Below are 125,278 nucleotides of genomic sequence, written 5' to 3' on the forward strand. Positions count from 1 at the left end.
GTCTAGGGTTGACCCCGTGCCGCCTGGATGAGTGCCCAGCCGGGAGCGCGGCGCTGAGCCGCCGGGTAACCCTGTGATATGGGTGGGAGAGAGGAGACGCGGGGAGTCCCCGAGGCGGCGCGGAGGTCTAGGCGTCCGGCCTCGCGGACTTCTGGGAGGGCTTGGAAGGCAGGTCGGGGATGGGGGGGCAGGTGGGTGAGGATCCCTAGTTGCTTCTGGAGTCTGGCGCCCCCGCTCCCCTTTCCAGGGAATGAGTGTGGTGCGGAGCTGCATAGCCACCCGGTTCTGTCTACCCAGTGAGCCCAGGAGAAGATTTGGGTTCGGTTTCGTCTGATCTGCTTTACTCTGAACCAAACTCGGGTCACAGGAACCAGCTTGCGCTTGGCATCTCGAAATAGCTCGATATCTTCAATAACGTCTCGAAATCTGGTTTCCAAACTACCGCACTCAGGTCTGGGAAGAGGGCAAACCCAGCCCTCCCTGTTGCCCGACCCAGCCCTGGCTAGACAAACACGACTACCTGGGGAGAGCCGAGTCTTCCCGCCCCTCTTTTCAATTGAACTTGCCCGGACCTGTTTTGTAACTCTCTTGTTAAACTCATGAGGTCTTAAAACATATATGACCATTTGGGATAGGCGTCTTCTCCCGATTAGTAGTAAAAATTAGTTTGTGACCCTTTTTTGCTAATTTCAGTCCTTCCTACAGAGTTTGAAAAAAAAAAAAACAAAACCGAAGCAGGTAAAGCCTTCTTCAGGTGAAGCTTCCTCCTTCCTGTCCATAGTGATAATCAGCACGTCTGTCCACATTTAATGGTGTGTTTTCACAAATAGATCTAATCCTGGGGGGTGTTCAGGTACAGGTGTGCTCATAGATTCAGCTTAGGACAATGGAGGCCAGTCGTTAAGAGATGCAGGGGTTAAACTGAGTTTCTGTAAGGAGCGCTTTGTACTGGCAGATAAACCATCCTCTTTCTAAAGACTTAGTGGAGTCATCACTTGATTTTTGAGGTCTAATGCAGTAAGTGGCATGCATTCAGACTGACCTTTTCAGAGATGAGGAACTTGAGGTTTTTCTCTTGAGATGTAAGAACTTGCCCTGGATTAGATAAGGACAGAGAGAAGATACTTAACACCTTCCTGGCCCATCTGATACCCTGAGAAGTGGAAGAGACTATTTTCCAAATCTTCAAAATCTCAAGAAAGCTTTGCAAATCTTCTATTGTTTTAGATACTTTCCGATTTGATGCAATTATTCAGTAATTTTTATTATTCAGTAATTACAGTATAGCTATTTAGGGGGCATCTGTCCTCCTCTATTCCTATGAAAGCCTTGTGAAGCTTTCTGTGACTCCAAGCAATGAATTTAGGGCTTAGAAAATTACTAATACTTATATGTTCTTTTCAAAAAGTTACCGGTATGGTTGATATTTTGACTAGATTTAATGACTGGTTTTTAGAATCCCCCTCATGACTTTGGAAAGAACCAAATTCTGGCCATTCGTCACAGGAAAGTTGACTTCTGCTTTCTCAGGACTGTTTGAGGTATCACTGTGGTAGATCTCAACTGAGTGAGATAGTGTTGACTATGATTTCATATGGTTGGGGCTAATAAGTTTACATTAAAAAAATACAACACTGTCAGAAGCTATCTAAAATCTAAGTCTTGTTTTTCTGAGCACTTATGTATGATCTGTTTTTGCTCACAACATTTCTGACACTGAATGTATGTCATGTATTTTTTTCTCCATCAGCTAACCAATTCCCGAACTCTCGACACCAGCATGTCAAACAATTCCATCAATTCTGACACTACCAGGAATTAGTATTCTACAGGGTACTCTAGGGTAAAGGCTCAGTCACATCCCCTCACCCCCACCTCCCATCTTCCATACGGGCAATGAAGATTAAATATATTTTTATTTCTTATGTCTGTGGAGCTGGAGATTTAACAATGAACCAGACGGACCGCCTATTTGCCCTTAGTTTTAGGTCCATTTTGGGGGAGTGGAGGCATTTCATAAGCATGTAAACCAAAACAATAGGGACTGGTACTGTAACACTGGGTAGTGTTGTTGGAGAAAACTGTCTAAGGAGATGCTGCTGGAATTGACTCTAGTTAATGAAGAGAGGCACCCAAGTAAGGTTCACGGTAAGGAGCCCTCCAGGGTGTTCGGGGAACAGAGGGGAGTGCGTAATAGCTAGACTGTCATAGATGAGTGAGGTCAGAGAGGCAGACAGGGACAGATGTGGCCATCATTGAAGTTTGGATTTTATTGTGGTTTCAGTGACAGGCTTTTGAAAGGTTTTATTTATTTTTTCCCTCCAATCTTTGTTAGATGGAGGATATCTAGGATTTGCTCAAAGGAAAGTAGTGACATTTGGCAAATACTCCTCCACTAAAAGAAGTAGACATTCTTGGCTGTGGGGATGGTACTTATGATATCTAAGAGTATTCTGCTTAACTGTGACCACCCAAGAAACTTTATTGGAAGTTTTTGAGAAGGGCAGAGCTGTGGTTTGATTTGCATTTGGAAGATCACTTAAAAAAAAGACAAAAACTGAACTGAGAATATACAGAGACAAAGGATAATTGCTGTTGGAAAAGGTGGACGGTCAGATGCAAAAGAACAAAACTGGATGCCTGTCCCACATCATACACAAAAATTAAGTCAAGATGAATTAAAGAATAGAACATAAGACTTGAAAACATAGAATTTCTAGAAGAAAACATGAGTGGGTAAGCTCCTTGATATCAGTCCTAGCAATTTTTTTTTATTTGATATCAAAAACAAAGGCAGCAAAAGCAAAACTAAACAAGTGGGATTATGTCAAACTAAGAGGCTTCTGTAAGGAAAACCATCAACAAAATGAAAAGGCAGTCTACTAAATAGAAGAAAATATTTGTAGGTCATGTACGTGATAAAGGGCTAATATTCAAAATATATGAAGAACATATAAAACACTCATTAAAAAAATCACTTTGGGGGGCCTCCCCTGGTGGCGCAGCGGTTGAGCGCTGGGCTGCGAAGCTGCCCGCAGCCTCTGCAGCACCGGTTCGATCTCTGGCCTGGTGGCCAGGGTCCCACATAGTGCACAGACCTCTCCTGCTGCTGCGCCCACTGCTCCCCTCAGCAGTGTACTTTGGTCCTTCTGCCTGTTCTGCTCCCCACTCTGGCTCTGGTGGATTCTCTCACCCTCCTGCGCTTTTGACTGTACCCAGTGCTTGTATAAATAAATCTAAAAAAAAAAAAATCACTTTGGGGACCTCCCTGGTGGCACAGGGGTTAGCACTATTAAGCTATCTCCAGCCACTACTGCTTGAGTTTGATCCCTGGCCGGGAGCTAACCCACCTGGCGCAGCAGACCTCTCCTTTCTCACCCGCTGCACCTCTCAGCAATGTATTTCAGTAGATCTGCCTCTTCTGTTCCCCACTCTGTCTCTGGTGAATCCTCTCACACACCCCCCTCCACCCCAGCTCTGGCCTATACCCCAGTTCTTGTATGCATGAATAAATAAAATAAATGTTAACAAAATCACTTTGGATACTATGCATACTGGACTGTATCAGAGATTACCATGGAGATGCTGGGGTTCTGATGATGGGTGTGGGTGCATGGTGCCTTTGGGTTCCTCTGAACAAGATTTCGGCAGTTTCCCTTCAGCTACCCCGGTTTATTGAGGAAAAAGATATTTGCATAGACACAAACAGGCCACAGCTGTATTTTCAAGGTTTATTAGGAAAAAGAAATGCCTGCATAGACACAGGCAGTTAAAGAACTGCATTTGCAAGGAGCAGGTTAAAGAAAGAAACCCTCAGAGACACAGGAGGGTAGTCTTAAAAGATCTGCATTTTTGCTAGAGCAAGGGGTGTTCTTTTATAGTGTTCTTTGGGGGTTGGTGGGAGGGAGAAGAATTCATTCCTTTGTGGAATTTTCTCTCTTTGGGGTCAGGTTGAGTTGATTTTCTGTACCAAATAATCCTGATCAGACCTCAGATTCCTGGAAACTTCCATAGCTGTTTAACAACTTGTTAGCCCTACCCTGACCTCTGTTTCTTTGTGAGACCTTACAACTCCAGTTTTACTACTCTGAGCTTCCAACAGAGGTAGAGAGGTCAAAGATCTTCAAAGTTTTTTTAACTGCCTTCCATGTGTAAGCAGTGTTCTAGTCTTTAGTAATAAACAGAAATCCTTCCTGATGGACTTTGGGCCCTGAAAGTCTGCTGTTGCTATTTTCCTAGGAGGAGAGTGTAGTCCCTTAATTTAGGCAGTAATCCTGAGTCATGGGGATGCCCTTGGCTTCTGGGCATATTTTAGAGGTAGTGCTGAACTTTGCATGAATTAGAGATGGGGTGTGGAAAGGAGACAGATTCTGTTTTTGGCCTGGGCAACTGGATGATGCCATTTACAGAGGTGAGGTAGGAGGTTGGGAGGGAGGAGGACATGTGGTTGTAGTGAGGGAAGCCCATAGTTATTTTTTGACTTTGTTACATTTGATTATAAACTAAATGGAGATGGCAAGTCACCAGTTGGATATTTAAGTTGGGAGAAGTTTGAGATGGGAGATAGAAATTTTGAGGACTTTAACAGAAGACTATCAGGAACACTGTGTAACCCAGAAAAAAGCCTGGATTTTGGACTCTGGTCTGGGTTTGAACTGGGTAATATGGACAGAGAGGGCTGTTTAGGTTACTTACTCTTTAGGTTACTTCCTTCTATTAACTTAGTTTTCCTCAATTGTGGAATGAGTGTGGTAATCCTGAAGTTACTGGGAGGATTACATGTGATGAGAGACATAAAGACTCTAATACAGGGTTTGGCACAAAGTAAGGAACCTCTAAAATTTGTTTGTTAGTTGCCATTACCCATTCAGTGACCTAGACAATCTCCAGGTCATCTTATTTTTATATTAACTCTGATATACCCTTCGGTTTTGATTAGGTTGTTGGTTAATGGATGCTAATGGACACGGATTATAGGGGCGTACCGTTTGGGTGTCCAGCACAGTGGAAGGCCCTTGGGGAATGAGTGATGAACAAAGAGCGTCCTTGCTGTCCTGGAACTTGTGGACTGCTTGGGGGTAGAAGTGTGGGGGAAACCATCTATGAAAATGACAGTGCAACTGTCAGAGGGGAAATGAAACATGTAATTGGATCTAGACAGTCCTTCCAAGGCAATTTGAGAATAAGACTTGGCAGGATTTACTTCAGGCAAGCGTAAGCATTAATGATTATAATAACTGTAGCTAAAAGTTTATTTCATGCCTACAGACTGCTGTCTACTTTCACCTAGATTATATTCATTCTAGGGGTGGGGTGGGAGGCGTGGGATAATGTTCTAATTGGCATTCTTTTGTAGGTGAGACAACTTAAGTACAGAGAAAAAAGTTAGCTCGACTGATGTTACAGGGTGATAGCCATGTGTGAACATTGGTCCACCAGACTCCAGTTGGAACATTTAATGACTGGACTGCTATTTCTTTATTATTCTAATATGAATGGGTAATGAGTTGCACATTTTGTTGCTCTTGATAGACCTAACACAATTTTGAATACACAGCTGCTAGGCTGTTTTGATGGATATTGGTGGCTGCCAATAGTTACTGGTTGGGTGAGGCTTGACTTCTCATAACCTGGCCAGGTTATAAAGTAAGCAAGTCTTAGACCAAATTCTGCCACACGTGCAGACACTGATAGCAGGCAGTCAGGCACAGGGCTGGCAGGCAGCTTGGTCTGAGGCTTCATGGAGTCCCAGTTCTTTGCCCTTCTTGGTACACTGACATGCAGCTTGCTTGAAAAATTCATCTAAGCGTCATTCTAGGAGGAAGAAATTGAGCAACACTTCCGAACCAGCTGGACCCCATGGATGGATCAACCCACGGCCCCATTTTCAAGGTGAACACTCACTCTGTCCTTAGAAGCAGTTCATGCAAGGACAGGAAAGCCCAGGTGAAGGTATTTTCAGCCAGATCTTATTACTTGATCACTGAGATTTTCCCTGGTGAAAGCTCATTTCTAATGTCTGTTAATGTTAATTAGTAAAGCCACCAGAGACTATCCATTGGCAAAGGTAAATGAAGTCAGACATTAGTTGCAGCCATGCAAACAGATTTTTTTAAAGATTGATTTATTTATGCATACAAGAACTGGGGTACAGGCCAGAGGTGTGGGGGGGGGGGTGTGTGTGAGAGAGGATTCACCAAAGACAGAGCGGGGAACAGAACAGGCAGACTGACTGAAATACACTGATGAGGGGAGCAGTGGGCAAGACAGGAGGGTCTGCTGCACCATGAAGGTAGTTTTCTAGCTGGCTGGGGTTTAAACTCATGCTGCAGTGGCTGTGGATAGCTTGATAGGTTGCTTCTTAACCCCTTGCGCCACCAGGGAGGCCCCTGCAAACATTTTATTCTGTAACCACTGATAGCAATAGGAAGAGCTGAGCTCCATTCCGACTTGCATAGAGTTGACTGGGAGTTTTAAGGGGAGAATGAGGGACTAGGCAGGAGGGGGAGTGAGTGTCCCAGGTAGTGTCAGGAAGTGAGAAGTGATGGGTCCATTAGTGTATATGAGATTAGAGCAGCTGTTTCTGCTAGCTGGCTTGTTAAGATTCCTTCCACTGAGACTGCAGAAGGCCCTTTCCTTCCCGATGATTACATTTCAAAGAAGGGCATTTGAGACCTTGAGAAAGCGATCCAGAGTGGTAGGAAATAAATATACATCTCAAAGGGACAGTGGAAGGATTCCCAATATTAAGGCTCTTAAGAAAGGGAGGTGGGTTCTATTTCAGGTGTTGACATGAACAAGCAGTAAATTTCTTTTGACAGCTATGAACTTTTCCAGACAAGAACTTAAAAGACGAAAGTTGACTGGATCATCCTAGAGATGCAGCCGTAGGCAGCTAAGCAGCCTGTTGAAAGTTTGGTCAAGTGCAGAGTTAGGGCAGACTTGTTACTTGCCTAAAGTTTTTGGAGTTTTCATCTTTATGATGCTTAACAAAACCTGAGGTCCTCAAAGGTAAGAGGATTTTAGAGTGTGGTCTCTGATTAAGTGTTATTTGGAATGGGTCTCCCTCTTCAGGGCAACTGAGAACCTCTAGGTTGTAGTTTAAATGTGTGTATGCGCACGCGCATACACACACTCCATGAAGACTTTAAAATGAATATTACACAGTACATAATAGTAACAATTTCCCTGAAGTATTCTTTCTTCATAAAACCCAGATCTCTACTTTTCATGCCGAGCTCAAGAGGCATTTTTGTCAGTGATGATTTCTCCCTTGTTTTGAGAGTTTTCTCAGACCTTGCTCTTAAACTTGTCTATACCACCTAGCATGTGATGATCTTGTGAGGTGGGATCATGTCCTGGTTCTTACTGTAGGTGTGTCCTTTTAGAGAGAACACCTGCGGAAAGGGGCCTGGATGTCTGAGGACCCTTAGGGCTCTCAGTTCTTGTGTCTTTTCTCTGTTAGGAAAGAATTCAATGTTGAGACCAACTTTATGCAGAAAAGCAGGAGCTTTATTTCTAGATAAGAGGAAGGACAGGAAAGCTCTCTGAGCAGAGAGGGGTCCTGAGTGGGTTGCCATTGAGGGGCCAAGAAGCAGGTGTTTATATGGGTATAGTGGGCAAGCAGTGGGGGTGTCATAGCATTGGGACTCTTGCTGATTGGTTACTGAGGTCTCCTAGGTTACTGAGGCCCACTGAGTCTCCCAGGTTACTTGGCCTGCTTTCCTGAAAGGAGCTTTGGTTCATTGCTTTAGCATTGTATTATTGTGTTGGTGGTCTTCAACATTCCATTTTTAATTGGGTTGGGGGCACCTTGACTTAAATCAGTTGTTTCTCAGATTGATAAACGGGCTTGGCCTACTGGGGTTGGGGGCCACCCTCCTGGTTCCAACTGTTTGTTCCTGTTTCAGATTGATAAATAGTCTTGGGACACCTGGGCTTGAGGCACCCACTTCCTGACTGACTACCTGTACCCATTTCCTAACTTCCTCATTCACCACCGTGACCTTGATCATAGTGGAACACACCATGCCTTTGGTTATAAAACATTTTTTTTTAAAGATTTATTTATTTATTTGTACAAGCACTGGGTACAGTCAGAAGCGTGGGAGGGTAAGAGGATTCACCAGAGCCAGAGCGTGGAACAGAAAAGGCAGACTGACTGAAATACACTGCTGAGGGGAGCAGCAGGCGGCAGGAGAGGTCTGCGCGACATGTGGGACCCTCGCTGGTGGCCGGGGATTGAACCACCGGCACTGCAGAGGCTGCGGGCAGCTTCGCAGTCTAGTGCTCAACTGCTGCGCCTCAGGGGGAGGCCCTACAAAACATTTTTTAAGCAAAAATTTCTCCCTGAAGCTCTTTATGGGGCCTCATTACATCATATATTGCACCCTTAGAAGGCCTTAATCCAGGCACAAAATATTTATTCATTCCATGACTGAAGCTTTTTTGAATAATTTGTGGCATTTGTGAAACATGCAGAAAGAACCATATTTTGAAATTTTACAATCTAGTCACTCACTTAATATATTTTTTTTAAAGATTGGTTTATTTATGCATACAAGAACTGGAGTGTAAGCCAGAGGTGCGGGTGGTGAGAGGATTCACCAGAGAGAGTGGGCAGCAGAACAGGCAGATCTACTGAAATACACTGCTGAGGGGAGCAGCGGGCAAGTCAGGAGAGGTCTGCTGCACCATGTGGGTCACCTCCCTGGCTGGGGATTGAACTTGTGCTGCAGAGGCTGCAGATACCTTCATAGTGCTGTGATTTAATCCCTGTGCCACCAGGGAGGTCCCCACTCACCTTTAATATATATTACTTTGTAGAATTGGGATTGTGTTGTAGGTGCTGTAATCAAGCCTACGGCTTCTGCTGAATCATGGGGTGACCAAGGATGTATTTAGCATGCAGTAGCCACTCTTGCAGCCATTAATGTTTTCTGGGCTTAAGTTCAGATGATGGTGGATCTTTACTTTCAAACTTGATGATTTTTCCATAGGTGTTAAATAAAGTTAAATGTGTGAAAGTGAGTGAATACGATTGTGTTATGTGGCTTCTATGTTTCTATTCCTAAGAGACTACTAAGAAGAAAATTCCTAATTATACTCCCTTTAGATGCCATCAACACTATATTTCAGTCATTCTCAACATTTTCTTTAATTTGGATCTTTAGCCTGTCTAGATGACATTTGATCAGTTTAACTGCTTTGTGAAGGAAGCCATTTGTTCTAGGTACATAAAGCTTGAGTCCTGTGCTTCTTATGACTAATATTGGCACTTTTATTTTTTGATTCATTTTTATAAAACTTGGGGCAAAATGCAGTGAAATGCCCACATAATTGCTCTGCCGTGCTGTCAAAGGTGGTGATTCAGCTAATGGTGAACTGTTGCCTAATTTAGCTCACTGGTGAGCTAATACAGAAAGAGTGGTTTGGAGAGGTCTTTGTGTAGTTTGCCAAGTTCAGACTGCCGGAAAGATAAGTCTGTCACTTATCCCAAACAGTAAAGAGAGTGAAGGTTGCCTGCGAGGTGGAAAGTTAGCATGGCGTTTGCTCTTTCAGGTTTATTTTCTTGGGCTGCCTTATAGCTGACCTGGGCAAGTTGACAAGTAGCTCTGGGCTGTGGCAAGTCTGAGTGGGATGACTGCTGAGGGCTGATCTGGGGAGGGGAGGCAGCTGCTGACTCATCTCTCCGATAATGAGAAAAAAGGTAGCACCTCCTGCCCCACTGCTTGCTTCCACCCCCTTTTCTGTATACATAGCAGCTGTAGATTTCCCATAGATAGTGAATATATCGGGGTGAGTCAACTAGATGGAGACTTGGATGTTTACTTTTCAATTTCTCAGGTGCTTTAGTGTAAATCACTGCTTAGGAGCTTCAGAAAGCATCTGGCTGTGATTATGGCCTCTGCTATGTGCTTCAGAGCCCTGCGTGGTCAGTTCATATATAATTTGATTTTTTAAAGAGGAAGCCCTCATAGAAGCTGGTATAGCTGCACAACTACCCATTCAACAAAATTCCTTTTTATCCTTTGACCAAGCTATTTTGGGGTGGTCTCCCCAAGAGTTAGATAGGCTTTTCTTAATATTCCTGGAGTAGGCTGGGGGATACTAAGCAGTGTGGGAAACTGAGGTGCATGGAGGTCTTGAGAACTGTGGGAGATCTGTCAGTTAGTTAAAGAACCAAGATTGTTTTGGGTTGGGAGCAGTGAAGGTCCTGGGGCCTAAAGAATTTTTGTCCTTGTCTCATTCATTTGCACTTTTTCTAGTTGTGAAAGCTATCACTGCTCTCCCTTTTTAAGCTGCAGAAGAATATGGGGTATTGTGGCAGGACGCATAGGGCAGGTTCTCTATCAATTGGGGCAGATGGATAAAGGAGAGTCCTGGAGCTTTCAGGAGGCTGGCAGGCCTCCAAGCCACACCCACCCTCCCCTTCTCTTTGGGCTCTCTGGTGTTCTCTCATGGCCTCTTCCTCTTGTAGCTGTGGCTCCTCCTCTCTTAGCCGTTCTCTGCCTGATGCCGCCCTTATAGCCTCAGCCTCCAGGCTCAGGTGTGCCCACTCATGCACGCCCGCGTCACACTCCAGATGCCACCATCAGGCACGAGTGCCCCCGCCCACGCTCCCGAGCACCTCCTGCATTCAAGGCCGCAGGTGATAGCCACAGAGGCCAGTGCTGTAAAAGCCTGACCAATTCATTTACCCTACATGCAGGTGTAGGGTTTTTTTGGTGAACATTTCCTCTCTATATAAGAATCTCATCCTTATTACGCTTAGAGTGAGAATGAAGTCACCCCTTCTTGTCTGTGATGTGATGTCTTCCTACCTCTTTCCTTGATGCCCTAAATCCCAAAACACAGAATAAATATGTCCCCTCCATTATTTCTTAGAACCTAGAGCTGTATAAATTCTCTGTATGTGTGATCTTTGATTTTTCCTTCGCTAATCCTTCTGATGGTGTTTTGATTACTTTTCAATCTGAAGAATCCAAAGAGGGTGGGGGATTTCCCCATGTCCCGGCAATGTTTTCAGCTTAAACAATATTTTTTATTTTTAAATTTTTTTTAAAGGAGATACACTTAGTACACAGATCTTTTTATTTTTTAAAGATTTTATGTATTATACAAGAACTGGGGTACAGGTCAGAGGCACGGGAAGGTGATAGAATTCACCAGAGACAGAGCGGGGAGCAGAACAGGCAGATGGACCAAAGACACTGCTGAGGGAAGCAGCGGGCAAGGCAGGAGAGGTGTGCCACACCATGTGGGTTTCTCCCTAGCCGGATGGAAATCAAACCTGTGCTGCAGAGGCTGCGGACAGTTTCATAGTGTGGCGCTCAACCTGCTGCACCACCGGGGAGGCCCTAAACAATATTTTTAAATTGTACTTAGGAATAAGGATCCTGTGTTAGTGTCTGGAGTCAAACAGCATTGATTGTGAGTTTTCATTATGTATTGCTGTTAGTTGATTAGATGCTGAGAGCAATGATGATCAAATTACTAATCTAAACCACTGTGATTATCCCTAAACAATAAGACTTTCCAAGTAGTTCAAAGTGAATCTTTGCAACCCGAGTTAAAATGTCTTTTAAAACATTTCCAGTGGTATCTTCTTATCATCTAGCTTGTGAATTAATGATATTTTAAAAGATTTTAGAGCATAATCTGGGAGACAATGTAGTGTGCATGTAGGAAATTCAAATATTGGATTGGTTTGATTATATAAAACATCTGTTTGAATTTTAAAGGAAACGGGATTTTACTTTTGGCGTTTCTTCTGCAAGAATTTGCCTTGTAAGATTAAAATTGGGTTGATGTTTAAGGAAAGCAGCTGTGATGGAAAAACTTAGAGTGGCTTTTTATCACAGAATAAATTTTGAAAGTTTGTGGGTTTGAAGTAAGATTACAGTATATAGTGATTAGACAGCACCCCACCCCCACTCCTTTGGAAACTGTCTAGTCAAAACAAAAGTAGGAAAAACACATACACACAACCTCTTAAATCTTATTTATGCAAAGATAACTAAGAGACATGGAAAATCAGACTTCTGTTTGTTCAAGTATCATTTTTATAAACTGGCCAACTGTACTTTGAATCAAATCTCATGAGATCCTTATGGGATGTATTTTCCAGTTTTTTTTCTTCTCCAATTATATTGCAAGAAGTAATTTAATGGAGGGTCGAGTCTCCTAATGCTCTGATCATTAGCGTGTTTGGGTCACTAAAACTGGGGAAGAATTCAGTCTTTTGTTCTGGACCCAAGCTCATTGAACTCCTCCAGTGGCGTTCTTGCAAACAATGGCAGTATTTTGTAACTGTAGTAATGAAATTGCTCTCTGTAATAGAATTCTCAATCAATATAAATTTTCTTTGGTTCTGTAGCATTATTCCTGAGGACCCTAGAACATTGTTGAGTTACTTCATTTGCTTAAAAAAAACAACAAAAAACAAAAAACCACAACAACCCGTAAGGCAGTGTATCAATTGATAAATAATCATGGAGTACCTAGTTTAATATAATTCAAAGCCAGTAACCTAGTGACATTCTTGCTTGGGAGCAAGTGAATTGATAATGAATTTCCTTGACTATAAGATTTTTCCTAAGGCAGAACTTCTTTGGAGACCATCTGAGCTTTGTATAGCTCAGCTTTGGACCTTAAAGCCTCCCAAAGGGAAAGAAGCATATGGTCCCTTGAGGGAGAAACTCTCCCTTGGAGTAAATGGGCCTATCCAGGGGAGGGGGTCTCTTAGAGTGGGTTCTAAGGGTTCATTCCATGCAGCTCTGCAGTTTACCCACTTGTGTTTGTATGTATTCTGTACTCTTCCAAGAGCTTCTTCTCAGAAGAATCTTTTTTAAATTTATTTATGCATATAAGAACTGGGGTACAGGCCAGAGGTGGGGGGGGGTGAGAGGACTCACCAGAGACAGTAGGGAACAGAACAGGCAGATTGACTGAAATACACTGCTGAGGGGAGCAGCGGGAGAGACAGGAGAGGTCTGCCACGCCATGTAACTCACCTCCTTGTCTGGGGATTGAACTCTCGCTGAAGTGGCTCTGGACAGCTCCATAGTGCTATGTCTTAATCCCTTGTGCCACCAAGGAGGCCCCCTCAAAAGAATCTTAACACCCCCCAAAAAATAGTTGTAGGATGAAAAGGGAAAGACCAAAGGTATAAACGTCTCCATTTAAAAAACCAACTTTCTCTTTGTGGAAAGAAAACCAAGGGTATAACATGTCTGGCAGGGAAAAGGGGTGGTGCTGGGGAGAGAGTTGTAGGCTTTGTAAGAGAGTGAGACTTTGAATCCTGATGTCTTTTTGGTCAGCCTTGGTTCCCAGGTGCAGAAACTAGAGTGTTTAGGGAAATATTGGGGAACTGAGAAACTGATGTCAGAGAGAGTGGGTTGGTATCTTTTAAGATGTGTCAATGGAAGGGAAAACCAGAAACTAGTATAAGATGTGGGGTTTTAGTGGAATGTGGCTTTGATGTTGATTTTAGGAGAGGAATCTGAAGAAATTGCAAAGTTGAAAAAAGAACATGTTGCAGCTGAGTTTTTTAGTGCTCACCCTTGATGAGAATGGAGATGAATATTGACAAGTATGGAGAAGAGATATGGACACTTCCATTCTCAATTTGCAGCATGTTAAAAGTTCATTTGCTCTTAAGTTCTTCTGTAACCTGTCAAAATTTAGGCTGGAAGTAAGACAGCCTCCATTCCTTTGATTTTTTTTTTCTTTTCTTTTTGAACACACTTCTCCCCCCAGGCCCCAATACCTTTCAGTTTAAATTTGTTGAATCTAACCAAGTGGAATTTTATTTTTTGGAAATTTCTGGAGCGGCAAGTTTAGTTTTGGAGCGATCCAGGTTTTACTATTCGTGTGTTGATTTTTGAGGCAGATTGTAAAGTTAGAGAAACTCTTGGAAGAGACTTGAATGCTCTACTAATAATACATCTGGGGTTTTTGAGTCACCCTAATGTTGAGAAGTTCACTTCTGTTCCCAGTTCTCAAGGTTTCTTAACCTTGGTTTCTTTGTCAGATGGGAGGCAATTTGTGCCTTGCCACCCTTATATGATCAAAAGGGATCAGAACAAGATAATATATATAAAAATCTTTTTTAAAAAGATACATTTTTATTTATTTATGCATACAAGAACTGGAGTGTAGGCCAGGGGTGGGGGTGTTGGGTGAGAGGATTCACCAGAGACAGGAGCAGAACAGGCAAATTGACTGAAATACATTGCTGAGAGGAGCAGTGGGTGAAACAGGAGAGGTCTGCTGTGCCATGTGGGTTAGCTCCCTGACCAGAAATCTAACTCATGCCACAGTGGCTGATGAGAGCTTGATAGCGCTGAGACTTTAACCCCTGCACCACCAGGGAGACCCATATAAGAATCTTTGTTAAAGAGTTGATACAACTGTGTCAGGATTCAGTACAGGAAACAGACTGCCCTAGGTATTATAAGCAGAAGGATATTTAATGTACAGAATTAGTTGTTTATGAAATAATTGAAAGGACTAGGCGCAAGAGTCATTTCCTGTTTCTTCTTATTTTGTAAGAACAGCTGTGGGCTGCTTGCAATAATGGGACAAAAATGCCCTACCCATTTTAGATGAGGGAATAAACCCCAGTTTTTCTTAAGTTGACAAGTTGTGTTCTAGACTGCAGACCCGGAAGAGTGTTCAGTGCCCTCCAGGTGCCTGGACTGAAAAATAGTCATGGAAGATAGAGCTCTAAGATGCCTGGTTCATAGCTAGACAGACAACATTCAGAAGCAAGGAGTGCTCATTTTTGGACCGATTCAATTTATACCATACTTAGTATAAAACCACCAATTAGACATTACCAGCTTGCATTTTCCTTTGTTCTTTACTCCATAAATACTGCCCTATTCTTAGGGATATTATAGGAGAACCTCCCCAGGAAAGCTTGCATTTAACTGGTTCTTTTCTCCAAAATGAGTGGCATGGTGGTTTTTGGCTCTCTGTCACCGGGAGTGGGCCCAGGTTCAGCAATACCACTGTCCCGTTTCAGGATTTTGCGTGGGAACAGGCACTGTGGCAGGAGGGTCACCCCCACCTTGTTTTCTCCTCCCAAATAATCTGAGTGCTGCTAATTGCCAGGACCCTAACAGTAAAACGGAATGTGGCTTCACTTTCCAGACTCTTCAGTAGTGGAAGGCCCCTAGATGAAGGAGAATGGTGGCCGAGTGAAACAAGTCTCCACATGGAGCCCAAGCTATGATGGTCTAGTATGAGAAACTTCCTGCCCATAGTGTTGGCTTGACTACCAGGGAAATGACCGCCTTTGTGCAAGGTCAGGGTATTGTGGAGGTTGGGCCTAGAGGCAGGAAGATGGGAAATGTGTATGGAATAAACTGGTTTCCCACTGCTGGTCCCTTCACTGTAATTATTTTTCCGTACCACGGCTGCTTGACCCTTCTGCTGAAGTCTACTTCCAATCATGGATTTTCTAAATGCAAGTCCTTTGTAGGAATCTGTTAAGGGTTTGTATCAAAACAACTTATTCTAGGGCCTCCCTGTGGTATAGGGGTAAGTCTCAGTGCTATCACCATGCTATGGCCTGAGTTCTATCCCTGGCCAGGGAGCCAACCCAGAGTTGGTGCAGCAGACCTCTCCTGTCTCACCTGCTGCTCCTCTTAGTAGTGCACTTCAGTAAATCTGTCTGTTCTGCTCCCCACTCTGTCTCTGGTGAATCTTCTCACCCCTTGCACCTCTGGCCTACGCTCCAGTTCTTTTATGAATAAATAAATCTTTAAAACAAAAGACAACTTATTCTAAATAATAATGTTCTTAGTACATGTCCTCTCAGTCATTAGTGATTAGTGTTAGTGAATTAGTGATTAGTGTTCTTTATAAAATGGTTCTAACTAGGGACTTGTCAGTTCTATTAGTCATGTGAAACAATTTTTTTCATCGTTAGTTGTTTGTTTTCTATTTGATTTCTGCACTTTTCCTTTTTACTTTGAGTTTTATCTGCTTTTTTATTAACTTTTAAGGCAGGCATGTAAACCATTATTTTAAATCATTTTTTTTCTCTAAAGCATTTAAAGGCCATCTTTTGTATACCACACATTTTGATATGTTGTATTTTCATTATCATTCAGTTCCAAATATTTTCGAATTTCCCTTGTGATTCTTCTTTGATCTATGGTTATTTAGAAGTGTGTTGTTCTTTTCCACGTATTTTAAGAATTTACTGGGAACACTTTTGCTATTGATTTTCTAATTTACTTTCATGGTGATCAGAAATCAAAAATCACATTCTGTATGTATTCATTCCTTTTAAACCTATTGGCTTAGGATAGAATGTGATATATTTTGGTGAATGTGCCCTTGAAAGAACATGTATTCCACAACTGGAAGAGCTGCACCTTGTGAATTGTGAAGTGGTGGAAGGATGATGAGCTGAAGTTGGATGGAAAGTTGTAGCCCCAGATGTATTTCTGAGACTCAGAACTTGGTGCTTAAGCTGAGGTGTGTGCCTTTCATGTCTTCCTACTCAGCTCAGCAGGCCACAGCTTTCTACTTTTAGTTAGTATTTCTTGCAGATAAAAGTGCACTTCCTGTTACACTCAAATTGTTCCCTTTTGGTATAGGGGAGGGAAAAGATTTCTTCACCCTCTTAGGGTGTTTGGCTGGAGGAAAGTATATATATTTAATATATATAGTACAGTCAGTATTATAATATACAGGAGGAAAGTATATATATATTTAATATAAGTTATTTTTTTAAGTAATCACTGCTTTTTTTTTTAAAGATTTATTTATTTATACAAGAACCGGGGTACAGGCCAGATATGTGGGAGGATGAGAGGATTCACCAGACAGAGCGGGGAACAGAACAGGCAGACGGAGGAAGTACACTGCTAAGGAGAGCAGCGGATGAGACAGGAGAGGTCTCCCGTGCCATGTGGGATTCTTGCCGGCTGGCTGGGATCGAACCTGCGCTGCAGAGGCTGTGGACAGCCTCACAGTGTGGCAACCGCCTGCGCTACCAGGGAGGCCCTTTATTTAATATAAGTTTTATGTGACACAGAAGCCATCATAAGGATGGCAAAAATCTAAATGCTTTTATTTTAGGTTGAGCGAAGAGGCAGTTGTGGAAAAGTGGTTATATGGGGAGGCTAAAGGAAGACAAGAATTAATTTTTTAAGATTTGTTTGTACAGATTTCTCTCAATCTCAGCTTCTATTTCTTGATAAGAATATCTTCCTCCTGGGACAGGGAGGGAATCTTTTATGTGGGAGTTTAGCTCCTTTCAGGAAGAGAAAGGAGGGTCAGCATGTTCTTCTCACATCTACTGTGCGACAAGTGTTTTAACTCAAAATAATCAGTATCCCCAAATGCCACATTTTGGGGTGACATGCTCTGAATTCCTTCTGTACCAATCCTGTTGGAGCAAATTTGTTTTCAAAACCCATATGGCAGGACCAAACTATATGATGAGTCCAGAAGCTCTGGACATTGCTGGCCTTCAGGAAGGCTGGCCAGTTCACTTGCCTTTGTTGTGCCTCTGGTTCAAAGACCACCAGAGAGCCGTCACCGATGCAAGCACAAGAGAATCATTTATTGACAAGCTCGAGCTTGGGCTCCCACCATCACTGACACAGTGGGTTTAGGTGGAGAGCCCTGAGCCCCTTTTCAATCAGGTTTTTATAGAGCTTTGCTATAGCGGCGGGAAATTTGAACAGTGCTAGGGGGGTGATTGGGTGGCTTTAGCAGCAGTTGGAGCTGGTGTTTTGAGATTGGCTCATGCAGTGTTTAAGCATTCCATTCTTATCTATCTACTGCAGGGGTCTCTGTCCAGTTACTGATCGATGGGTTGGTCTCGCTCGTGACAGTTTTACAGCCCACTTCTCAGAATTGTTTGTGCTCTAGAGGAATTTTGGGACTTAAGGAGATTAAAACTCAGGCCTAGTGGGGGAAGCGGCCAAGGGTGAGCCTGTCATGGTGCTTGTGATGCCAACCTCTTGGTTTCTGCTTTTCACCTTAGCTGTATGAGGGAGGGAGCTGGCATCTTTCCACCCCTTGGACCAGCGCCCAGAACTTGAGTTGGTGCTAGAAGGGTCTTCAACTCCTCCTACCCAATTGTGCTTAGATTTCTTATACTATGACTAAGTGAACAATTCCAGAAAAATGAACTTCCTATCTTTGGAAGCAGCTTCATTTAAATTTAGGGAGCTCTAGTTTAATTCCTCTTCCTGCCTGCCTCCCAAGGCTGAGTCCTGGAGAGGGTGTGGTGCCTTTGTATAATAGATAATAGATAATAGTCAGAAGATGGAGTGTTGAAGGTGGGCACAGGTAGTGGCTCCCAGGCATAGAGAAGAGCTGGGTTGATGTGGCTGCACCTACATGTGGGAACCCCCGTATCTTCTCAAACCATAAGCTGAAATTGGGATATTGTGACTGGAGGGAGTTATTTGCCTTGGGATATGAGAAATTTCAGTCGGAAGTCAAAATATTGGAACTTTAAGCACACTCAAATAATTTTTAAGGATAATGGTTAGACAGTTTGAAATTAGAACCCTCTTGGGATGTCTCTGGTTGGCTGCAAGCCAGAGACAGTCTCACTGTTGACTGTGAGGTTCCTGATGGCAGTGATGCTGTCCTCCTAGGGCCTGGGTAACCATCCTCACGTGGCTTGCATACTGTGAGAATCTGGGAAGTCCCACCGTCCTCTTGTGTTATTGAGGAGGCGGAGACCTAAGCTCAGGAACTCTTCCAAGGCCAATCAGCGTGCAGTTGGCACTGCCAGCCTGCTCCCATGACCTTGCCATTCCCCAGTGCCCTTGGTAACTGATAAGAGAGTGAGTGGGTAGACACTGGGCTCTTCCCAAGGATCTGCTGTCTCTGTAAGAGCAATTCAAAGAAGAACTCATGGCTATAGATTTTAAATATAATCTAATGGCTTAAACCTCACATTGTTGTTTTTTTTTCCACACTGTATTTTGATGTGAAATACTAATTCAAACCTTTTGTCCCTTCTATTCTCTTAAATGCCGAAGCAGTTATTTAGAATTTTTTTCTCAAAAAGTTCTGCTCTATCTGATCCAGAGGATTTAACAGCAAGCAGATTTTTAAGAATGTGTTTTCCTACCAAGTGTTATAGTTTATGAAAGTTGCAGTTTGCTGAGTAAGGGGTATTAGGCCATTTAGAAAGAGCTGGTTAGAAAGAAGCACTCTATGCAAATCGCTTTGCCCAGCAGCTACTTCTGGCTGCAGGCTTTGAAAAGCATGGAGCAGTAAATTATTTCCTTATGATGGGGGGAGGGCAGGGATGAGGGTTGTCATGGGTTGTATTTTCTTGGAAGCAAGAGGTGCAGTTGAGACTGAATCTCTGACTTCTTTTTTCCGGCTGTGGTGTGGCAGGAAGAAAATGGGGCTCAGAGGGCGTGGGAGGACTCGAGCACATTCCCTTTTCCCCTTATTGTGGCTAGTTTGAGGGTATTCCTGGATTATCAGAGAGGGTAGTCCCAGATTAGTAGAGACCCTCCTCCTCCACTCAGTGTTGTCCTTCCATACTCCCTTTCTATTGCTTGCAAGACTTTGAAAGTAATAAAAATTAGGTACTGTGAACAAAGCCTGGAGCTTCTACTCAAAAATACTATCAGGTTGTTATTAAAAAAGATAAAAGAAAAAGCTACAAATTAGTAAAGGGAGTGTTGGGGGAGGGCTGTAACAGCATGGTCCAGAGGAAAGGGGGAAGTTGTAGGTTCCCTGCCCACCCAAGGGAAGTTGGAGCTGAGCAGGGAGGAGGAGAAGCTGGAGAGGAGACTGGAGGAAGGAAGGGAGGAGGGTGGCAAGCCAGAAGGAGACTTGGAGGAGGCGCATGGAGCAGAGAGACTGTGAAGAAGCTGTGCGTGCCTCTTGGTCTTGTACTATTTGAAGCAGATGTGTGTGAGAGACCCACAGGGAGGTTCATAGTGGCTGCTTTTATCTTCATTTTGGTTTTGCTCTCTTCCTTCCAGACTTATGTGGGAACTTCTGCCCATTTTCTATGGGTCCCCACCAGGAGATGTCTTAGACTTCGGCAGGCTTTCGGGCCTCAGTGGCCCTGCTTTGGGCCAACCCTGTTTGGCTGGGCATTTACCCATAGGGGATGGGTAACTTCGGTGTTTGTTTTGGAAACTCGTCTTTCCCTTCTCTTTGCTGTACACTAGTTGTATTAAATTTCCTTTCCATTGAAGGTCTTACATACTGGTGTATATTTGTCTTGATGCTGTGGATGACAGAAGTTCTGGTGTGACAGGGTTCTGGTGTGAACCTGTAACACAGCCATCTCACTAGTATGTCCTGGGGCTGTACTGTTGGTTTTTTGGTGTGGCAGTCCTTTCTCTTGTGGGACTCTGATATTTAGCATGCTTGATAACCCCCAGATGCCAATCTTTGTAAAAACACTGATTCCTCACCTTTTTGACCACCCACACACTAAGTCTCAGGGGATGGTACTGTCCGGATAAGAACCTCTACCTGGGCATGTACATGACACACCAGTACTTTGTAGGTAGTTTACTTTTTTTTTAAAATTTTTTTAAATATGTATTTATTATTTATACAAGTACTGGGATATAGGCCAGATGTGCGGGAGGGTGAGAGAATTCACTCAAGACAGAGCAGGGAGCAGAACAGGCAGAAGGACTGAAAGCACAGCTGAGGGGAGCAGTGGGTGAGACAGGAGAGGTCTGCTGCACCATGTTGGAATCTCCCTGGCTGGCTGGGAATCGAACCGGCACTGCAGAGGCTGTGGACAGCTTCATAGCTCTGTGCTCAACCCGATGCACCACTGGAGAGGCCCTGTGGGTAGTTTACTTTAAAGGTTGCCCAGAAATATCATATGAAGATTCGGTGCTTAAACTAAGCTAGTTAAATGTGGAGAATGTAGTTACATATTTAATAGAAAAAGGAGAAGACTGTTTTATAGTGAGAGAGTTCATTTGACCATATTTCTTAGGATTTCTTGTTGAGAGAGGTGGTATAGTTGATTGTGACAATTTCTGTTTGGCTGGCAGCTGAGCTCAAATGTGGTTTTTGCTGCTTACATTAGTGTGCCCTTGATCTGTTCTGTAGTTTCTGCATCTGTAAAATGGGGTGGTTTTCATTGGATTATGCACTTAGAACAGTAGCTGCCCTGAACATGGGTTCATAAATGTTTGTTGTTATGGGGAGAACTGGTATTCTCCCTTGGGATAGCTGTTACCAAATGTAAACAGAAAATTTCTTTTGATGTTTGAACCAAACCCTTTCCATTAGAAAAAATTCCTAATTTGTAGATCTAATATTTAACCATATTAAAATGGACTAAAAGTAGGTCTATAAAAAGCGTTAAGAGAAAAGATGAATAAACTTTTTAAATAATCTTGGAATGGCCAAGGATTTTATAAGAGTGAGATAAGATGCATAAACCACATTGACAAATTTGATGATAAAATATTAGAAACTTGTTCTTAGCAAATAAAAACGAAGTCAAAACACAAATGACATGGTGATTGGGGCCTCCCTGGTGGCACAGGGGTTAAAGTCTTTCAACTATCAGGCTATCTTCAGCCACTGCAGCCTGAGTTCCATCCAGGGCCAGGGAGCTAACTGACATGGCACAGCAGACCCATCCTTGTCTTGCCCACTGCTCCCCTCAGCAGTGTATTTCAGTGAATCTTCCTCTCCTGCTTTCTACTCTCTCTGGTGAATCCTCTCACCCCTTTTACCTCTGGCTTACACCCCAGTTCTTGGATGCATAAATAAATAAAAATGAATCTTTTTTAAAAAGTGATTCTTGGAGTAAGAATAGGAGTTGAGGGGTGGGGAAAAAGGATAATATGGGAGGCGACTGGTTTTCATTTGGACACCTTGCTAGGCTGTTTGAATTTATTATGAACATGATTGGTTACGTCTTTGAAATTTTAAAAGCTTGTTTAGCAAGCTTCAGGTTTTAACTAACCTGAATATGCATTTTCTGGCACTGTTTTTATTTTGATATTACCTCTACCCCTTGAGGTGCCTGTGGTGGTGGTATGTGTGTATGTGTTTGTTTTGTACATTTAGGAAGTTGGTTTAGCGACGACAAACTACACCCACTTTTGCAGTAAGACAGGAAACTGAGATCACAGATCAGGTTGCACAACTGGTGTGGATATGGGGTGTAATTTATTTTTAGCTGCATTATCCACAATGTACATATATTAACGTAGCTTTTTTAAAACTAAACTGTACTGAAGTGAATAAAACCCGAGAAAAGAGTATGCCACCCATAAAAGGGGGTGCCAGGATTACAGTTAAACTGTCAAATTAGTTTTCTTGATAGTATCACTCCAGCTGACTGTGAATTATTAGGAAATATTTAAAGAACTGCTTTGATATAAGACAAAAAGATTTGTTAGAGAGCTCCTTGATACTAGGAGCTCCAGCACTAAAATTCAGCCATTTTCAAGTGTGCAATCTCTTAGGAAAACTAAATGTTGAAAGATCCATGAAATACTTTCTGTAAACTTTACAAAGCATTTTACAACAACCCAATATTTAAGAAATACATGAAACAATTTCAGTTTCTAAAGTGCTAAATTCAGCTTCTGATTTGCCTTTGGGGACATTTTATTCCTGTAAAAATTAACAGGTGTTCAAAAAAACCTCATAGTTTTATTTTTATTCTTTAGTGGAGTTGGAGAAATGCCCAAACTTTTATTTTCTGTTGAGCAGAAATGGCTAACCTTTTAAATCTATTTGAGGTTTTCTCTTTTTGGCCTTTCTCTATTTGTCTATAAAGGACTATATTAGGTTATTTTTAATAAAAGATGTTTTTATAAAAATTAAAAATAGTTTTATTGGGGTATAGTTTACATACCTTTGAGTTCGCCCATTTAAAATTATACAGGTCGGTGGTTTTCAACAATCTCTTTTAAGCACATTTTGTGTCACTTTTTTGATCATTGTAGTTGTTCCTAGCTTTGCCCTTGACTTCCTCATAACCCTGACAACTTCTGACCTACTTGATGACTGTGAATTTGTCTTTTCAGGACATTTCATATAAATGGAACCATCTAATATGTGGTCTTTCATGGCTGGCTTCTTTCACTTAGCATGTTTTTGAGGTTAACACATGTAGTAGTGCTTAATTACTTTTGATGGCATATGCTGCATTTTGGTCCTCATTTATCAACTGATGGTTTGGATGTTTCCACTTTTTGATTGTTTAAGTAATGCTGTCACCAACTCTTGTGTACAATTTTTTTTTTTCAGGACATGTTTTCATTTCTCTTGGATAAATAACTAGGAGTGAAATTGCTGGATTATGTGGTAACTATGTTTAACATTTTGAGGAACTGCCAAGTCATTTTCTAAAGAGGCTGCTGTAATTTACTTTCCAACCAATAGTGTGTGAAGGATCTATTTCTCATATCCTTACCGACACTGGTCATTGTCTGCCTTTTTCTTTTTTCAGTATAGTCATCCTAGTGGGTTGTCAAGTGGTATCTCATTTTGGTTTTGATTTGCATTTTCTTAAAGTTGAAGAAACATTTTCTTGAGTGTCTTTTTCACATACCTTCCTTGTAAAACTGTCTATTCAGATTCCTTGCATTTCTAAATTTGGTTGTTTTTTCCATTTTGAAGTTTAAGAGTTCTATATATATTCTAGGTCCCAGCCTCTTATAAGATATGTGATTTGCAATTATTTTCTCTCACCCTGTGTTGTCTTTTCATTTATTGATAGTATCACTTACATCATAAAATATTTAATTCTGATGTAGTCCAAATTTACTTGTTTTTTCCTTGTGTTGCTTACTTTTGTCTTGTATAGGAGTACATCTTCATAACCTTGAGTTTGGCAAAGTATCTATGAAAAACTCAAGGTTATGAAGATGTACTCCTGTGTTTTCTTTTAATAATTCTGTACTTTTTACTCATACATTTAGGATTTTGGTTACTTAGAATTAATTTTTATGTTTGGTGTAAAGAAGGATTGCAAAGTCTTTGGCATTTGTATATCCAGTTCCAGCATTGAACTGTTCACTGAAAATTGTACATTTGAAGAAATTGTTATTTCTGCTGTTGAATTTAAATGGCCATCTTGTCAAAAATTGATTGCAAAAGCTAGGTTTTATTTTTGGGTTCTTAATTCTATTTTTAAAAATTGATTATACATTGAAAGAATTATTCATCTGGGATTTAAACATAGAGGAACTGTCAGTGGGCTGGAGGTATGTAACCTCTTGGGAACTGGTGGATAATCATTCTTAGAGTCTGACTCATCTCTGCATGATCATGACTTTAAGTATTTACGGAGGTCTAGTCAATGTTGTTAGAGGCAAGATAAATTATTTGTTTATACAAATCACAAAATATAAATATTGTGGCAGTAGAAATTGCCTCCATCTATTGCAGTTAAATTGTGCTCTCAAGAGCCTCCCTGGTGGTGTAAAGGGTTAAGAAGCTATCCACAGCCACTGCAGCATGAGTTTGATTCCTGGCCTGGTTGTTAACCCACATGGTGCAGAAGATCTCTTCTGTCTCACCCGCTGCTCCCCTCAGTAGTGTATTTCAGTCATTCTACCTGTTCTGTTCCCCACTCTGTCTCTGGTGAATCCTCGCACACCCCCACATCTCTGGCTTACACCCCAACTCTTGTATGTATAAATAAATAAATACAAAAATAAATCTTTAAAAATAAACTATTCAATTCCTTCTTTTCTCTTACTTCTTCCCTCCTTACTTCTGTTTTTTCCTCTTAAAAAAAAAACAAAACCTGTGCTCTCAAGTAATGGAGTTGTTGGGACTAAAGTACTTCTTGTTGTGTGAGCAGTAGCCGGTTCTTTATTTAACATTTCCATTTTTTAAGCATGATTTAATTGGAAAATGAATTTTGATTAGATTTTCCAAAATAATTATTGTTTTTTAAAAAAGTCTTCCCTTTTTCCTTTTTTTCTTTTCCACATTTCGTTTGGTGCGGTGATTAAGAATGCTTGTTTTGAAATCACTCCTGGGTTTGGGCTCTGTCCTTGCCATGAATGAGCTGTGATGTTGGGCAACTTATTCCCATGAGCCTAAGTTTCTCACTGCTGCAGTAGGGATAATAATAGCACCGTCTCACTGATTGGGAGAGACTGTCCACATATATAGTCCATAGCTGCCTGTAAAGGGAGTGCTGCATAAATGGGAACAGGAGCCTTTGTTGTTGTTTACTCGTGAATCTCCCCAGCTAGTATGTTTATTTCAAATCCAATTCAGATTATTAATCAATGTGAACTAATTAGTACAATTGTTGTACCCACAAATCCCTTTAGAAGAGGACAAACTAATAGTTGGCAAGCACTTGCGAAGGGGGATAGCTTTCAGTCAGATGTGAGGCTTGGGTGATTGGCTTGAGGAGGCTGAAGCTGCAAGTTTCTGGAGCTGGCTGCGCTGCCAAGAGGAAGGGAGCCCTTCCGCTTCCTTTTTCGCTGGGAATTTCCTTGAGCAGAGGGAAGAGAACTGGCAACCAGGTAAAAGTGCAGCTGACTAAGCATCAGCTGCACAGGTTACATTTGAGGAAATGAGCTGCTGCCTGCTTTAGATTAGGTTCAGCTCCCAGCCCTAGAAAGGGCTTCCTTTTAGAGAGCTCTAGGAGTACTGTTGGTTGTTAACATTGTTGTTCTACGTATATTTACTGTATTTCCCATCCTAATATTTCTGTGATGAGGTAACTTATTATCTCTATTTTTTTTTCCACAGAAACCAACTGAGGTGTAGTTAAGTAACTTTTATTGAGTGGAATGATCATTAGATACAAGCTAATGTTGAACACATGTGTGCTAGGCACATGGGCTAAGCACTGTACATGTCTGATCTTTGTAATTTTTTTTTTTTAAAGATTTATTTATTTATTTATACAAGCACTGGGTACAGTCAGAAGTGCGGGAGGGTGAGAGAATTCACCAGAGTCAGAGCGGGGAGCAGAGCAGGCAGAAGGACTGAAGTACACTGCTGAGGGGAGCAGCGGGTGGCAGGAGAGGTCTGCGCGCCATGTGGGACCCTCCTCCGGTGGTGGCCCGGGGAGCAGCTGGGGATCGAACCGGCGCTGCAGAGGCTGCGGACAACTTTGCAACCCAGCGCTCAACCTCTGCGCCACCGGGGAAGCCCATGATCTTTGTAATTTTTTAAAAAAGATTTATTTTTATTTATGCATACAAGAGCTGGGATGGGGCAGGAGGTACGTGGAGTGAGAGGATTCACCAGAGGTAGAGTGGGGAGCAGAACAGGCTGATCCACTGAAATAGACTGCCTAGGGGAGTAGTGGGTGAGTCAGGAGAGGTCTGCTGCACCATGTGGGTAGCTCCCTGACTGGGGATCAAACTCATGCTGCAGTGATTGCAGATTGCTTCATAGTGCTGAGACTTAACCCCTTGCACCACCAGAGAGGCCACTGATTTCTTGTAATCTTAGAGATACCATCATTATAGGTTTGATGCAAGGGAAACAAGGCCATGATTTTATATTGCTTCATTGGTCACTGAATTCCTGTCTCCATCAGGTGGCAAGTTTTTGGTCGTTTTCCCTTTCCTAGTGTTGACTTAAGCGATGAATGTTTAATGTAGGCTAGTTCAAATTCTTGTTTGTTTATATTGATCACTTTTCAGTTGACAGCTTCAAAGATCCATCACAGAACTATTTTGTTTTATGCAGTCTGAGAAAACATCACAAGATGTTAAATTAGCCCCCCAAAATACATACATATTGTATATTATATACATACATATATATGTATGCATTGAGGTGATATTTTGAGGAAAAGGGAATTTTCTGAACTTAACTCTAAATTTTCTTTGAGTATAATTTTTATTATGTTTGTGTTTTAATTTTGTTTTTCTTAGAAACAGTGAGAGTGTTCTAATGTTACCAATGGGGAAAAAGTGAATCATGGTATATTTCAGAAATGGGTGTTTTGTGCAGAATCATAATGAAGGAGAATGTAGGGAACTTGAAAATTTTTCACTTGGAGTTGATAGGAGGTTGTGATAACAGGAGATTTGGATTGTGTTGTTCACATTTTATGCTTATAAATGCCAAATTAAGTTTTCACATTTTTAGTGTTCTGATTTTAACTGGAGTCCACATTATAGTTAGAACATTTTAAACATGATCCCTCTCTATAAATATAATTTTGTCATGAGTGTTTGTCGGTGACTCTTGATGCTGCTCCATCCTAGAGATGGCATTGTAGAAGTTTGGACTGACTGACTGTAGAAGAAGTCCTGACTGACTCCAGGACCGTAGGAAAGTTACTTTAGTTCTTGACCTCCATTTTCTCTCTTGTGAAAAATTGAATCAATATTCTTTTTTTCTTTTTCCTTTCTTCTCTTCCTATATCTTTTCTCTACTTTTTATTTTGTCTCTCCATCACTTTCTCAAAGTCAGTACAGTTTATAAAATATTTCCTGATTATAAAAGTAGCATATTTTCATACTAAAATATGAATACTTTCTCATTTAAAAAAAATGGCAATAAAATTATTTACCTGATGGGGTTGGGAGGATAGAATGAATGTATGCTAAAAATTTAGCATCCTGGACCTCCCTGATGGCGCAAGGGGTTAAGACGCAACCTATGAAGCTATCCGCAGCCACTGTAGCATGAGTTTGATCCCCAGCCCCAGAGCTGCCCACATGGTGCAGCAGACCTCTCCTGCCTTGCCTGCTGCTCCCCTCAGCAGTGTATTTCAGTCAGTCTGCCTGTTGTGCTCCCCACTCTGTCTTTGGTGAATCCTCTCATCCTCTCACCCACCCGCGCCTCTGGCCTGTGCCCCAGTTCTTGTATGCATAAATAAATTTAAAAAAAAAAGAATTTTGCATCCTACCTGGCACCTAGAAAATATACAAAAACAAAGCAATTTTTTTGTTACAAAAAAAAGTATCTGGGCCTCCCTGGTGGCGCAGCGGTTGAGTGCTGGGTTGTGAAGCTGCCCGCGGCCTCTGAGGTACCAGTTCCATCCCCGGCTGCTCCCTGGCCACCGGAGGAGAGTCCCTCATGGCGCGCAGACCTCTCCTGCTGCCCGCTGCTCCCCTCAGCAGTGTACTTCAGTCCTTCTGCCTGCTCTGCTCCCCGCTCTGGCTCTGGTGAATTCTCTCACCCTCCTGCACTTTCTGACTGTACCCAGTGCTCATATAAATAAATAAATAAATAAATCTTTTAAAAAAAAAAAGTATCATTACCACCACTGCCACAGCTTACTTGAAGAATGAGGGCTGCCTTTCAGAACTATGCTGGGATGCATAGGGCTTTGGCTGATTTCTCACAGCAAGCATTTGGACTGGCTCTCAGTGAGGCCAGGGGAGGAAGATGTAGGTCTGATGGACATGTCTGACTGCCTCAGGCCTCATGTGCATGTACCTGCTTTCAGGTGTTTTGATTTTATATTTTTATACAAGGAAGACATGGAGGAAGCTTCAAGACACTATAGTCCAGATCCCCTGGAGATGTGGTGATTTTAGATTTTGGAATCCTGATAAGCTTTGAGATTTAGAGACTCAAGTTTCCTCACCTGTAAAATAGATTGTGATAATTATATCATAGTGCTCTTTGAAGATTTAGTGAAAGAAAGTCTTGAAAGCAACTTACTCTAGTACTTGATATAGAGGAAGTGTGTAAAAACTGGTGGGTAACGGGTGATAACACTAGAAACTGGTGATAATATTTATTTATATTACATTCTGAGTTGGAAAGAAATTCTCCTTGGTTGCCAACAATGCTCCCGTCTTTAATATTTTGGTGTTTGTATGGTAGTACAGCATGCCATTCTGTACCTTCTTAAATTGTGGAACTTGCTGCAAAGTTTCACACTTTGAAATAGGATTGGGGGCCTCCCTGGTGGCATAGGGGTTAAGTCTCAGCACTGTCACATTGTCACCACTGCTTCTGTGGCCTGAGTTCCATCCTCTGTCAGGGAGCTAACCCACAAGGCGCAGTAGACCTCTCCTGTCTCGCCCACCGCTCCCCTCAGCGGTGTATTTCAGTGGATCTGCCTGTTCTGTTCCCCACTCTGTCTCTGGTGAATCCTCTCACCTCTCTTACCTCTGGCCTACATACATCTCAGTTCTTCTGTGCCTAAGTAAAATAAATCTTCAAAGAAAAAAAAAGAAATAGGCCTGGGGCTCTGGGCCTTTGTTTTGTCTCTGGACCTTTGTTCACTACTCTGGATGTTGTTCATGTTCACTAAGATGCAAGTGCATATTTCACACGCACACAGGATAACCTGTGTTTTTGAGGCGGTGTCAAGGTAGCAAAGCTGTTCGTCTTTTCTAGTGTTATCAGTCCCCTCTCCTTGCACCATCAAGGTTTTTGCATCCTTGCAGCGTGCTGTGTTGGAAAGAATGAAAATGGGTTCCAAAAATAACGTAACTATCCAGGCTTCACTTGTCTTTTTTTTTTTTTTTTAAAGATTTATTTATGCATATAAGAGCTGGTGCACAGGCCAGAGCTGTAGGGGTGTCTCTGTGTGAGAGGATTCACCAGAGACATAGTGGGGAACAGAACAGGCAGACTGACTGAAATACACTGCTGAGGGGAGCAACGGGCGAGACAGGAGAGGTCTTCTTCACCATGTGGGTAGCTCCCTGGCTGGGGATCGAATTTGTTCTGTAGACGTGGATTGCTTCATAGTGCGGTGCTTAACTCCTTGTGCCACTAGGGAGGCCCTTCACTTACCTTTATAATGATAATTATCAGTATAATACTTTGATCATGCCTTCACAACTTCCTCTCATTCTATGGTGATAAACACCCTACATGACAGGCAGGGAGAGAAACATTATCATTCACTTATCTATAATGATAATAATGTTTCTCTCCCTGCCTGTCATGTAGGGTGTTTATCACCATAGAATGAGAGGAAGTTGTGAAGGCATGATCAAAGTATTATACTGATAATTAGACATTACAAAGTAGTGGAAAGATATGGATTTAAGAGGCACCTATCTGAGGTATAAACCCCAGTCCTTGAGCTTCCCAGGTGTGTCTTTGTTATTTGACCAACTCTATCATCTATAATAGAGGTTGATGATAATAACAACAGGGATTGCATGACCAGTAAATTCTTTATTGTTCATAAAGAATCTAGTGAAATTGTTGCATACAGTAGGTGTTCAATAAATTGTTTTTATGTGTACTTGTCAGTAGCTGTTGCTTTTGTTGCCTGTAATACCATATTTTCTGTACTTTATCTCACTTTCTCCCTTGCCCTCTTAGGGAAGACCAAGCATTTGATAAAATGCTTGTCCATCGAGTTCTTCTTAGTTTCTGGTTGGTGATTGGGAGTTTGTATCACCAAAGATTAAATTTTTTGGATTCCATTTATTCCTGACAGCTACTTTTAAAAATTTCCCTGCTCAGGAATGCTTCATTTCAAGTCATTCTGGATGCCCAAGGGTACTAGTAATGAGTTTTAAGATGATTAGAATGTTGATTCTTGAATTTGTTCTCAGGGTGGGATACTTTTTTGTAAAGCATGGTGTTTTTTACTGAATACCATGAGATAGTTGGTATTAAGAACTAGATACAATTTTATAGCAGACTAGGATTATAATATATACTCTGTAAAACCCCAGGCATAGTTCTTCATGAAAAAGCAAGGTAAATATCATCTTCAGATTCCTGGTTTTCTACTAATATTTGTGACATGCTCTTTCTGTTTGCCATCTGCCTATATATAATTGGGAGCAGATGGTAAATGCTTAAGGAAAATTTATTGAATTAAAAGCTGAAAATGAGAAAATGAAGCCAGTGGGGTATGTTTTAAATGCACGTTTTACTATTAATCAGGTCTGGTGAAGCCAATACATTAAGAGAGGACTGCCAGTGAAAAGACAGTTTCTCACAGTTCTCTAAGACAAGACGAGGGGGAACCATGCCCTGCAGGGCTTCCAGGAGGGATGTGCTGACCCTGTTGGAGGGTGAGTCAGGAGGCAGAGGAGTGAGGGAAAAGCATGGACAGAGCCTTTATTGTAGTTCAGTTGAGAAAAACCAAGGCAAGGCAGGATAAACAGGCTTACGATTGGGTAGTTTGAATAATTTTAGCAGCCTCTGGGATTTAGGGCATGGGATATAGTTGTCCAGTACCCTGGGATGATTAAGGCAGAGATATACTCCTCCTGGAATGTAAGAGCAAGATAGAAGAGGTGATCCAGAATAAGGGCCCTGAATTGTTTAGTTTGCACATTGAAGGTATACTCAGGAGAGTAACCTGCTATCTTTAAGAATTAGTCAGCCCTGGAGGGGTGGTTCATCTTGGATCAGCAAGACCCAAGGTGCCAGAGCATCAAGCATACAGAAAACAAGAAAATAACTATATTTTATTTTGTTCCTGCTAATTAGAAGAAAATTACACCATAATTTATTTTTAGTGATGAATCCCTTGGTCCACAATGTGACACTAGAGTAGTCAAAGGAGCAGGTATTTGAACTGGGTTAGAGCAAATAAGGCCGCAGTTTTAGGTCTGATCCACATGTGGCCCAATTTTGTTCTTACAGAGTAAATATTTGTTCAGAGACAAACCCCACCACCCCATATCACAAGCCCTCAAGTCTCCTTGTAGAAACCAGACTTGGCAGCCAGTGGTCTAGTGACTGGTGATAGTGGGTCAGCAAAACTTGATCTTAGATTGAAAAATCTCAAAACAGTGACCCACCTATAGCTGGTCAGTGCATGACTGGTCTTCAAAGGGCAATATGATTGAATGTTCCCCGACATCAAAGTAGTATTTTATTGTTTAAGATTTATTTATTTATGCATGCAAGAGCTGGGGTACAGGCCAGTGGTATGGAGAGTGAGAGGATTCACCAGAGAGAGTGGGGAGCAGAACAGGCGGATCTACTGAAACGCTGCTGAGGGGAGCAGCAGGTGAGACAGGAGAGGTCTGCTGCGCCATGTGGATTAGCTCCCTGGCTGACTGGGAATCAAACTTGTGCTGCAGAGGTTGCAGATTGCTTCATAGTGGTGTGCTTAACCCCTCATGCCACCAGGGAGGCCTCAAAGTAGTATTTTAGAAGGCTTTCCCCTAGTGGGAAAGGTTGGAACTATTTTTATTAAAGGTGTCCTTGAAACTCATTTTATGGTATTTCTTCTGATATTCTTTGGTTTTGCTAAGGTTGTCTTGCTTTTGAATCTACCCCAGTAGAATGAATTTCTTAAAATACACTGAAACCAGGAATCAGATAGGTTTTAAAAATTTCCTTCTACTTTACCCCCATTCCCTTCATGTCAGGCCTAAGTGCTGGCAGATTCCTTTCTCCCCATGGAGGGTGGAGCTCCCCACTTCAGAGGCTTCACCTCTCAACCCTGTCCTGGCCTCAGCATGGTCCCCTCCCCCCTGGGGCCTAATCACCAAGGCCTTGCTTTCCCTGGGAGAAGGAAGGAGGGGCAAAACAGATTGGGAATCTTCAAAGGAGCCCTCTGCTCAGTTCAGCATCCACTCCACCCAGCTGACTGGAGAAATGCTAGGCTTGACTGAACAAATAACAGTAATTAAGGTCCTTTTCCTGATCTGCCTATCTCTTGGGTCTGTGTACTTTTCAGCCCAGTAACAGTTCATGTAATAGATGTGTTGGCCCAGCTTTGTGATCCATTGTGTTTGATTCTGACACTGGGCGGCTGGTCTTTAGTCTAGGGCTGATGGAAGAGTCCTGTCTTCACAGTTTTAAAAAGCAGAGGGAACACCTCTCCCATTGAACTTAATGGCTTATTTCATTAAAAAGAATGCCTGGGGAAATCTCTCTTTAGTCTTGTTCCTCAACCCATCCCTCTTATAAAGTCAATACCCCATAAATAAAAAATTAGGGAGGTGAAGGTTGGTAATGGGGGCGGGGAGGAGAGACTATAAGATTAATTCTGTTGGTATTTTGATAGAGAAAATTTGATTCATGGGTTCTTTCATTTGACTCTGGCTCCTTTTATATATGTACTTTTTTTTTAAGATTTATTTTATTTATACAAGAGCCGGGGTACGGGCCAGATGCACAGGAGGATGAGAGGATTCACCAGAGACAGAGTGGGGAACAGAACAAGCAGACTGACGAAATACACTGCTGAGGGGAGCAGCGGGCGAGACATGAGTCTGCTCATCATGTGGGTTGCTCCGAGACCGGTGGGGATTGAACTGGCGCTACAGAGGCTGCGGACAGCTTCACAGTGCTGCACTCAACCGCCTGCACTACCAGGGAGGCCCTACATATGTTTTTTAAGAGCATTTAAGAAGTTTCTGAAGTTGGGGGTGATGCAGGAGGAATTTGCTTGTGTATAAATTCTCTGCCGATTGGTACCATTGAGGCAGCCCATACCTGTGTAAAAGCAGCTTCACAGAGCTGCCTTGGCTTTTGTGCTAGTTGATGTCACGAGGACCTGGTTTGGAACCTGCTGGAGGGGTGCTGCTCAAATTCACAGGGCAGGCTTTAACTGAGAAAGGCGGTTAGCAGTGGATATTTGCGTGGGGTGAAAGGTACATACTTGCCATTTCTTTCTGTTCAAGCGAGAAGTGGCAGAAGGGGATGAATTTTGAGGATGAAAGGAAAGGAGTGCACTGAAAGAAGGCTTCCTGAAGTTTTGAGGGACTGGTGAAGTTTTGAGGGAAAGTGTTTTCTCAGCTGTAGGCAAACAGTGCAGCTGTTACTTCAGTTCCAAGAAAAAACTGTTAAGCCAGCACCTTTCATGTGACTACCAGGTTTTCCTCCAGAAAGGAGGGTGTAGCTGAGGGGCTGAGGGTGACTCTGTATGAGGGACGTGAGTCCTTTGTCACTCCAGCAGGAGCAGGGATGAAGGCTGGGGGGTTGCTGGTGCTACCCAAGCACTGCTGTGGGTTTGCCAATCCAGGGGCTCATTCTCTGGTACCTCTGTTTCTAGTTTGTTTATTTGTGTGAAAACAACCTTGATATGTCACCTGTTATCGAGCATTTTATGAATTTTTAAAGAATAAAATTATATGAAGTCCTGACTGCTAGAATTTCTAATTTAGGTGTTGTCTGCAAGTTTTTCTTTGCTGTGAACCAGTGGTGCGTGTCTAGCCTGGAAAGAGGGACATCTTGTCACCAGGCAGGGCTCAAGAGGTGTCTTTTGAATGGTGGCCTCTTTCTAGGACCTGGGAGGCAGAGTGGTCAGTAGTTGGCCCTGCAGTGGGTTGAGTGGAGATAGGGGGTTTCTTTTTTTTTTTTTAAATAGAGGCGTGTTTTATTTATTTATTTATTTGTTTGTTTGTTTGTTTGTTTGTTTTGTTTATACATGCACTGGGTACAGTCAGAAGCGCGGGAGGGTGAGAGAATTTACCAGAGCCAGAGCGGGGAGCAGAGCAGGCAGAGGGACCGAAGTACACTGCTGAGGGGAGCAGCGGGCGGCAGGAGAGGTCTGCGCGCCATGTGGGACCCTCCCCCGGTGGCCGGGGAGCAGCCGGGGATCGAACCGGCGCCGCAGAGGCTGCAGGCAGCTTCGCAACCCAGCGCTCAACCGCTGCGCCACCCGGGAGGCCCGATAGGGGGTTTCTTGATGTTGTTTCTCAGAAGTGGACAGAGAAGTCCATAAGGGTAAGGCATTTAAAAGATTTGTTTATGCATAGAAGAAATGGGGTATAGGCAAGAGATGTGGGGCATGAGAGGTTTGACCAGAGACAGAGTGGGGAGCAGAATAAATAGGCAGATCGACTGAAATACACCCACTGAGGGCAGAAGCAGGCAAGACAGGAGAGGTCTGCTGCACCATGAGGGTAGCTCCCTGGCCGGCTGGGGATTGCACTCGTGCTGCAGAGGCTGTGGATAGCTTTATAGTGCTGTGCTCAACCCCTTGTGCCACCAGGGAGGCCCAGGAGGAGTCAGTTTTGCGGCCCCCCATTCAGGCTTTACTTATCCCATGTCTGTGTCTGCCTTTCATTTTAACTGTGTTGTGATGAAAACCTTTTGGACTGTGCTAGGCACTTAGACACTTCATTGCATTCTTAATAGGGTCAACAGAGCATCATTTAAGCCTATTTACCATGACTTTTCAGTTAGTAATTTTGAATGCCTGTGAGTTTGTTGCTCTATAGGTACAGAAGCATGGGGACCCTATGGTCTCTCTTCCAGAGTGCTGAGTGGTATGAACCTGTGTGGTTTTTGCTAGTCCACTGATGCCCATCACTAGATTTTGTCTGTAAATCAAATCAAATCAACTCACTTTTTTAAAAATTTTTTTAAGATTTATTTAATTAATTAATTTATACAAGCACTGGGTACAGTCAGAAGCGCGGGAGGGTGAGAGAATTCACCAGAGCCAGAGCGGGGAGCAGAGCAGGCAGAAGGACCGAAGTACACTGCTGAGGGGAGCAGCGGGCGGCAGGAGAGGTCTGCGCGCCATGTGGGACCCTCCTCCGGTGGCCGGGTAGCAGCCGGGGATCGAACCAGCGCTGCAGAGATTGCGGCCAGCTTCCCAACCCAGCGCTCAACCGCTGCACCACCGGGAGGCCCAAATCAACTAACTTTTCTGGGCCTCATGCCAGGATAATGAGAGGACTAGACTAGATCAGAGGCTTTTAATCTAGGTTCTGTGACATTGGGTAGAATTTTTGTAATGTGAAGTTTGCTATAAATCCACTAGAATAAAAACTTCATAATGGCAGGAACCGAACTACTGGCTCCTAGAACTGTGCTGGTCACTAGTAAGCTTTTGATAAATACTTGTATTAATATTTAAGTACACTTATAGTTTTATGATGTATTCTTATATGTTGTACATGGGAGGTGCCCATAGAATTTCATTTGAGGGGCCTCCCTGGTGGTGCAAGGGGTTAAGCACCGTGCTATGAAGTGGTCTGAAGCCTCTGCAGCATGAGTTCGATCCCCTGCCCTCTAAGGAGCAGCCCACATGGCGCAGCAGACCTCTCCTGTCTCACCCACTACTCCCCTCAGCAGTGTATTTCAGTCAGTCTGAGTGTTCTGTTCCCCACTCTGTCTCTGGTGAATCCTCTCACCCCCTGCATCTCTGGCCTGTGCCCCACCTCTTGTATGCATAAATAAATAAATCTTTAAAAAAAAAAAAGGATTTCATTTGATGGGAAAGAAAGGGAAACTACTGTCTCCCCAACCCCCCGAGCTCAGAGGTCATTCCTACTGCAGTTGTGAGCAGGTGAAATGAGCTGCTTTCTGTTCTCTTTCCAGAGCACGTGTGGATCTAGTTGGCTCTGGCCTCTGTCACCAGCCTGTAAACCCTCAGTAGCTTGGCAGGGCTTGGGGCTGGGGCTGGCGTGCAGTACCTACTGGGAAGGGCTTGGCAGATTTCCTCATTGCAGCATCTTCTCTGTGACACCATCAGGCAAATTGGGGGTTTTGTGTTTCATGAGCTGCTAGTTGGTAAGCTATTATAAGGTAGAACACGCAGGAGTCTCCCGCCTCCATTTTGATGAAAAGATTTATAACTAACATTTAAAAATGCTTTAAACTTGATGAGCATTTAAATTCTCATATCCATTTTGAATTCTAAGTTTTCATTTTCTTATACCTCACCTACCCCATCCCTGTAGTACTTAACTCATGTTTCTCAGCCCTGTTTTGCTGTAGGTATTTGTGGCTTCTGTGGGTGCAAGAGAACATTCCCACTGTTTTGTTCTTTAGTGGAAGCAAGGATGCAGAGTTGACTTCAGCTTTTGCATATGCAGGAAGTGCTCTTAACATGGAATGGCTTTCCCCACTTGCTAGGATGCTCTCCTGGATTCTGACTCAGGAGTTTTATTTCTAAAAGTATTTTCCTACAACAAATATCTTTATCGAACAGGTTAGAGCAGAGAGTGGAAGCATTGTTATAAATCAGTTAATGATTTGGTCTGAGACCCCTGTCTTTGCTTCTTTCCATATTGACTGCTGACAAACCCCAGGGGAATGGACCTCTCTGGGCAGGAGGGAGAGGACTATGATGTGTAGATGATAACTGTTTTTTTAGTCTCCTGTGCCAGGCTGTGTGCCAAGAACTTTTCCTGAATTGTTCCATTTAATCCTCATAACAACCCTTTGAAGTGGGTATTTTTATTACCATTTTATGAGGAATTAAGACAGAGAGCGCTAAAGAATTGGTCCAGGCTTGTAGGCAGTGTTAAAGCTGGGGTGTGAACCCCCACCACTTGTTCTTAATTAACCCCTAAGTGATGCCTTTTTTTTTTTTTTTAAGATTTATTTATTTATTTATACAAGCACTGGGTATAGTTAGAAGCGTGGGAGGGTGAGAGAATTCACCAGAGCCAGAGCAGGGAACAGAACAGGCAGACTGATGAAATACACTGCTGAGGGGAGCAGCGGGTGCGGCAGGAGAGGTCTGTCATGCCATGTGGGACCCTCTCCGGGATTGAACCAGCGCTGCAGAGGCTGCGGGCAGCTTTGCAGCCCAGCGCTCAACCCCTGCGCCACCAGGGGAGGCCCTAAGTGATGGTTCTTAACAGAAGGGGAGTATGCAATTGCTTAAGACATTTCTGATTGTCAGTATTTGTGAGGGAGAAGTGGGGTGGGGGTGCAGATTGCTACTGGCATCTGTCTAGTGCACAGAGAGCCCCTGAAACGTAGGATTATGCAACCCGGAATGTCATGGCCCTGCAGTTAGCAAACTGCTCTAAATGATCTGTCTCGCAAGTGTTTGCTTTGGTTGCTTCAGAAGGGAGTTAGTTTACCATCAATCTTACGCCTGACAGATTCTCTCCACTAACCCTCTAAAATGTATCAAGTGTGATGTTTTTTATAAAGTATTTAAGTAGAGAGTGGTGTAGTGAATGATTCAAAGAATCCAATTGCTGTCTGAGAACAACATTCTTTTGGTGTTGAAAGTAACCTTAATCTTGTGAGAAAGAAGACTACAAACAAGGGCATCTCTTTTTTTCCAGGGCCCACTGTAACCCCAAAGCTGGTTACTGGCTTTGTGTGTGTTCCCGCCTGCCCTGGCCCAGTTCAGACTCACTCAGCTATGGCCGTGGGTACTAAGGACAGCTGAAGGAAGCACAGCAATCCTTGACAGTGCCTTCCAGGGAAATGATGCTGACAGTGGAGACTAACATGTCCCACCTGTGTGAGAAACTTCCTGCAGAAACTGTTTTCTGACAAGCCCCAGATCCTGTTGGAAACGATTGTGAATATCTTGGAGCTTTAAGAGCTAAAAAGCAAAAATCTTAGCTGAGATAAAGGAAATATAAGACCTAATTTCTTGGTTAGGCAAATAATAATAGCTTCTTATTTAATTCCTTAAACTTTTAGGCAGCTGTTTAATTTTTCTCATTTCATTCTGTTTAACTTCAAATTCTACCAAGTAGAGGAGCATTTATGGCAATTAAACTCTAAAATGTATTACAAGGATTCAGGAGTTTATTTTATTGTCATAAAGACGATTAACCATTGTATCATTTTTATAGGTACAATAAAGTGGTAATTTTTTATTTTTATAGAAATAGAAATGGCAGTGGTAATGATTGTAACATCCATTACAGTGATTTGATAATTCTCTATGGCTGTTTTTTTCCCCATTTCGTAGTTGAAGTAGATTATACCTGTTCATTGGCTCATTCATCTGACAAATATGAGTACTTACCACCAATGAGGTAGTATAGGAGTGTTGTTTTGCTGTAATGTGTACAGTGTTTGTTGTGATGTTTTTCTAATTATATGTGCTTGTTGCAAAGAGTTCAGATAATAGAGAATCATAATCCTACAACTCTGTAATGACTATTGACATATTGGTATATCCTTCTGATTGTTTTTTGTTGTTGTTATGGCTGATCTAGGTGTTGTTATATTTGTACCTTAAATGCTATCATACTCTTATTTTCAGTTCATAAAGGGTGGGAATCTTTCCCCAGCAGTCAGCTTTTCTGGAGAATCATGTCAGTGATGTATTGTATTCACTAATTTGAATGGCCATAAAGTCCCCAGTCCCAGTATTCTTTTCCTTCTCTCTTTCAAACAACCATAGCTGGCCATTCTTATATCTTATGTTTTCCTGCTTGGTTAGAAAAGAAACAAAGTCTCTTGTCTATTGTGGTATTCCCAGAAGTAAATACTGCACCTTCTAGGTATGTAGTATAATGAATGACAGCTATGTGAATGAATGGCCTGGCTATTTCTATGGGATTAGGAACTTTTCACTGTGATGGTGATCTAGGGAGCTTGGTTGGTGGTTTGAGTTGTTAAGCTGCTTGGGACAAGGCTCTAATAGAGGCTTTCCAGGTCCACTGAGGCCAGAAGTTGCCTAGGAGAGAATAGGGGCCACAGAAAGGGAGATGACTTCTTCAGATATTTGTTGATCCTTACTTACTATTTACCCAAGAGCAGGAGAAAAAAAAAAACTGCTTTTACTCTTGCCCTCTCCTTCCCAGGCAACCAGTTTTCTGTAGGAAACCAAGGTTCCCTGCCAGTTTTAGTCACTGCTTTATGCCAGCAATAAATAGAGCAGAATGGCAAAGCACCTACCAGATTCAAATCCTGTCTCTATGACTCTTCAACTTTCTGTCCTTCAGCTGCTTAACCTCTTGGAGCCTCAATTTCAGCCCTGCAAAGTAGAAGATTATAATAGTTGTAGCAGTTATTAACTAAGCATGTAATTGATTAAATTTGTCCTAAAAGGCAGACCCTCAAATAATGTGGTTTCAGTCAATGTCCTTTTGTTATAATGTTGCTAAGTATAAAGAAATCTCAGCTGGGGTTAAATGAGATGAGGCTGTTATTCAAGAACCTACCTGGTTTAGTTATAGGTACATTGTTTCATTTTTTCCTTCCCAAACTTTATTGATTTGCCAATTGTTTACATAACTATATAATTTGGGAATACAGCCTCACATCTCCATATATTCACCAGTTAAAGTCACAGTTTCCAAGAACCTACTGATGACAAATGAGTACTAACTATATGCTTCTGTAGGGGAGAAATCTACTGCAAAAACCCCAAACAAACCAACTTACTAACACATGTATAACATGTTTTTCTTCTATTTCCTTGATATTTTTCTGCACCCTTTTACCCCCAGCATGCCCAGGAACACCTGAGTTTTGAGGAACTTTCCTACTGTTGCACACTGTCCCCACCAACTGTCAAGGGACAATATTATAATTACTGTAGTTGACAGAGGTCTCTCACGTTTTGCCTCAGTCCTCTTAGGGCTTCTGTATTTCCAGGTCAGGAAAAGGGACTTAATGGGGTTGTGTCAGACTTGAAGATTATTTCCCTTTACAGTTCACTCTTATTTTAGGCACACTAAAAAGCCACATTGCCGCTCCAGAAAGCTCAAGGACTAAGGCTTTCTAACTGGATGTTTGCCACACTGATGAAGGATTTATACCCCAATGCCTTAAAGCACTGAAACTAAAATATGTCACCCAAGTTTAGGATGATTTTTGTGTCAGAAGTGTCCCTCATACTTCTTTGCCCCACAGGAAAAAGGCATTGTGATTTGATGTGATACTGGGCCATCAGCATGAAAGTGAGTTTCCACACTGATGTGTGAACAGTACCACACAAAACTTATAAACCAAGCAGGGTACTCTTTGTACCTGTGGGGCACTTCAAAAACTTTTCACGGCTTTGTTGAAGAACTGAAATAGTCTACTCTTCTGATTGGGTTTCCTCTGTCCTTTTTGGCTTTGGGGTGAACTCAGTGTGCTTGCCTATCGCAGTTCATTTTCCAACAACTCAATTTATAAACGGGAGGGATGTCAGGTCATCTCTTGCAGGGATGACAAAAATGTAGCACATGTGCCATCATGCCTCTGGCAGGTGGTGCTCCTTGAGAGGTGTGTTTTCCCTGCTGAGACATTCAGCCCTGGAACCCACATCAACACAGCTTTTCCAGGCTGTCACTGCCCATGAGTCATGTGTGAATGAAGCCTACTACCTCTGGCATATTATTACCTTGGTTTCTTTAATTGACAAGTGAGGCAAACTAAGACCCAGAGGAGGAAGATGACTTACCCAGAGCCGCACAGTTAGAATCCAGGCCCCTCTTGTTCTCAGAAATGTGTCTTCCTATTTATTTGTCCATCCTAATCACTGTGGGCTAAAGAACGTGGTCTTCAAGCCTTTTGGAATTGTGCAAATAAGGGACCCTTATGAGTAAGATAATAAATTAGGTGTGTGTGTGTGTGTGTGTGTGTGTGTGTATGTATGCTGATTTTGTTCCATTGGTTTGGCTTTTTTCCTGATTCTTTACTAGTTTCAATTGTTGCCGCCCGCAGAGTCTAAGTTTATTAAGGAACTGTACTTTTTAATTTGACAAAACAACCTGGAAGTTAGTACCAGTATAGTAACTTACTTAGAAGAACCATCTATACCCAAAGCCATGGGGTGGACAGGAGGATACTGATACTCACTGTGTGTGTGTGTGTGTGTGTCTGTGTCCATCCGTCCGTCCGTCCCCTCTTGTCTTTACACAGGAGGGTGCTAAGGGAAAGCCCTGTTCCAGCTAGCAGCAAGCTACCATTTAGACTGTTCTCTGCTGGTTCAAAGCACCTGTTATTTATAATAGCCTGTGCTATTCATGCTGCTGCTATTTCAAGATGAGATAGATGGGGAGGTTGTGAAGGGTTCTTTTCTTTTTCAAAAAGTATTCTTAGAGGGAGGTGATGTTTCTTCAGAAAGGAGAAAAAAAGTCACGTAATTCAATATGACCTTTGTGAAGGCTTTTATATCAATAACTTCAAGCTTAGTTGCTTTTCTTAGTCATTTTTTTCTCTTTTTTAATCAGAAGAGTAATAAAGGCACATGGTAAAAACCCAAACAGAACAGTAGGAAAGTAAATGTCCTCTTTTCCTGCTCAGACCAGCCCTCTGTACAGGTCACTGTATATGTACACAAAAGCTTTACACACAGACATGCATATGTATAAAATAGCAGGTCATACTTGACTGTACTAAGTTTTCTGAGACTGTTATAACAAAGTACCACAGATTGGGTGGTTTAAACAGCAAATACTTAATTTCTCACAGTTCTAGAGGCTAAGGAGTAGGAAGGGTTAGTTTCATTTGAGGCTATTTTCCTTGGCTTGTAGGTGGCCACCTTCTCTTTGAATCTTCGCCTGCTCTTCTTCCTGTGTATCTATGCCCAATTGTCTCTTCTTATCAGAAAGAACACCAGTCATAATAGATCAGCACCCACCCCAATGACTCTTTTAACTTTCTTACCTCTTTAAGCACCCTATTACCAAATATAGTCACATTCTGAGGTACAGGGAATTAGGACTTCGACCTATGAATTTTGGAAAAGTGATACAAGTCAGCTTATAACATTGTTTTGTTCTTTTTAACTGTGCCATACTATTTAGTTAGTCCATAATTCATTTACCCAGTCCCTGTGTAGTGGAGAATAAGACTGTTTCCATGCTTGTTATGTACAACCTCATACTTAAATCTCTGCGTTCTTGTGCAATCTCCGCATTCTGAACCTGCAGAAAGAACTTTTAAAAGAATTTCAAGCTTTGCCCTCCAAAGAGGTTGTCTTGAGTTGATAATAATTTCTTGTGGAAAAAGCAAACGTACAGTATCTGCAAATGAAAACTCTAATAGACTTTGTGATATAATGCTGGTGTGAAAAATTCAAGTATAGCACTTGACCTCTTAGCCCTGTGTTGTGAGATTGTCAGCCTCTTTGTTTTGGGAATGTTGTTTTTGAAACTTTACCATACATTATTCCTCCATTTATTGAGCCATACTGTTTTTTTTTCCTTTATTGCTTTTACAGTAGCTTTTATTTCTTAGAATTGTTTTGGGTTCACAGGAAAAATGAGAGAAAGATAAAGAGATTTCTCATATATTCCCTGACCCTACATATGCATGACCTCCCTCTTATCAACTCCCCTAACAGAGTGGTCCATTTAGTATAATCGGTGAACCTATATTGACATTATTAATCCAAAGTCCATAGTTTACATTAGGGTTCATTCTTGATGGTGTGCATTCTATATTTATTTGTATTTTTCTTTTACTGACTTGCTCAGGTAAAAGTTTTGGGCCCTCTGGAATCAGGGATAATAAGATACGTGATTCTCTTCACACATGGACAGCTCTGGAAGTTAGACTGGCTAGGAATTGATTTTTTTTTAGTTTTGAAGATGAAAATTGAAGAAATAACATACTCAGAGTAACAAAGCTGCATGTGGCAAGGGCTGGATGTAAATACATTTTATTCTAAATTATGTTCTTCAGGAAAGTAGGGGTAAGTCAGCAGGGCTCTGAGATTTTTCTTGATGCTAATGTAACATTTATTTTATGGATGCTGTATCAAATTTCCACTTAGTGTAAAAATCAACATTTAGCTTGACATAATACACTTGTTCCTTTGGTTATTGACATAGTTTGTTTTGATAAATAACTTACGTTAGTAGAGAATAGCTATTAGATTTTAATATTAGGCATATATGTATATACGTACACACATATGTATGCACACATATAAACATATGCAGTTTGTCACTGGTGAATCCACACACACACACACACACCCGCACCTCTGGCCTGTACCACAGTTCTTCTACGTCAAAATAAAAATAAAATCTAAAAAAAAAAAATACGGTTTTTAAAATATAGCACTACATCGAGTGAAAGTGAAATGGAGGACCTCCCTGGTGGCGCAGCGGTTGAGCACTGGGTTGCGAAGCTGCCCGCAGCCTCTGCAGCGCTGGTTTGATCCCCGGCTCTTCCCGAGCCACTGGAGGAGGGTCCCACATGGCGCACAGACCCCTCCTGCCACCCGCTGTTCCCCTCAGCAGTGTACTTCGGTCCTATTGCCTGCTCTGCTCCCCGCTGGCTCTGGTGAATTCTCTCACCCTCCCGTGCTTCTGACTGTACCCAGTGCTTGTATAAATAAATAAATAAATAAATAAATAAATAAATAAATAAATAAATAAATCTAAAAAAAAATAGTTGAAAGTGAAATGGAAAGTTTAACAAATCAGATTGATTCAATGACTTATGACCTCACTGATGAATAGAATTAAACTGGTATGATTTTCTTTTCATGTTTTCTATAATCACACCCACCTGTCACTATTTGTCCTTTAAAATTTTTTTTGAGATACAGTCGATATATAACATTATTAGTTTCATTGTTTGTCTGTGGAGATAGTGCATTTAAATGTTGATTCTGCTGTGGGAAAGTTCTATCATGGGAAGCATTAGCTACTTCTAAAATATTTCTTTCCCCAAAGAGGATATTTTGTTTATTGTATTTGAATTTGAAATACAGTAAGACTGGTTATCTAAGACCTTAGAGCTTAAAATATTAGCAAACAATGAAGGAGACAGTGGGAAAGAGTTTGGGAGGCTGAGGAGGAAGGAGGAGGGCCTGGAGAAAAGCCAGCTAAGTTGAGAGAGCCAGATGGGAGACTGGGAGAAAGATTTGTGCAAGTGGAAAGAGGTCAATAAAATTCAAAGAATATGAATGAGTGAATTGAAAAGTGACCCACAGAATACCACATATGTAATATTTGGGGTCCCACTTATGTGATCTATAACTAATCTTACAAAGCAATGGCCTAATCTTATAAGATAAGAAGAGTCTTACAAGCTGGCTAGGAAAATTGAATGTAAGATGAAAAAGTACATTAGTAAAAATTGTAAGTGATGAAGTAGTGCATTTAAGGATGACCTTAGTGTTTTCCTGCCTATATTTAGGGAAAAGCCCAGTTCTGCCCTACTATGTGTTTCTTTTCTGCGTATCTCCTTTACTATACCAGAGAAACTACTTCATTTCTAAGAACGCACTTCTAATCAAATGTGTGGAGGTTTTCCCCTACACCAAGCAAATCTCTCTGGCATCTGCTGGGTACCCTACAATTTAACTCCATTCTGACACTACTTACCCGAAGATAGTATCAGGTTCCACAAGTTTAGGGGACATTAATGAAAATTTCAAGCTTCTAATCATCACTGGGTCTTTCTGCTGACAAATCCTCCTTCAAGAGTCACCCTGACTGGCCTCATTAGAACAAAACACACACTACCACCCAGAATTACAAGGATTTCAGGAGCTCTGTGTCTGGAACCAGGGTCAAAGACCAAATGTTAGAACAAAAGATACCCCCAGTGCTCTTATCACTTAAGAATTTACAAGGCTTTTAGGAGCTCTGTCAGGCATGGGGCCAAAGACATTAGATCGAATCTCCTATGTTCTTATTGCTTTGTATTTAGGAACTCTGTGTCATCTGTATATCGTATTATATCACACGGTCCAACAACGGCAATTTCACAAAGTGAATGAATTAACTTAGGAAATGACTACATTTCTAACTTCCGTTACAACATCATTATGTTGACAGCTGGTGTTCTTGTACATGTACACCTATGACTTCTTTACATTGTAAGTAATGTTTATCATGTAGCATTTGAATTGATGCTTGTTTTGAAGCCATGAATTTCAAAAGTCCCAAACTTCCTTCTGAATTATTACCGATAGATTGAATTTTGCTAGGATTTACATGGAGGATAGTGTTAATACATGCAGGTGTGTCCCATGATATCATCCAAAATACCTCAGCATAAGTACTGCTACCATCCTCAGCTTATAAATGAGGAGTCCAAATCTTAAAAAGTCATATAGCTTGTTCATAGTTCATAGCTGATATGTGGCAAAGAGCCCATTTCAAACCCAGGTGGGCTGACTCTGAGCCCGACCATATAGCCTATCCTCGATTGCCCACTGTTCTCTTGAAGATCTAGTTTCTTTTTAGGGCTGTGAAAATGCTCTGTATGGTACTATAATGATGGACATATGTCATCACACATTTATCCAAACATATTGAATATACAACACCGAGAGAACCCTTAGGTTAACTGTGGATTTTGGGAGACTACAATGTGTAAATGTAAGTTAAATTTGGTTAAAAATATACCATTCTGGTGAGCAATAATTGATAATAAGGGATCTACACATGTGGGAGTAGGGGGGGTATATGGATATCTCTGTATCTTCCTCTCAATTTTATTATAAACCTTTAATTACTCTTAAAAATAGTATTTAAAACAGACAAAAAACCCCACCAGATCCAAACCTGAAATCTTAATCTGTGTTTTACTTAATAGCCCCAAATTTAGTCCATTTGCATAGCCCACCAACCTCTAGTCATATCCCACTCCCTGCCTAAGAGCTCACCCTTAGGGGATTGGTGCTCTGGTGGCCTTTTGAGCTTCCAGTTACTCTTGATTCCTGCAGGCAGGTGGATGCAGCATACTAGCCTTTCCCATCCCAACATGGCCCTGCGTGTTCATAGGGTTCATTCTTGGGCTCGTGGAGTTGGACATTGCCTCTTTTGGGCCCAATTTCTGTTTTCCATGTTTTTCCCACCTTACCCTGGCCTGTCTAGTGCTGGACTTCTCTTATTCTCACAGGTCCCAGAAATCTTTATTGGGTCTAAAGTAAGGATTATAGTGCTTCAGGTGAACTGGGCCTTTTCTCTGTCATTATCATCTCCCAAGCATGACATTAAAGGCAACACCCACCTATTCTGGTGGAAGCTTTGTTCGCACACACTTGACCCTGCATGCCCCATGGACAGGATGCCTTGGAAGACTGGTAACTCATAGGTTGATCTGCAGAAGTCTGGGCTCCAGGCTTGTAAAGGAGTGATGTCTAAGAGAATGTTTTATGTTCCTTTTCTAGTTGGCCTGCTGCTGTGGGACTGCTGGTTGTTCCCTCTGCTGCGACTGCTGCCCCAAGATCCGACAGTCCCGGGGCACCCGCTTCATGTATGCGCTATACTTCATCCTGGTTGCCATCCTCTGCTGCATCATGATGTCTACGACTGTGGCCAATGAGATGAAAGAGCGCGTGAGTCTGTCTCTGTTAGCGCTTCCCATTCTGACAGTTGATGAGGGTGTGTGGGAGACACTCAGTTTAGAGGATCGGGCCATCCAACCTTGAGGTTGGGTATACTTTCTGAATCTTCCTGAAGCCTCTTCAGTGCTGGCCTGCCAAGCAGCAGACCCCAAACACCTAATACCTGGCTCTTCTGTACAGATGCTGGGTGGTCCTTTTGGTGGAGAATACATGTATCAGAGGATTGTGTGTTTTCTCTGCCTTGTTTATAAGTGTTCCTCCTTAGGTGTATAGTTTTTTCTTGTGGGTTTGTGGTTTTTACTTTGCCTTTATCAAAAGGGTGAGTGCTAGTATTTCAAGTAGCAGCTGTTATAAAACAATTTGGTCTGAAGCCTGATAACGTGTAAATAATCCCACAATGAGGAGGGCTGTAGGGTGGTTGTTAATTTTATGGACATGGTGGGTATTTCTGGGGGAGGTGGGTTGGATTTTCAGCCCTTTCTTGGGCAGTGTATGCAGAGATGGACCTCTCAGGTGACTCTGATGTAGATACTTAAAGCACCCTTTTCTGGAGCTTTCCTTTTCCCCATAGTAGACTTATTGGTTAGTCCGATGATATGGGGAATTTGTTGGGTGTTTGAGGGACCCCCAATAAACACCACCATCCTTTCCTTGTCCAGTTCTGAACGAAATGACAAAAAGACTATGATGTCAACAAGTAGATGACAGATAATCACCTTTATCCTTCATAAAGCTGATGTGAGACAATTGGCTTTCTCTGCAGGGGAGTGAACTGCCTTCTACTGAACCCCAAATGAGTCACCCACCTGGGGAGTTGAGTGGGCTAGCTCAGGCCTCCTCTGAGGGGAACAGATTGCTAGGAAGAATAGCTGGTGTTTTCCCCCGGGACTGCTCTCAGCCACAGGAAAGGAGGAAAGGCTAGCAACCCCATCCCTACTTCCCCTTAGAGTTTATGTTCAGCACTGCATCCCTGGGGGTTCAGCAGAGTGAGAAGAGGGAGGCCAGGGGCAGGGCTCCCATGCACCCCTGACAGTGGAGGTGACATCACCAGGAACAACTCCCCAGGAAGTGTTTGTTCTCCCCAACCTTGAGCTGCAACACCAGACTTTTAAATACTCTCAAGTACTTCAAAGCAATCATTTTCTTAAAAGAATTGAATATCTTCTTATCCATGCGTTAGAGCTTTCTGCTGGATGATACTTTCATAATTGTGATTGTGTATGCTCTGAAAGAACTTCTGAAACATAGATTTTCTCTGGTTGCTTTAATTCCATCTCTGTTCAGGAAGTGAGTGTGGTAAGAGGTGTGGAAATGGAGCTCAGAATCCATAAAACCAGAAAGCCTTCTGAGGCATAAACAAGGTAGAAAATAGTAACTGCCATATGAGAGGATGCAAGACCTTTGGAGGCAGAGAGAACAAGAATGAAGGCCACCCTCAGTAATCGAAACCAGGTTCTCCTCCATCTCCATGGTGGTGGCCAGCAGCTCCCTTGCTACTAGCATAGTTTCATCTTCTGTTTGTGCCGTTAGTACAGAGGAATACTGAAAGGGTAGAGTTTAACTCTTCTGGAAGATCCACTTAAATCTATCACTTACTGGCTTTGTTTTTGGGGTAATTTAATGTTCTCTTTCAAATTCAAAAAGCACTGACTTGCATCCCCACCATTTCCCTGTGGTGAGGACTGTCAGTGTATACAGATGTCTGTGGCTTGTAAGAAGTTTTCTGTCTCAGTGGAATTGAGCTTTGGCTCCAAGAAACAACATATGAAGCTGTATAAGATTTTAATATATGTTTGCTGCTGAACTTGCCAGAAACATTGTTCCTGATAGTCAAGGCCATTTGGGAACCACCAGTGTATCTTTTATGACTTTCATAATAATAAATTTAACATTTGGTTACCATTTCAAGTATCCTGCCCCGTGAAACAGTCCCTGACAAGTCCAGCCAGTATCTGTGCTTTCTGACTGGTCTAGAACATTTCAGGAACTGAGATATTGACTGATACTGCTAGGGAAGGATTCCTGGAAGAAATGGCTTGCGTGATAATAAGTATTTTGGTAGCTAATATTTATTGAATGATAGTGTGAGCCAGGGTTTATTCTGAGCATTTTCCTGTGTCATCTCAGTTCATTGCTGCTGTCCTCACTTGAGCAGTAGGTGCTATTATCATCCCACTCTGCTGATGGAGAAACTGAGTCACAGAGTCATTCAAGTACTTCCCTAAGGTCTCAAGCTCCTCGTGGTAGAGTTGGGATTTGAACCCAGGCTGAATGTGTTCATAGCTACTAGGTTGTGTATGTTGAGAGAAGGGAAGAGAACACGAATAAGGCTGCACTGGAGGAAAGAGGGGACATGGATGTTATAGGAATTTCAGTATGAAGGTGAGGTATTTGACCATGTCTGATGGCAAACAGCGAGCTATTAGATAGTCTTGAGTAGGAGGCTGTCACAGAAATGGGGGATGTTTAGAGAGGTGAGCCCCCAGCTGTGGTGTGTGTGCAGTGTGATTTGGGGTCAGAGTAAAGGGTAGGGAAAGGGCTAACTCTGACCTTTAGAGAGGCCTTGTAAATATTTCTATTGACTGAATGTATTTATTTAAAAATGGTTTGGCTGGGCTCCCTGCATAGGGAATGAAGGCTCTGTGGGCGCAACCAATCCCTTTCCATCTTTAGGGCCTCACAGGGCACTGGCCAACTGGTCACAAAGTCAGCTTGTTTCATTGCCTATAGAATAGAGGCTGATCTCATCCTCAGGCGGTGCTTGAGGGTGGGCGTTGAAAGGTCCCCTTGTGGGGACTCAATGGACTTCTGCTGGAGTTCTCACCCCCTCTTTGTTGGCCTGTGGAAATGTTGGAGGGTGCAGTGGGAGAGAGAAAGCACTGTTTGCTTGTAAGGGCCCGGATTGGAGATGTCATTGCCTCCTGCCCAGCAGGAGTGCCCTGCACTGTGTGCAGTGGATGGGGCTCTGTGCAGAGCCACAATGGCCTTTGGTACACGAGTTAAGAACACAAAAGGCAGCCCCCATTTCAGGTTTTTTTTTTTCTTCAGGTTTTTGCCTTGGTTTCAGAATGCAGTTAAAGTCTGAGCAAGAGAGAACTGCAAGGAGATGTTGGGTCAAACTTTGTCCTGTTGCTTTTCACTAGAGAAACTCCTTCCCATGAGAACTCAGCCAGAGAAAGCTCTACTCTGCTTAATGATCTTAATGTGTGTGACTCTGTTTCCAGAGCGCGTTTTCCATCTCGAAACCTAGGAGCCATTTGATTGCAGGTCAGTCTTACTATTAACCATGTAATTCAAACAGGAAAAATCTTGATACCTGGGGAATTAAAAATCTGATTTAGATTAGAAATGTTAAATATTGGTGGAAGATCAAGTTCATTGATCTGCATCACTTAATCAAGATGTAGCTTTTGTGTTTGGAGGCAAATGATAACACTTAATGTGTGGGCATTCTGGGAAGCTACGCAGGCATTTTGGGAGGACAGAATGCGGCGTTCTTGTTTCTTAGGGAATTAGGGGCCTTTAAAGCCAACTAAATATGGAAAAGGAAGGACAGGTGAGCTCTGTGGACCCAGGCCTTCTTCCCTGAGGGCTCAATGTGCCAGGCCAAAGTTGGAAGAGACTTAAACGTACCTAACAGGAAATATCTTTGGTTCATTTTCTTTCTTTCTTTCTTTTTTTAAAGATTTATTTATTTATGCATATAAGAACTGGGGTGTAAGCCAGAGGGTGGGGATGTGTGTGAGAGAGGATTCACCAGAGACAGAGTGGGGAGCAGAACAGGCAGATATACTGAAGTACACTGCTGAGGGGAGCAGTGGGCAAGACAGGAGAGGTCTACTAAGCCATGTGGATTAGCTTCCTGGCCTGCTGGGGATCAGAACGCTGTGCTATAGTGGCTGCAGATAGCTTGATAGCACTGTCTTTAACCCCTGCGCCACCAGGCAGGCCCCTGGTTCATATTCTTGATCCATGTTCTGTTTGGATTTTGGGCTGCTCTACTCATGGAGATGGTTGGTAAGTCATGCTCAAGATGATTAATCTTTACATTTTTTTCCCCCAGAACCAAACACATCTTCCATATCACAGAAGGGTGTTTTTTCTTTAAAAATTGAAATATAATTGACATACATTATATTAGTTTCAGTTATACAACATAATGATTTGACTTTGTATACATTGTGATATGATCACCACAATAAGTGTATTTCCCATCTATTCTTAGCAGTTTTTCTAGTTTGCCATACTATATCACTGCCTAGAAACCCCACGCTATACACTGCATCGCCTGTGACTTTGTTATTTTATAACTGATACTTCCACTCATTTTGCCCCCCACCTCCCAAACTTCCTCCCTTTGTTATAGAGCAACCCCGATATTAAACGGGTTCCTGGCTGTGGGTCCTCACCCGCGCGCTTTAAAGGGACTTATGAATACTCTACTACAGACACACGCAAAAGGGTTAATAAAAGGTTTATTTACAAGAGAAAAAGAAATAAGGAAAATGTACAACTCAGGGAGAAAATAGGGAAATAAAGTCTTTAATGCGTCCTACCCGATCCGACGACCTGGAAACCCAAAGTCACTCTCCGAGCTGACCAGACGCTCCGAGCTGGCTGAGAGCCCAAAAATGGAGAGCGCCCCAAAGCCCACGTGTCTGCCTTTTGTATCCACCTGGCTGCTTAACCCCACCCTCAGGTCCCAGCCACCTTCCCTTTGGTGGTGATGGGATTTGGAGTTCCCAGTGTCTTTGGCTTTGACCTGGGGTGGGGGTGGAGTCCACAAAGCCTATATGGAAATAGCTTTGGGACATCCTTTTCCCCCTAACACCTTTTGTTACCTACCAATCTGTTCTCTGTATCTGAGTTATGTTTTGCTTAGTTTTTCAGATTCCGCAAATAAGTGGAATTATGTAGTATTTGTCTTTCTCTGTGGAAGAATGTTTTTGTGTTGCAGTTTAAATTTTGAAAACTTGTTTCAAGCTAGTGGGCCCGCCCCCCATGCACAAATCAAATTATGATACTAGGGGTATTTTGAGTCAAGAAATCAGCTTTATTGTGCATCAGTTGGCTAGGAGACAGGAGATAAACGCATATCTACCTCCCCTTTAAGAAAGGTAATAAGGTAATACAGATTTTGGGGGTAGGTGTTAAGGACAAAGGAGTTAAATTTTATTGGCTAAAAAGTGGGCAAAGAAACTTGGATGAAATTCATTGGCTAGGTATTGGGCAACACATGAAAAAGCATTAAGGGGAGTTTTGAATTTCTATTGGTGGGTCCCCGCCTCTGGATACTCCCTCTCCCTCCCCACCCCGTTCTCTGCACTCTTGTCTCAGGCAAGCCTTGGAGATCAGCTCGGGCTTGTTTGCTTCTGTTTGCTCAGTCTATGTCAGATAAGCCGCCTCTGTAAAAACAAGCCTCGAAACAAGCCTCGGAGGGGAGTTAGAAAAGTTCCCCTGCCCTTTTGTGTTCTCTTAGATTCCAATAATATTTTAGCCATTTATCTTCAGTTTCATAATTATTGTGCTGAGAGGAGAGATTAAGATAATTGTGTTTTTTTTTTTTAAAGATTTATTTATGCATACAAGAGCTGGGGTACAGGCCAGAGGAGGTGTGTGTTGTGGGGTGAGAGTATTCACCAAAGACAGAGTGGGGAACAGAACAGGCAGATTGACAGAAATACACTACTGAGGGGAGCACTGGGCAAGTCAGGAGAGGTCTGCTGCACCATGTGGGTTGCTCCCTGGCCAGACAGGGGATTGAACTTGTGCTACAGAGGCTGTGGATTGCTTCATAGGTTGCGTCTTAACCTCTTGCACCACCAGGGAGGCCCCAAGATCATTATTTTTGATAGTCGTTTTTTGTTCCTTCATTTGTTTAGAAGGATTATGTTTTACTGTGATCTCGAGCTCTTGAAAATACGTTTTACTTTACACATTCTTTTCTGTTGACTGGTCTAAGTCAATTTTTCTTTTGAGTGAGTAGTGATGTGGAAACTGTACTACTCTTCTGACTGCTCATTATCGCCTATGGAAAGAGCTCTTTGGTTTTTGTTTTTTTCAGCACAGGATGATAATGTTGCAGTATAGTCTGGGCTTCAAAGGAAAAGATCTAATGGGATCCCAATAAGATGGGTGTTCATGACTGAATTTCCCCATTATCTTACAAGCAGCTCCTGAATTCCATTCTCTCCCTGGACTTGATGCAAGTCAGCTATGATTAGAGTCCAGGGCAGCCCCACCCCCACCCATTAGCCAGTGCCACACCCAGAGATTTCATATGATCCGGGTCAAACCATGGGACTTGCCCTGGCTCTGGAGTTGTATTTAGCTTATAGGTTCTTGTTTGGCCAGTAGATTTTTTTTTTTTTTAATTTAAATTTGGCTATCTGTGGAAGGAACTAGCAGGCTGTTTCCTTATATCACGTATTTATCCTTGCTTCTTGTCCCCTGAATGCATTTGGATTTGCAGTTCCCAAAGTAGCTCTGCGATCAAGAGTTTCTGAAAAGGGGGTCTCCCTGGTGGCAAAAGGGGTTAAGTTTCAGCCACTCCAGTGAATTCAATCCCCGGCCAGGGAGCTAACCCTCATGGCGCAGGAAACCCTGTTTCGCCTGTTGCTGCCTTCAGCAGTGTATTTCAGTATCCACCTGTTCTGCTTCCCATTCTGTCTCTGGTGAATCTTCTCACCTCTACCCCCCGCACCTCTGGCCTGCACCCCAGCTCTTGTATGCATAAATAAATGAAATGAATCTTAAAAGTTTCTGAAAAGTTTTTAGAGGGCAGGCAAATGGTGATGAGGGCTCCCTTACCACGCCTGTTATGGTGGGCAGTATGCTGCTAGAATCTACATACATAGCTGCAGGCTGGGGCCTGGGAAGCCTTTCTTTACCAGAACTAGTTTCCCCTTTATGTACTGGAATTTGGCATCATTAGAAATTGCGCTGATCAGTCACTTTGGTCCACTGGACTTAATGACTTAAAGGATAGAGGTGGGACATGGAATTGGATCTAAACAGACTTCTTTCCTAAGTCACATGCATCACCTACCTCTTTTAAAAGAACAATTAAGTACATATTCTAATCAAAATATCTATATTTATCATAGAGTCCAAAATTTGCAAAGGAAGGGAAAGAGATGAATGTTAAGTCTGCTAACTATGGATTTAGGCCCTTTGAACAAAAACAGCAGGTTGGGCTTAAAGGATTTTTCTCTATTCAGTAAATCCAGTTTCTCACAATACATTCCCTAGAGGTGATATTTAAACTTTTTAGCTAGTATTTCCCAGTTATTTTCACTGTTCATTATTGTCTTCCGGAGAAGGGAAAGGGAAATGCTGTGAATTGTCTTCATCAGGAGCAGAAGGGAAAAGGTGCTACACCAAGAAATTCATGAGTATTAACAGTATTATTATGGATGGTAGTAATTATGTGGAAGTAGATGAAAGGGAAATAGTTGAAGAATGATTATTTGTATCCAATCTGTTCCTAAGGTCACATCAAATCTTGTTCTCAACCTCTCAGCAGGAAGTGGCCATCTCCTCTCTGCCTGGAACACTACCCGTTGGGGCAGCTCATTCATTTTTGGCTTTGGTTATTCCTGTATTCATGTTTGCTTGTTGGAGCACACTTCTCTAAACAGTGCCGGGGCCCCTTCCTCATCCTTCTCCCCAGTTTTTTTCTTAGATCCACACTTTCCTCAGACGGGTCATAAAAATATTGGGTTTCCACTGTTTTCCATTCAGAAAGATTCAGCCCCTTAGGCTCCCTGGTGTCACCTTCTGTTGTGTTACTCGAACTTGGATTGCTCCTGACCATCCCCCACTTGGCTTGTTCACTGCCTCAAACTTCTTTTTCTAGAACTAATCCTGTGGGAGACCTGAGGCTGCTGCTTGCTACTTGTATTTCTCCCAAATGTGCTCCATTTCTAAATTTTGGGTTCTCCAAGTACAGTGACTATTGGTGAACACAAACACTACTTTCCTTCAAGACAACTTAGATTTCGAAGGGCTATTCCTTCTGCATTTGGCTCATAGTGGCATTTTGCAATACTTTGGTGGTTCCTGGAGTTGACAGTTTTGATCCAGTATGTTTGAGACTTAGAAATTTGTTACATGAGCTTCTTTATTTACTTTTTATTTTTAACATGTAGTGCTAAGAGAACTATGAAAGTAGTAGGATAAGTATTGTTTGTGGGGAAAGTGGAGATAAAATATACATGAAATAAAGGTCCTAGTTAAAGGATTAAAGAGATGAAAAATGGAAAAGAGGATACAACTCACATTTATGATAACTGTTTTGCCCCATGGAGAGACAGTGAATATGTGGTGATGTGTTATGCAGAGAAAATACAGATCTCCTTCATCAGAGTACAATTTGAATAAATTGGAAGATTAAGTCATAATCCTAACCAACCCATTTGACAAATGAGGGGCTGTATCTTAGGGAAGCAACTGACTTGTCCAGGGCAGTGAGTTTCAACAGGCACAGCCAGGACTAGACCCTAGACAGTTGTTCAGTCACACCAGGGCTTTTCCTGCCTTTACAAGTTGGCTTGCTTGTTGCTCAGATGTTTACAAAAGTAGAGGGAAAGCCTTAGCAAGTTTCCTTCCTCCTGATTCCTAATCTTAAAACTCCTGTAGTTGGGGAAGGTATTCCTTCTGGAAAAAGCACAACCTCAGGCCTTTAGCAGCTTTTTTTGCTTATATTCCCCAGCTTCCTCCTTCCTCTTGCAAAAGCTAAGCTCAAGGGATCATTGTTAGTTAAAGTAGAAAATAAGGGCAACCACAAATCTAGTATTTTATTCATTCAGTGGCTTTGCACACAAAATAAAACCTGCCTTTAAGTTGTGTTTGGTGAAAACATCTTTTTAAAGTAAACAAACATCAGTGATATAAAAAATTCCACTTAGATCTAAAACACCATTTTCGATTCTTTTTCTTTGCAAAGAATGACAGGTATTCATGCTGAAGCTGGGAAAGCTGGTTCTTGTTTAATTTTGGTATTTACGGGTTGAATGTGAAGAGCACAGTGTACCTGTGAGACCTAGCATGCGGCTTTCTAACAGAGCATTGAAGCCCCAAGAAGAACACTGTAGTCTTAGCTGACTTTAGAGTTTTTGTGTTAGAGCAAGGGTTGCATTAGGGTCAGGGGAAAAGCTGACCCAGTTCTAGCGCATTCTAGAGGACTTTTTTTTTTTAATTTATTTATTTATACAAGCACTGGGTATAGTACAAGTACACAGAAGTACACTGCTGAGGGGAGCAGCGGGCGGCAGGAGAGGTCTGCGCGCCATGTGGGACCCTCCTCCTGTGGCCGGGGAGCAGCTGGGGATCGAACCAGTGCTGCAGAGGCTGGGGCAGCTTCGCAGCCCAGCGCTCAACTGCTGCGCCACAGGGGAGGCCCTCTAGAGGACTTTTTTTAATCCATGCTTTTCAAAAGTTTTCTTTCTGAACAGCAGCAGAGTTCATTATACTGTTATAAGTTATATGTGTTAGGTATTTCAACAAGTATGTTTACTGGGATTAAAAGTGGGTTTAGATTATCAGACCTCAAACAGTTTATAGAACATTGAGAAAAGATTCCCGCTCTGGTCTAAGCAGAGTTTCCCTGTGGGGAGCTGGTGATGAGATTTTCTCTTAAATCCTCTGGGTCCCTCCTCCAAGTTGAGGTGACTCAGGGAACACATGTCCAAAGTAATTTTCTCTTTGGTCTAATTCCATGCAGACATCATAACACCATCTGGGAGGAAGAAAGAGTCCCTGCCGCCCTCCCATTGCTCACTTCTCACTGCTGGGGCTTCACCCTCCCACACATACAAATGAATGGCGGGAAAATGATGATGGGAATAGTTTTGTACTGCAGGCAGCCCTGTGAACTAAAGGTGTTAGGGGGAAAAGGCTGTCCTAAAGTTAATTCCATACAGGCTTTGTGGACTCAACCCCCCTCTCCAGACCAAAGCCAAAAAGACACTGAGAACTCCAAATCCCATCACCACCAAAGGGAAGGTGGCTGGGACTTGAGGGTGGGGTTAAGCAGCCAGGTGTGGTATAAAGCCAGACACGTGGGCTTTGGAGAGGATCCCCCATTTTGGCTCCCCGCCAGCTTGCAGTAGGCCAGCTCTGAGAGTGCCTTTGGGTTTCCAGGTCGGCGGATCGGGTAGGACGCATTAAAGACTTTATTTCCCTATTTTCTCCCTGAGTTGTACATTTCCTTAATTCTCTTTCCCTTGTAATTAAACCTTTTATTAACCTTTTGTGTGTGCCTGTAGTGGAGTATTAATAAGTCCCTTTTAAGCGCGCGGGTGAGGACCCACAGCCAGGCAACCCGTTTTATTTTATATCGGGGTTGCCTATAACAAAGGATACCCAACTGAGTCTTTTTTTCGAGTCTGAGCCAAAGACAAAGAGGTTTGATGCTTGTCCAGTAATAGTGAGTTTTCCTGCAGCCAGAAAATAAACAATAGTTATTGCCCTTAGTCTAGAAGATCTTTTACCCAGAAGCTTGGTGGGGGGTAGGGCATAAGGTGTTAATAGTCCCTTTGTTACAGGCTTGGTCTGGTTGTGGGAGTGGGAGACAGATAAGATGAGAGACCCAAAGTTTCCCTAGCACACTTATTCCTGTCATTATGAAAAGCATCTGTTAAGCAAGTGCCGCAGACAGAGCCTTGGAGCACTCTGCAGATAAATAAAACAGACAGGAACTTACAGTTGGAAATAAACAGTTATGTCATTATAAAAGGGACCAGAGGGAACAGACATGGAATAACATAGAATCAACTAGTGATAGTAGCTTCAAAACACTGGAAGTGGAAACAAATCCTGTGACTACTTGAGTCTTTACAGAGTTTAAAAGAGTGATTTAGCACTTGGTTAAACTGTAACCTGAGCTCATACTTTAAAAATATTATGTAACTCACACATATATACACACACACACATACACACACACGTGTGCGTGTGCATCCCAAGCACTGTGCAAGGTACAGGGATGTTAGTATGAATAACACACATACTTACATCCTTAGAGATGTCCTTAGAGAACTGGACCCCAAGTCAGGGAAGAGAACAGATTGTTAAGTATTTCCAGAAGGAGCACCTAAACTTACACTGTATGTACACACCTGGGTGTGTTTGGAAGCTACAGATATGAACTCCATTATCAACTACTGGAAAACTGTCAGCTTAACTGTCATTTCTGTTGACCTTTGAGGTCACTTTGGGACTCAGGAATGCCTTTTCTCTGCTCTTGTCTGCAGATTGGGAGCTGAGGTAGGAGATTTTTTTTTTTAAAGATTTATTTATTTTTTTATACAAGCATTGGGTACAATCAGAAGCGCGGGAGGGTAAGAGAATTCACCAGAGCCAGAGCGGGGAGCAGAACAGGCAGACTGACAAAACACACTGCTGAGGGGAGCAGCGGGTGGCAGGAGAGGTCTGTGCACCATGTTGGATCGAACCTGCACTGCAGAGGCTGCGGGCAGCTTCGCAGCCCTGTGCTCAACCGCTGTGCCACCGGGGAGGCCCTGAGGTAGGAGATTTTTAAAAGGAGAATGGAGTGTGTGTTGCCTTCTAAAACAGGGTTGAGCTTAATCACAAGGGGGGTTGGTATTTTGAGGGTGTGGTTTTTAAATTTCAGCAAGACAGTTTCTACAGTTTAAAGTAAGTCTAAAATTATCTCTTGACATGCTGGCTTTCATCAGTATGGGTTTTTATTTTTGGTTCCACAGGCTGTGTTTGTGTTTGCACAACAGATGTGAGGTCTTTTTTCTGTTAGAGCTATGGAGGACTTCTGACCCACCGAGAGAAGCTTTGGAATGCACCGGCATGTCCTCCCCCAGTTCCCTCCACAACCCCTCTGAAAAACTCTTTGCAGGCAGATAAATTAAAATGCTTTAATTTGCTGCTCCAGAAATGACATAAGAGAGAGGTACAATTGAATTGGCTTAAAGCATAAGTTCCATTTTGGGACAGCAGCCCTCTGGAGAGGGACTCAGTCTCAGTGGAGGCAAGAAGGCAGGACAGTGCCAGATAGTCCAAAGGAGGAGACACTTTGCTCTCATTGCTCCTTTGGCTTTTGGTTTGTAGAGTAAGTTATCACTGTCATTTGCCTTTGAGATGTTAATTTACACTTCAGCAGTTCAGCTATTCTTTCTGGGCTGGGTGAACAGTTCCTATAAAGAGCCCACGAGTAAACATTTTCAGCTTTGGGAGCCATGTGATCTCTAGCGACTCCCCACCTCTGCCATTGTAGGGCCAAAGAAGCCCAAACAATAGGCTAACAAATGAGCCGGGATGTGTTCCAATAAAACTTTATTTACACAAGTGGGAGCTGACTGGAGTCAAATGCGCAGGCTGACATTTGTGTTAGACCTTCCTGGCTCCATGAGAGTCATTGTGTGAGCAGTTATTCTCCCGTTCTCTCCAAAGTTAACTTCAATGGCAAACTTTGGCCAAGAGTACTCAAATTCTTACTTGTGTTATTAACTGGGCTGTGCGAATCACTACTGGGTTGGCTAGGCAAGAATAATGTAGCAATAAATTTAATGTGCCAGTATATGTCTTATTTTACATAGTCTTTTGAAATAAAGGGTAAGTCATTCAAAGATAAAAATAACCAGCATTCTTTTTTCATGTTTAAATGCTTAAAACTTTGGTTTTTGGGAAGAAGTGGTGAAGAAAATGAGTGAGTGGAAAAAAAAGAGTGAATCTAGTTCCCCTCCTACTAGGGATCCCCAGTTCCAGGTCTAATGTAAAATGGGAAAGAGCCTGGACCAGGAACATAAATGCTTACCATGTTCTGGTTCTCACTAGTGGGACTGGAGAACAAATTACTAGGGGCTCTGTGAATCTTGAAGTTACATGGTAGGTAGTAAGATCTTTTCATTCTCATTTCCCATCTAAGGCATAAATCATGAATCATTAGTGTTAACCATGAAAATTCTTGAAATATCCATAAAGTAGGAAACACATGGCTTTGTGTATACAGCATTTCACTAGAAAGTTAGCCTGGACTTTTAACCTGTTTCGTTCACTGCTATTGTCCCTTCGCCTAAAACAATACCTGCACATAGCAGATGTGGAATGAGTAGGTGTGGACTAAATGATCAAACCCTGTACTTTATTATATATGTATACTTACAGATGTAATGTATAGTGTAGAATAAAGAATACACACAAATTCTGACTTCACTGGGTTTTTAATAATTATTTATATAAGACAGTTGAACCTGTAACTGAATCTGTGCTGGTTTACATATTCAAGAAGAAAGTTTGGGACTGCTTTGGCACTATAAGCATATCTTCCTGCTATAAGTGGTCTGCATAGAAACCCCTGCCTGTTTAGACACTTAGTCCTCTCAGTATAGAAGCTCCAGCTTCTCTGTGTTCAAGAGAGATCTTCAAAGGGCCTTGCTCCTGGCAGGGCAGCACAAAGTCTTCTCTCAGACCTCCTAGTTCTGTGGAGGGGGGAGGAAGGGTAACAGACATTTTTTTCTACCTAAAACAAAATTTTAGCTGCAGTTTTAAATTGTCCCTGGGTTAGGTGTAGATTTGTTTCTTGGACTCAGAGGATTCATTGCCCCCAAGCCCCTTAAGTGCCGAGGTGACATTTTTAGGCAAAGACTCAGAAACTGAGATGCTGATAGAGACAAGGGGTAGAGCTTTTCTTGGTTTCTGGATGTGGGTGTGTGGGACTCTGTTGGCATTTTGGTTCCCCTTGTTTACTTTCCCTGTTACCCCAACCCTAAAATTTAAAAAACTCTCCTGGGGAGAATTTGGTGATATCTATTAAAATTTAAAATGTACCAATTTTTTGACCCAGTATGCACCTTGTTGGTATCTGCCCTCCTTAATGCTTGAATACAGAGATACCCACAATATGGACATTATGTATTGTACATTAGTTGTAATAGTGAACAATCAGAAGCAATTTAAATGTTTGTCATTAGGGTAACAAAAACTAAGACATGGATGGTCTAGACTGAATTTCTATATAGTAAAAAGGATGATAATAGATTTATGTTCAATAGTTGCAAGGCATAATGAGTATAGAGTAACAAAGCAAAGGGTCTAGAAGGACGGCATGCAGCTGTGACCGTGGTTACCTCTGGGAAGCAATCAAGTGAGGACTGGGGTGATGATGGTCAAGGGACTCCGATATCTGTATATTTGTTGTAATTTACATGTTGTTTGACAATGAGAACACAATTTTGTATTGCTTGTATAATTGTGAATAAATAACATTTAGAATGATCCTTGGACCCTTACCTTTGCAGTGAGAGTTCTTGAAAACTGGGTAATATGCTCACTGGGCTAACTTCCTGACCAGGCATCTTCCCCTTAGCCTCCCTTCCTGCCCCACCCACAACTATCTCCTCAGTCATCTGCTTCTGTTCCCACGCTACTCTAGGGAATATTCTGGGCAGTATTCCCTATGGCACCTTGCTTTCAAATCCAGCGTCACTTCTTAGTCCTAATTACATTGGCAGTACTTGACACTGCTAACCGGGCTCTGCTTCTTGAAAGTGTCTCATCAACTATCTGTCTCTGTACCTTTTTAGTATCTCTTTGGTCTTTCTCTTCTTCCCAGCTCCTGCATGTTTGCATTCCTGAGGGTCCTGGGCTATGCCCTCTTCTTTCTCCCACCCATTTCTTCACCCATATTCCTCTCTGGGTGAGTTTATTTACTCCTATTGTTACAGAGCAGCCCTGATATAAAAATGGGTTGCCTGGCTGAGGCTCCTCACCTGCGTGTTTAAAAGGGACTTATTAATATTCCACTACAGGCATACACAAAAAGTTAATAAAGGTTTATTTACAAGGGAAGAGGGAAATGAGGAAATGTATAACTCAGGGAGAAAATAGGGAAATAAAATCTTTAATGCGTCCTACCAGATCCACCAACCTGGAAACCCAAAGGCACTCCGAGAGCTGGCCCAGTGCTGCGAGCTGGCGGAAAGCCAAAAAAGGGAACCCCCCCCCCCAAAGCCCACGTGTCTGGTTTTATACCAAACCTGGCTGCTTAACCCCACCCTCAGGTCCCAGCAACTTTCCCTTTGGTGGTGATGGGATTTGTCTCTTCCAGTGCCTTTTGTCTTTGGTCCGGAGTGGGGGTGGAGTCCACAAAGCCTGCATGGAATTAGCTTTAGGACATCCTTTTCCCCTAACACTATTAAATGTCTCCTTTGCTAGCTCTATGCCCGTCACTACCAAATCCTTTCTCCAGTCCAGCCATCATTCTGGAGCTCTGTCCTCTTGCTGAGCCATCTACTCATACTTCCCTTGCACAGGCACTTTCCTGTGCAACCTTCTACCCTACTACCCTGAAACTGCCCCTCTGAGAGTCCCCTCCACTATTGCATTGATCTACTGCCAAGTTCAACGTAAGATTCCTACCTTGGGTTCCTCTGCCTTTATTCATAGGCCACTTCAAATCAGCAAGAAGAACATATTTCTTCCAGGGTCCCCACACCCCCACAGCTGTTGCCTCATTGAGGAGCTATATAAACTTTCACTGGAATTAACTCTCATTTTTCCTTCAAGATCAGTAACTGTAGTTCTTGTTTGTACATCCTGCCTACGCCATTACCTAATTCCCTAAGAATTAAGAGATTCACATGAGCTCATCTCTTGTCCCCTTCTGTGGGAGAGCCCTTAATACCATCACAGTTACTCAGTCTTCCACGAGTTGTCTTGATTGGATGGAAAGTTTATTATTTAAAGTTTGACCAGAGCTGTTTTCTAGCTGTGTCATCATATTTGTGGCTGTTTGGAACTGACAGCATGCTGGCGGGGAAGGAGAGGGAAAACCTTTCTTCATCTGTGTCTTGCGGGCTCCCGAGGCTCTGTGGAGTTGTTCTGTGGGGCCATTAAGTTCCTGATTGAAGAGGTGGCAGGGTCAAATATACCCGGACTCTGGAGTTTTAATTCCTGTAGTGGCTTTTAATCATAACACAATGTAGATTTTTCTCTTAAAAATGTTATAAAAATCCAATCAAAAGAAGTCATGTCTTGATGGTTGTTATTGCTTCTTAAATTGCCCCCACATCCCAAAAAGGATCTGAAAGATAACTGTTAAGAAATGGGACTTGGTTATCAAGATGCTGTCTTGGCGAGGATGGAAGCAGCTATTAGCACTCTCTGTGTCACAGCTTCTCGCCATTGGTGAATAACACAGACCACTGTGACAAACTCTGGAATTAATCCACAGAGAAAAACAAATTAACCTGGAAGTTTGATGATACATGGAATATCAGAAAGGTGGAGGCAAACTGAGAGTCTCTCTGTTCTGAGATTTAGTTTTAAAGTAAGGGATTTTAATCAGAACTTGCCCATCTTGTTCTTCTCCTTTTCACATTGCTTCTGCCAACCTGCCCAAAGCTTTCTCAACAGTGTAGATTTATTCATGCAAACAGAAATTTGATGTAGTGAAATGTAAGGATCATTAGCTTCGCTAACATGCCATTTTCTCATCTCTCCCAAATAATACTTTAATGTTATCGGAACATGACTGTTATCTTCCTCCTCTCTACTTTTGTAAGAACCACTCCCAAAGTCTATACATCTTCCCTAACTTTATAGCATCTAGGCTACTGACTGTTTAGATGTGTAAAGCATTTCTACAGCTCTTCTGTTATTTCTTTATATTCATTTGCCTGAGATTGAAGTTGTGTGGAGGGGTGCAGGGAGCATAGCTAGCATCTCAGCCATGGAGACAAAATGATGTGGATTTTCTTGTAGTTTCCATCTTTGAGTTTAATACTTGTTAATGTTTTGGATCTGTCTTTCCTGGCTTAACCCCTGGAGGTTCAGATGTACTTTATTTTGGGTGACAGCTAGGTCCCTGAAAGACAAGTAGGTGAGTGCTGCTTTTTGGAACTCAGTTCTTACATAAATGTGCCAGGGAAGAAGCCACCTTATTGAAAATTACCCTACAGTGAGCATTTTCTTTGGTAAAGTGTATAGTAGAGTGTCTGCTGAGTTTTAGGGTGTTACAGTCCCCCATTCTTAAATCGGGATGCACCAGCTATTCAGGGATTCATGTATTGTGCCTTGCTGCCTCCCACATAAGTTCTTTTATAAAACAGATGAGAATTAAAGAAGATTACTTACTAGGTACTGTGGATTAGGAACTGTGGTATGAACTTTACAAAGAATAACTGTATTTGTGCCTCCCTGGTAGCTTAGGGGTTAAGTCTCAGGTGCTAACATTTCGATGGCCTGAGTTCAATTCCTGGCCAGGGAGCTAACCCACATGGTGCATCAGGCCTCTCCTGTCTCGCCCTCTCTTCCCCTCAGCAGTGTATTTCAGTAGATCTGCCTGTTCTGATCCCCACTCTTTCTCTGGTGAATCCTCTCACCCCCCTCCACTCCTGTACCTCTGGGCTATACCCCAGTTCTTCTATGCAAAAATAAATAAATAAAATCTTTAAAAATACAAAAAAATAGGAATAACTGTTTTCATTCTCAGGGTAACTGCATTAGATGAATGGCAGTATTATTTCCTTATACAGATAGGGAAACTGAGGCTCACGGAGGGTTTGTAGTTTGCCCAAGTTAGAAGTGGAGTTAGGGCTGAAAGACCATGTGTGCTGTTTTTCTTACTGGCAGTTTGTGGCTTTGATTTGGTGCCTTGAAGGCTGGGAGGGAACCCCTTGCCCTCCGTTCTGTATGAAACCCATTGAGATGCCAAGTGTCCTTGAATGCCCAGAACCAGACTTAAGAGGCAACACCCTTCGCAGCCCCACAGTGAGGAATCTGTATGTAATATATGTTTTCTTTTTCCAAAACTGAGGTGGAACTTGGAACAGCAAATATTTAATCAGAACAAATTCCCCTTGTAAATCCTGCCAGCTTTTTCAGTTTAGAAGGTTCTTAACTTAAAAATACTCACTCCTTACAGAAAGCATCAATAATCAAGTCACCCACAGAGCATAAAACACATCTTAGTATTTGGAGCAAGGGACTGTTTCCCAACTTTTACTTTGAATAAAATATGCAATCCCACATGCTCACTCTTTGGTGTGCCTCAGGGCCCCTGGGAATCAGCAAGGGAGAGGCCTTGTGGGGGATGATGGGATAGAAGTTCAAGCCTATCAGCATTCTCCTTGAAATGGATTTTAGAAGGAAAGGAGATAAGAGAGGGCATTTGGGTCTGAGAAGTAGAAAAGAAGGTAAAGGTGAAAGAGGGGTTGGTGTGGGTGAAAGGGGTGCTGATGTGCATCTCTTATTGCGTGCGCATGTGTGTATGACGGGGCTGAGTCAGGAGATAGTATTGCTGATAGTGGAATGAGAAGGGAAGTAGGAAAAGAGTTGAATGGACATTATGGAATGGTAACTTCCATATAAATAACATAACCTAAAGAGTGAATGGATGTGATTCTTTCACCAACATAGCTTTTACAGATTGAATGCAATATTAACTTCCCTGTTACTGCACTGTTTATGCAAGCGTAGTTTCTGTTTCTTGTGAGTGTGGCGTCCAATGACTTCAGTATCTGATTTTAACCCTCTGACTTTGCTCACTCACATTGAAACAACTTTTCTCCTTAGCTGCGTGGGAAAGCGTCCTGCATTGTGTGTTGCTGTTTTGAAGCAATTTCCAGACCAAGCATTCTCACTGGGATGCCTCAGGTGCCACCAGCTCCGTAGTTTAAAAACAGCATCTGGGGCCTCCCCTGGTGGCGCAGCGGTTGAGCGCTGGGCTGCGAGGCTGCCCACAGCCTCTGTAGCGCTGGTTCGTTCCCAGGCCGCTGGCGAGGGTCCCACAAAAACAAACAAACAAACAAACAAAAAAAACCAAAACAAAACAGCATCTGGTCTGTTCCTCCAGTTCCATTCTTTGTCCTCTGTTAACCACACTCCACACCCGCCCCCCAAACAACATGTTAAAAAGGCGGAAATCCCTTCCCCCTATTCTTCACTTACCTTGTCGCCCGTGCAGTCCTGCCAACTATGGATTCTGCCTCCCCAATCTCTGTTTTCTCTGCCACTGGTTTACTTTCATCACCCTATGGCTTGCACTGGTTAAACCTGATGTCTTCGAACTTACCCTCCCGCCCCAACCTGTCCCCTTTTCAGCCAAAGTCATTCCTGCTTAAATAATTGTATTTCCATACTGACTGGTGGGACAGCTTCTTAGTATGGCATTTACCTGCCCCTCCTAATGAGACCCTGCCTTCTTCTGAGCTTCATCTCTTGCCTGGAAATACCTTTTTAGTCTCTATCCCAAATATTGTATGGGACATACTTACACTAAAAAAAAAAAAATAAATAAAAAACCAAGTTGTTGTTTATCTGAAATTAAATTCAAATAGATATTTTGTATTTTACGTGGCATTCCGTGTTTTGGGTCACCAGGTCAAAAAATACAGCAGTGTCTCTCTTTTATGCCATCACATATTACCCTGAACTAAAAGATTTGCAGTTGCAGGAACTTGCTTAATACAAAATGTTTGACATCTCCATGAAGTCTTTCATATCTTTCATGAAATTGGGGCTATGCTCAGAGCGTCTCAGTAACAGTGGGATTTTGCCCGAGGCTCTAATCTGGAAAACCTTGTTTTACTTTGGAAAAACATGTTTGAAAAAGTCCATTTTTATTTAGATATATTAATAACTATAGATCTTTTCTGAGGAAAGAGAACCCTCATTCATCTAGAAGATGAACTCCAATTAATTTTAGTCTTCCTTCTATTTTACAGAAATCTTAATAGCTATTACTGCTTTTTTGTAGTTCTTAGTAGTTACTATTTCTTTAAAATCTTTTCTGAAGAAGAAACTAAATTATCATGCTACCAGCTTAATAAATTATTTCATCACCAGCTTTATGTAATTTTTCCCCCACTCTTATATTTTTTTTGTCTTGTTGTTGTAGAGCAACCCCGATACAAAACGGGGTGCCTGACTGTGGGTCCTCACCCGTGCTCTTAAAAGGACTTATCAATGCTCTACTGCAGGCACACGCGAAAGGTTAATAAAAGGTTTATTTACAAGGGAAGCGGAAATGAGGAAATGTACAGCTCTGGGAGAAAAGTGGGAGACAAAGTTTTAAATGAGTCCTACCCGATCCGCCGATCAGGAATCCCAAAATGGCGCTCTCAGAGTTGGCCGCCAGCCAGGAGCGGTGAAGCCAGGAGGCGAGTGATCCCGAGCCAGCGACCCCAAGGCCCACGTGTTTGGTTTTTATATCCAACCTGGCTGCCCAACTCCACCCTCAGGTCCCAGCCACCCTCCCTTGGTGGTGATGGGATTTGTCTTTCCCAATGTCTTGATGGCTTTAGTCTGGAGTGGGGGTGGGGTCCACAAAGCCTGTATGGGATTAGCTCAGGACATCATTTCCCCCTAACATTGTGACTAACAGTCATAATGTGATTTTGAACTTATTTTTTGTGCTGAAGAGTGTTTGACTTTAACAACAAGCAAACTTCTGTTGTTTTTGCTGTTGTTTTTTAGCCACTGAGTAAATCCTTATGTTCTGACATTAATGGAAATGTACAGCTTGTTTTCATTACGGAAGATTTTAATTATTCCTATGATATAAATAGGTTTTACATTGAAACCTTCTAATTGGACTAGCATTAACCATTGTTAGACAAATATTATCAGAAGATAGAGACCCATAAATGATACTCTTCAGTGGATGAAGATCAAATCCATTAACAGCTAATTCAGAGAAAAAAGAGATGGCTATTCACTTAAGGAAAGATGTTGTTATAGAGCGGCCCCGATATTGAACGGGTTCCTGGCTGTGGGTCCTCACCCGCGTGCATAAAAGGGACTTACGAATACTCCACTACAGGCACACCAAAAGGTTAATAAAAGGTTTATTTACAAGGGAAAAGGAAATAAGGAAAATGTACAACTCAGGGAGAAAATAGGGAAATTAAGTCTTTAATGCGTCCTAACCAATCCGCCGACCTGGAAACCCAAAGTCACTCTCAGAGCTGGCTGGACTCTGCGAGCTGGTGGAGAGCCAAAAATGGGGGAACCCCCAAAGCTCACGTGTCTGCCTTTTATCTCAACCTGGCTGCTTAACCCCACCCTCAGGTCCCAGCTACCTTCCTTTTGGTGGTGATGGGATTTGGAGTTCCCAGTGTCTTTGGCTTTGGCCTGGGGTGGGGGTGGAGTCCACAAAACCTGTATGGAATTAGCTTTAGGACATCCTTTTCCCCCTAACAATGTGACCCTCACAAGTAATGAAGATTGAAACAAGATATTGTGTTTTGTCTTTAACTTGGGTGTTTAGGTTGGAAATATGAGCAATTTAAGATATTACTGGTGGAATATAAATTTGTGTTGCCACTGAAAGTGTGATTTGACTGTACTTTTGAAAATTAAATGTAAATGCTACATTCCAGTATCTGGAATGAACTTCTGCTTCTAACTCCGGTCTATCCTACACAAATGACGGCGCAGCCACAACAAGGGGTGCACAATGGTGCTTTTTGAATCAGTGTTCATAATAGCAAAAAAACAAAAAACAAACAAATACAGAAAACAAACAAAAAGCCCTCCACAACAAAAATAAAAAACTCATTGTGGGAATGCTTATCGATTTTGATCTGCCCTTACTGTGAAATATTACATGGCAGTCAAAAAGGCAGGTTGGAATTTTATGTATAATAGAGGAAGAATGCCACAACTTATCATTAATTGGGAAAAAGAAATCACAGAACAATACACACAATCTTTGATTTAATAAAACTGTGTAAGTACATACATATAGTACCATACAAGTATGTATATGTACATGCATGAATATTGTATGTTATTTGTGAATGTTATATATTAATATGGGGGAATGTATCCATATACACACATTTATATTTGTGAACTAATAAGTATACCCACTAAATTGTTAGCTCTGTTGAGGAGGAAAGTAATTTTTTGTATGAGAATGAAGGAGGTCTCTTATTTTTTTATTCTCTTTATTTTTGCATTTCCACAAAAATGTATACATGTATTAATTGTGTAATTTTTAGAAATCCTAATTTTATACTTCAGTTATCATTTAAGGCAAATAAAACTGGGAGAGCCATATCTTTAACAGGGGTTCAAATTGAGAAAAGTTTCTGGGGAAAAGACCCTTCTTGGTCTTTGTGCAGGTGGTACATTTTCACCTTGGATTTTGACTTAAGCTGAGGGCACTGTCAATGACAGTTTATCTTTTACCCCATTTTCACAGGTGACATTTTTTTCTTTTTTCTCTCAGATTCCTTATTTCGAAGATATCTGTAAAGGCATTAAAGCTGGTGACACCTGTGAGAAGCTGGTGGGGTATTCTGCAGTGTATAGAGTCTGTTTTGGAATGGCCTGTTTCTTCTTTATTTTCTGCCTCCTGACCTTGAAAATCAACAACAGCAAAAGCTGTAGAGCCTATATCCACAATGGGTAAGTCTTCATGGGGATACTTTCTCCTTACATTCAGAGCAGTATTCCAGGACCCCTTCTATTCATCAGACCCTCTGTTACTGATCTGGGGACTCCACAGAGTTTCTGACTCTTTGTAAAATTTAATAAGGAGACAAGACAGACCTCATCCGGAAAATGTGTTATTTGAATTTGCTTGAAACACACAAGAGCCTGGTTCTCCCAAAAGAGCTAAGAAAAGATTTTTAAGGGGCTTATCTACCAGGATGGGGTAGAAGGGGGCAGTGTTTTGACTCGACTACACTAGGGCATGTGTAGAGGGTTACATGCTTCTTCATATGTTGCATGTGTCACTAGCATCTTAAATCTTCTCCCAGAGATGTGCATTTTAACATGCTAATGAGACCTGGGTCACTCTGCTATCTGGGAATGCGGAATCCTCCCTTCTCAGCTACAGTGTGGGTATTCAGTTGTTAAAGTAGCAGTAGTTTATCAGGATATATGGTACCTCCTGTCAAGATACAGCACCAGAATGGTTAGTATAGGCTACCATCTGTTAGAATGTGGCCATTTGTTAGTCTGCTGGGATATATCAAACGGGTTGTTACAGTAAGATGTTAAACAGCTCCTGCCAGTTGTGATTTAGTCCATCTGTTCAGGCAGGAAGTTGGGCAACTCCCTTCTGCAGGCTCACAATTTAATTTACCTAGGCTGTCTCACCTCTCACTGCTCTTTCTCTTCTTGAAATTGTTAACACTAGATTTAGGGAAGGTGAAACTTACACTTATCACCACACAGTGGCCTAAGAACTAAAATCCTGTTTGTAACCCTTGCTATGATAATGAGAAATGCAGAAGAGGCTGGAGTTTAATTCTGGTACTAAGACCTTTCCCCAGGTCATTTCCATTCCTGCAACGAAATGATGTTTTGTACAATCAGAGGCCAGGCAGAGTCGTCTAATTACAGGAAAAAGGCAGTCCCCAGTCACTTAATTACTTCCCCTCGATTTGGAGAGAACACTACCAATGGCAGAATCATGGCTTGACATGCTGCTTACCTTCTAAGAGGGCTTTTGTTCATCCTGGAATATCATTTAAATACATTTCCTCCTTTTTACCTTCCAGCTTTTGGTTCTGTAAATTCCTGCTGCTGGGGGCCATGTGCTCAGGAGCTTTCTTCATTCCAGACCAGGAGACCTTTCTGAATGGTACAAATGGGGTATTTTGGGTATCTATTTATTTTGTTTTTACCCATTTTATAAAATTGTTCAATGACTTAGTCCAGGGTGTATTTGTGTAAGAATGTAATGAACAAGACAGCAGCCATGTTAGAACAGCAGCCATTTTAGATAGCTGGCAGTTGGGTTTGGATTCTTGGAATCCAAATTCCAGGAACCTGATAAGGTATCTGTAACTGCCCGATATGGTGTCTGAAACTGCCTATATAAACTGCCTGATTTTGGTGCTCAGGGTCCAACCCTGTCTGGGCACGGGCCGCTGTGTTGTTCCACTTTGGGGGTTCGGGCCCTAGCTCAAGCTAGCTAGTAAAGGTCGCTTTTGCTTTTGCATCGGACTTGGGTCTTGGTCGTTCTTGGACTTGGCACCGGTGTGCTATAACATTTGATATTTCGAATTACTAATTTTCCTGTGACTTGAAAAAATCCCCCCCCCCCATTCCTACCCTAACCTCCTTCTCCACTCTCCCATTTGCCTCCTCCTTCCTTCCCTCTCTTCCTGCCTGGGTCTGTGTGGACCTTTATTTTTCTGGCGGGGTAATTGAAATGATAATTTTAAGGTTATGGCCTGAAGGGAAAATGAGGCACTTAAAATTTGTTTGAAAACCAGTTTAGCATGTCAGCAGGACACCACCAGCCTTGTTTGAAGAGGCCCAGGAGACCTTGTTCTTTGTGAGCACAGCTCAGAAAACCCAGCCACACAGAGCATGAGGCTTCTTAGAAGCTGTAAATCTGCTGTTGTAGCTAAAATGGGATAAGAAAGACGTTTCTCCATCTATTCCTAAACATATGTTACAGGAAACTGTATAACTCTGAATTATATCCCTACTGGTAGAACCTAACAAAATTAATTTAACATGAAGCCTTTAATCATAGCTAAAATGCGGGAGGCGCTGTGTGTATGTGTTTTCATAAGAACTAGGGGGGATAATTGCCTGAATTTGAGTGGTTCAGAGCATTGCCAACTCAACCCAAATGGATTCACTGTTCTAATTTAAGATAGTAAGAATTTCCACATTTTATCAGTTGTAGGAACAACTATAGCCCCTCAGTACCATTTTAGGGGTCATTTGTTTTTTTTAGGGTTGTACTAGTTTTATATATTCCTTATAGAAGTTGTATCCAAATCTTGTTTTTACCTAAAATACTGTTTGTTACCCAGTTCTCTGTTCCCCACAGAGGTATTTTTATCGATTAGAACAACACATTTAGAGTGGGAATCAAGCTAGCATTGCTTTAGTCTAGGCAGGTCATTTTTGTAGATGAACTGTAACCCAGAGATGTGACATGACTCACAGAGCTTCTCTGTGGCAGAACCAGAAGTGGAATCTGAGTCCTGGAATCCCCCCAGTCTGAACCTCATTTCAGTTCATTGGACTGGACATTGATGATTCTCTAATCAATATAACTTAGGCCCTTGATTTTCCTGGCAGTAAGTGTTTTTGTTATGGAGCAGGGTGAAGGGCACCCCAGGACCCCCAAACCTGTCCACTCTAAATAGGTTCTATCATCTGCCTCATCAAGACAAAGCATACTCTAGTGCATAAGAACATCAATAGAAAAAAAAGATAATACAAGATACAATTGTGCAATAACGACAAGAAAAAGAGTAAAATTTTTAAATCAAGCACCCAATGTTACTCATCCCTTCGTGGATAAATGCCCAGCCAAAACAGGGTTGGCTCAAAGCAGGGCTGCTTAGGCCCAAAATTTGCCACAAACCTAAGGCACCTTCTGGTGGGGGACCTGTCGGAAAGGGAGATATCACTGTAAAAAAATAATAACAGGGCCTCCCCGGTGGCGCAGCGGTTGAGCGCTGGGTTGTGAAGCTGCCCGCAGCCTCTACAGCGCCGGTTCGATCCCCGGCTGCTCCCCGGCCACCGGAGGAGGGTCTCACATGGTGCGCAGACCTCTCCTGCCGCCCGCTGCTCCCCTCAGCAGTGTGCTTTAGTCCTTCTGCCTGCTCTGCTCCCCGCTCTGGCTCTGGTGAATTCTCTCACCCTCCCGCGCTTCTGACTGTACCCAGTGCTTGTATAAATAAATAAATAAATCTTTTTAAAAAAGGATAAAATTTAAAAATAATAATAATAATAGTACAAAACACAACAAAGCAAAAACAGACAATTATAAATCAGAGACATTGTGTAGGGGAGGAGAAGGGAGATGGATCAGAGGGAGGGAGGAAGGAGAACAGGGGGCTGAGGTGATGGTGCACAGGTGCATTGGGGAAGGAAATTCTATGAGGACTACACTTGGGGGGGTGTGGGGGAAGCAAATATTGTTTAAAAATGAACAATATTGTAAAAAATATTAAAAAAGAAAAATTTAAAAAAAAGTCACTTCCGGTCCTCCCCGGTGGCGCAGTGGTTGAGCGCTGGGTTGCGAAGCTGCCCGTGGCCTCTGCGGCGCCGGTTCGATCCCCGGCTGCTCCCCGGCCACCGGAGGAGGGTCCCACACGGCGCGCAGACCTCTCCTGCCGCCCGCTGCTCCCCTCAGCAGTGTACTTCGGTCCTTCTGCCTGCTCTGCTCCCCGCTCTGGCTCTGGTGAATTCTCTCACCCTCCCGCGCTTCTGACTGTACCCAGTGCTTGTATAAAAAAACAAACAAACAAACAAATAAATAAATAAAGCATGCCTTAATAAAAAAAAAAATTAAAAAAAAAAAGTCACTTCCTTAAAAAAAAAAAAAAAAGAAAGAAAGAAAGAAAGAAAGAGCCAGACCAGACAAGTCTGGAAGGAAAAGAGCAAAATCAAAGTCAATATAAACGCTGCCATTGTTAACCTCCCAACAGGTCTCACCCTCTTCTGTTTCAAGTGTCTTTTCCATGTCCCCCAATCCCTGTTGCAAGTCCAAGGCTGAGAAGCAAGCACAGCTTCTTCACATGTCTCTGCTCCATGTGTTTCCTCCAGGTCTCCTCCTTGCTCTCCATCTTCTTCCTCTGCCCAGTCCCTTCTCCAGCTTCTCCTTCTCCCTGCTCAGCTCCACCCTTCCTTGGGTGGGGCAGGTAACCTGGCAACTCCCCTTTCCCTGGGGACCACCCTGTTACATTTTTATCTTTATTTTAAATGGTGGGTTGTTGATTTTATGAATCACTACAGTGTTAGGATATTTGGCATCTACAACATGAGGTCATTCTTGGGCCTGCAGAACAGACTAACTGTGCTTATATCCCAGCTCGTTTGGGCGATGGGACTTCCATTTTTTCTCATCTGTAAAGTGGGTGTTAGTGTAGTATTCACTTATGTGCTATTGTGGAAATTAAATGTGTTACAGGCACAGTGAACATGCAATAAAAATTAGGTGTAGTTACTACTTTCATTTGAGCTGAACTCTTGGAACAATCTACTCATCTCCTTTTGGATGGTCTTTTGCAGCCTGGCGCTATGTGGGAGCCATTGGAGGCTTCCTCTTCATAGGCATCCAGCTCCTACTGCTCGTGGAATTTGCACACAAATGGAACAAGAATTGGTATGTCCCTTTATGTTTCATTCAGGAGAACCTGCCCATGGATGCAGGGAGACTGCCCAAGGCCCAGTGCTGATAAAGGCTCTGATATGAGCTGTGTTGGCATTATTAGCAGTTCACACCAAAATGACTTTTCCTGCAAGTTTCCTTCTCTCCTGCTCTCTGGATTCTTCATTTACTTCATGCTGCAGGTGTACTTTTTTTTTTTTAACCTTTGCTGCTTCATTTCCTTTCACTTTTTGGCTGAGTGCTCTCCTTTGGCCAAGTTAACCTGGTGTGACTTGACCACACCAGCCCTGGCATCTGCCAGCCTGACACTGGGGGTGGCAGTGGCTGAGAAATTGGGTAAGCTTTATCTTACACTCCCCTCCTTAGGAGAGTAAAACAAATAAGCATTTTGGGGCTGGAAGTTCACCTTTGTAAAGAATATGCAATGGAGTAGTTCTCTACTTCTTAAAAAAACTTTCATCCCTTCTCAACTGCCTAAGAGTGGAAGGATTCCTTCTTTGGGCAAATCTGTTTTACTACTTTCTAGAAAGCCATCCTGCCTTTAAAAAATACAGACTTTTTCTAAGTGCCTTGAAAACAGAATTCACATCCCAGAATAAATAGGAAATGTCAGACTATTAATAGCTAGTTTATTTCTTGCTGAATCGCACTGAGCAAAGGACAGCTAGGTAGGGTCAGCCCCTTGAGTGCCACAGCCAAGATGGCTCTGAGCAGAGCACTTAGCTGCTTGCCTTCTTTACTTAGAAATTACGAATAAAGGGGAACCCCTGGTGGCTCAGGGGTTAAAGACAGTGTTATTAAGCTATCTCCAGCCACTGTAGCCAGCCATTGTAGCACAAGTTCCAATCCGTGGCCTGCCAGGGAGGGGACCCAAATGGCACAGCAGACCTCTCCTTCCTCACCCACTGCTCTCCTCAGGAGTGTATTTCAGTAGATCTGCCTGTTCTGCTCCCCACTCTGTCTCTGGCGAATCTTCTCACCTCCACCCCGGCACCTCTGGCCTATACCCCAGTTCTTGTATGCATAAATAAATAAAAATAAATCTTCAAAAAAAGAGAAATTAGAAGTAAAAATAACTTTGTAAATTTTATAGCTATCATGTTACTGTATACTATTTGGGGTTAAAAAAGGACAGAAAGTACTATATGAATATGCATTTTTTTTTATCTTGGGCAGACAAAATGCACTGTCCAAATTAACCCCAAATGCTTTCATTCTGATTATTTTCCTCAGCTTTTTAGTAGCAGTAGTTGTTGTTTTATTTTCATTTTGTTTTTCAAAGAGCAAATCATGAGATACATGGGTGAAAGAATAGTATTAATACTTTTGTTATTTGTTAATTATCCTAAAGATGAGTCAAATGGGTGGCTCCTCAACATAAGTTAGAAATGCATTTTTTTAACATTTATTTAAATTTTATTTTTATATTCCCCATACAATTACAACCCCCTTATTTTGACCCCAGTCCCTCCCCTCCCCGCCCCCCATAGAGTGTCTCTGGTTCATAGTTGTTTGTTGATTTTGATTTTTACTTTCTTAGAGTTATTTTTTTCCTGGTCCCTTATTTAAGTTTTCTAGATTCCTGCTATGAGTGAGACCATCCAGTCTTTTTCTTTTTCTTTCTGGCTTATTTCGCTGAGCATGATCCCTTCCAGCTCCATCCATGTTGCTGCAAATTGCATGTGTTTATCTTTTTTGAATGCTGAGTAATATTCCATGGTGTATATGTACCACATCTTCTTGATCCAGTCATCTATTTTTGGGCATTTGGGCTGTTTCCAAAGCTTAGCTATTGTAAACAGTGCTGCTATAAACATAGGGGTGCAGGTGCTCTTTGGAATTGATGTTTCTGTGTCCTTTGGGTAAATACCTAGGAGTGGAATTGCTGGATCATATGGAAGCTCTATGTTTAGTAGGTCCAGAAATCTCCACACAGCTCTCCATAGTGGTTGGACCAGTTTGCACTCCCACCAACAGTGCAGGAGAGTTCCTTTTTCTCCACATCCTCGCCAACATTTGTTGTTGCTAGATTTTTTAGTATGTGCCATTCTCACTGGTGTGAGATGGTATCTCATTGTAGTTTTGATTTGCATAGAAATGCATTTTAATTGATTTACACTTGCATGATAATCCTTACTGTACTTTAATTATGAATTTTTTATTAGACAAAAATAAAGGTAGCATCCTAAATTTTTGCTAAAGTTTTCAGAAATCTACTTCTGGTAGAGAACTTCATGGTGAAATATTAGTATCTTGGAAACAGTGCCTTATTTGCCCATTAAATCATATTTTCTCTTGAGAATTCTTGTGCTTCTTCACTCTGATGTTAATGTTTTGATTGATTCTGAAATCATTTTCTGGTAGTAATTATTGATGCCAAGTTTTAACAGACATTTTGGAAGAGTTTGGTTGCTATAAAAACTTTCCAGGAACCATTCAGTAAGAATGACTTAAGAGCTTTGTAACAAATGACTTTGCTGTTTTTCAGACTTTGAAGACAGTATCCCCACAAAATCTCTTGCCAACATGTTCATAGTTGATTCATATGCCTAAAATTAGGATTAACCTAAGAAGCTCTCTAATATTGTTATTTTCATTTAAATTTGTCTAATTTTGTAATTTTTTTTTTCCGGGGGGGGGGGAGTGTTTTTTTACAGGCTTGCTTACAAATTAGAGAAAATATAATTCTCATCACTCCTCATGAAACAACCAAACTGCTTTTTCTTTCATTTCTTGTTAATGTTGTGAAGAAGAAGATCCCAAAGGCAGTAGAAGAGAAAGGTCATGGGCCTGGAGGCCAGGAGATTGCAGGTTTTTTTTTTTTTTTTTTTTTAAATAGAGGCATGTTTTATTTATTTATTTATTTGTTTGTTTTGTTTTGTTTATACAAGCACTGGGTACAGTCAGAAGCGCGGGAGGGTGAGAGAATCCACCAGAGCCAGAGCGGGGAGTAGAGCAGGCAGAAGGACCGAAGTACACTGCTGAGGGGAGCAGCGGGTGGCAGGAGAGGTCTGTGCGCCATGCGGGACCCTCTCCGGTGGCTGGGGAGCAGCTGGGGATCGAACCGGCGCTGCAGAGGCTGTGGGCAGCTTCGCAACCCAGCGCTCAACCGCTGCGCCACCGGGGAGGCCCGATTGCAGTTTTTTTAATGCTCCTAGATAGCTGTTTCAGTTGAGGCATATCACTTGGCCCCTTTGACCTCAGTTCTCACACGGGCAAAGTGATATGGTTGGATGAGATGTTTAATGTGGATTTTGTTTCTTTCCAGCTTAAATTTTTATTTAAAGGGTCAGTTTTATATTAAAATGAAAATAACAAAAAGTGGATTATATATTCAGGTATTTCTAATGAAGAGACATTTTCTAAATGTACTAGATTTTTTAGTTCATGTTGTTTTGAAATTTTACTCCAAGTGTTCACACAGCCAACACTCAGCGTGACTCCTTCTTCCTGCTCTGTCTCTGTGCTCTGACCCATGGCCTGGTGCTTTTCTGATTTCCTCCCAAGTGCTTCTCATTCAGCATTGATTCAAAATATTTACAATATGAACTGTGTGCCAGACAATGTGGCAGCCTCCAAGGGTATAAATAAAGATAAAGAAGTTGTGTTTGAACTGGTCCAACCACTATGGAGAGCTGTGTGGAGATTTCTTGACCTACTAAACATAGAGCTTCCAAATGATCCAGCAATTCCACTCCTAGGTATTTACCCAAAGGACACAGAAACATCAATTCCAAAGGGCACCTGCACCCCTATGTTTATAGCAGCACTATTTACAATAGCTAAGCTTTGGAAACAGCCCAAATGCCCAAAAATAGATGACTGGATCAAGAAGATGTGGTACATATACACCGTGGAATATTACTCAGCATTCAAAAAAGATAAACACATGCAATTTGCAGCAACATGGATGGCGCTGGAAGGGATCATGCTCAGCGAAATAAGCCAGAAAGAAAAAGAAAAAGACCGGATGGTCTCACTCATAGCAGGAATCTAGAAAACTTAAATAAGGGACCAGGAAAAAGAATAACTCTAAGAAAGTAAAAATCAAAATCAACAAACAACTATGAACCAGAGACACTCTATGGGGGGCGGGGAGGGGAGGGATTGGGGTCAAAATAAGGGGGTTGTAATTGTATGGGTAATATAAAAATAAAATTTATAATAAAAAAATAAAATATTCTACAGATAAAATGTAATGTTATTTTGCAAAATGAAAAATGTCTAATTCAGAGTAAAAAAAAAATTGTCCAAAATTAAATGCTGATTTTTCTTAAAAAAAAAAAAAAGTTGTGTTTGCAAAATCAAGTTGTCATCAGGAAGAGTAAAGGAATTTGGCACAGCAGGAGTAGCAGCCAGTCTGCTAACATTGCTGCTAAAGGTGGTTTTCAACAGTCAAGGATCCTTGTACTGGTATATGTCCTGCTCTGTGGTGCTTACATCCTCCTGGGGAGGGGCAAGAGGAGACAGATGATCATCATATGGCCAAGCAAATAAGCAATAGGTTCAATGGTGAAAAATGCTCTGGAGAACAAGAAAGCAGCATTAGGGAGCAGAACAGGAAAAGGCGTCGTTGTAAGATGTGAGAGGAAAAAAAGTTGAGTTTGAGAGAGGACTGTACTGTGCGTGCAGTGGGCTTGTATAAGGAGCAAAGGGGCATCTACTGTGGCTGCACCCCAGGGGTGAGGGAATGGTGCAGGAGACGAAATCAGAGTTGGCGCTGAGCCAGGTCATGAATGGGAAGGGTACCAGAGGGTTTGACACAGGAATATCATCAAAATGTCTATTTTAAGTCCAAGCTCAGAGGGAGCCAGAGGTGCAGGAAAAACCAGTGGGGATAATTCAGGCTAGAGACTAGGTAGTTGGGTTATATGGTATAGCAGCAGTCAGGTTCTGGTATATTCTGAAGTTGGAATTTGCTGGTAGTGATGGTGTGTCTGTGGGAGGAGAGCAGCAGGGAGAGAGTCAGCAGTCAAGAGCAACTATAGTTCCCCCACCCCCACAACATTCTCTCTCTCTCTCTTCTGACACACACACACAGGCACCCAGGCACACAAGGAATGGCCATTTTCTGAGGCTGGGAAGGTAATGGGTATAGGTCAGAGACATGGAGGTTCAGATATTAGCAAGTTAGGACTTGCTTAGTTTGGCATGCCAATTAGACCTCCAATGTCAAACAGTTGGATAATGTGAATCCGGAGTTTAGGGCAGAGATGAGACTTCAAGATTTAACTTGGGATATAAATGTAAATTAACTATATGGAAGTCTTTCAAAAACTAATGACATAACCTAGAGGACTAGTGAAGAAAACAATTAGACCCCACCCACATACCAGTCAGTGTGTTTGCTGGTTTCTGTGTAATAATTCATCTGGCTTCCTGTCATTGATTATTATTTGGCTCCTTTTTCCCTCCCTGCCTTGAGTCTCATTTTCATGAGTTTCATTTTCCCTCCTTTCTTGGATCTCATTTTCTCTGTTTCCTTTGTGTGCCTGTTTATGTCAGAATAATTCTGTGGCCATCGGAGGGAAGTGCCTGGCTCAGTTTCAGGAATATGATGGTCATTATCATTTTGGCCTTTCCTCTCTAATTTCTTTGTTTCTGGCTGCAGTAACTTTTTCACCATTAAAACATTTTAGCTGGAACACTTTCCAGTTTTTTGGAACCATTAAGCAAGTTGCTTTCTCTGTAGAGGTTTATGAGAATGTGGTTACAAAGGACAATTTAATCATTAGGCAGATGACAGTGATGCACTCCACACCCCTCCCCCGCAATTGTTGTTCTGTCCTCTTCATTTGACATTTATAAACACTCTCTTCTTTGTTCTGAACAATTTCTATAGATCATTAAACCACCATTATTTCTCCCCTCCTTTTATTAATATTAGAAAGCACATTCACCTCTAAGTTTCTGTTTTTGTAAATTCCATTATGATTTTTATTCTTTTCCTACTAATTTCACTCTCCACTTTTTTTTAAGATTTATTTTATTTATTTATGCATATAAGAACTGGGGTGTAGGCCAGTCCTCTGGTGAGAGGATTCACCAGAGACAGAGTGGGGAGTAGAACAGGCAGATCTACTGAAGTACACTGCTGAGGGGAGCAGTGGGTGAGAAAGGAGGGGTCTGCTGCGCCATGTGGGTAGTAGCATCCAGGTTGGGGATCGAACTCACGCTGCAGTGGCTGGCAATATCTTGATAGTGTTAACCCCTGCACCACCGGGGAGGCCCCTCTCCACTCAAATTCCCCCTTAATCATCATTTGGCATTGTTTTAGGAAGCAGTATTAGCACCGAGCCTTCTCTTCAAAGCATGGATACAAGCCTGTCTCTCTTTGGGTAAAGGAAGTCCATTTGCTTCTCTCTCTAAAGAGAAATGGGGTAGCAGCAGGATTAAGGCTGCCACCTCCAGGCTCTGTGTTTACAGAAAAACAGGAAGAGAACTCCTGCAAGGAACCATTTATTAACCCTGCCAAAACCTGTCCTAAGTTAGTTCAAATACAGAATGAAGAAGCTAGAATGAAGTCTGTGGATATCACTTAGGTTGGTGAACACACTTGAATCAAAGATGGAATTTATTGTGTGTAAAAAAAAATCAGCTTAAACCAAGGAGTTTTTGCAAATTTACGCAAACCTTCTAGTTTTGGAAAAGCTACAATCTTGGTAAGATGATAGGTCTTTTGAGTCCAAAGAGCATTTGTGAATGCTTGAGGAATGCTAAATGTTGTCAGAGGTCACTGACTGTCTTCTCTTGCCTCCCTCTTTCCCACTTCCTGGAGAAACAGGACTGCAGGCACAAAGACCAACAAGCTGTGGTTCGCCGCTCTGGCCCTGGTGACCCTCGTCATGTACTCTGTTGCCACCGGAGGTTTGATTTTGATGGCAGTGTTTTATACACAGAGAGATGGCTGCACAGAAAACAAAATTCTCCTGGGAGTAAATGGAGGGCTGTGTCTGCTTATATCACTGGTAGCCATCTTACCCGGGGTCCAAAACCGTAAGCAGCAGGTTTTTTTCCCATTCTTCCTTGTGTCTTTGAGCAAACCCTGTGTGCTTTTTCTTTTTTAATTATGGTCATTCCTTAACTTAACATGAATGAGTCAGCAATAGAAAAGGTGGAACTCCAGTTTCCTCTTCTTTCCCACACCTGCGCTGGATGTGATAGAAGTGCCTTGTCAAAGAAAGAATCTGAACATGGGCCTCCCTGGTGGCCTAGGGGTTAAGTCTCCGTGCTATCACCACTATGGCCTGAGTTCTGTCCCTGGCCAGGGAGCTAAGCCACATATGGTGCAGCAGACCTCTCCTGCCTTGTCCTATGCTCCCCTTAGCAGTATATTTCAGTAAATCCTCCTGTTCTGCTCCTCACTCTGTCTCTGGTGAATCCTCTCACCCCCTGCACCTCTGGCCTACACTCCAGTTCTTCTATGTGTGTTAAAAAAAAAGAAAGGTCTGAATGTAACAAAGTTAATAATAGGAAGAAAGATGTTAAATAATTAAATAAGGTACTACATGATTAAATAAGATACTACAAGGAGGCTCTAAATGGAAAATACCCTGTTTTTTTCTCCCCCCACCCCATAATTGTATCTGGGTCATCTTTCATTCAGTGCCTATGGGCCAGAACTTAGGGACAGTGTGGTCTAGGGAGGCAGAAGGCAGAAAATCTGGTCGCTTCTCAGCCAGCAACTGACTATGTGTGCTAATCTTCCTCAGACCCAAATCATTCTGCAGTAAAGCCAACAGAAACCTGTGAGCCAGACTTTTATGCTTGTTTCAAAGGCAAGAGGAAGAGATGATGGAACTTACATGCTTTGGAAAGTATAGATGTGAATTGTCTTTCATAAATGACTTATGATATCTTAAGCCATTATGTTCTCTTTGATTATGTTTCTTGTAGGTACATGACGTTCAGGTTTCCACAGAGGAAAAAGAAAATATGGCTGATAATTTTATAGCCTTTGAGTTCTTCTAAAATGATTTTAAAAGGCAACAACTCTTGAGTAATTTAAAAGTTTTTTTTGTATTTAGAATGTCAAGTCCATTATTGAAATTGAGAGTACTGTTCTTCCATTCTCTTTCATTGGCCAGTTAAGAATTTCCCAAAACAATGTTAGTATTCTGATTAAATTATCCTTTGAGTTAAATTTTTTCTTTTGAAATAGTTATATTTTTAAATACTTGGTTTAATGCCATTCATTACTAAGGTAATTCTTATTCCCATGCTAACAAGCAGGGTCTATTTCTGTACCTCTTTTGGTTATTATAATTTAATAATAATTCTGGAAATATTTGATCAGATGGTAGAATGGGTAAAACTGAATCCATTTGTGTCAGTGGGTGGCCTAAAATTTGCCCCTCTTATCCCATTCAGGTCACAGTAATGCAACCACTAAGTTTAAGTATTAGGACCCTAAGGCCCTTCTCCCAGTGAATCCTGAGCCCCCATAGCCTTCCTTTTTGGCTTGGACTGGCTCTGATGTTGGCACATGGCGAGAGTTGAGAAAAAATTACTCAGAGTCCAAGTGAGTTGGAACAATGAAAAGCCTAGAGGGGCTACACCAAGAATACTCCCTTAAGGAACAAATACAGTCTAGTATTTATTTAGAATCAAGTGGAAGATAAAAAGTCAAAGAAGTAAGAAGATCTGCTGGAATTTGTTAATGTGTGGGAGATAGGGGTGGGGGGAGAATCAAGGGAGGCCTCAGGGTTATAGCTGATTTAAGCCTAGTATCTATTGATGTTTTCAGCATATGCATGTATCCTCCTACCAGGACTTTTGCCCTGAAAGGTTCCTTGTCTCAAACTTTCTCTGTTTGTACTCTGGGTGAAGGGCAGAGAAGAGTCAAGGCAAAGACACAGAGTAATCCAAGCTCCCACACAAAGGTTTTTTTGTCCATTGACAGATAAGAACTTTCTCCCCTTATATTCTGTCTGATGGCCTTGCAAAGTCTGTAAGTCTTATTTATCCCACTAAGATGTGTGGTCTCACAAATAATGATGGTAAATTTTCTTCTGAGATCATGTGGTTTAAGAACTAGTGTTGATGGACCTCAGGGGAGCTAGAAAGATGTTTAAGTACATTCCTAGTTGTCAAAACGAAGTGTTAATAGAGGACTGGCTATCTCTAAAATAGCAGTTTAGAAGCATTGTAGGGCTCCTTTCCCCTCAGTAACTCTTCTTTCCTTTGAAGTTGGGGGGGGGGTGGTTGTCAGCTAAATTAGAAAGATATCATTTGGGAGTGGGAGACCTTTTTTTTTTTTTTTCATGTACTTTTTGTTGAAATGTAAAATACTGTCTTAAAATCTGTCACTTGTCACTTCTCAGGACAGCCAAACTCTGGGTTACTGCAGTCAGGTCTCATAAGCTGCTATGTCACCTATCTCACCTTCTCAGCTCTCTCCAGCAAACCTGTGGAAGTAGGTAAGCCAGCCTTGTTGGGGAGCAACTCAAGTGTTTACACCTGAGTATTTTCATTTGTGGAAGAAGGAACATGTCACCATTGTTTAAATATCTGGGATGCCAAAAATCAAAATAGAGAGACCTTTTCATTCAATTTCATGGGGTGTGAAAGTGAAAATTCCTACTTTGAATCATCCTGCTGGGTAGGAAGCAAAAGTGGGTTCCTAAGCCCAATCTGCATTTCCTGCTCTGTTTTCAAGAAGCACAGTTGTTTTGCTTTATCTCATTTTGGTTTTTAACTAATTATTAATCTACTCTTTTCTCTTAAATGACATTTATGAAACATGAGCTTTGAAATTGGACTGCTGGGGTTTACAGCCTAATTTGGCCACTTAAGTAACATGTGCAAAATTTACTTATCCCCTCTTTAAAATAAAGATTTTTAACAAGACAACTAAATTAAGAGTCCAGTTTTTTATAGGGTGACTTCTAAGAATTCAGTTGACTATGTGTGTGTTTGTATACGTGTGTGCAATTTCTGGCATGTAGCAGGTGTTACATAAGGATTTTGTAGAGTAGTTAACAATGATTATTTGAGACCTATGAAAATTCTATTATTGCTGTAAGTTGTTATTACATTAAAGTTGCTCAACGTTGCCAGTAAAAGACAAAATTTTCTTATTTTGATTTCCAAACTCCTTATATTTCATTATCTCTATAACTTTTGTGATAATATAAAATGTGTGTATAAATGTATTAACACACACATAGTGTATGTGTTTGGGTAAATTTGATCTTGTATAAATCAAATTAAATAAATGTTCTCTCTTCTCTAGAAAATAGAAGGGTTTTTTTTTTTGAGTTTAGAAAGCAAATGCAATGGTAATTTTGTAAGTTTTTGCATATACATGTACTATGTATAACTCTTGTCTTTATAACAATTTAGTAAAAGTTACATAATTGTAGGTCTTACTAAGTGTAGTCTATCCGGGATTTCACTTTTTTTAAGGAAGTGCTATCTTGACTTTACATTTATTTAAATTTAGCTTCTTTTAAGATCTTAAAAATATAACTATTTAGGTATTAATCTTTGGCTTTAACTTAATGGGATTTTTGGTGACAGTATTCCTCTTCTTAATGATAGGTATCACTCAAAAATTTTTTAAAAACCTTGTTTTTAATTTCAGGAGATACTACTTAAATAGAAAATTTTCATATTTCGGTCAGTTTAAAAAAATATTTTTTTCCATTGGTCTAAGAAAAAGATTTCCTAAACCATACCATACAGTTATGGTTACTGTTTCAAATGTCAGGACCTGTAATAATTTTAGTCTAACTTGAAACACTTAGAATGTGCATGCTTGTAACATGGTTTCTAGATTGTTATTTTATGTTCTGGGCAAAGTTGGCAATTGCATATAGCTTGATGTTTAAAATCAAAGATAGGGCTGGAGGGGAGGGATTGGGGTCAGAATGGGGGGGTTGCAATTGTATGGGGAATATAAAAATAAAATTTATTATTTAAAAAAAATAAAAAAATAAAATCAAAGATAAAAAATAAATTACCATTGATGATAATATTTTAGAAGTCCTTGTTTTGTAACCTCTCAAAAATGTTTTAAAATCCGTACCACCTCAGCTAGTCCCCAAGTTACAGACTGTTATTTCCCCTATCTTTGCACAGGTTATTTTATTCTTTCCTGCAGTATCAGCAGTGCTCATGCATTATAATTTGAAACATTCAGGAAGCACATACATGAATACCATCACATTTCTTTACATCATGATTCAATAACTATTGAACAGTCACGTCCACTAAATTCAGTGAACAAAATAATATAAATGTTGACACCATCCCCTAAACAAGGCTTTTGTGTTCAGTAGTAATTAATAATAGAATCAATAAATAGTAGAATTAATAGAATTAATACTTGCCACAGTATTGATAAGGAAAGGCCTTATCTTCAAATCAGCTATTCTGTTTATGAATACACTCTGATTTTTTAATATGCATTTACAGACCTGATCAATAGAAAGAAGCAAGATAGATATTTTCCTTTAAAAAGAAAATGTTGAGGAACGGACCCCTCTGGGAGAGCTCTCCCAAGAACAAGGGGGAAGAGAGTGATGTTCCTCTTGGCCAGACCCCTAAGCAGTGCTGGTGTGTGTTTGCTTGTTGAGCAGCCTCAGCACTCCGAGAGCATGGACATGGTGGAAGTACTCAGTTGTCTGCATACCAATTACCTGCGCAGTATCTTTGTTCAGATATTGCCATATCAGTTGGAAAATGCATTTAAGTTTACCTTTTAATATTGTTTGAATAGTACTGCAAAAGAACAACTCTTTCAAGGTACTAGAGCTGAAGAACCGTTTAACACTAAGCTGGCATCTATGCTCTTTTTCTAAGAGGGTGCCGAGTGGGGAAAGGGTGCTTTGAGAAAGCAACAATCTAGTCTGAGTTGACTTTGAAGTTTCCAATGAGAAGTCTTCATTATTCTAAGCCCCCTGAATTTTCCCATAATGAAAGTCTGTGAGTTACAACAAGCTTTTCTGAATTGCTTTTCTTTTCAAGTTCTAGATGAACATGGGAAGAACATTACCATCTGTGTGCCTGACTTCGGTCAGGACCTGTACAGAGATAAAAACTTAGTTACTGGACTGGGAACCGCTGTCTTGTTTGGGTGCATCCTATATTCATGGTAAGTCTTAGGAGTTACTTGAGGTCATCTTTGCAGGCTTCAAAAGTCTGCAGAGTCTACAGAAGAATTTATGTGAGTTTCCCAGCTGTGAAGCAACAAAACAAATGCCATCTGAGGAAGAGGGAAAATAGCTCAGGGGAAAAAGGCAATATGACAGCTTGAAATCGAGGTGTTTGGCCTTCATTTGCCTTCCTTGTATTTATATGTGGTAGAGAAACATATGCTGTGTCAGCCCTTTAAAAGATGATTGAATATTAATTGCCAAAGCATTTTTGGAGGGCGAGGGAGCACAAAGTGAGGAAGAGAGTATGTGCAAGAATGTTTAGGCAACTTTCTAATCCAAGGGAAATACCATTTGTCCTGCTGTTGATGGAAAGAGTACAAAGCACTGCATACACAGTCATCCTGTGCTTGGTCCAAGAAAGACAGGAAGCGGCCCTCTTCTTTTATGCTAAAACCCACAATGCTGTTAAGGTGGTGATACCAGATTAGCATTAGTCAGTATTTCAGAGGCTTGTGGTGAGGCTATTCCACCTTTAAAATGCTTCCAAGATTGCTAGAGGGAGAAAAGTAAAGAAGAGAAATGTTTCTACTTGTTCACATTTCATTGTTAATAAAACACAAAGTTTTCCTTTTGTGTTTTACATGTTATTTGTTATGTTTCAGTTTATAAAAATTTCAGCATATCATAGAGGTTACAATCTTCCTTTGTCTGAAAGTAAATAATCCTGGTGGTGGTAGCCTTACATAAATCATCTGTCTTTCTGAACAAGCTGGCATGTTCTCTTCTTTCTTCTAACACCCTGTATTGCTGGATAGGGACTATCAGACACAGGCACGTTATAGACTGGAGAAATGAACTTTATAAAGTACTTGTTTGGAGTCATGCAACAAGCCACAGAATGCTTGCTTGTGCAGGTGGTTGTTAGGCTGATGGATATGTAACATGGGCTCCCAGTCTGTCTGGGACATAGAATCTTATTGCACCAGGGTTTCCATTTTCTGACCTTTAATTTGTTTTATTTCCATTTTTGTTCATTGAATACCTGTTATCTACAAAACAGTGATTGGGATTCAGGCCCAAGTCAATGTGTTTCCAGAAAAACCCACATTTTGAATCCTGATTGTCAGTTCTTTCTTGAGTAAGCGTTTCCTTCCTGAGTCTTATTTTATTTTTGAACTTTGGGGGAGAAATGACAGTAACACAACTAATTTCAGGATTTGTCTCTCAGTTTTTTTCTGTAATGGCATGTAAAAAACATTGAAAAATCATGAGAAAGTAGGTTACTATACTATGAGTGTGGAATATTCCATATATAAAATAAAACATACATAAAATTCCAGAAGGAGATAAACCAAATTTGGAATAGTGGTGCTATTAGGGATAACATTGTTTTCTTTTGTTCTGGTTTTTTCCTTAATTTTTTTTTTGGAGTGAGCTTGCATTTCTTTTGTTTGTTATTTGTCAGAATATCTCTGAAGATATTTAACAGAATAAAATCATGTCCTGTGGGTTGCTGGATACCTAATCACACCTGAGAAAAAAAAATGTTTGCCCCACATATAAAATATAGGGCTTGGATTTCTATAAGCCCATTATCAGAAAAAGTGGCCAAAATTCTATTTAGTGTGCTGCCAGAATTCCGCTAATGGTGTTACTTTGCTGCATGGAATTTTCACTGTCAGATTTTCATTGTCGCCCTTGAGTGAGAGAGGATAAATAAAACATCACCTCTCCCTGTATTTAGAGGCACCCATCATGGAAGCTGATGTGATATGCTCTGATATTTCCCAAAGATAACAATTTTCAAAGTTGACAGCTGCTGCTTAAAATCTGTCCAAACCAATAACAAAAGTTACTGAGCATTCGTAATTGAACTGCAGAAGCAGAGTGCCCAGTGGAATGGAGATGGAAAACATCAGACTCCCTCGTGGAGACAGAGGAGCCAGTTGACTCTGGGGGTATTTGTGTAACCCATGCCATGTACATGCTCCCTGGGGACAGGCAGTGGCTCCATCCCAGGAGGGAATAGAGCACCAAGGTCTGGGTGATTAGTGTTTGCTGTAATTACCCAAGGCGGGAGGGGTTGGCTCTGAGAACTTGATAAATGGACAAGCTTGGAGCTTACAGAGAAGTGAGTTCAGACCAAGCAGAGCCTTGTGAAAGGGGAACACTGCTAGAAGTTGGAGGTTACCCAATTAAGAATTTTCCCATTTTGACTACTGAGAGTTTACATTTTCCTCCCATGCACTGAAAAATGAAAGTTTGTAAGATAACACAAAAAGAGACTGGATAGAGCTGTAAGATGAATACAGTTGCTGGACTGTCTAGAATTCCCAACAGAAATTTTAAGAAGCTGAACTTCCCTGGTGGCGCAGGCCGTTGAGTGCATTTGCACGCAGCCTGTGTAGCACGAGTTCGATCCCGGCCGGCCGGGGAGATACCCACATGGTGCATCAGACTTCTCCTGTCTCTCCTGCTGCTCCCTTCAGCAATGTATTTCAGTCAGTCTGCCTGTTCTGCTCCTTGCTCTGTCTCTGGCAAATCCTCTCACCCCCGCACATCTGTCCTGTACCTGTTCTCATATGCATGAATAAATAAATCTTAAAAAAAAAATGTTAAGAAGTTGAAAGACTTGGTGTGTATGTTAAGAGAAGAAGTTGCCCATTTTTTCCTTTCTTTTTTTTTTGAAGTTGCCTATTTTCAATGAAAGTCTGAGATTGCTTGTAGCTGACTTTTTTGGTAAGGTCACAGAAAACTCACACTTTGGGAGCTGTCGTGATGACCCTATCCTCAGTTTCTGGTTCTCTGTCTTGAGTCCTGCTTCTGAGCACTCACTGTGATTATGTTTTACTCTTTGCTGTCTCAACTGGGAAAAGGGCCCTGACAAAATCCACTTTCGCACCTTCCTCTCTAGCTCTCCCACTAAGGCTTCTCCAGAAGCACCTTCTGCACCCAGCACTGTTGCTGTGAAGTGTCACACACAACTTGGGGGCCCCACGCAGGAGTTTGCTGATGTCACATTCTTATCTCCCACACTTTCTTAGGCCTGGAATCTTGCTGTGATTACTTCCCCTCCCCTACACTTTTCCTCCATTTCCTCCTTGGGTGTTTGGATTTTGTTGATATTGTTATTCTATTGACTTCAAGTTCAAACTGTCAGACTGGACAGGATCCTGGAGTTGATCAAGTTCAATTTCCACATTGTACATAAAAGGAAACTGAGGCACGGTGCTTATTTCTTTTGCTCTGACCCGTTTCAGGAAACTTGAGTCTCCTTTGCTGATTGTTTAGAGAGACAGGTTCATAATTGTTTTTTTCTTCCTCCATTGCATGGCTTGGACTGAGGCCTGCTATTCACTGAGGCAGAAGGGAAAGCTGGGGGGCCTCCCTGGTGGCATAGTGGTTAAGTCTCATTACTATCCACTATCACCTCTGTGGCCTGAGTTCAGTCCCCAACCAGGGAGCTAATCCTCATATGGTGCAGCAGACCTCTTCTGTCTCACCTGCTGCTCCCCTCAGCAGTATACTTCAGTAGATCTGACTGTTCGGCTCCCCGCGCTATCTCTGGTGAATCCTCTCATTCCCTGCACCTATGGCCTACACCCCAGTTCCTCTAGGCATACATACATACATACATACATACATACATACATAAATCTTTTTTGAAAAAGGATAAGCTGGATGACTTGTCTAATTATATTATTAGGAGGAATTTTTAAAAAATATTTTATTTATGCATAAAAGAGCTGGGGAGCTGGGGTGTAGGCCAGAGGTATTGGGGGGGGGTGGTGAGAGGATTCACCACAGACAGAGTGGGGAGCAGAATAGGTGGATTGACTGAAATACACTACTAAGGGGAGCAGCGGGCGAGATGGGAGAGGTATGTTGTGCCGTGTGGGTTGGCTCTCTGGCTGGAGATCGAACTAGTGGTGCAGTAGCTGCCAATAGCTTGATAGTGCTGAGACTACCCTTTGTGCCACCAGGGAGAACCCTTAAGAGGCATTTAAGAGAGAAAATAATAGTTGAAGTTTAAGCTGTTTAGGAAGTTAAATACAAAATTGGGAAAATGAAGAATATTTAATGTCCTGATGTTGGACAATGTTGGACAGTCACAAACCTTGTTGACATAAGTACAGGGTTGGTAAAATGGCACTGTAGAGGAGATTGGCTTAAACTGAGTAACACTGACAAATCAGGGAGAGGTATCTATTTGAGCATGTTTGGGGCCTATTACTTTTATTTAAGAAAAAAGGGTAGAGGGTGTAGTTTGTATCTTTATTTTGGGAATCCTGCTGCTCCTTAACCTACCATCTGAAATCTTCCTGACTATGCATCATGGGGCGCCTTAAGGTCTCCTCCCAGTTCCCAGCCTCTGGTCTCCTTAGGGAGTTAGGAGTCACCAATTATACAACACAGTGGGAATATCACTGAGCTTTATCAACTGAAAGTGGGGATAGTATGCCATCTCTCAGGACCTACCCTGCACATTTGCAGGGGGGCAGAATTGAGATTTTCTGCAACCTAGGAGAGTCTCACAGCTCCAGAAACATCCGAAGCAAGTACAGAGGGCTCCCTGCTTTCCAAATCATTCTGCCAATATGGAAGAGGTTCTGGGTATGACTGTGCTTCCTGAAAGGGGGTGGGGGAGACATTTTTTTGATTGTCACAATTGCCAGACATATTGGCTTGAGGTGAGGAGCAGAGATAGTAAACATACTGCGCTGCATTTTGCATGGGTGGTGGTGAAGCTTTGTTTCAATCAAATGCTGTCAGTCTCCTTTCACCCACAGGAAGTACTGGCTTAAAGTCACTAGTTAGCCCTGAAGCAGTTTGTCTTGCACTGAATAAACAGATAGTCTTAGTAATGGCCAGACTGCAGAAAATAAGACCTTCTAGGCTTTAGAGTGCTAGTAAAAACAATATTTTTTAGTAATTTCAAGAAGAGTGTTTTTGGGGTAAAGACTATGACCTGAGGGCCTCCCTGGTGGCGCAGCAATTGAGTGCTGGACTGTGAAGCCGCCTGCAGCCTCTGCAGCGCTGGTTCAATCCCCGGCCGCTGGCGAGGGTCCCACATGGAGTGCAGACCTCTCCTGCTGCCCGCTGCTCCCCTCAGCAGTGTATTTCGTCAGTCTGCATGTTCTATTCCCCGCTCTGGCTCTGGTGAATTCTCTCACCCTCCCGCGCTTCTCACTATACCCAGTGCTTGTATAAATAAATAAATAAATCTTAAAAAAAAAAAAAGACTATGAAAAGACTATGACCTGAATATAAACCTTATTTTCTGGTAGCATCTACTTGAGAAATCACACTTCACAAATGATGAACTGAATATAGTTATTTCTAGAAATAAGAACAAAAACTTCCCTGGCTACTGCTCTTCAATGGTGGGAGTGAAGTGGTAAAGGTGCCAGAATCAATTTTTGTTTTTCTGAAATCATTTTTATTCCAAAGAATCGATAAAGTGCAATATGGTTCTTTAACCAAAATTAAAAGTTGCATTCTCCAGTATGGAACCTATATACTGTATTAGGTCATGATTCATATGTACAAAATGTAACACGCTGTTAAATACAGAAACAAAGTGTGTATTACTTGGGTGCACAGTCATTGGGAAATGTTTCTGCTATTCCTCAGACCAGGCTCAAAGCCTGGAAGTGGAAGCTGAGTGGCCCGAGGAGCAAGCACCCTCCTGTTCCAAGCAGAAATGAGAGTGATGCTGTTAGGTTTGACTGGCCCACAAAAGAGGCAATGTGCTTGGCTCCCAGAGGAGCTTTCTGTGAGGAAGGCTTTTTATTGTTTATTTGCATCTCATTGATCTCTTCTGTGCTTGGGAAAGGGGAGGAGAGTGAGCAGAGGGGCTGTTATCTCAGGTGGTTTTTCTGGTTGAAGCAAGTATTCATTTCTGCCTCTCCCCACCCCAGCATGCCACCCACTCCAGGCCAGCACTGAAGATGCACTCGGGTAGGACTAGTGTCTTCTGCTGAGTCCGAGTGCTTTCAGCATGTGGCAATCTTCCAGTCTGTATTTGCTAAAAAAAATTTGGAGTTAGCTGGAACCCTAAGTATTGTATGTATTTATCTTCCCTTAAAATGCACTTTTTCTTTTCCCCCCAGGAAAGATAAATACCATTTTTACTTCCCTAAACCAAATCTTGTAGCATTTTACCTCTTTAGGTCTGGGGAAAGTGGCAGCTTACACTGACACCTCTTCTGTGTTGAATTTCCAAACTGAAACCCTTGTCCTGCTACAGGCAGAAATAATTGCCTTTTGCTATCTGTACCCTTGCTTTTTACTGGGGCTCTGGATTCTTCATTGCTTTCATTACCTTCTTTTTTTTTTTAAAGAGGCATGTATTTTTATTTATTTATTTGTTTATTTTTATTTGTATGTTTGTTTATACATGCACTGGGTACAGTCAGAAGCGCGGGAGGGTGAGAGAATTCACCAGAGCCAGAGCGGGGAGCAGAGCAGGCAGAAGGACCGAAGTACACTGCTGAGGGGAGCGTTGTCCAGGGAACTCTCCCCTTCCTGGGATGTGACATACCACATTAATATGCCCTGCTGACCTTTTCCTTTGTTTTTTAGTCTCACATCAACAACAAGATCAAGTTCTGATGCTCTGCAGGGCCGCTATGCAGCTACTGACGTGGAGGTAAGTTCATATCCTCTTCTTGTTCTGCCTCAGCTCAGAAGGCCCTTTTTTCAGGAAGAATTTTTGTTTATTTGCATCTTTTTTAGTCCCATTTTTCTTCTTGGGACAGAAGGATGAGATTTTCGCACAGAAAAGGAAATGTCCTGTGTATTCCATGGATTTAAAAGTAATCAATTGATTCTTGATTTTCCTCTAACAGAATTGGCCCCCAGAATGGCATCCTTCTGCCCACCTCCCGCCAGAGGCCTGGGTGGTTTTGTCAGGCTGCCCCCCACCCCTGCTCTTTTCCTGTTATACCGGGGCATGTATGGTTCCCTTTTAAGCTTCTAGTCCATTCCTTCATCTTACATACCTTTCTGTGCCCTCCGGACATAGCACGACCATGGGGTTATATAATGGCTGTTCTGAAGGAGAAGAGATAGGCAAGGAAGAGTGAGATAAGCCTCTGCTCTGTCTATACTTGAGCCTACTTACTGCATCAGTTCCCTCAGGTGGCTGTTTCATTGGGAAAGGAATGGTGAACTCTAGGTGCCCAGAGAATCACTGTGGTTAGCAGTTGCCTATACACCTGCAGACTGTTTGTTATTTTCTTACTGGTGCAGCGTCCTCCATAGAATGTCCACCGAGGTCAAAGAAGGTCTAATCAGACGAAGGCATTTCCAGTGGTGGCTAAGCCTTACAGCTCTTGCCATGTGCCAGGCACTGTTCTAAGCTCTCCATGTGATTTCATTTAATCCTCATAAAACCCCAGTGAGATTTGAGCTCCATTTTACAGAGGGATTCTCTGTAAAAGTTAAGTCACTTAAATCCTGCAGATTACAATTTGCTGGCAGTTAAGCTGCATTCTGTCTCCAGAGTCTGTTCCCAGCCACTGCTGCCCAAGAGTCCAGCCACTGTGTCCGGGCCCTGCTGCTGACCCTGCCTGGCATTCGGCTCCTGCTGCATTCTACTGGCTCTCACTTGATGGAAGAGCCCTGGTGTCTGTCCAGATACAGGCACTTCACTCTGCAGCTGGGCCTCTGGGGATGGTCTTTCCTGCACCTGACCTGGAGATAGGGAATAATTATGAAGGCTTGTCAGTCTGCCAGCACCACTCACCAGGTCTTTCTGTCACTTAAAAAAGAGAAAACTGTGCTAAGTTTGAATAGGTTACAGCCTATTATAAAGAAGAGAATGGTCTCTAGAAGGCAGGCCTTTGTTCGCATCACTGACTAGGGGACCACCTGCTGAGGATGGATGGTTATGGTTTCAATATCCCTATTGTGTACCCAGTGAAAGCTCAAAAGAACAGCAAGTTTCTCAGTTAGACTTAAGAGAGGATGTTTTTCTTCCTTATTCCATGGCCCCAGTGTTTCCTCCTGAACTGGGGAGCATGTGGAGTGGAAGTCAGTCTGCTCTCGTTGCATCATGTTTCACAGGATACACCTTGAAAGAGAGACTTGTTTCTTATAGTAACTTAAGCTTTAAAAGAAAGAGGACTCCTCAGCATACCATGTCTTGGGCCCACTGAGCCTGTCACTTGATCCAAGATTCTGTCCAGGCTAATCCCTCTCTTACCAGTTTCCTTGCCATACAGGAGGGAAACGAGACCTTGGCCTTGAAGTGGATAAATGGGACAAAGCCTCCAGGGCCCAGCATTTCCCAGATTGTCTTGGTACATGTAATGTGTCTTATTCTGTTTACCAGAGGCCTTCTAGACTGATTTTTCATAAGCTGAGTTTTTAAAATTAAGTTTATTGTTTTGAGTAAATAAGAAACACAGTTTGAGACACCAAAGACTCTTCCAAGGGAAGCACCTGTCCTCGGCACCCATGTCCATATCCCTTACCTTTGTTGTTTCTGAGTCTTTCAACTCCACCACGCCCCCTTAGAATCTTTTTTTTTTTTTTTTTTTTTAAGATTTATTTATTGGGCTTCCCTGCTGGTGCTGGGGTTAAAGTCTCACCTATCACCAGCCACTGTGGCATGAGTTTGATCTCCGGCCAGGGTGGTAACCCACAGGGAGTAGCAGACCTCACCTGTCTCACTTGCTGCTCCCCTCAGCAGTATATTTCAGTAGTAGCCTGTTCTGCTCCCCACTCTGTCTCTGGTGAATCCTCTCCCTGCCCCCATACCTCTGGCTTATACCCCAGTTCTTGTGTGCATAAATAAATCAATCTTTAAAAAAATAAAGATTGATTTATTTATGCATATTTATTAAAAAAAATAAAGATTGATTTATTTATGCATACAAGAGCTGGGGTATAGAGGGATGAGAGGATTCACCAGAGACAGAGTGGGGAACAGAACAGGCAGAAGGACCAAAATATACTGCTAGGGGAGCAGCGGACAAGACAAGAGAGGTCTGTTGTGCCATGTGGGTAGCTCCCTGGCTGGGGATCCAACTCATGCTACAGTGGCTGCCCATAGCTTCATAGTGCTGAAAATTAACCCCTTGCACCACCAGGGAGGCCCCTTTTAGAATCTTGTGAATTGTGGACCTTGGAGTTTCATTCCTCCCTTCATGTCCCAGCTGTGGCACGAAGCTGTTGTATAATTTTGGTTCAGTTAATTAACCTGTTTGACCTCAGTTTCCTCAACTATAAACAGGATAATAATCCCAGCTGCAGAGATTGGAGATAATTGAATGAGGCAGTGAGTAGAGCAGGGCAAAGAGCTTGTCTTGTTCACTTTGTGTTTCAGTCAGATTCTCTAGAAGCAGATGCTGAGGCAGAGTTTGATGTGCAGAGATCAATACATATGGAAGAAAGGACAGGGATGGAGGCAGAACTGGGCAGAGGGTCAAGTCAAGGGTCATGCAAGCTGGACAAATCCCCTGCTGTCCCCATGGTACTCCAGATCAGTATGACCCATCAGAGCTGTCCCCAGGGTGTCAGTGGCTGGGCCTGGAACAGTGAATCCTGTGGACTGCCAGGAAGGGCTTGTTCCAGGGCAGGTAGGCTCTCTGCCACTGGGACCACGCCAAGGAGCTGCTGTCTAGAGACTCTGCTCGCAGCACTTGCCCACAGTAGCCAAGAGCACAGTGTATACACGTGCCTTTGAAGGGGCTCTGGATGGCTCAACTCCGTGTCCACTTTCTTTCTGGTCACCTGTCCTCAGGGTATCGGGATGAAATGATGCTGAGTCAAACCTTCTGAAAGGATGAAGTGTGCAATTCAGGGCCTGGGATGCAGTTCAGACAGGGAGGGTTGTCACATAAGTGGCCTTTAGTGTTTTACTAATGTGGAGAGAGAAAAGCAGAAAGCAGACCCTTGACTTTGTTGGTTTTGCTTCCCAGAAAGCTCGGTGTTGTTTTTGTTTCGGCCCTGATGGAGAAGGTAAGTGGACAACTTTTCTTCTGTCTGTCTCTGGGGCGCTGCAGACCTGGAGCGCACTGATCTGCATGCATTTGGGATTCAGACACAAATAACGTGAATCATGTGGGGAAATTTTTACTCCAAAGCTGGTTAACTGTTTATATACTTTTCATATTCTTCCTGAAAGATAGCTGGGCTTTTTGTTGATTTTTCTGGCAGGTGACAATAAGTCTAGATTTTGGCTCATATTTAAGTTAAATTACACAGTGAGATTTAGGAAAGCAGAAGGTACATGTTTTAAAGGAATGAAAATTCCTCTGGATAATACCAAGAGATCCTGACACCTCATTGTTGGACTGTTTCTTTCTTTCAACTTTTCTTCTCAGATTGGGGAAACAGTGACTTGAGAACTCTTGGGCTACTCCCTCTCATTTTCTTCTGTGCTTAGAAATTATTTTTTTTTAAGGACTCTCTTTCTCTGCTCTGTTCAAATTAATGTGATGTTAGGTAATTCATCCTGTTAAGGAAGGTTTTGGGGTAAGGTGGGAGGTTTTTGCTTATGACATAGATGAAAATTGCCTGAGGTTATAAATGGCTTTGACAACTTTCCACTCAATAACCCGGGCATTGAAATCAGTGAGTGTGACTTTGTGAAAAGCATGTGTGTTGCTTACCCACTGAGCCTGCACTGGTTTTGTGGTTCATAGACACTGAAGAGCAGCAGAATGTGAAAGAGGGCCCACGAATCATTTATGACGAGAAGAAAGGCACCGTCTACAGCTACTCCTATTTCCACTTTGTGTTCTTGTTGGCTTCTCTCTATGTGATGATGACTGTCACCAACTGGTTCAAGTGAGTCTCCCGTTTTCTTTGACATTAGAAAAATCATGTACTGTTCTCTAAAGTGTTGAGACACAGATCTAAACTCCTGGAGTTGACTGGACTTTCTCCACCTCCTGCTTTCCTTACAACCTATACAGAAAAATTTCTGAGTTCTTAGTAGTCTGTGGCTTGCATTTAACCCTGGGAATTGGTGATGCCCACTGCAACTTTAAGAAAATGGAAGGTTAACTCTAAGGCAGATTTGAAAAGAACAGAAATGGTAATGAAGGAAATCTTAGCATTTTTATGTAATGAACTGCTTTTAAGAAAGGAAAAAATCCCTTTTTTTGTATGTTGTTTCTTTTTCTCCTTTCAAAAAATATTTTCAACATAAAAGTTAACATTAAAAAAACCTAGGGCCTCCCCTGTGGCTCAGCGGTTGAGTGCTGGGTTGCGAAGCTGCCCGCAGCCTCTGCAGCACCGGTTCGATCCCTGGCTGCTCCCCGGCCACCGGAGGAGGGTCCCACATGGCGCGCAGACCTCTCCTGCCGCCCGCTGCTCCCCTCAGCAGTGTACTTCGGTCCTTCTGCCTGCTCTGCTCCCCGCTCTGGCTCTGGTGAATTCTCTCACCCTCCCGCGCTTCTGACTGTACCCAGTGCTTGTATAAATAAATAAATCTTTAAAAAAAAACAAAAACAAACAAACAAAAAAACAGAATAGTAAAAAAACCCTAATGTGGAAATATGAAGAGTAACATTACCCCATCCCCCGACCACGCTAACAGTATATGGCATATATCCTTGCATTCATTTTCTATGTATTAAGCCTCTGAAATTTTTTTTAAATGTAAATATGATCTTACATATTTTCCCCCTTGAGTTTTTTTTTTTTTTAATTTCACAATACATGATGGACCTAACTTCCCCTGTCACTACATGAGGAAGGGGACTGAAGAATGCGCAGTGGGGTTGAGGATGGCAGGCAGTGGTTTTAGAGTGATCCAGGAAGGCGATTCTTCCTGAACATCCTGAGGAGAAGACGGGAAATAGCTTCTAAAGCTTCTCAGTGAAACACACTTTGAGATTTCCTAGAATGCCTTGACTTGGGTACTTCAGAAAGGATGGAGGGAACTAGAATTAAAAAAAAAAAAAAAAAAAAGAGAGAGGTCATATAAATGTTACTGAAGATTAAGAGATATTGGAACCCTCTTCCAGTTCTGGCAGGATTGTAAAATGGTACAACCACTTTGGGAAGAAGTGGGGAAGTGCTTCAAAATGTAAAATATAGAGATATAATGTGCTCCAGTAATTCCACTCCTAAGTATATACCCAGGAGAAAAATGCAGCAGCAACATATATCCAAAAACTTGTACATAGATGCTCACAGCAGCCTAATATGCAATAACCAAAAAGTAAAACAGCCCAAATGTGCTGCAGACAGGACAGCTGATGAAGTTCTCTGCCATTAATGAAGACTTGGAGTCTAAATGAATTTGCAATGGGGGGAGGCTAGGGAGAGTGCCATCGAGAGCAGCTCTGCCTTTCACTCTCCCAGCCCAAGCTTTTATTGAAGATATGAACAAAGGAACAACAAAATAGCATGCATTGTGTTTTTGCTTATACAGATTAATAAGTGACTGCTGAAAACAAGTTTTTCTGGTTAGTAGGGAACATGTGCAGAAGCCAGCACATCCTCAGAGAATAGGAGTCAATTCTGGGAAGAAGTTTTATTTGCAGAACTTCTAATGTCCTGAAACTCTCTATACAGAGTAAACTCTCTATACAGTTGGCAGCAGGCTCCCAACACAAATGTCCATTACTATAAAAGTGTTTTATACCTAAACAATGGAATATTACAATAAAAACAGATGAAATGCTGATACTCTAACACAGATAAACCATCAAAAAACATGCTAAGTGGAAAAAGTCACAAGAGGCCACATGATCCATTTATATGAAATAGCCAAATCCAGAGACAGAAAAATTAGTAAATGCTATTGGGGATGGGGGGTAGTGGTGGCAGGAGAGTGGGGGAGAGCAACTAAAGGGTGTAGAATTTCTTTTGGGGGTGATGAGAGTGTTTTAAGGATTATGGGCATTAATCAAACATTTATAAACACATTACAAGCCTTGAATTGCATACTTTAAATAGGTGTAGATTATATCTGAATTGAATTGCTAAGAAAAAAAAAATGAAAGGCTGGAAGGGGTGAAAGCAGGGAGACACATTCTCTTAGTGGAAGAGAACTTCTCCCCACCTGCTCTCTTCCTGCTCTGACCACAGCTGGACCTCTTGTTTCCACAGCTATGAAAGTGCCAACATTGAAACCTTCTTCAGCGGGAGCTGGTCCATCTTCTGGATCAAGATGGTCTCCTGCTGGGTGTGCGTGCTGTTATACCTGTGGACTCTGCTGGCTCCCCTCTGTTGTCCCTCTCGGCAGTTCTCCGTGTGAGGACGGGAGCCATCCCCTTAGATCAGCAGGCCTATAGACTAGAAGGGACATCTTTGGAACAAGTGCCCAGGGGCCTGGGCAGTGACTGGCACTTTTCCAAAAGCTGGCATCCCCTGGCTGGCTTGGGTAATGTGAAGAAGTTTTGAGAAACAGATCTAGTTAGCTTTTTAATTCTGAAATTTGAGAAGAGATTACCAGTTTGTCCCAGAAGAACTGAAATTTTCAACCAAAGTAACCATGAGTGATAGATAATGTATTTTGTATGTGTCTTACCCCTGAAGAACTGGGATTATAGTTAGGCTAGTATGATCTTACCAAAACAAGAGTTTGGGGCAAAACATCTTATCACAAATATAAAAACTTACCTGGGTGGCCTGTCATTCTTATTCTTGGAACAGAAAAACACACCTATGTCTTGAACCCTTGACCCCTGACAGAATGCAGACCCTCCTCATATGCCTCAGCCTGGAGCCTAGACCCAGCAGGTCTAGTCTGTAGACAGCACTCAGCCTGCAGGACTTGCTTGCAGCCCCCTGGTGTTTATAGGGTACAAGAGGAAGCAAATGCTTTTAACTCCACCCTTGTGCTATTTCCCTTTGAAGTTGTGATGCTGGAATCAGAGGCTTCTATGGGTTCTCCCAGAGGTCCCCTTGTCTTTTCTGGGTTCTGCATCTTTGTTATAATGTGAAAAAGCACAATTTGCCATCACTACCTGTGTGGTCCCCCACATATTAACACTACCTGATCTGAGTTATTGCCGTAATTGTGACTTGTTATTTGTGGTGTAATTCATGTAATGATAGCACAATATCCATGTTGTTTTCTTTGCCTAAACCTAGAGGGCTATTGTTCTTGTTTGTGCTGTTAATGATATTTGACTGAAGCTTGCCTGTCCCCCTGTTCCATTGTCGAAGGCTAGCCTCCAGTTTCTCTTCCACTATTGTGAAGTTCTACAAGCAAAAGGGCTTTTGTTTTCCAGATGTATGATGTGACTACACTACAAACTACACTACAAACATGTGTCTACACTACAAACATCCATTACGGGGTTTTGGGGGGGAAGTATATTTGAGGTGAGGCTTCCACATAGTATTTCATATAGGGCCAACCAAGCAAGGTCTGTTATACAAGTTGTGGAAGTTACCAGATGTACCTAGAAGAGAAGGTGTATGGGTAAAGGTAATGAATTAAGCCATAACATCCATGGAATTTCCAAAATACGTATTTGTAAAGTAATACTCCCTAGGCAATTGTTTAAGATGTCCATTTCAGTGTTGATGTTTTCCATCAGGGAAGAGTTTACTGAGTGGATAGTCCACTAGAGACTCCAGTAGAGACATGTGGGGACACCCCTGTTAGTATTTCATGCAGGCTGGAAAGAATCTGCTCACAATCCTCAAGAGGGGGTGTAAGAAGGAGACTTGGCCTGCACTTTCTGTGCCCTGCTGTATGGGGTGGGCAGAATTGGATGCCACCTAAGCTGGGCTCCTGTGTGCCAAAATGCTGGTGTTCCTAATTATTCATTTCTGCTGCTTTGCTCTTCTCAGAAAACAGAATGAATGACTTCCTCTAGGAACTGCCTTATTTACAGTGTTTGTGCTTCCGTTTTAAAAGGCGCTCATTATTTGTATGTCCAAGAATCTTGTTTATAAACATTATCAAATTCCTTTTTAAGATCAGAAACTCTGAGTTCTACAGCTTAAAGATCATCTAGCCATACATTTATAGCCACCAAGAACAGTCTTTGCTTGATCCAGGGCAAGCAGGAATTCTGTGGGTCATGGCAGGTTTTGGGAATGGGATTGTGAGGGTAGCAGCTCCCCGGCAGAGGTTGATGCAATGAGGAGACTCTAGGTAAGCCAACGCTGGCTTTAGAAAGATCATGGGATGAGGCAAATCAAGAGCCATGGTGGGGTCAGTAATTAGCTTCATTATGTTGTCTTCCTGTTGGCATCCAGCTTGGTCTGGCAGCCAGCTGCGTGATTTAAGAACTGCTCCTGACAGCAGGTCCAGGTCAAGCTGACAAGACCCTGTATTTCCTGGTTAACCTTTGTTGACCACACACACACACACACACACACACGCACACACACACACACACGTCAGGAAAACACAAGGGACCCAGGTGGTGCTGGTGACGGGCGTGGGGTATCCTTTTCTACACAGCCCATAATTTCCAGCTACCTAAGACTTGGTGTGTGGCCTTAAGTTTCTTTCTGGAGTTTGGGTTCCTGATAGAAGAGGAAGAGTTCTAGTCACCCTGATTTTTCTTCTTAACTGAGTTTTAGGCAAGTTTATCTAAATGAAGGAGAGCAATGTGGGTATACTGTTGAGAACAGAGGGTATATCAATAAGAAGTTGACTTTAATGATTATTAATTATAATAAATAATACTCAGGTGATGAGTCAACATTCACGCGTTCAAAGAACTACATTTTTGTGCTATTGTGGTTTCAGAAACTGGAACAATTGTGCCATTTGTTTTGAGTTACTGTTACAATGGTGTTCGTTTGATATAGTCACTGATAACCTTTTTAAAATAATAGATTTTTGCTTCCTACCCTTTTTGTACAAGATTTAAAAAATGCATTCCAAAGGCGCATTCCTAGAAACCGTTAGTCAGAGAGTCCTTTAGCGATGAAAGCTGAAGATTTTTTTAAAATTGTACATCCATTCCCTTTGTGCTGTTCATCCAATGCGGAAACTCCTTCCCTCTTATTTTCACGAATGACAGCACTCTCAGTGAGGGGAAGGACCCTTCTGGGAGCATTCCTCTATACCTAGACATGCCAGCTGATGGAAGACCACAGACTTCAAAAACCCTTCTTTGGTTATTGTTATAATACTGGTTAGTTCATTTTGGTTTTGTCCTCACAGTTTCTGGGGAATGGCTTGAAGGAATTGTTTGCCACCCATATGTGGAGCTCTTTTGTAGAGTAACAGTCAGTGTGCATGTGAGCTGTTCAGAGGGTGAGGTTGCTGGAGCTTTAGGGTTCTGGTGCCCATCAGGAGTGGTCAGCCTGGAGGTGCCCACACGACATTGCTTATTTCCAGTTCCTCAGAAAATGCTTAATTATGAATTAATCCATGTAGTGCTAATTTCTCCCCAAATTGTTACCCTCTACCTTTTTAAGAATATGTGCTTATTTAATTTTAGCCAGAAGTTTACCACTATTGGTGCTTCATGTTTTATCCTACAAGGGAATTCGAGGACCTGCTTGAGTCTTTTTTTCTCTCTTTATTGCCTTTCAAGATGGCATTTTCTTTTTGATGTGTGCCATTCCTCTTGGAAATGAAATAGGAATTAACCTACAACTAAGGGTGTGACCAGGGACTGAGACCCTGCACATCTGGAAGAACACTGGACCATCCTTCATCAGGGACAGTGCAATCAGTAGCCACTTGGCTCATGGGATTCTGGAATTCTCTGTAGGATGATTTCCATAATTTGCTAATTGAACTAACTCCCTAGGACTTTGATCTTAAGGCCACCCTGTTTCCTGCCATCTTTAATCGATTTGTAAAGCCTCAGACATTTTAAATCTAGCATTGCATTTCTGGCAGAGATGGGACCTCCCTCAACAGGACTGGAGAGCTGTTTACACAGGTTTTTAGAACTAACATTCTAAAGATCTTTCTCTTTTTCCTTAGTAAATCATCTGCAGAGGCATCATTTTGAAAGGGAGAAGTATTGGACTTTTTTACCAAAGAGGTGTTTTTGTTTTGTTTTATTTTTAAAACAAAACCCTTTCAGAAAAAAACTTAATCATGGAAAGACATATTAAGCATACAGATGCCCAAATCCATTTTGTCAGGAGTTCAATCATATTTGTGAGTAAAATGATGGAAGAGGTTTTTTTTAAGGTAATCCTTTTAGGGTATGGGTTCCTGGGAGAGTCTCTCAGGTAAAGAAAGCTTCAGCTGTGGTGTAATATATGTCTTGAGAGCTATTTATAAGAAATTTAAGAGGATTGTTTTGTTGTCCTTTATTAAAGATTTACGGTTTTTTACTTTGCAAAAAAAAAAACTATAAAAGTTCTATAGTCATAACTTTGTTAATTTTTTAAACTTTTCTGAAATCATTAGCTATAGCCAAATTTTGTGGTTAAGTTTTGCTATATAAGAATTTGAAAATGTAAATCTACTGTTTGAAATTTATAATAGTCTTGGATATATTTAGAGTTTTTGGTAACTTTGAAAAATAGTTATTTTTCCCCCTTTAGTCACAAAAGCAACTATGGATTTATATTTGTTTTTTGAATGCTAATTTTTCTATAAAGCATTGAAACTTGACCAGTCTTTTCTTATGTAGAAAACTCAAAACTTGTTAACTCTGTACTTTAATAAAATTGGAAATCACTTTGTTTTTTTTTTTTTTCTCTTTTTAAAGATACAATTAAAGTCCTTCAGGTAGGTGTCTTCTGAAGATATTGCCTTCCAATGCTAATCAACTCTCAAGCATCATAAGAGTTTGATCTGATTCTTGAAAATGAAACAGCAAATATGAAAACCCAAGTGTTTTGCCTTCTTTCTCTCTGAGTGCCTGTGACTTGCTTCTCTTTTCTTATTCTCATGCCTGTGATACACTGTATTAAACCTGATAAATAGGCTAAGCCTTTAAAGAAGGCTGTATGAGTCTAGCAAAATAGTTTATTTTTTTCAAAATTTAACTGCTCTATGCCTTTTGCTTTAAAGTTTAGAATTAACTTGTGATTCCCTTGATTGGGTTGGTGTACTGGGATGGGAATCTATTGTCTTCTTTTACTCAACCTATGGTGTGGTCATTGGATCAATCTGCAGAACTGATATAACACTGACTCTTATCAATATGATTACATCTTCACTTACCTAGTTCTTTAATTTCTTTAGTAGTGTCACATAGTACTAGTACTTGTTTTTCATAAAATACCTTGGGATTAAATTTTAATACTTCTAATTTTTTATATGAGATTAGTTACCTGATTTCTCAAATTATGTGTATCATGTGACATAACATTTGTACCATCTTAACCATTTTTAAGTGTACAGTTCAATAGTATTAAGTACAGTCACTTTATTGTGCATCCAGCCACCAAAATTCATCTTGCAAAGCTGAATCTACCCAGTAAGCAACAGCTCCCTATCCCCTGATGCCCCTGTTTTCTGGCATCTACCAGTCAACTTTCTGTTTGCTCCAGTTTTTGTCTCTCTGCTGCTTCCTGCTTAGCCTACTTAGAGGCTGATACCATCCAAGGCTTCTTCTGCCTTTGGATGGTTCATCCTCTGCACGAGTGCTTTGGGGTTCACCCCTTTTTGTTGTCAGTGTTGTGCACAGTTTTTTGGTTATGATATCTGGTTGCTCTGTTTTTTTGTGGGAATTCAGGAAGATCCATACTCTTATGTCCACCACCATCACTTCTTACACTCAGCAATAAGGCTTTCTCTCTTTCTCCCCCCCCCCCTCTCTCACACACACACACACACACACACACACGATTCCTCGGAAACTGCTTTTGAACATCATTGGTGACCCCCATATTGTTAAATCTATTGTCTCCTTTTACTCAATCCATGGGAAGCTTTTGGCACTATAAACTACAAAGCTTATTCAGACTTCACTCATTTTGAAAGGGATTATCTATTGTAGTTACCCTGTCCTTGTTCACTTTGTATTTAGGATTGTGGAGGGCAGATAACTTGTCTTTTTAATTATCAGGTGTCTACCCACCGAGCCACACCCAAGGAACTGAACCAAGAAAGCATCACCTATAGTTGCACCTTATAACTCATCCCTACTTTTCCATAAGAACAGGCCTGATTTGCAGCTGATTAGTTTACTTAGTCTATTTCCTGTCTCTAAATTGTTGGGAACCAAGTGGCTTTCATTTGAACTATCTCTGTATCTTTCAGTGCAAGCGGGTGGTGCTTTTCAGTTCAATTCTCTTAAAAATGTATTTTTGTGACTTACTGGAATTCAGTAGGTTAGATGAAAACCATTCTGTGTGTGAACTGTTAAAGAAGACATTCTGGGGCCTCCCTGGTAGCGCAGGTGGTTGAGTGCAGCGCTGTGAAGCTTTCCTCAGCCTCTGTAGTGCTGGTTCGATCCTGACCGGCCAGCAAGGGTCCCACATGGCGTGGCAGACCTCTCCAGTCTCACCCGCTGCTCCCCTCAGCAGTGTGTTTCAGCCAGTCTGCCTGTTCTGTGCCCTACTCTGTCTCTGGTGAATCCTCTCACCCTCCCACACATCTGGCCTGTACCCTGGTTCTTGTATGCATGAATAAATAAATCTTTTTTTAAAAAAAACAAAAAATAAAAATAAAGAAGACATTCTGATACTTGTTAAATCAGTAAAGAAGACTTCATTTAAGACCTTTGCAGCAGGGCATTTGCAATAGGGCAGAGAAATAAGGCCTGTTAAAATGACAGCAAACCCAAAATGGAGTTGATTTTACTAAGCCTCATGTCACCAAACTGAGACTTAATTATAGTTTCAAACTGAAATGGAATCTTAAACCAGTCAACCATCAACTGCCTGAACAGTACTAGGTAAGTTAGACTCCTGCCAGCCCCCCCCAAAAAGTAACCATTCCGTAACCGGTCTACTTTTTGACTGAGCATGACAGCCTTGTCCCTGTTCCCTTCTGTTTATAAGTCTTTCACTGTGTACAGCTTCTTGGAGCTCCTTTGTACCTGATAGATTACACCCCAAATTGAATAAGTTTTTGCTCAAATAAACTAAAAAAATTTAATATGCTTAAGTTTATCTTTTAATGGCTCAACTCCAAATGCAACAAGGACAAACAGGGATTTATAACCAAGAAGGGGAGGGGGTGGCCAGTGGATGGAAAATTACAAAAGGAGACGTAAAGGTAGGGAGATTCTTGCGAAACTGACCTAATAGGAGTCTTGCTTAAGGGACTCTTAACTTACACATCAAAAGTGGGGAATGAAGAACTAGATCAGATACTGAGGAGGGGGTTGGGGGTACATGCTAAGACTGGGCTAGGCGGACCCAGCAGCGACCAGATAGATAGGGAAACTGAAATAGAGCCTTCATCAAGAAGAGAGATCCCGGATGTGTAACTAAAGTTTGGTTAAGATGAGGGTCTTGTCAGAACACAGGTAGGTGCTTTTGCATTCAGAGAAAATGTACCCATTGTTCATCTGTTTTGTCCTGTTTATTGCACCCCTCCCTGCTTTTCCCTGTCCATCTTTTGGAACTCTTAAGGTCCTAGCAGGAGGAGTTATGTTCTATGTGAAGCTCTTCTGTTACTGGCTGGACTTTCCCTTCTAGGTGGGGCAACCAGCCCCTCTGGAAATTAGAATTTAGAACTAAAAGTGCAACTTAAGACTGAACGGAGGAGTTGGGAAACTTAAAACGTGTGTTAGTGGCTGTTTTAAGCATAATGGACACAGGGAGAAAGCTGATTCATGGGACGATAAGACTTAAAGCCGCTGTGCAGAGGCGCAGTTGTGAATGGAGGATCGGGGCCAGAGGAGAGAAAGAACTGACTTTGGATTCCCTGTGATATTCTATCCCCTGGTTCTGATGCACTCTGGACACCCAGCTTTAAAATAACTATATCTAATGTTTATTAAGCACAGGACACATGTCTGACCTGAGTCTTACGAGACTGTGGATGTTATTGTTTGAACCCTCGTTTTGTACATGAGGAGGAAAAGGTAAATTTTTCTTAGAATCCTTACTAAATGCAGGTGTTTTTACAGAGGTTGCCAGATCTTGCCTCTCTCCCCAACTCCTATACCACCCCTCTCTAAGATCTTCCCCTTAAAGTCCATTTTTCCTTTTCCTGTGTTCAGCTTCTCTGAGCTTCTATATTTGTATGGCCATTAGATGAGTAAGGGATTGCATTTGAGTAACAGATGGGAGCTCAGTGGCTTAAACACCTGGGGTTTTGGTTCAGTATCTCAAGGCTGTCAAGCCAAACATTATTCTGAATTTCTGGCTTTTCCTTTGAGGTCCCTGGGGCTGCTCTGCAGATCCACTTTCTCTGCATTCCACGCAGATGACCAAGGAAGGTACGAATCTCCCTGAAGAGCAGAATGTTTTAGGGCAGGAAGTAGGAGGGTCTGAAATATCTTGTTATTGCCAGAAAACAAGAAATCTTTCAAAGACCCTTTGATGACAAGCTAAGTTATGTCTAGTAATAAATTTTATATAGGAATAACTTTTTGTCTGTCTTTTAAGATGAGAAAGTTGAGTAAAGAGACTAATGAAGTAGACTTTTATTAATAATCATAACCTATGGGTAATTAAAGTCAATGCTTAAATGTTCAGGTTATAGTAATTAAATTTATAGAGTTAAACTTTTAATATATAGTGTGTTAAGTGTTTGGGAATATTTTGTTTTTGGAAATGTGAATGCTATTTTAGTTTTTGCAGGACTTGAGAAAATCAAATGTATTAAGGTTAGATTATGGTTTTAACATTTTTAGAACTGAACTTTCAAAATTTGACACATTGGGTGTACTTTTTCAAATTTTTATGCTAGTGAGGCATAAATCCAAAATAAAATTGGCTAATAAAATACTAATATAAAATGTATAAGTTTGTAAATTATATGATTTTAAGACTTAAAATGACTTACAATATATAATCTAAATGTATAGAATATAAGTCAAAAGTTTATTTCAATGCATAAAACTCCCTTTTGATATAAGGAAAACTCCTCTGACTCTTTGGGTGTATCAGTTAGTGTGGGCTAGGTTATGCTACAGTAACAAGAAACTCCACAAAACTCACTGGCTTCCACCATCTCAAGTTCATCTCTCCTTCATCTTAATTATAGGTTGTGTACTCTGTGTATCTCTTTTCTGAGTTCTCTCCACTCTGGGAGTGAGACTGGTACAACAACCCCTATTTGGGACATTGCTGATGAAGGGTGATAGAATAAGCCACCCCATAATATGCTGCTTTGGCATGAGGATTATTTTGAGCAATAGACACTTCAAATGAAAAACAGCAAACATAGGGATAGGCTTTCTCTGAACACCCCTTATCTGCCTGAAGACGGAGCTTCCAAGCAAAACTCAATTGTCATAAATTTCCTCCACCAGCGAAAACAGTCATCACAGGAGAGAAGACTAGAAGCTGACACCATACTTGGAAAAATTTGAACTCCCATACCTCCCAGCTGTTCTAAGCATTCATTCATCTTTTTTAAAAATCATTTACTCTCCCTGAAGAGGTCTAGATCACTCTCCCTTCTCCTGTGAAATTGATAGCTAAGTCTGGATTCTATGACACCTCCTAGAGTTAACTCATTTTCCCTGTGGGTTTCACCCATGCATACATGAAGTTTACATGTTAATATTTGTTTTGCCCTTGTTAATCAAGGCAGATTAACAATAATAAGGCAATTATCTGAGTCTCAGCTAAGAACTCAAGGGTAGAGTAACAATTATTTTTCCTCCCCCTACAACATGCTGATAATCTTCTTTTGTTCTGTTTTTCTCTTATTAACCACTTTGGGATAGGATTTCTGACCAAGGACTTAGAAGGTGAGAAGGAAAATGATTTTTCATCCCTTTCACTGGTTACATGTAAGTGACAAAGAGACACAGAGTAATCATTGCCGTGATCAAGCAACTCCTATGCTGCTCTTGAGGCCAACAGCTTGAGGACACATAGCCCTACCCAGGGGGGAGTCACACAAGTTACATAGCCAATGCTCTGGTAATGAGGCCTGGAAATAGCCTCAGGTGGTGGTGGGGGCAGCAAATATTTTTTAAAAGAATATAATCTACCATAATGGGGAATAAAGTTTTTAAAAAATTCTTACAATTTTTTCCCTGTCACATATGTTATCAAAATATGTCCTAACTTGCAGAAGTGATTATTTCTGAATGTCAGAATCATGGTAATTTTAATTCTCTTCCTTGAAAATGTCTACAATAAATATATACTCCTCTTGTAACTATACTAAACGTTTTATTTTTTTTTTTTTAATTTATACACACAAGACCTGGGGTACAGGCCAGAGGTGTAGGGGGGGTGTGTGTGAGAGGATTCACCAGAGACAGAGTGGGGAACAGAACAGGCAGATTGACTGGAATACACTGCTGAGGGGAGCAGCGGGCAAGACAGGAGAGGTCTACTGTGCATTGTGGGTAGTTCCCTGGCTGGGGATCGAACTCATGCTGCAGTGGCTGCGGATAGCTTCATAGGATGCGTCTTACTCCCTTGTGCCATCAGGGAGGCCCTGTATAAAGTTTTAAATACATTTTTGTAATCAGATTAAAATTTATAGTAATTTTTATTTGGACAAAGTCAGGAATTAACAAATTTGGAAGAGTGGTATATATAAAACTTTTAGAAAGATCTTACAACATTGAAGGAGAAAAATGTACATTTAAGAGCTTATGTTTTAGGTATATCTCTGTCCAACCTATCAACTTAAAAAGAATGTGACTGAAATGGAACATGCTTGTTAATGAAATAAATCGGTAATGTCAATTAGTTGGGTGGGGAGAGCATAGTTTCATGATGGCTTAGATACAGCTTGTATTACAAGATACATTCTTTTGTGGTTATCTGGCTGATGTCATGAAATTCTGACTTCTGCCACTAGGGAAGATTATATTTCTCCTTGGCAGGAAAGTTCATATTTAGTACAGTTTGGATCTTACACAAAACTTTTGTGCTTAATTAGCTCTTCGTTTACTTCTGATTTTAATGTCAGTACCAATCTGATTAGTGAACTAGCTCTTTATAATCCAAATGGGATCTCTGCCTCATTCGTTGTTTCTGTTCCAATTCTTTTTGGTGGTCAAGACAATCAGATATTTAGGTCTCCCCCGCCACCTCCACCATTTTGTTTTCTTGGTGTATTTAATTGAATTATAATGATGACCCCAAAATGTTCTTGTCTTCCTCTTTGTCCCATGGAACCAAGAAAACCACAAGACCATAATGACAGGTGACTCATAAGCACCTTCTAGTTGAGAAATTAGAGCCTCTGAACTGAATACACTTCAGGTTTGTAGGAAGCCTCAAGATTCAGCCTTGTGATTCTGCTGAGTAAATGGTGATAGACTCCATCTTTCTCTCTTGATCTTCTATTATTTCAAGTAATAACTTTACTTAACTCTCTTCCTTTCACCAGTCCATCCTCTGCTTGGTCTTTTCTTGACCCATGTGATGACATCTCTTGAATCAGTTTGCTGTTCTCCATCTCCAAAGCGCTGTCTTAATTCACCTTAGCAACCCCATAGTTACAGCAACAATTGCTCAACTGCGGCTCCTCCCATGCAGATAGCCCATTCCTTATCAGCCATGGTATAATTTTTCAGTGCTTAAATCAAGTCATCTAAGGTCACTCCTGCATAAAAACCCATTCAGCTGCTCATGGCTTTCAAGTACCTCCTAACTGCATGCTCATAAGCAAGACTACCCACAACCACTCCCCACCTGGGTTCGGGGGTTGAAGACATCATAAGTGAATTATTCTAAGTTTGCACTTGGCCCATGGTGGTCCAGTCTGGCCCCATCCCCCTGCATCTTGGAGTCAAGAGAGAGAAAATTGTTTATCTAGAGGTTGCTTGTTGTGTCAGGCAACACCACCCTGTCAAAGAAACAGGAGTCGTGGAGCAAGATGTTATGGCAGGATGCTGCTGGGAAGGCAAACCCTGGCCTTTTTATTATTTTTTTTTAAGATTTATTTATTTATGTATAAAAGAACTGGGGTAGAGGCCAGAGGTGTGGAGGGTGAGAGGATTCATGAGAGACAGAGTGGGGAACTGTAGGGTAAGGTAAAAAATCAGGCTTTTCTGCCCTCCCGCCATCAGGATAGATGAGGGAACCCTGTGATCCTGAATGCATGCCTGATGGTGGGCACCTGAAGTGGGTACACCTGTGCTAAGACTGCTTTTTAAGGGCAGTGTCATGGGGATGCCAGTAGAAGCCTAAAGAGAAGAAGCCCGAAGCAGAAGCAGAGAATGCCAGAGAGCCCAGATAGAGTGAAGATTTGCTGGGGGCTGGGAGGACTGCCAGCCTCCCAGCCCCACAGCACCCCTGCCTGCCATGTACCCGCTGAACCCCAATAAAAACCTGCAATAAAAACCTGCAATAAAAACCACTGAGGACTCTGATTGCTCCTTTACCCGGTCTGCATGGGATCAGAAAACCTGCACTGTGGTCATTTCCTGCTCCCTATAGGAACAGAACAGGCAGATTGACTGAAATACACTGCTGAGGGGAGCAGCGGGCGAGTCAGGAGAGGTCTGCTGCACCATGTGGGTTGCTCCCTGGCTGGGCATCGAACTCGTGCTGCAGTGGCTGAGGATAGCTTCGTAGGTTGTGTCTTAACCCCTTGCGCCACCAGGTAGGCCCTGGTCTTTTTATTGATTGAATGATTTTACAGTGTCAATTACTGAAAGCAGGAGAACAAAGAGAAAAAAGTTAGAAGGAAGCAAATACATGCTTAGGTTTATCTAGGCTTTTCGAGGAGATGAGTCTGAGGATCCAGATTAGTTTTATGGCCCATGTTTGAAGATCAAAATCAAGCTTCCAATCCACACTTGTGGTTCCAATCTTATTAACAAGGCATTCTGGTGCTCAGTCTCTGGGAGGCAAAGTTATATATCAATCTGTGGTTCCCCGGCCATTCCTGGTTATGCCTTGTGACTATCCTCATTGTCCCAGGGAATTACGCATCCTGTTCTTGTTTAACTTGAGAGGAACCTTTGCAGGGTCAGTAGTTTGTATTCTTTAAGTTTAGGTAATTGATTGACTGGGCCAAATGGCTTTGTATTGAAAAGGCCAAACTGCATAGCCAGAATGGCAGCGTAAGCAGCCCTTTAAACCTAGTAGACCCACAGAGGCTGAACAAGCACACCTGCTTATTAGTCACAGGCCTTGTCCATGGTCACATTTTCTGCCATTTGGACCTTGTTGGTAGCAAGGCAGGCTAAAACAAGCTTTCTGAGACAAGAAGCAAGATCATGAGAAAGCTCTCATGTTTTTTCCAGACTATGGTTTTTAGACCTTATGTAGCCCAGATACTTTCCTGATGTGAAGGTTCCACAAAACACCTGTAGGCTTACCTGAAATGTTTCTTTTACTGCTGAAAGCACTGTGAATAATTTGCATTATCAAATAAATTACTTTACTAAAAACAACCAATATGTCACTTCATGCCTCGAAGTCCTAAATCTGCTTGGAAAATAAGTACAGTGCAAATTAATGGAGACCACCTAAAGGAGAATAAGCAAAGGCTATTTATCCAGAGCTTGTTAGTTAGGGAGTCAGCCATGATCACTCGTCCTTGGCAGAGACTCAAAGGCAGGCAGAGGAGAGGGAAAGCTCTACAGTAGAGAAAGGGAAGCTTCGATTATGCTTTGGGAGGAGGCTGGCAGCATGAGGACGACGCTGTAGGCAGCGTAGCTAGAAGAAGGATGTCCCCTGTGATTGGTTAGGGGGTTGAATACTTGACTTTCTGTGGTTGGTCCTAATTTGGAAGTAGGGGAGAAATCTAAGGAAACTGTCAGTTCTTTATAAAGTTCTGGCCATTTGGGACTGATTGCTACAAGAATTATTGTTTGACTTCTTGAACAGGTTGCTAGGGGTTATGGGCTAGAATTCTATTTTTATATAGAGTCTGGTTATTGTCCATCTGTGTATTTGGAACCTCATTACAGTACCTGTATCCACCTCTTTTACTGGGGAGCTTGGAAAAAACTACTTATATTCACCTGGTTAAGAGCAGACTGTGGCAATTTTAAGGAGTTCTGCAGTGAGCATAGGAGAACACTTACCCCTTCAAATTAGTGATTTTTCATTCTTCAATTAGATACCTAGCAGTGGAATTGCTGGATCATATGGTAGGTCAATTTTTAATATTTTGAGAAGCCTCCATGCTGTTTTACGCAGGGTCTTTGAGTCTGCTAGACTTAAGCAGCCTGTTCAGCCAGCATTATTGTTACCTGCAGTTCTGCATTCCTATACAAGGTCAGAACTACCCTTCAGAAACCGATCAATCAATCATAGGAGCCAAACCTTACAAGATGCCTTTCAAATCAATCATGAGCAGGGAATGTAAGTGGAAGAACCAGATTCTAGTATCAAAGGCAACAGGCATGGGTGGACACTGCTTTCCTGGCGTCACAGAAAGATACACCTTATAACCTATTTACACTCTCCTCAAGATGAGAGCCAGATTATTCACAGAACAAATGAAAATGCTATTAAACTCACACAAAAATGGTCAGCCATGCTGGGAACCCAGCAAAAGGATTGAAAAAGTATTATTTTACCCACCAAATTGGGAAGAATAAAAGAATATTCTGTGCTGTGATGCCCAGCAACATTTCTTCCAGCTCGGTGAAGAGATCTGGTGCATTAAAGTTTCCTGCAAAATCAATAAGGTTGATCAAGAACTTTAAATGTATTTTTGAACCTTTTGGTCCAATATCTTAATTATGGAAATTTATTCTAAGGAAAGAAACAGAGACCCTAGGGTTAAAGATTTCAAGAGAAAGGTGGTCAGCAAAAAACATTTTTGTATTAAAATAAGCAACTTAAATATCCTCAAATAGGGTAAGCGTTAAGTCAATGATAGCAAAGCCATCGCATAGATCAGCTATTTTAAAAATAATGCTTTCAACAAACTGGGGACCAGAATGGAGTCCTGTAGGCAGATCACTCTTCTACACATAAAAGATTGGAGGCACAGTTTCCAAAATGTTAAAGCTGATTATTTCTGGGTTGTCAGATTGCAGGATTATTTCCTTTTAAAATACTTTTCAAACATTTTCTAAATTTTCTGAAATGAGTTGCATGATTTTGATAATTAAGGGGAAAAAGATGTCATTAAAAGTGATTGTACCTGATTAGCTGCAGCCTGCACTCTCTGTTGCCAGCTGATCCTCTGCCTTTGGCAAGAGATGAATTTCATGAGCCTGAAAGCACTGCCAGGAAAAGTGCAATTAACCAGAATCCAATGCACCCTGGGGCCTGGCCAGGCCAGGCTGGAGGGAGGGAAGGTGCAGAGGAGCCCATCTGGGAGAGCGGCTGTGTGGTTTCTAGGGGCACTCCAAAACTGGGCTGTGCGCACCGAAGAATTATAGGGCCCGGACTTTAAAGGGGCAGGCTGCCATTTGCTTAAATGTGACCTTCACTTTGGGATTGCAGGCCTGCCTTAAAGTGTGAGGACCAGTGGCTTACAGAAGCTCTAGCAATCTGCATCCCGCTGTGAGCCTCCAACGGAGAGCAGCTAAATGCCCTCCTAGCAACCTTCAAGCTGCCTGGCCCCCGGTTTCTGCCAGAAGGCATTTGTGACTAAACGTCCCTCCTGCTATTTTGTCTAGAGCTTTCCCACCCCGATCTGTAATATCTGCATCGCCAGGAAAAAATGCAGATGCTCAGGACCCGCTTTTGGTGACTTAGAATCTGCATTTTAATAAATTCCAAGGTGACTAGAGCACTGGGAGGGGCCTCCCTGGTGATTTAGGAGTTAAGTCTCAGTGCTATTGCTGTTGAGGCCTAAGACCCATGCCTGGCTAGGGAGGTGACCCACATGGCACAGCAGACCTCTCCAGCCCCACCCGCTGCTCCCTTCAGCAGTGTATTTCAGTAGATTCACCACTCTTATCTCTGGTGAATCTTCTCACCTCCTGCACCTCTGGCCTACACCTCAGTTAGCCTACAAAAATAAATATTAAAAAAAAAACACCAAGAGCACAAGGAATTTTCTCAGCACTGCTAAACTCATCTCCCCTGGGCTGGAGGAGCACGTTGAGGTGACAGTGTGATCAGGAGCCCCGTGGGAAAACTTGCGTCAACCAGGTGGGCTAGAAACAGAAGTGATTCCTGAGGCCAGACCAGGGCAGCTGCAGGGAGTGCCAAGTAGCTGTCTGCTATTATTTGGGATCAAGGAGGCTGGACAATAACCTATTTCAGGGCAACCTTCTCTAAGAATGTGGGGGGCTGAGTGGATCATCTCTCCTTGTCCATCACAGGCTCCCTGGAGCTTGGTAGGAAACCGTGAGGTAATGTTATTTGTTGTTCTCGGCAGCTAAGTCTGTAGTCATTTGTTGCAGCAGCAACAGAAAGCTTTTGGGTGGAGCGCGCGTGCGGGGAGTCTTGCACCCTGTAAACTAGAGAGAACCTTACAGATCCCCGAGAGGACATGGCTTATGCTGTGTATTCAGGCAGAGGTGACATCTTGGCCTCTAGAGGCTTCCAATGTTGTTCTTTCCCCAGACAACTAAGGACACAGCAGGGAGCTTCAGTCTTAAGAGGACACGGCCTCGAAAGAAAGTCTCTGTTCCAGTGCATGCACCTCTGGGGGGTGCACACTTTGGGGGGCATGCACACTTTGGGGGGGATGCACACTGGGGTCTATGAGGCAGAATTTCAGAACTCCTCCCCTTTCCTCCCATCTTTCATCCCCTGATTTTTCAATCTCACACGATGTGATCGTGCTGGGTGGGGGCTTTGCAGGTGGAATTAATCAGCTCCTTATTTAGATGAGTCAGCCCAGGTGACCCAGGTGGGCCCTGTGGAATCACGTGAAAGGAAGCAGAAAGCTTCCTCCAGGGTGAGGAGAAGAAAGCATTTCCAGCGTGTGGGGAACTTGCTGTCTGGTGGCTGCTGCTGAAGAGCCCATGAGCAAGGCCTGGAGAGAGACCTCTAGGACTTAGGGGTGACGTTAGCTGACAGCAAGCTTGGGGACCCCAGTCCCTCATCCACAAAGAATTAAACTGAGCCAAAACCCAGATGTGCTCAGGAGGGGGTTCTTCCCAGAGTCTCTGAAGCCCCACTGAACCAGCACCCGACTTTAGTTCCTTGAGGCCGGTGGGTGAGCTCGGACTCCCAGAAACCGTGAGGTAATGTTATTTGTTGTTCTCGGCAGCTAAGTCTGTAGTCATTTGTTGCAGCAGCAACAGAAAGCTTTTGGGTGGAGCGCGCGTGCTGTGCAGGCACAGAGTACACAGAGTACATGACGCTCTGGTGAGGACCCCATCCCTGGAGCCGGAGGGCCTTTGGCAAGATCCTTCATGCAGGGGTGGGTCAATTCCAATCTGAGATTATGTTTCTGCCACATTGGTGGGGTGAGAATCAAAACAAACGACATGTAGTGTTAGAGAAACAGTTTGTTTCATGTGCCCCTGAGATGTATGTTTATTTCAGGGACATTTACATAGACACCTCAGATCTGGCGGAGTTTCCTAAATGCTGGGCATGTCCCTGTGCTGGGCATGTCCCTGTGCTGGGCAGCATTTGAAAGGAAAGAAACAAGGTGAGGGAGGCAGAAAAGTCAGGGAGGGGTGCTCCAAGCTTTGGTCCAGGCTCCGGGGTTCAGTCCAAGATTCGGTCCAGGCTGACCCCTGGCCCATGCCCGTGGAAGCTTCCACCCGCCCAGGTGAGGAGCATCAGCACGTTCAGACACAGCTGCTCCCCACTGGGGAGAAATGAGGGCCTTGTCTGTTGTTGTTTGGGAGAAAGAGTCAGTTCTCAAAACCGCCTGAGCTCCTGTTTTGTCTGGCTTCCCAGATGGGAAAGAACAAAGTTCCTCTTCTCCAGTCTGCGCAAATCCATGGGCAGCCCCTGAGCAAGATGTAAGAATAGAGGGAGCGAGATCCTTTGGTGGCGTCAGGCACCTAATGATGGTCAGCTGGTGGGGTGACCAGCTTTGGGGAACCGCAGGCAGAAAGCCCCAGGACACGGAGGCTCTCATGGTCCTTTAATGACCAACCTTATGTCCTCATTGGGGCCCTGAGTGTGGTGGGGCACCCAGGCCTCTGGGAGCACTGGAAGCTTCTTTGGGATGCATATATAACCCGGTGGTGTGAAGGCAATCTCCACCATTAAACAAAATCATCCAAATTCTCGTTTTCCTCCTGTTTGCCAGGTGAACCTGCTTCTGACTGCCCCCTACTCCAACCCCTGTCCCCAGCAGTGGTTTTCTCATTTGTTAAATGGGGACCTGAAGAGTGTTTTCTTCTTTGCTTGTTGTAAGGCTTAGGGAGATATCCCACCGAAGCAACTGGCGGGACAAAGAACACGGGAAATCTTCCCTTTGATGATGCACAAAAGGTCCAGAGAGGAGGCTTTGCATTTGACTGGATTCGAAGATCCTATTTAATGTGCTCTATGTGTCTCTAGAACATTTGCTTACTAGGAGTCAAGATATGCTCCTGCGTAGTGTAGATTTTGGATATTCATCCCCTAACAGAACTTACCACATTCCCTTTAGAGGACCAACGCTCTTGGGTGTGGCCTTGGGTTGGGGGGACAGTGATCGGTCCCTGTAGAACCCAAAGGATTCCCTTGCCCCTAGGGGCCAGCATTTGGCTTGGCAGCTAAACTTTCTCCTGTAAATTGTCTGTCTTCTTGATTGCTTTTAGGTTTATAATGAGCTTTCTAGACTGGTCTTCTTTTCCCTTTTCTATTTTGCTCGCTTTACTGGCTAGTTCTTTGATTTTAATCTTCCAGAGTTTCTGTTGAATCTATCATTTTAGCCAGCATAATTTAACTCATAGGAACTCTTTTCTATTTTCTGATTCTTGTTTCTTCCTCCTATATATAATCTGTTCTTATTTCATGGGTGCATATCATTTTTTTTAAAGATTTATTTATGCATACAAGAGCTGGGGTACAGGCCAGAGGTATGGGGAGTGAGAGGATTCACCAGAGACAGAGTGGGGAACAGAACAGGCAGACAGACTGAAGACACTGCTGAGGGGAGCAGTGGGCAATTCAGGAGAGGTCTGCTGCCCATGTGGGTTGCTCCCCGGCTGGCTGGGAATCGAACTCATGCTGCAGTGGCTGCGGACAGCTTCATAGGTCGCGTCTTAACCCTTGCGCCACCAGGGAGATGCTATGACAAAATTCTACCCAATGGGTAGCTTATAAACAACAGAAATGTATTGCTTACAGCTTTGGAAACTGGGAAGCCAGGATCAAAGCACCAGCAAGGTTGCCTTCTGGTGAGGGCCTGCTGGGTTCTTGTTGAGTCCTTGCTTTGTAGGAGGGGAAGGGATCTTTCTGGATTTATAAGGCATTAATTCTATTGATGAGGACTCCAATCTCATGACCTAAGCACTTCCTAATGGCATGACCCTTGGGATTTAGGATTTCACCATATCATTTTTTTTTTGGGCGGGGGGGAGTGGTGGAGGGACACATACATACACTTTAACATATGCCTTCTCATTTTTTATGAAGGGTATTAAAGATTCCCCCCCCCCACCATTTATGTGTTCTGATTCCTTTTATGGCCTCTCTCTCTCTCCCTTTGAGCTGTTTTTGTCCTGATTTTCTTTTATTTGATTGTTTGGTCTCACCTTTTAGAATGAGGCACTAAAAAAACCAAGTGAAAGAACCCCCTGGATATTCCACTGTGACACCCCATAATTACAACATGATGTTGAATTCTCTGTGCTACTTTGTTCTCTGAATATTATTATAGAACACTTTCCATTGTTTGATACGTTCCATTATGTTAATGACTGTATTTACTCATGATTTCCCAATTGTTTCTTTGGGCATTAACTACCCGCCCCCCCCATTTTTCTCCTTTTTTTTTTCCCTCTTAGAGGTAAGTTAGCTGTAAATATCTTTTCCACATGTGGCTTTTATTTCCATCTAAATCATTGCCTTGGAATAAATTCTGAGAGTGGAATTATCAGGTCAAAAGCTTGTGTGCATTTTCATCACTTTTTCCCAGTGCTGCCAAATTTCGAAAGGTTGTGGATACAGCTTCAGTGTCAGCAGCAACAAATAGCACACGTATAACAACCACAACCCCTCCAGCACTTGATTTTTGAGTCTTTATTGTTGTTAGCTTTAAAATACAATAAGCACTCATTATTGTTACATCTTACTGTTTAATTTTGTCAGTCTTAGGTTACTGGCAAGGTTGAACATTCTTTCCTATGGAACTGGGGAAATTTAGCCTGGAGAAACATGAGGAAGCCCATGTAGTACAGAAAAGCTCCTCTAAGCATTTTCAAATAGACCAAAAAGCAAAATGTGTTGGTGTGTTCTCGGCCTGGGTACCGGGGGCTGGAGTGGGTTGACTCCCTGAAATTAATATGGAGAATGTAGTGTCCCATGTACACATTATAAAGGGAAGGGCCTTTGGCTTTCATCACAATTTCACAAGGATCTGGACCTAAAAAGGCTGTTATGTAGTCGGAGAGATCTGCCCTAAGTGAGAAAAATGCAACACAGGAAGACTTGGAACTTCCTTGATTTGAAATCTGGCTCTGTCCCTGGCCAGCTCTGTGATTTTGGCAAGTTATTAACTTCAGTGTACTGTGAACTGGGGATGATAACAAGAATAGCTATTTCATGGGGTTGTTGTATTTAAATAAGTTGACACAGATAAAGCACTTTTAATAGTGTCTGGCATGAAGCCGTGTTTAGTAAATGTCTATCATTAAGGGCTATTAGTAATGAAAACCTTCCAATAAGAGGTTAGGCTACATCATGCAGTAGTGAGTGGCTTGTCACCTGAGGTGTTCATGGAATAGTTAGATGACAACTGTCAGGGGGGCTCTTAAAGGAATCCCTGAATTGGGGGAGAGGTTGAACTAAACACTCCAAGTTTCTGTGAATTGAATTTTCTCTTTGGGCAGCTGGCAGGGATGAGACCAGCCATCCTCAATAAGCCAGCAGGAGTGACAGCTGTTCTTGCTAAAATGGAAATGTACTTAGGAACAGACAGGCCGTCTCAAGAGTGTGATCTGGCACATTCTCCTGAAGATGCAGAAGAATAGTTTGAAAAAACCACATGCAGTTTCTGCACCATTAGGTGTGGAGAAAGTAGGGGATGGGGGCTCTTGCTTGTTGCAGGGAATATCTAGTAGGGAACTGAGGGCAGGGCCAGCTGCTTCCCATTGCTTGTCATTTACAGATGCTCTGAGCTCTTACAAGGCTGTGGGCTGTGTGTGATGTGGATGGTGTTAAAAGTAAATGAGATCCAGTACCACTTTCTGTCACTATTCTAGTTTTCGTCTTACTGGATTTCTGGGCTATTCATGGAGGGCAGTGTGGTCCAGTTAAGTGGCTGAGGATGTCTTTGGGATAGTGGGTTGAGAGAGAAATTGGAAATATCTCCGTGTGCATGTGTGTGAGCACACAGTATCCAAATCTCAGATTCCCTAACTCTGGATCAGGTCTAATGGGAGTGGGCTGGTGCTGAGGGAGGTTTACTTCTGGTTGGTTTACCAGGAAGCAACCCTGAGGGAAAGATTTGAGTACAACTTGTTTATTTGGGAAGTGAAAGAAGCCTACAGAGGGGAACGAGGTGGAGCAGGGAGGCTTTGCCATGGAGGCAAAGTGGCTGCCTCATGTGGGTTATGGGAAACACCTGCCTCAGGCACACATGTGGGTTATGGGAAACACACTGCCTCAGGCGGTCCTGCAAAGCGGGGTCCTTAATTTTCCTGCATGTCCAGCCCGCCCTCATAGGGCAGAAAGTGATGTCAGCACCAGACAACAGTCTGAAACAAAGAGCTGCAGGTGTTGACAGTTCCACATTGAGTAGTGAGTGCTAGGAAATATGGAAAGGGCACCAGAGCACCTGCCATGGTGTTTTTCAGTAGGAATGAAGGTTTTCTTGATGTGAGCAAGGTCAGGTGGGCTTTGGCAGGCAAGATGGACCCTCACGAGCTCTTCCTCATATCTGAGGTTGGTCAGAGCTGCTGTGGGAAGTTGTGGGGTCTGCATGCTTCGTCCGGACAGCCGGCCAAGGAGGTCCAGGAGGAACGGAGATCCAGGCAGAGTTCTGTTCATGAAGCATTATATGGTTAGAGGCATCCAATTTGAATCCAGACAGAACTGGATTCAAAATGGGGGACGGTAAGGCATGAAGAGGGTGAGAGGAGGGTGGGGAGAAAAAGGGGGGCCCTGGTATGGTGGCACCTACCTCCCACTGCTGAGTGTTCTCCATCAAAATAGCAAGTGGGGACGGCCTCCCTGGAGAGCTCTGAATTTGGTCATTTACATTTTTAGAAATAATTTAATATATTTTATTTTCGGTTTAGTTTTTACATTTTATTTTTTTAAAGATTTATTTATGTATTTATACAAGCACTGGGTACAGTCAGAAGCACAGGAGGGTGAGAGAATTCACCAGAGCCAGAGCGGGGAGCAGAGCAGGCAGAAGGACTGAAGTACACTGCTGAGGGGAGCAGCTGGCAGCAGGAGAGGTCTGCGCGCCATGTGGGACCCTCCCTCAGGAGGCCGGGATCCGAGGCCCAGTTTTTACATTTTCAAAGAACAGGTTTATTAGGAAAAAGAGAAAGAAAAAGAGAGACATCTGCATAGTTGCAGGTGGGCAGGAGAGTTGTGTTTTACCAGTGCAGAAATTGTACCTAGTTTAATGTGTTTTTTTTTTAAGATTTATTTCTATGTATGCATATAAGAAGTGGGGTGTGGGCCAGAGGTTCAGGGGTGAGAGGATTCACCAGAGACAGAGTGGGGAGCAGAATAGGCAGATCCACTAAAATATACTGCTGGGGGGAGCAGTGGGTGAGGCAGTAGAGGTCTGCTGCACCATGTGGGTTAGCTCCCTGACTGGGCAATAGATTGGTAGTGCTGAAACTGTAACCCCTGCACTACCAGGGAGGCCCTAATGTATTTTATTTTTTAAAGATGTATTTATTTATGCATATAAGAGCTGGGGTGCAGTCCAGAGGTGGGTGTGTGTGAAGGTGTGAGAGGGCTCACCAGAGACAAAGTGGGGAGCAGAACAGGCATATCTACTGAAATAAACTGCTGAGGGGAGCAGCGGGCGAGACAGGAGAGGTCTGCTGCGCCATGTGGTCACCTCCCTGGCTGGGGATCAAACTCGTGCTGCAGTGGCTGTGGATAGCTTCATAGTGCTGTGTTTTAATCCCTTGAGCCACCAGGGAGGCCCACCTAATGTATTTTAAAAGCAAATTTATAAGAGCAGCACAGAAAACGAACATTAAAAACATGTACTTGTGTGTAGGACACTGCAGAAAGATATAATGGATAATTTAATATGTTAAAAAGTATAAGGTAATCCAGAATAGATGGAATTACTGTGATAACAGTGCTACAAATATTGTTTAGTTGCCATAAGAAATTTACTTGTCTTGGGCCTCCCTGGTAGTGCAGTAGTTAAAGACAGTGCTATCAAGCCACTGCACCAGCCACTGCAGCACAATTCCCAGCTGGCCAGGGAGCAACCCATATGGCACAGCAGACCTCTCCTGCTCACCTGCTGCTCCCCTCAGCAGTGTGTTCCTATAGATCCGCCTGTTCTGCTCCCCACTCTCTCTGGTGAATCCTGTCACCCCCTACTCCTCTGGTCTGTACCCCAGTAAGCATGGGTATGCATAAATAAATATATATATATATTTTTAAAAAATTGTCTTTAAAATAATCCAAATGCTGGCATTGTCTAGAAAAGTGTAGTAGGTTTAATGATACTTGTTATAAACTTGAACTGTTGAAACTTGTTTATGGAAACATTTTGACTGGCATTGATGCTTTAAGTCCCTGCACTTACGCTAAAAATTCATGCACAAATTAAAATGGAAAAATGCTTTCTGTCCCAATATCTGATTTCCAGCCCCTCTTTTTCCATTGCACTTATATACTTGGGTTCCTTTTGACACCACAGAGAAAGAAAAATTCATCAGAACTACCAATAATAGGAAGAAAAGCAAAAAAAAAAAAAGAAATTTGAGAATGAAATGTCTCACATCATAGTGGATCTCAAGCACATTCTCTCCATATGCTGCATGCTGACTGAAAGTCTTTTGGCATAATTGTTACACGTTTGGCATGGGTAGCACACAGCTTGATGTCTTCAGAAAAGCCAACCACATAGGCCTCACTTGCCTCTTGCAAAGCACTAATAGCTGTGCTCTGAAAGCGCAGATCTGTCGTGAAGTCCTAAGGAATTGCTCACGCCAGGTGCTGGAAGGAAAGTTTGTGAACCAGAAGTTCAGTGGGCTTGTTTGTGGTAACCTCTGCTTGCACGGAGGGCCACAGTGCTGAGCCTCTAAGTGTGAGGTTTCTATACTTCAGCGGTAGAGGGCACACTCCTGTTAGCGCCTTTTGCAGTCCCATGCTTCAGGGGCTTTACCACTAGTAGATGTCCATGCGGTCAGCTTTGTGGGAGACATGCTGTGGAGATCTCACCATCACCCTTGTTCCCCTCGAGCTCCGTGAGCTTGAGGCGGCGCGGTACTGGTTGTGAACACCTGGTCATCCACATTCTCTCTACTCTCCGTTTTAGTGCTGGGGTGGGGATTGCTCCTTTCAGATTTCACCCATGACTTGGGTAGCTCAGGTGATGTTCACACAGGAGAAGAACCATGAACCTGCAAATCCTGAAACCTGGATTTCTGGATTTCTGCTCCTAAGTAGCCTGTAACCTTAACTGGGCCTCCCTTTCTCCAACTGTAAAACAGGAGGTTGAAAGAAGATGGTCTCGAATGACTTTTTGAGCTAAAATCTGATGATTTTATGGTACTAGATAGATGAGCTTTTGAACACTTGTGCACCCTGAGTGTCATCTTATTTAGGGAGAAAGAAATTTAATTGGGAATAACAGAGAAGTTCCAAATAAACAGACAAGTTTTCTCTCTCATTTTCAGAAAGTCCAGAGGTTTAGGATTTATTACTTCATAGTGCCCGTTCTAGCCCATCCTCTGTATGACACGTCCACAAAGTTTTCTCTGCATCCCAAGATGGTTTCTGGAGCTCCAGCCATTACATCATATTCCATCCTAGAAGGAAATAAATAATGAAGGGGAACATCAATTCTTTAAAAGAAACTTCCCAGAAACCAAAGGTTTCTCCCCTTCCCCCTTTATATGTCATTAGCCAGATCTTAGGTGACTGCACTCAACTGGAAGGATAGCAGGTGGATGTAGTTTTATTCTGGGCACCTGTGTTCCAGATAAGATTGTGGGCTCTGTGAAAGAAGGGTAGAACTGGTACTGAAAGCCACTGCTCCCCACCTTATTTTTTTCCAGGTGCAGGAGTAGCGAAGAAGCTAATAAGCTTCATGTGGTCTTTGGTCTCCACTGAATCTGCTCTGCTGGCTCTAAAGCATTTTGTATTTTTTAACCTCAGTTTTCATCTTTGATTCTCATTTCTAATTATTTGCTAATTAGCGATGCCCAAAATGATCTGGTACCTCATTTAGTCTTTGTACTTTTTTTTTTAATTAAAGATTTATTTTACTTGTGCCAGCCTGGTGGTGCAAGGGGTTAAGTCACAGCACTATGAAGCTATCTGCAGCCATTGCAGCATGAGTTCGATCCCCAACCAGGGAGCTGACCCACATGGTGCGGCAGACCTCTCCTGTCTGGCCCACTGCTCCCCTCAGCAGTATATTTCAGTCAATCCACCTGTTCTGCTCCCTACTCTGTCTCTGGTGAATCCTCTCACCCTCTGCACCTCTGGCCTGTACCCCAGTTCTTGTATACATAAATAATTCATTATTATTTTTATTACTTATGCACCTCAGTTCTTATATACATAAATAATTTTATTATTTATACATAAATAAATCGAAGTCAGGCTGTTGAGGTAGGCTGTCATGGTGGTAGTGCTGAGACTTAGCCCCAAATCCACCGGGAAGGCCTGAGCAAACTTTTTTAAATTGAGGTGACAGTGATTTATAATATTGCATATGATTCCAAGATATAGAATCACACCCTTCAGAAGTATGTGCACTCACTACCAAGGCCCATATAGTCCTCCACCATAGTCCATTGAGCTCCTTTCCCCGATTGTCCACCCCCCTCCCACCTCCTGTAGCCTGCAGTCAGATTTCTAGGGTTGGTTTGGGTTTGTTTTGTCTCTTTTATTTTGTTTCTTTATAGTTCACATATGAATGAAATCATCTGGTATTTGTCTTTCTCCTAAATTATTTCACTTAGCATAATCCCCTCCATTGTCACAGCGGCAGGATTTCATCTTTATTTCCTAGCTGAGTAGTAAGCAGTCCATTGTGTATATATCTTTATTCATCTGTCCTTGAGCATTTAGCTTGTTTCCATAACTTGGTTATTGTAAATAGTGCTATAATGAGCATAACACTACACATATCTCTGAATTAGTTTTTGCAATCTGTGGCTAGATAACCATGAGTGGCAT

The 125,278-nt window shown here is 42.2% G+C and overlaps 1 protein-coding gene across 1 annotated transcript; it reads left to right on the top strand.

Moving 5' to 3' along the window:
- Nucleotides 1-46,426: 46,426 nt before the first annotated feature.
- On the top strand, nucleotides 46,427-99,185 carry SERINC5 (serine incorporator 5; the record flags this gene model as incomplete). The annotated part of the gene is made up of 12 exons (XM_084232933.1): nucleotides 46,427-46,522; nucleotides 46,610-46,777; nucleotides 68,997-69,175; nucleotides 70,279-70,361; nucleotides 73,763-73,856; nucleotides 80,647-80,858; nucleotides 83,186-83,281; nucleotides 85,833-85,959; nucleotides 92,549-92,615; nucleotides 95,893-95,932; nucleotides 96,619-96,763; nucleotides 99,038-99,185. 12 exons carry the CDS (start codon nucleotides 46,427-46,429, stop codon nucleotides 99,183-99,185), a joined length of 1,455 nt encoding a protein of 484 aa, XP_084089059.1.
- Between the last annotated feature and the right edge of the window lie 26,093 nt (nucleotides 99,186-125,278).

The sequence above is a fragment of the Talpa europaea genome, assembly GCF_964194135.1.
Source record: "Talpa europaea genome assembly, chromosome: 5".
Classification (NCBI taxonomy): domain Eukaryota; kingdom Metazoa; phylum Chordata; class Mammalia; order Eulipotyphla; family Talpidae; genus Talpa; species Talpa europaea.